Consider the following 144179-nt stretch of genomic DNA (forward strand, 5'->3'; position numbering starts at 1 on the left):
CCACCTCACCAGCACCAGAGCTTCTACCTCACCTACACCAGAGCCGCCACCTCACCAGTACCAGAGCTGCCATCTCACCTACACCAGAGCTGACACCTCACCTACACCAGATCTGCCACCTCACCTACACTGACGCTGCCTCCTCACCACCACCAGAGCTGCCGCCTCACCTACACCAGAGCTGCCTCCTCACCAACACCAGAGCTGCCTCACCAACGTCAGAGCTGCCACCTCAACTACACCAGAGCTGCCTCACCAACACCAGAGCTACCACCTCACCAGCACCAGAGCTGCCACCTCACCAGCACCAGAGCTACCACCTCACCAGCACCAGAGCTATCACCTCACCAGCACCAGAGCTACCACCTCACCTACACCAGAGCTACCACCTCACCTACACCAGAGCTGCCACCTCACCAGCACCAGAGCTGCCACCTCACCAGCACCAGAGCTGCCACCTCACCTACACCAGAGCTGCCTCCTCACCTACACCAGAGCTGGCCCGACATACCGACGCACGTTGTGAAAATTGTGCACAACGTGGGCAGCAGCTGTAGTTTTTCAACACATCCGCTGCCCAATCTATGTCATGGGGAGGAGGGGGCGGAGTTACGGCCACGCATGCGCGGTCAGAAATGGCGGATGCGACGTACAAAAAAACGTTTCATTGAACGTTTTTTTGTGCCGACGCTCCGCCAAAACACAACTGATCCAGTGCACGACGGACGCGACGTGTGGCCATCCGTCACGATCCGTCGGCAATACAAGTCTATGGGCAAAAAACGCATCCTGCGGGCACATTTGCAGGATCCGTTTCTTGTCCAAAACGACGGATTGCGACGGAATGCCAAACGAGTCAAGTGTGAAAGTAGCCTTAGGGTTAGGGTTGGGGCTAAAGTTAGGGCTAGGGTTGGGGCTAAAGTTAGGGTTAGGGTTTGGATTAGGGTTGGTATTAGGGTTAGGGTTGGCATTAGGGTTACACTTGGGATTAGGGTTAGGTTTGGGATTAGGGTTAAGGTTAGGGTTGTGATTAGGGGTGTATTGGGATTAGGGTTAGGTTTGAGGTTAGGGTTGAGATTAGGATTAGGGGTGTGTTGGATTTAGGGTTTTGATTAGGGTTATGGTTAGGGTTGACATTAGGGTTGTTTTGGGGTAAGGGTTGTGATTATGGTTAGGGTTAGTGATTAGGATTATGGATGAGGTTGGGATTAGGGTTAGGGGTGTGTTGGGTTAGGGTTGGAGCTAGAATTGGGGGGTTTCCACTGTTTAGGTACATCAGGGGGTCTCCAAACACGACAGCCAATTTTGCGCTCAAAAAGTCAAATGGTGCTCCCTCCCTTCTGAGGTCTGCCGTGCGCCCAAACAGTGGGTTACCCCCACATATGGGGCATCAGCGTACTCGGGATAAATTGGACAACAACTTCTGGGGTCCAATTTCTCTTGTTACCCTTGTGAAAATAAAAACTTGGGGGCTACAAAATCTTTTTTGTGAAAAAAAAAATATTTTTTATTTTCACGACTCTGCATTCTAAACTTCTGTGAAGCACTTGGGCATTCAAAGTTCTCACCACACATCTAGATAAGTTCCTTAAGGGGTCTAGTTTCCAAAATGGTGTCACTTATGGGGGGTTTCCACTGTTTAGGCACATCAGGGGCTCTCCAAACGCGACATGGCGTCCAATCTCAATTCCAGCCAATTCAACATTGAAAAAGTAAAACGGCGCTCCTTCACTTCCAAGCTCTGCGGTGCGCCCAAACAGTGGTTTACCCTCACATATGGGGTATCGACGTATTCAGGAGAAATCGCACAACAACTTTTGTGGTCTAATTTCTCCTGTTACCCTTGTGAAAATAAGAATTTGTGGGCGAAAAGATCATTTTTGTGTAAACAAAAGCGATTTTTTATTTTCACGGCTCTACGTTATAAACTTCTGTGAAGCACTTGGGGGTTCAAAGTGCTCACCACACATCTAGATAAGTTCCTTAAGGGGTCTAGTTTCCAAAATGGTGTCACTTGTGGGGGGTTTCCACTGTTTAGGCACATCAGGGGCTCTCTAAACGTGACATGGTGTCCGATCTCAATTCCAGCCAATTCTGCATTGAAAAAGTCAAACGGCGCTCCTTCACTTCTAAGTTCTGCGGTGCGCCCTAACAGTGGTTTACCCCGACATATGGGGTATTGGCGTATTCAGGAGAAATTGCATAACAAAATTTATGGTTACATTTCTGTTTTTACACTTGTGAAAATAAAAAAAATGGTTCTGAATTAAGATGTTTGCAAAAAAAAGTGAAATGTTCATTTTTTCCTTCCACATTGTTTCAGTTCCTGTGAAGCACGTAAAGGGTTAATAAACTTCTTGAATGTGGTTTTGAGAACCTTGAGGGGTGTAGTTTTTAGAATGGTGTCACACTTCATTATTTTCTATCATATAGACCCCTCAAAATGACTTCAAATGTGATGTGGTCCCTAAAAAAAAATGGTGTTGTAAAAATGAGAAATTGCTGGTCAACTTTTAACCCTTATAACTCCCTAACAAAAAAAAATTTTGTTTCCAAAATTGTGCTGATGTAAAGTAGACATGTGGGAAATGTTATTTATTAACTATTTTTCAAGACATATCTCTCTGATTTAAGGGCATAAAAATACAAAGTTTGAAAATTGCGAAATTTTAAAATTTTTTGCCATATTTTTGTTTTTTTCATAAATAATCGCAAGTAATATCGAAGAAATGTTACAACTAACATGAAGTACAATATGTCACGAAAAAACAATCTCAGAATCAGCGGGATCCGTTGAAGCTTTCCAGAGTTATAACCTCATAAAGTGACAGTGGTCAGAATTGCAAAAATTGGCCTGGTCATTAAGTACCAAATTGGCTCTGTCACTAAGGGGTTAAAATAGACCATAAAATACAGAGACTGCTAGGCAGAATACAGGGAAATACAGAGAGAAAAAGGGCATAATAGGCATTGGGGGGCCTATTCCAAGCGGCGTTGTCAGTTTTGTACTTTAAGGGTTTTCAAGAACAGCGACTCACTCACTGCTCTGACTCCTACATTGGTGTTTGTTGGTCCCTCTGGGGAAGCTCAGAGGCGTATCTGGGGGGGGCAGGTGCCCCGGGTGCAGTCGGCAGGGGGGTCAGTCGGGCTGCCTAATGCGGCGGTCTGCAGTGTCTCCCTCCGGCGGCTGCATTCTGCTGCCCCACAGACTGGGAGTTGGCTGTTCTTTTTGCCGGCTGTCAAGCGGGGATGGGGAGATTTAATGTATGGGGGGAGATTTGGAGTGGGGATGGGGAGATTTAATGTATGAGGGGATTTAATGTGTAGGGAAATTTGGAGTGGGGATGGGGGAATATAATGGGGGATTTGAGGACACAAAATGAGAAAAGGGGGAGATGTAGGGCACGTATGAGGAAACAGTATGGAGGATTGGGGGGTATGTATGAGGAAACAGTATGTGGGATGAGTGCAGACACAGTATGTGGAGCGAATGGGAATGTATGTGGATACAGTATGAGTAGCGATGGAAAAAATGTATGTGGACACAGTATGGGGAGTGAGGGTGATGGGATGTCAGCAGACACAGTATGTGGAGTCGGTGGTATGTGTGAGCAAGCAGTATAGAGAGTTAGGGGGTCAATATATGAGGAGACATTATGGTGAACGGGGGCTGTGAGAAGAGACCGTATGAGGGAGGGGAATAGTGTGAGGAGGGGGAGAAAAGTGAGTGGGCACAGAATAGAGACTGAGTAGTGGGGGTGTAGCATTGGGGGGAGGGGACAGTGTAAGGGCACAGCCAGGAGGGAACAGTATACCAAGGAGGGGGAGTATGATGAGAGAGTACAGTATAGAGACTGAGCCTTATAGGGAGGAGACAGTGTGGAGAACATGTACCATAAGAGGGACAGTGGGGTCATTTTTTGTGCAGACAATATAGTGAGGAGCAATTTATTATTCAGGGGCTCAGCGTAGGGCAGATATTTAATATAATAACATTGCAATCTTTAAGAGCGTCGTGTGGGGATGCGCTGCAGAAGAGCGGAGAAGATGGAAGTCTGTAGAGACGGCTGTGGAAGAGAAAACTCATCATGGGGTCTGGACAAGATGAAGAAAAGAAGAACGACTCCAGAAACGACGTCATCTATAAGGTACCTAGATGTAAATGTTGTTTGTGATGCTGATTAATTCTCATGTTTTTATTTATGTTATGAGCATTAAAGGGGTTGTCCAGGTTGGCAGACTTCTGAATTCTCACAGTGCGCACCTCACGCTGTCAGGATTCTCTCGTGCTGGCGATTTAGATACATGCGGTCACGTGCTGACTAGACATGCGTGGCCTCACTCGATGAAAATGAACTGAGCGAGGCCGGGCATGTCTAGTCGGAATGTGGCCAGAAGTATACAAATCACATGCTTGTGCTGACATGATCGTCCACCGGCAAGGGAGAATCCTAAAAGTGTCTAGTGCATTAGTTGTGAGAATACCGAAGCCTGTGATGTCAGGATTCAGCTCTGTAGGTTCCAGTAGTCGTCACATGGACACTTCACTCATACTCATTGGTCCTGTGACAACGAGCTTCTCTTCTGCTTCTCTCAGTTTTTCACTGAACACTGAGAGAATTAGGGAGAGCGGCCCGTCTACATGACTAAGGGTACCGTCTCACAGTGGCACTTTTGTCGCTACGACGGTACGATTCGTGACGTTCCAGCGATATCCATACAATATTGCTGTGTCTGACACGCAGCAGCGATCAGGGATCCTGCTGAGAATCGTACGTCGTAGCAGATCGTTTGGAACATTTTCATCGCTGGATCTCCCGCTGTCATCGCTGGATCGGTGTGTGTGACACCGATCTAGCGATGCGTTCGCTTATAACCAGGGTAAACATCGGGTTACTAAGTGCAGGGCCGCGCTTAGTAACCCGATGTTTATCCTGGTTACCATCGTAAATGTAAAAAAAAAAAAACAGTACATACTTACATTCCGGTGTCCGTCAGGTCCCTTGCCGTCTGCTTCCCGCACTGACTGACTGCCGGCCGTGAAGTGAAAGCACAGCACTCTGTGCTGTGCTTTCACTTTACGGCCGGCAGTTAGTCAGTGCGGGAAGCAGACGGCAAGGGACAGACACCAGAATGTAAGTATGTAGTGTTTGGGTTTTTTTACGCTGGTAACCAGGGTAAACATTGGGTTACTAAGCGTGGCCCTGCGCTTAGTAACCCGATGTTTACCCTGGTTACCTGGGGACTTCGTCATCGTTGGTCGCTGGAGAGCTGTCTGTGTGACAGCGCTCCAGCGACCACACAACGACTTGCCAACGATCACGGCCAGGTCGTATCGCTGGTCGTGATCGTTGGTAAATCGTATAGTGTAACGGTACCCTTAGTGTGCAAATCGCATATGTGATTGAGGGGGCGGGGGCTATACTGAATTTTTGCCCCAGGTGCCAGAAAGCCTAGATACACCTCTGGGGAAGATGGTGCTGTCATGATGATGAAATGATGAAACCTTGTTAACACCTAATTGCAGAGAAACTGCTGGGAACCTGTGTGGTAATTAAGCTCCACCCTGAATATGCTCACAGTCATGTGACAACTAGGCTCCACCCTGAATATGCTCACAGTCATGTGACAACTAAGCTCCACCCTGAATATGCTCAGTCATGTGACAACTAAGCTCCACCCTGAATATGTTCAGTCATGTGACAACTAAGCTCCACCCTGAATATGTTCACAGTCATGTGACAACTAAGCTCCACCCTGAATATGCTCACAGTTGTGACAACTAAGCTCCACCCTGAATATGCTCAGTCGTGACAACCAAGCTCCACCCTTAATATACTCAGTCATGTGACAACCAAGCTCCACCCTGAATATGCTCAGTCATGTGACAACCAAAGCGTTACCCTGAGTATGCTCAGTCATGTGACAACCAAGCTCCACCCTGAATACGTTCAGTCATGTCTTTACTGAGCTCCACCCTGTAAATGCCATGCTGATTATCAAAAATAAAGGAGAACCCACACCATTTTTTAAATTTTTTATTTATAGTGCAGATGCCTGCTGATGAATACTCCCATCAACCTCTGCTTGCTCCTGCAGTTCTTAGCGGCAGCAGGCGTAGGTTGATGGGAGTAGTACTCTCGTCAGTCAATGACGCCGCTGTGACCAGAAGTAAACTTTACCACCGGTCACAGCTGCTGGAGCTCTGACCATCGGTAATAATCTTACCACCGATCAGAGCAGCCGGTGTTTCTCGTGCTGTCATGCAGGTGACATCATGAAATGCACTCGATTTTTGGGGTGCCAAATCCGAACAGTATGTGTTCGGTACTGACCCTGATCTTTACTGTTCCGGTTTGCCCATCTCTACTCCCGATATCTTCCACCATGTAATTTCTGGTCCTCCCAAGACCACCTCTCCTCTGCATCCAGTCGCCTGCAAAACTTCTCACGAGTATCAACCATCCTCTAATTCTTTGCCCCAACACGTCCGATTATCCACCACTTTCTGAACTTTCAGACAGAGCTTGAAAACCCATTTCTTTAGAACAGCTTACTGCCTGCAATGCCCTCGTTGCCACCTCACCACCACCAGAGCTGCCACCTCACCTACACCAGAGCTGCCACCTCACCTACACCAGAGCTGCCTCCTCACCTACACCAGAGCTGCCTCCTCACCAACGCCAGAGCTACCACCTCACCAATGCCAGAGCTGCCACCTCACCTACACCAGAGCTGCCTCCTCACTAACGCCAGAGCTGCCTCCTCACCTACACCAGAGCTGCCTCCTCACCAATGCCAGAGCTGCCACCTCACCTACACCAGAGCTGCCTCCACCAACGCCAGAGCTGCCACCTCACCTACACAAGAGCTGCCTCCTCACCAACGCCAGAGCTGCCACCTCACCGCGCCAGAGCTGCCACCTCAACTACACCAGAACTGCCTCACCTACACCAGAGTTGCCACCTCACCAGCACCAGTGCTGCCACCTCACCAGCACCGGAGCTGCCACCTCACCAGAGCTTCTACCTCACCTACACCAGAGCCGCCACCTCACCAGTACCAGAGCTGCCATCTCACCTACACCAGAGCTGCCACCTCACCTACACCAGAGCTGCCACCTCACCAACGCCAGAGCTACCACCTCACCAACGCCAGAGCTGCCGCCTCACCACCACCAGAGCTGCCACCTCAACTACATCAGAGCTGCCACCTCACCTACACCAGAGCTGCCTCCTCACCAATGCCAAAGCTGCCACCTCACCTACACCAGAGCTGCCTCCTCACCAACGCCAGAGCTGCCACCTCAACTACACCAGAACTGCCTCACCTACACCGGAGCTGCCACCTCACCAGCACCAGAGCTTCTACCTCACCTACACCAGAGCCGCCACCTCACCAGTACCAGAGCTGCCATCTCACCTACACCAGAGCTGACACCTCACCTACACCAGATCTGCCACCTCACCTACACTGACGCTGCCTCCTCACCACCACCAGAGCTGCCGCCTCACCTACACCAGAGCTGCCTCCTCACCAACACCAGAGCTGCCTCACCAACGCCAGAGCTGCCACCTCAACTACACCAGAGCTGCCTCACCAACACCAGAGCTACCACCTCACCAGCACCAGAGCTGCCACCTCACCAGCACCAGAGCTACCACCTCACCAGCACCAGAGCTATCACCTCACCAGCACCAGAGCTACCACCTCACCTACACCAGAGCTACCACCTCACCAGCACCAGAGCTGCCACCTCACCAGCACCAGAGCTGCCACCTCACCAGCACCAGAGCTGCCACCTCACCTACACCAGAGCTGCCTCCTCACCTACACCAGAGCTGCCACCTCACCAACACCAGAGCTGCCACCTCACCAACACCAGAGCTGCCTCCTCACCTACACCAGAGCTGCCACCTCACCTACACCAGAGCTGCCACCTCACCAGCACCAGTGCTGCCACCTCACTAGCACCAGAGCTTCTACCTCACCTACACCAGAGCCGCCACCTCACCAGTACCAGAGCTGCCATCTCACCTACACCAGAGCTGCCACCTCACCTACACCAGAGCTGCCTCCTCACCAACGCCAGAGCCGCCTCACCAACGCCAGAGCTGCCACCTCACCAGCGCCAGAGCTGCCACCTCACCAGCGCCAGAGCTGCCACCTCACCAGCACCAGAGCTGCCACCTCACCAACGCCAGAGCTGCCACCTCAACTACACCAGAGCTGCCTCACCAACACCAGAGCTAGCACCTCACCAGCACCAGAGCTACCACCTCACCTACACCAGTGCTGCCACCTCACTTACAACAGAACTGCCTCCTTACCCACACCAGAGCTGCCTCCTCACCAACACCAGAGCTGCCTCCACCTACACCAGAGCTGCCACCTCACCTACATCAGAGCTGCCACCCCACCAACACCAGAGCTGCCACCTCACCTACAACAGAGCTGCCTCCTCACCCACACCAGAGCGGTCTCCTCACCAACACCAGAGCTGCCTCCTCACCTACATCAGAGCTGCCACCTCACCAACACCACAGCTGCCACCTCACCAACACCAGAGCTGCCACCTCACCAACACCAGAGCTGCCTCTTCACCTACACCAGAGCTGCCACCTCACACCAGAGCTGCCACCTCACTAGCACCAGAGCTTCTACCTCACCTACACCAGAGCCGCCACCTCCCCAGTACCAGAGCTGCCATCTCACTTACACCAGAGCTGCCACCTCACCTACACCAAAGCTGCCTCCTCACCAACACCAGAGCTGCCTCACCAATGCCAGAGCTGCCACCTCACCAGCGCCAGAGCTGCCACCTCACCAGCGCCAGAGCTGCCACCTCACCAGCGCCAGAGCTGCCACCTCAACTACGCCAGAGCTGCCTCACCAACACCAGAGATACCACCTCACCAGCACCAGAGCTACCACCTCACCTACACCAGAGCTGCCACCTCACCAGTACCAGAGCTGCCACCTCACCAGCACCTGAGCTGCCACCTCACCTACAACAGAGCTGCCTCCTTACCCACACCAGAGCTGCCTCCTCACCTACACCAGAGCTGCCACCTCACCAGCACCAGAGCTGCCACCTCACCAGCACCAGAGCTTCTACCTCACCTACACCAGAGCCGCCACCTCACCTACACCAGAGCCGCCACCTCACCAACACCAGAGCTGCCACCTCACCTACACCAGAGCTGCCTCATCACCTACACCAGAGCTGCCACCTCACCTACACCAGAGCTGCCACCTCACACCAGAGCTGCCACCTCACTAGCACCAGAGCTTCTACCTCACCTACACCACAGCCGCCACCTCACCAGTACCAGAGCTGCCATCTCACCTACACCAGAGCTGCCACCTCACCTACACCAGAGCTGCCTCCTCACCAACACCAGAGCTGCCTCACCAACGCCAGAGCTGCCACCTCACCAGCGCCAGAGCTGCCACCTCACCAGCGCCAGAGCTGCCACCTCACCAGCGCTAGAGCTGCCACCTCACCAACGCCAGAGCTGCCACCTCAACTACGCCAGAGCTGCCTCACCAACACCAGAGCTACCACCTCACCAGCACCAGAGCTACCACCTCACCTACACCAGAGCTGCCACCTCACCAGTACCAGAGCTGCCACCTCACCAGCACCTGAGCTGCCACCTCACCTACAACAGAGCTGCCTCCTTACCCACACCAGAGCTGCCTCCTCACCTACACCAGAGCTGCCACCTCACCAGCACTAGAGCTGCCACCTCACCAGCACCAGAGCTTCTACCTCACCTACACCAGAGCCGCCACCTCACCTACACCAGAGTTGACACCTCACCAACACCAGAGCTGCCACCTCACCTACACCAACGCTGCCCCCTCACCTACCCCAGAGCTGCTGCCTCACCACCACTAGAGCTGCCACCTCACCTACACCAGAGCTGCCTCCTCACCAACGCCAGAGCTGCCTCCTCACCAATGCCAGAGCTGCCACCTCACCAGCGCCAGAGCTGCCATCTCACCTACAACAGAGCTGCCTCTTCACCCACACCAGAGCTGTCTCCTTACCAACACCAGAGCTGCCTCACCTACACCAGAGCTGCCACCTTACCTACATCAGAGCTGACACCTCACCTTCACCAGAGCTGCCACCTCACCAGCACCAGAGCTTCTACCTCACCTACACCAGAGCCGCCACCTCACCAACACCAGTGCTGCCACCTCACCTATACCAGAGCTGCCACCTCACCAACACCAGAGCTGCCTCCTCACCAACACCGGAGCTGCCACCTCACCAACACCAGAGCTGCCACCTCGTCAACACCAGAGCTGCCACCTTGCCAACACCGGAGCTGCTGCAGCCCTTGAGCCTACTGTCTCCTTCCCCACCATCCTGTAGAATGTAAGGCCGCAAGGGCAGGGTCCTCTTCCCTCTGTACCTGTCTGTCACTATTATGTTGTTCATTGTAATTTATATCGGTTTTGTATGTAACCCCTTCTCATGTTCAGAAACATGGAATCAATGGTGCTAAAATAAAAATAATCCTCCCCATGATGTTTCTCCCAGTCTTCACCCCTGCCCTCCTTGTTGGACTACACACAGCAGAAAGCTGTAGAAGTTGACATCTGTGTTTCATCATCATCATCAGAGATGTGCTGCGGTGGTCGCTGATCGTTGGCACTGCCCTTCCACATACTCATCCTCCAACAGAACAAGTGGTTGGGCCTCATGATGCTCAATATCTTCCACTTGTGGGTCAGGGCCTGGTGGATGGCCTATGGAACCACAGCCAGCGGAGTCATCAAAAAGCAGAAGTGGCTGCTGCATGACTTGGGGCTCAGACCGATACCCGATTTGCAAAGGGGTGAGGCGGAAGGCAGATGCCCGCAGATGGGCCGCAGGTGCAAACTGTGCTTTTGACAGAACCGGGTGGAAGACAAAGCGAAGGAAATGAAGACATTCTCCGCCAAACAATCTAAAATCGCCTCTACTTGTTCTGGCGTCACCATTCATCCAGCTTTACTCGGGCCTATGAAATAACACAGAACGTCCGGTCACCTGCGTGTACCACAGGAAGGTGTTTCTTCTGGGTGCGTAACAAGACAATTGTCCTGCTCTTACCCCCATTTTGTTTCCTTTTGCAGCCCCCTAGCCCTTAGTGTGACCCATTTACAGCAATTTTAAAGCACTGACGTTCAGGTCCCCATTGACTTCTATTGGGTTCGGGGTCACATCCAGATAGCGAACTGACCTTTGAACTACAATTCGGCTGAACCCAAAATCCACGGGTCCGCTCATCCTTAATTCTCATTCTGCAGCCAAGCAATGAGCAGGGAAACCGCCTGTAAAAGCTATTTTTAGCCCAAAACACATGCATTATTCTAAAAAAAAATATATAGATCCTTTAAGAGGGTGGTCCAGGTTTGGCAGGAAAGTCTGCAGTCACTCATAACACACACATTGTGCGCAGTCAGGATTCGCCTGTGCCAGGAGCGGGTGGTCATGTGACCCCAAGTGTGTGACTAGCATACTCATTGAATGAGGTTGGACACGTCTAGTTAGAATGAGTCTGGGAGCATGCACATCTCATAGTTGTGATCATATGACTGTCCAGATGGGGAGATTTAATGTAATGGAAACAGTATGGAGGATTTGGGGGTATGTATAAGGATACAGTATGGGGGATAAGTGCAGACACAGTATGGCGAGTAGGGGATGGGTGCAGGCAGTATGGGGAGCAAACGGGAATGTATGCGGATACAGTATGAGTACTGATGGGAATAATGTATGTGGACACAGTATGGGGAGTGTCATGTCTTAACTGAGCACCCTGTATATGCCATGCTGATTATCAAAAATAAAGGAGAACCCACACCATTTTTTAAAATTTTTATTTATAGTGCAGATGCCTGCTGATGATCAACCTCTGCTTGCTCCTGCTGTTCTTAGTGGCAGCAGGCAAAGGTTGATGGGAGTAGTTGCGATCATATGACTGTCCAGTTTCGCTCCTGGCACAGGAAAATCCTGACATTGTGCACTGTGAGGATTCACAAGTCTGCTGTCACATATAGTGACTGCAACATTTTGTGCCAAACCTGGACAAACCCTTTAACTATAGGGACGTAATGGCGGCTCTCGCGTGCGGGAGGGGGGCTCCGCCAACGCCAGTGACTATTTCAACTGGATATGCTTCCTCGGACACACATTCAGCTGAACTGTACAGTGGTATTGTGGCGCAGAGACCCACCGGTTCCCTGCACTGCAATACACGCTGCCGACCAATCAAGCCGGCAGCTGACATCATCTTGTCTGTCATGGGCGGTCGGCACACTGAAGTCAAACTTCCGGCTTCTGTGTGGCTGTAGAAAAGAACACCGCACGTCATGGGAGCGGGAGAAGAATGAGGGACATTATTACTGGAATGCGACAGTATGGGGGACGTACCAGGAAGAGACCTGGGAAGGAGGGGGACATTATATCAGGAAGGGGCCAGGGAAGGTAAGGGACATTATTACAGGAGTGGGACATTATTACTGAAAGGGGCACAGGATGGGGGACATTATACCAGGAAATGGCTCAGGATGAGGGCCAATATACCAGGAAGAGGCCTGAGAAGGCTGGGGGCATTATTACAAGAATGGACCAGGAGGGGGACATTATATCAGGAACAGAACAGGGAAGGTAGGGGACATTATTACTGAAAGGGGCCTACTGTAGGATGGTGCCCATGATGGAGAGCATTATATCAGTAAATGGCCCAGGATGGCAGTTAGCATTAATGCAGAAAGAATTTTTACTGGAATGGGCCAGTATGGAGGATATTATATTCAGGAAGAGGCCAGGGAATGGTGGTGGGAATTATTACTAGAAGGGACCCAGGATGGAGGATAATATTCCAGGAAATGGTCCAGGATGGGGGACATTATACCATGAAGTATCCAAGGGTGGAAGATATTATGCCAGGAAGGGCCCAGTATGGTGGATATTATACCAGGATGGGGGACATTGTTATAGGTTGGGATCAAGGATGGAGGTTGGGATACCATGAAATGGTCCAGAATGGGGGACATTATACCAGGAAGGGCCAAGGGTGGGAGATATGCCAGGAAGGGGCCAAGGGTGGGAGATATTATACCAGGATGGGGGACATTGTTGTAGGTTGGGGTCAAGGATGGGGGTTGGGATACCATGAAATGGTCCAGAATGGGGGACGTTATACCAGGAAGGGGCCCAGGATGGTGGATATTATACCAGGATGGGGGACATTGTTATAGGATGGGGGGGCAGCATTTTTACAGGAAGGGAAACAGGATTTTGGATATTATACCAGGATGGAGGACATTATACCAGGATGGTGCCCAGGAGGGGGACATTATACCAGGAACAGGCTAGGGAAGGTAGGGGACATTATTACATGGGGGGGGGGGGGTTTGAACACATTTGTCTTTATAGGATCTAGAACACTACAAGGGTCCATGCATCTGATCAATATGCATGTGAGACCCAAGTCCCAATTTTGTCCCACCACAGCTTTTAACCCCGTCATTGGCAGTAGCTCCCACCCCCCGCCCCTCAATTCCTCTTGGCATCACGGCGCACAGAAATAAACCACACAGAGCCCGTGTAGAAATATAAATCTAGAAATATATTTGCAGTCATTTCTTGAACAGAGCAAAAGTGAGGTGTCGATTACTGCGGTGACGAGAGGAAAAGGTGGAGGAGAGGGGGAGCGAAGGACATGCACAAAAAAAACGTAGCCAGGCAAGTCATTCGTCACGCTGTCGTCTGCAGAGCATTGCGCCCATGTCGGTGCTTTGTCCTAACCCTATTAACCTCTCACCTGCCAGAACTTTTATATTGTAAGTGCCCCTTCCGCCACCCACGCCCTCTCATCAGAGACCCGTCCCATCCCCTCAGGAGCGCCATCGCCAGTCAGACTAGGAAAGCGGCAGGGCATCGCCGCCCTCACCGTCACCTGCCCACCTCAGCGGCGACGCGCTGCAGACTCGGTTGTTGCTCTAGAAAGGTAGCAGTGTTCAGCAGAGCGTCGCCACCACTTTCCCCATCACTTGTGGTTTATCGTAAAGTCGCCGTGTAGCCCCCTCCTTAAATAATATTAATATAATAGTTTATTCCCCCTCCTACCCCCCCCCCCCCCCTCCCCCGTTCCCCGTAAAATCTAAAGTTTGTGAACTTGTGAGTAAGAATCCCGAGGCGCGGAGCGATGCTCTGCAGACGTCCACCTGAGCAAAATGAGAGGAAAAAAAAAGGAAATGTGACGCTCATTGTCAGTCTCTTGTAAAGTGGTGTCAGGCGCGGAGGGGACGGGTTTATGTCTTTACTGCCAAAGCACAAGCTGGCACAGAATGGGAAGCTTTACCCCTTTTCTGCCAGGAGAGCAGAAAGTGGGTAGGATGAGCGTCATTCTCTGCCAGAACAGCAGGTATGGGACGGGCAGTAATCTAATTGCCAGAAGGCAGGCTGGCACAGAGCGGGCATCATCTATTCCTTCCTTTTGCAAGAGCAAACACGGATAGTGGGCAGCGTTTAACCCCCCATTGCCAGAGCGACTAGCACACACTGGCATCGAATGGGCAGCGTGAGCTCCGTTCTCTGCCACAGTAGCAGGCACACACTGGCGCGGAAGAGGGTGGTGTACGGGTTATCTGGGGGGAATGGACGCTGTCTACTCGGAGTTGTAATACTGATGGCTGTTATCGTAGTGCCCGTCCTCGTCGGGGATCAGGAGCATGTTGGGGTCTCCGCAGTACTTGGCGTCGAACACCTGGCGTGGGAGGCCGTACACGGTCATGCCTTGCTGAGATGCCCCCTTGTTTGTTCCCATTTGTAAGGGTATGGTCTGGGTGTCGCAGTGCTCCATGCCGAGCTTCTGCTCGAAGATCTGGCGCTTGGTGCCTGGAGCCGTCATGCCAGCCTGAGGAAACAGGGTATAGCGTTAGCCGGTTAAACGATCGCCTCCACATTTATCTCAAATAAGCTCTTTTTAGGTAAAAAAAAAAAAAATGAAATGACACCATCAGCGTGCCCACCTATAAACAAAACTAGCCCCCCACCCAGTAAGAGAACCAGAAAATCTGCCCCCAGTTGCTTCACACTACTATGAGATAAAAGACTACAATTCTGCCATCTTGGAGTCACCACTAGGGGGAGCGCACTGCAGACATACGTATACAGATACTCATGCAGGGAGCTCCCTCTAGTGGTGGCAGACAGAAATTATTTATGGGAAACCTCCATAATCCGGGAGAGTACACACAGATTAAACAAGTACCGAGAATATAGCAGGCGCGAAACGGCCGTCGTCAAGCTTCTGCCCACTCCCGTCCTCACTCCACCGGCCAACATGCTTTTTTACTACAAATAAAGAGTGGAATTTCTACAAAAGCCCGGTGAGTGCCAACTGTTTTTCTTTGGAGAATATATGTAGGCTGGACTTACACATTGTGGGAAGAATTTGCAATGTAGTTATGGTTTTTACGGTTAAATGTGGACACCTCTAGGGAATTTTTTTTTTATAAGACTTTTATATGTCAATAATCATTTTAACAATTAGGATTCTACATCCTTTATGTGTCACTGTACATAGAGTTAGCTGTGGCGTGAGGGCAGGGTCTGTAACTCTTACCTCTCTTCCTCTGAATCATCTTCTAAGCTGATTTATGACCAGACGCAGCAGGAGAAGAGAGATAAGAGTTACAAACCAGGGCACGGATCAGTAAGGGCTCATCCCACAGTTTGTTATGTACAATGACACGTACAGGATGTAGAAGTCAAAGCGCGGTAACGTTGATGCGTGGTGCGTTATTGATATTGGGGGGGAGGGGGACATTTACACTCACCTGGGATGCCCCTTTATTGGTGCCCATTTGTAAGCTGATGGTGGCTTGGTCCAGCGGCTGGTCAGTGCCCAGTTTGGGGTCGTACAGATGTCTACGGGTGCCATACGATGTCATCCCTTTTTGGCTGGCAAACTTGTTGGTTCCCATCTACAAGAAAAAACATAGGTTTTAATAATTTTAATAATAAAAGAAAGTCCATGTATATAAAGCTCCTGGGTCCCAATGCAAAATTCATAACAGGGACCCCGACTACTATGTGGTAAAGGGGGCTTTAGTTGCACCCATGGTCTTAGCTCTACAATATCACTAGGTAGGGACTGAGCTCATGTCATTCCCTAAATTATTACTCTGCTGCCACCTTGTGGTGAATGCTGGTATATCACAATACATTTCTATTTTTACTTTACCCAAAACCTACAATTTCCTTTCATGATCTATGTTCCTGCAGCCCCATCAGCAGACTGTGAGGCGTCTGTATAACCTGCTCCTGAGATTCCTGAGAACTGCAATGTCCACTTTCCCCCTAATACATGCATTGCTTTACTTCAGCGCTCACAGCTCCCCCTGCTGTTGATAGATGAGAATGCACTCAACCAAAAACTCACCTGAAGTCCAATAATATTTCTTCCTTCCCTAAGTTTTTCAGGGTTGAATTTCCTCTCCTGTCGATCGGCATACTTAACACCAAGGTTCACTTTGGCTCCTTTTGACTTGGCCTGAATTATTAGAGGATATATGTAAGTTAGAGCCTATAGTAGTCTGAAATTCAGAATGTCAGCGCATGTGCAGAATTACTGTGTATTCTTCTACAATCACATCTAGAGAAGCAATTAATTGTGAGCTGATATTTTATGCGCTACACTCTGGTCCTCTTCATTCTGGGTGATGCAGCTTTGGATGTGACTGGAGTATAATGCACGGTCAGATCAGTACCCGATAATGTATTGTGCGTCATGTAGGGGCCTAAAATCTCAGATCCTACTGTCAATGTGCAATCAAATGTCACAATTAAAGACTTGATTTTCCATCAGTGTGCATTGCCCATATTGGCCACCAGGTGGCACAAGGAAACTATAATCCTAATATTTGGTGCCTTTTTATTTAGCTATGATCCTCGTATATAGGGATTTTATCCTGCAGGATCTGTACATGACACAATGGGCCACGGCTGGGGCTTGTGTAATGGAGGCTCGTGGATCCGGGATAGAGATGCCCTGCAGAGATACTAATGATCATCACTATTAGTGTACGTTCACATTAGCGTTACGCTAATGTGCGTCGCTGTTGCGTCGGCGACGCAGCGGCGACGCGCCCCTATGTTTAACATAGGGGACGCGTGCGTTTTTTTGGTCGCGTTTTTCGACACGTGCGTCGTTTCCGACGCTAGCGTCGGACGCAAGAAAATGCAACAAGTTGCATTTTTCGTGCGTCCGATAATTCGTCAAAAAACGACGCACGCGTCGCAAAACGCAGCGTTTTTGCGCGCGTTTTGCGCGCGTTTTTTGTGCGTCGTGCGTTGCGTCGCCGACGCACCGGCGCGCAACGCAAATGTGAACGTAGCCTTACAGCCGCTCTGACTCAAGTGTCTGTCATATCTTACTCTGCAGGGTGCGGCCTGCAGGAGACGTAATATTCATAGGATAAAATATACTCTGTGGGTAATGATGATGTCCACAGGTATGAGAAAGAAATCTGCACTGCAGACACAAGGAATGCTGGAGGATTTCAGCTCTGAAATCTGCTGAATTGTTAATGCAGCTCTGAGGTATAATACAGGATGTAACTCAGGATCAGTAATGTAATGTATGTACACAGTGACTGCACCAGCAGAATAGTGAGTGCAGCTCCGGAGTATAATACAGGATGTAAATCAGGATCAGTAATGTAATGTATGTACACAGTGACTGCACCAGCAGAATAGTGAGTGCAGCTCCGGAGTATAATACAGGATGTAAATCAGGATCAGTAATGTAATGTATGTACACAGTGACTGCACCAGCAGAATAGTGAGTGCAGCTCTGGGGTATAATACAGGAGGTAACTCGGGATCAGTAATGTAATGTATGTACACAGTGATTGCACCAGCAGAATAGTGAGTGCAGCTCTGGGGTATAATACAGGATGTAACTCAGGATCAGTAATGTAATGTATGTACACAGTGACTGCACCAGCAGAATAGTGAGTGCAGCTCTGGAGTATAATACAGGATGTAACTCAGGATCAGTAATGTATGTACACAGTGACTGCACCAGCAGAATAGTGAGTGCAGCTCCGGGGTATAATACAGGATGTAACTCAGGATCAGTAATGTAATGTATGTACACAGTGACTGCACCAGCAGAATAATGAGTGCAGCTCTGGAGTATAATACAGGATGTAACTCAGGATCAGTAATGTAATGTATGTACACAGTGACTGCACCAGCAGAATAGTGAGTGCAGCTCTGGAGTATAACACAGGATGTAACTCAGGATCAGTAATGTAATGTATGTACACAGTGACTGCACCAGCAGAATAGTGAGTGCAGCTCTGGGGTATAATACAGGATGTAACTCAGGATCAGTAATGTAATGTATGTACACAGTGACTGCACCAGCAGAATAGTGAGTGCAGCTCTGGGGTAGAATACAGGATGTAACTCGGGATCAGTAATGTAATGTATGTACACAGTGACTGCACCAGCAGAATAGTGAGTGCAGCTCTGGAGTATAATACAGGATGTAACTCGGGATCAGTAATGTAATGTATGTACACAGTGACTGCACCAGCAGAATAGTGAGTGCAGCTCTGGGGTATAATACAGGATGTAACTCAGGATTAGTAATGTATGTACACAGTGACTGCACCAGCAGAATAGTGAGTGCAGCTCTGGGGTATAATACAGGAGGTAACTCGGGATCAGTAATGTAATGTATGTACACAGTGATTGCACCAGCAGAATAGTGAGTGCAGCTCTGGGGTATAATACAGGATGTAACTCAGGATCAGTAATGTAATGTATGTACACAGTGACTGCACCTTCAGAGTAGTGAGTGCAGCTCAGCTGCTGCTCATTGTGTTGATTGTGGGTGCGGTGGCTGCTGAACCTGCTGTGTGCTCCTGAGCTCCAGAGAACCACCATCTCTCCACCCGGGGACCTGCTCTCTCTCTTACCCAGGGAGGGAGTGGGTTTCCTGGGATGAGTGAAGGAGCCAAGTCCCAGGCTTCTGCTTCCCGGACCAGGCTGGCGGGGGGCAGAAGGAACCAGCAACCAGCCTGTACATCAGAGGATTCGGGGGTGAGACACTCCACCAGGAGTCGCAGCAATGTGGCTCCTACTCCCCCCAGGTCTGCAGAGACCCAGAGAAGCCGCAAGGCTTCCATGGAGGAGAAGCCTGCTAGCGTGCAAGATGGCGGCCCTTCCGGAGGAAAGCTGAATGCTCACGGAGGTGAGGCCGACCTCACTGAGGAGGGTTGGGCGCTGCAGAGACCCCGGGAGTCTGTGTCCACCTATGCCTCCCGGGTCATGAGCCACCTTCGTGAGTATGAAGATGCTAGCAAGACCTTGAGAAGGCTCCGGGAGGAGCTGCGCTGCACAAGCGCTAAAGCTGCAGGCGCCTCCAGACCCAGGAAGACGCAATTCCAGGCGGAGGTAAAGATTCTGAAGCTTGAAATTAATGACCTGGAGGTAAGAAAAGCATTTATTCGAGAAAAAAGTGGACCATTTAAAGAAAAGCTTATAAATGAAGACAGATTCAGAGAAATGGCTGATAACAGAGAGCAAAGGCAGATGGGGCTGCAGCCTGAGTGCCAGGTGGATGATGATGATGATGATGAGGAGGAGGATGACCAGCAGAAAGCTCCACCTGGCAGCCCTCTTAGTCACTCAGAGGCCACGTGCAGCGAGCTCCCTGCTGGACAGGCGACAATGACATCTCGTCGCAGTTCTGCTGGCTCTCGGGAGGACAGTGACATCGGCCAGGGAGGGGCGCTAATGGCAGAGATCAAGCTGCTGGAGTCCCCAGTGTGCCTTCAGAACTTCCATCTTGGTGATGATTTACCAGAGGAGGCACCTGGGGGCCAGAAGAAAAAGGCAAAGAAAACCACCAAGCCAAAGCTGCAGGAAGCGGTAAGCTATGTATATGGCCCCCTCCCTGTACCCCCTGAGTCGGCTGCAGGGTCAGCTCGCTGTATAAGCCCCGTTGCCCAGCCCAGCCCGGGTTCTGCTGTGGATCCGGTGCAAAGGCGCGGGGAGATTACAGAGCACGGTAATGAGGCGCAGAGCTCTGTCTCTGCTTGTAGTAGCGGGGACGTAGCAGCAGGTGCATCAGCCGAAAGGCTGGACAGTGAGGGCGGCCCGGCGGCGGGCATACGATCAGGCCACGATACTGTGGTCCACTCCTCAGCGGGAGGGGGGAGCGGCCCGGTGTCGGGGGCAGCTCCGGTAGCCTCGGTGCCCCTGAATACTGTTGCCGCTGATCACTTAGTTGAGGGGCGGCGGCATTGTGAGGGGGTTACCGGGGCTGGGAGTTCCGGTCTTCCCAAAGTCCTATTTTGTGTTGGTGCCGCTGGTCAACAAGATCCTGATGCTAAGGATCAGCGGTGCCCCACAGCAGCTAAAGATCAACGACGCCTGGTAGCAGCGGAAAATATTAACTAATGATGCGGAGGGCACACAAAAAACCAGGGGTGAGGTCACCTCCAGTTCTGTGGAGGAGACTCAGCCCCTTGTGCCTGATGATGCGGAGGCCAAAGTGTCACCCCCTGTTGTCACTGGTCCAGCAGGAGTGAATGTGGTGGTGGGTATGGATGCAGAAAACTCTTTGTCTAGTGGTGTGGTTGCTGGTTTGGTAGAGGGTGAGGGGGTTATGGAGGTGGGTAATGGTGATGCTGATGGTGTGGATGTGGTCACTGGTCCGGTTGTCCCCCCTGTGGTGGCAGCGCCTGTCAGGAGTTATGCCGCTGTCACCTCCGGGGGAAATAGGGCATCCTCCTCGTCTCCGGGCTCTGGGGACGGCATGTTGCAACGGCGTCTCCTGGAGGCTCTAAAGAGGGGGGAGAGATCACTAATAGTAGAGGGTCGAGAGGTTGATCTATCCTTCTGGATAGAGAGGCATGGCCTCGGGGCCTTCCGAGAGCAAAGAGGGGGGGATACAGTGTGGTCCCTCCCAACAGCCGGGCCGGGTAGTGTGCGTAGGAATGTGGTCCGTCTTCAGTGGAGGGGCAATGATGCGTGTCCTCCAAGGTCTAAAGTTGTGGAGCTCCTGCTGAGGATGGGCTTCAGTGCGATTGACATCTACGCCTTGATACATCCCTATTCCACACCTAATTTTGATGTCAGCTTTGTTCGGCCGGAGGGGCTTGAGCTCTTCTGGTCGAACTATGAGTTGACAAAAAATGAGCCTGGCTGGCGAGACTTTGCCGTTCAGGTGGTGTCTCGCCAAAACCAAGTCAAGAAAGTGACTGTGATGACTTGTAACGAGTCACTTTCTTGTTATGACATCATGACGTGGCTTGGCCGGTATGGAGAGGTGGTAGAAATGCCAAAGAAAAACCGTGACGAGTTTGGTATCTGGTCAGGGGCCTGGACGTTTATGGTAAAACTTAAGCGTTCAGGTGGTACGGTTGCCCACATACCATCATCTGCCTTCCTGGGTAGGGATCGTATCCTGGTCTTCTACCAGGGGCAACCGAAGCTCTGTCACAAGTGCGGCGACCCCACACACTTCAGCGCAAACAGCACTGTGCAGAAGTGTGCATTGTGTGGGGATATCGGCCATCTTGCTGCATCTTGTGTGGAGATTAGGTGTCACCTGTGTGGTGAGTTAGGTCACCCATTCAGCCGTTGTCCTCGCTCCTTCGCTAACGCAGTCGTGACCCCGGTGGGAGAAAGCCGTGAGGCTGATTCTGCTGGGGAAGGGACTAGCAGGGGTGAGGGAGCTGAGGGGCCAAGGAAGAAAAGCAATAAAAAGACGCCTGCACAGCTAAGGCGTCTAGACAAGCGCAGACAGGATAGGGAGCTGGGCGAGCCTCGTACTACTGGGGCGGCCCCTGTCCTGGATGCCAGTCTTGCTGCTGAGGCCCCGAGGGATGATGAGTTGGATGAGGAGGTCAGGAGGATCCACAGGGAGGAAAGTGCCACTGCCTCAGAGTCCTCCCATTATGAAAGTATGGATGAGGATAATAGGCAGTGGCTAGAGGACAAGCGTAAGCTCGGCACCAAAAAGAAGAGAAAGAAGGGAGATAAAACATCTTCTCCTGCTCTGACCAAGGTACCTAAGGAAGGAAAAACCGACTCCCCTCTGGTTGGTCTTTCTAACCGGTTCCAAGCCCTTGAAAACATCTCTTCCTCTGAGGAGGAAGCTGAGGGTGAGGTTCTGGCTTCGGCGGGGCTCACAGGGGACGCCGAGTCTCCTCCATCTGGGAATGTAAGATCCTTGGAGGGAGGGACTGGCCCAGAGTCCAGAAAGTGTGAGTGGGAAAAAGAAAGCCATCTAACTCAATCACCAGTGATGGCGGTACCCACTCCGTTGACGCTGGCGTCCATTAATGTCGCCAGCATAAAGTCAAATACAGCTAGATTTGCGGCCTTTGATTTTCTCAGCCGGGTTGAAGCTGACATTTTCTTTTTGCAAGAGACCAGGCTTCCAAACATGGCAGATGTGTTTAAAGCTAAGAGGGAGTGGAGACTCGGGCCCTCCTATTGGTCTCTTGCGGCCGAGCCGTATAGCGGAGTGGCGGTCCTTTTTACCGCACCGGTGGAATGCCGACGGGTTATTGAGTTAGAAATGGGGAGGTGCCTGATCTTAGATGTCCTCATGAAGGGACAAGAGCTCCGGCTCATCAACATTTATGGTCCCTAATCTAAGTGGGACCGGAAGTGTCTCTTTATGAGGATCAAGCCCTACCTTTTTACAAGTCGGCAGGTTGTCTTTGGAGGGGACTTCAATGCTGTCACGAGGCCCCGAGATAGAGGAGGTTCCAGAGACAAGCTGACTTATGATAGCATCGCCCTTAATAGTATAGCTAGTGAGGCTCGCCTGGTGGATGTCCACATTCGGCACACCCCAGGCCACGAGGGGTTCACCTATCATAGAGGTAACTGTAGGTCCAGAATAGATAGGTTTTATTTAAAGGAGGAAGCTGTCTCTTCAGCAGTGTCTGTTGTTGAGGTGGAGTTCTCCGACCACTGTTTAATTTTGTTTTCTCTGAATGTTACAGAGACCCTCCGGATGGGAAGAGGCTTTTGGAGGCTCAATTCGTCTCTCTTGGAAGAAGCGGAGATAAGACAGTCCTTTGAGGAATTTCTTCAGGGCCATGTACCATTACTGGATCTTTGTAGTAGTAAGTCAGAGTGGTGGGAGATGTTCAAGGAAAGGGTGGCGAGATTCTTCCGCCAGCTCTCGAGCCTCAGGAGTCTGAACAGGTACCGTCTGTATCAGGGTCTGAGGAGGAAACTCGAGCATCTTGTCTCAACTGGAGGTAGCCGCGAGGAGATCTCCAGAGTGAAATCTTTGCTTATGAGGTGTCAGTACGATAGACACGCATCTTTGGTTTTTGAGAGGGATTACGGGAAGTACCGCTCGCCCGACCCTTACAGAAACTGCAGGATGTCAGTGAATAGTAAAGTGGTTACAGGACTGGTCGACACTGCGGGGTCCCTGAGACGATCCAGATCAGGGATCCTGGAGGTTGTCAGATCCTTCTACTCGCACCTCTTGGGGAAGAGGGATCTTGATTGGGATGAGATGTCGGCTTTCCTGGCTGAAGCTGTCCCCGAACCAGGGGTAGACCCCTCTCTTGACGTTTTGACAGAAATGATCAGTGAAGAGGAAGTTCAGTTGGCGATTGAAGGGCTTGCCCCAAAAAAATCGCCTGGTCCAGATGGCTTAACATCTGAATTCTATAAGACCTTTAAGGACGTTTTGGTTCCCCTCTTGACTGAGGTATTCAATGAGTGTCTTTCCTCGGCCACTCTGCCGAAGTCAATGAGGAGGTCTGCTCTGATCATCTTGTCAAAGGGTATGGACCCGTCTTGCATTGGGAACTGGCGTCCCATAGCGCTTCTCAATGCAGACAGGAAGGTTCTGGCAAAGGTGCTGTTTAATCGGCTGGTGAAATTTGCACCCCGACTACTTTCGGGGGCCCAGCATTGCTCTGTTCCAGGCCGCAGCACATTTAGTGCTGTGCTCAGTGTCCGAGAGGCAGTGGAGCAGGGTAGGGCTGGTCACTGGAAGGGGTACATGCTGTCACTGGACCAGGCAAAAGCGTTTGATCGGGTTAATCATTCAGGATCAGTAATGTAATGTATGTACACAGTGACTGCACCAGCAGAATAATGAGTGCAGCTCTGGAGTATAATACAGGATGTAACTCAGGATCAGTAATGTAATGTATGTACACAGTGACTGCACCAGCAGAATAGTGAGTGCAGCTCTGGGGTATAATACAGGATGTAACTCAGGATCAGTAATGTATGTACACAGTGACTGCACCAGCAGAATAGTGAGTGCAGCTCTGGGGTATAATACAGGAAGTAACTCAGGATCAGTAATGTAATGTATGTACACAGTGACTGCACCAGCAGAATAGTGAGTGCAGCTCTGGAGTATAATACAGGATGTAACTCAGGATCAGTAATGTATGTACACAGTGACTGCACCAGCAGAATAATGAGTGCAGCTCTGGAGTATAATACAGGATGTAACTCAGGATCAGTAATATAATGTATGTACACAGTGACTGCACCAGCAGAATAGTGAGTGCAGCTCTGGAGTATAACACAGGATGTAACTCAGGATCAGTAATGTAATGTATGTACACAGTGACTGCACCAGCAGAATAGTGAGTGCAGCTCTGGGGTATAATACAGGATGTAACTCAGGATCAGTAATGTAATGTATGTACACAGTGACTGCACCAGCAGAATAGTGAGTGCAGCTCTGGGGTAGAATACAGGATGTAACTCGGGATCAGTAATGTAATGTATGTACACAGTGACTGCACCAGCAGAATAGTGAGTGCAGCTCTGGAGTATAATACAGGATGTAACTCTGGATCAGTAATGTAATGTATGTACACAGTGACTGCACCAGCAGAATAGTGAGTGCAGCTCTGGAGTATAACACAGGATGTAACTCAGGATTAGTAATGTATGTACACAGTGACTGCACCAGCAGAATAGTGAGTGCAGCTCTGGGGTATAATCCAGGATGTAACTCAGGATCAGTAATGTAATGTCTGTACACAGTGAGTGCAGCTCTGGGATATAATACAGAAGGTAACTCAGGATCAGTAATGTAATGTATGTACACAGTGACTGCACCAGCAGAATAGTGAGCGCAGCTCTGGGGTATAATACAGGATGTAACTCAGGATCAGTAATGTAATGTGTGTACACAGTGACTGCACCAGCAGAATAGTGAGTGCAGCTCTGAGGTATAATACAGTATGTAACTCAGGATCAGTAATGTAATGTATGTACACATTGACTGCACCAGCAGAATAGTGAGTGCAGCTCTGGAGTATAATACAGGATGTAACCCAGGATTAGTAATTTATGTACACAGTGACTGCACCAGCAGAATAGTGAGTGCAGCTCTGGAGTATAACACAGGATGTAACTCAGGATTAGTAATGTATGTACACAGTGACTGCACCAGCAGAATAGTGAGTGCAGCTCTGGGGTATAATACAGGATGTAACTCAGGATCAGTAATGTAATGTGTGTAACATAGTAACATAGTTAGTAAGGCCGAAAAAAGACATTTGTCCATCCAGTTCAGCCTATATTCCATCATAATAAATCCCCAGATCTACGTCCTTCTACAGAACCTAATAATTGTATGATACAATACTGTTCTGCTCCAGGAAGACATCCAGGCCTCTCTTGAACCCCTCGACTGAGTTCGCCATCACCAACTCCTCAGGCAAGCAATTCCAGATTCTCACTGCCCTAACAGTAAAGAATCCTCTTCTATGTTGGTGGAAAAACCTTCTCTCCTCCAGACGCAAAGAATGCCCCCTTGTGCCCGTCACCTTCCTTGGTATAAACAGATCCTCAGCGAGATATTTGTATTGTCCCCTTATATACTTCTACATGGTTATTAGATCGCCCCTCAGTCGTCTTTTTTCTAGACTAAATAATCCTAATTTCTCTAATCTATCTAGGTATTGTAGTTCTCCCATCCCCTTTATTAATTTTGTTGCCCTCCTTTGTACTCTCTCTAGTTCCATTATATCCTTCCTGAGCACCGGTGCCCAAAACTGGACACAGTACTCCATGTGCGGTCTAACTAGGGATTTGTACAGAGGCAGTATAATGCTCTCATCATGTGTATCCAGACCTCTTTTAATGCACCCCATGATCCTGTTTGCCTTGGCAGCTGCTGCCTGGCACTGGCTGCTCCAGGTAAGTTTATCATTAACTCGGATCCCCAAGTCCTTCTCCCTGTCAGATTTACCCAGTGGTTTCCCGTTCAGTGTGTAATGGTGATATTGATTCCCTCTTCCCATGTGTATAACCTTACATTTATCATTGTTAAACCTCATCTGCCACCTTTCAGCCCAAGTTTCCAACTTATCCAGATCCATCTGTAGCAGAATACTATCTTCTCTTGTATTAACTGCTTTACATAGTTTTGTATCATCTGCAAATATCGATATTTTACTGTGTAAACCTTCTACCAGATCATTAATGAATATGTTGAAGAGAACAGGTCCCAATACTGACCCCTGCGGTACCCCACTGGTCACAGCGACCCAGTTAGAGACTATACCATTTATAACCACCCTCTGCTTTCTATCACTAAGCCAGTTACTAACCCATTTACACACATTTTCCCCCAGACCAAGCATTCTCATTTTGTGTACCAACCTCTTGTGCGGCACGGTATCAAACGCTTTGGAAAAATCGAGATATACCACGTCCAATGACTCACCGTGGTCCAGCCTATAGCTTACCTCTTCATAAAAACTGATTAGATTGGTTTGACAGGAGCGATTTCTCATAAACCCATGCTGATATGGAGTTAAACAGTTATTCTCATTGAGATAATCCAGTGTGTACACAGTGACTGCATCAGCAGAATAGTGAGTGCAGCTCTGGGGTATAATACAGGATGTAACTCAGGATCAGTAATGTAATGTATGTACACAGTGACTGCATCAGCAGAATAGTGAGTGCAGCTCTGGGGTATAATACAGGATGTATCTCAGGATCAGTAATGTAATGTATGTATACAGTGACTGCACCAGCAGAATAGTGAGTGCAGCTCTGGGGTATAATACAGGATGTAACTCAGGATCAGTAATGTAATGTATTTACACAGTGACTGCACCAGCAGAATAGTGAGTGCAGCTCTGGGTCTAATACAGGATTTAACTCAGGATCAGTAATGTAATGTATGTTCACAGTGACTGCACCAGCAGAATAGTGAGTGCAGCTCTGGAGTATAATACAGGATGTAACTCAGGATCAGTAATGTAATGTATGTACACAGTGACTGCACCAGCAGAATAGTGAGTGCAGCTCTGGGGTATAATAAAGGATGTAACTCAGGATCAGTAATGTATGTACACAGTGACTGCACCAGCAGAATAGTGATTGCAGCTCTGGAGTATAACACAGGATGTAACTCAGGATCAGTAATGTACTGTATGTACACAGTGACTGCACCAGCAGAATAGTGAGTGCAGCTCTGGGGTATAATAAAGGATGTAACTCAGGATCAGTAATGTAATGAATGTACCCAGTGACTGCACCAGCAGAATAGTGAGTGCAGCTTTGGGGTATAATACAGGATATAATTCAGGATCAGTAATGTAATGTATGTTCACAGTGACTGCACCAGCAGAATAGTGAGTGCAGCTCTGGAGTATAATACAGGATGTAACTCAGGATCAGTAATGTACTGTATGTACACAGTGACTGCACCAGCAGAATAGTGAGTGCAGCTCTGGGGTATAATAAAGGATGTAACTCAGGATCAGTAATGTTAAACACAGTGACTGCACCAGCAGAATAGTGAGTGCAGCTCTGGGGTATAATACCGGATGTATCTCATGATTAGTGCAGCTATATCCTGGTTGCTTATATAGATCCTTAATGATGTGAAATGACTGCAGCGTCGTACCATGCTGGCCAGTGCGAGCAGTGTGGACTGGACTTGGGTGAGGTTGGTGTTCTCAAACAGGTCATTTGCTTCAAATATATCGTGTGGTCTGAGTCCGTATGCTGTGATGGCCTTAATGAAGTTTCCAATGTTTTCCAGCTGCAGAGACAAAAAAAAGCAGAAAAATATGATCATGGGAAAAATATTCCTTAAATGGGTTGAAAAAAAACAAGTCTGCATCTCTCCATGGATTGTACCTAGTTGCAGGACCACAAACATCCTGTATAAAGGGGGGCACTGTTTTAGAAAAAAAAAAAGTAGTCATGCTTTTCTAATCCTGGAGTGTGGCTTTAAAGTGAAGGGGTTTTTTGTGGACTTGGGGCTAATTTTTGTCAGGCACTGTATCTTATGGTATAGTAGTAATACAATGCTCGCCTATCACGTGATCGCTCAGATACCATTGATATCCAGATGATGGCGCCGGCTTCTCACCGACTCAATATCTACTGCTATAGATGTCCGTGAAGCTGAAGGAGGGTCCACCAAAGGATTCTCCAGTAGACCGGTGGACCAGTCCAACATCAAACCAATAGTTACAGCCACACATCTGGCTTCAGTAGTAAAATCATCCTGACAGATTCCCCTTAAAATAATCTTTTGTAGTCTGTAGTCAGGTTGTAGTCTGTTGCTAAGGAGCGAGTATCAACAGTGCTAAAACTATGGTGCTCAGTGTCAGTAGGGTGCAGGAAAGCCACCACGGTCTGTTTCACTGACCTGATGCCAGTTTTGTGTAGACTCATTGACCCTCTTGACGGATCCAGGCTGCAGCTTATTAATTAATCTGTTGGGAGAAAGAATGAGAAAAATAGAATGAAGCCGTATAGTTTCCTTTGACCCCCTCCTGTATAATGTACTCACTCGCACAGGATGGCGCCATCTTTCAGTGACTCCATAAACTTGTTTCCGATCTTCCTTCCGGTTGTGCTTTCTATCCACTCCCTCAGCTCGGCCTCCAGGTGGGGGTCATACTTTGAGGCCAACTAAAAAGTAGTAAAAGCAGAGTGTCAGAAGCGGTGCCTGTAACTACTGCGCCAGTAGGAGGTCATGTCATAGACTCCATACACCGCTGCGGTCGCAGGGTGCTTGTGGGGGGTCTCCAGGATGTAAATGACTCACATGGTTCCTTGGTACAGACATTTAGCTTAAAGAAATTGCCCAAAATTGGGGAAAAAATTTTTTCCCAAAACAGCGCCACTCCTATATATAGGTTGTCGCTAGTATTGCAGCTTAACACTACTGAATGGCATGATTTGGAGATGCAGTACCACATGCAACCTGTAGACAAGGGTGGTGCTATTTTTGGAAGAAGGCTGCCTTCTGTTTTTACCCCTTTAAGAAATGCACGTACTGATTTTTTTTATATGTGGATTTTTTGTTGTTGTTGCATTTTTGCTGTGTTTTTTACGCGTTTATTGTGTTTGGGGTGGTTTTTCTGTTTTAATTAATTCAGTGTAAAAATATGTAGTGTTTTTTTCCTTATAGAAACACCTGAAGGCTACATCCACACAGACTTTCAAGCAGATCCACATGAAACTCCACATAAGAAAAGCTCAATGAGAACATAGCCCAAACTAACATGTTGCTTCTTTTTACACATGGAAAAAAAAAACTGATATTTTGCTGAGTTTTTTTTTGTGCAGAAACTCTCCAAAAACCGCAAGTTTTGATTAGAGAGTTGAAGAGTTTCTGCTCCAAAAACAAAGAGTTTTTTTCATGTGGATTTCGGAACAGAATCTGCTCCAAAATTCACGTAAAAAACAACCCAGCGTGAACATAATCAAAGACTAAAATTATGTACCAAAGACCCTCCAAAATCATAGGACATTTCTACCCCTCTTATGTGGGAGACAGAGGACCCCACAAGCACAACTAATGTACAGATGTTGGCCTGAAGGACTCATTTATCACAAGTGTTTACTAGGCCTTCTTGTTTCCCAAATGCAGCCAATCAGAAATAAGCTTGCATTGCTTTAACTGCTCCGGTAAAATGAAAGCCGTGCTCTGATTGGTTGCTAAGGGCGACAAGGCTCCATTTATCTTTTAGACAGATTTGAAGAGGCCTAATGTTTAGGAAATCCACCCAAAAAAATGAATAATAATTCATCTTCACAAGAAAATTGGGATTATTATCCAAAATATAATATAATATTACATGAACCTCCTGTGGTAACGGTAATGGGGTAGATGTCAGAATGGGAGCAAAGGAAATTGGGAGTAGTTGCCCATGGCAACGATCAGTTTAGACCGAATTCAGACAATCATGAAGCCTCAGGTTTCTTCACTTGAACTCAACAGCCGGTCCGAATATCACGTCGCACAGCTGGTTTATATACGGACCACGTCTCGTACAAGGACCATGTCTCGCACTGACCATGTCTCGTACACTATCTGTGTCTCGTACAAGGACCATGTCTCGTACCCGGACCACGTTTCATACATTGTCCACGTCTCGTACACTGTCCATGTCTTTTACACTGTCTATGTCTCGTACACGGACCACGTCTTGTATATGCAGCGCCCCAGAGACCTGGTCGTTGCAGTATGGCGCTCTGCCGCTAAGGGGAGTGATGGTACGTCTGATGGCACTAAGGAGTTCTCTTGACCAGGTATCACCAGAACACATTACACTTCACACTCCGGCCACTAGGGGGAGAAAAAGGCTTTATTTATTGGGCCACTCCTCACATTGGTAAAACTGGGGGCTGGGGAGGAAGTTGGTCAGAAGCTGACTGGGTTGGATTCAGGCAACATCCCGTGGCAGGGGGTGTTGCAGGGAGAAGGCACAGGGGGGTCCCTGTCAGGCGTGGGAACCTGGCAGGTGCCTAGCGAACAGAACGTAACGGAACTGCGCCTGCACACCCTGCGGCGGTATCCAGGAGAGAGACACGAAGGGAAGGATCTTGTGGAACCGTGTAAACGAGATCAAGCATAAAGGAGAGCCAGTAAGAGTCGTGCCGAGAGAGAAAGGCAACATCTTACTGAGGCGCGTAGTCGGTGGCCGGATCACGGTAGGAGTAACTGACTTCAGGCCTTACTTCAAACTCCGCCGGACAGTTAATTATAGGTTGGCTGTCTACCTTACTACACCTACGAAGACATAGGGGGCAACGCGTGGAGAGGGGCGTCTCTAGGGTCCCGGAAGAGCTCCGAGCCTTCCCGTCATACGGGTGCGTCCTAGCCATAACATACCTGGGGGACGTTAGAAACTAGTAACATCTGGAACCAAAGAACGAGAGAGCTGTAGAGAACGAACGAACGAGAACAGTAGTTGTGAGGACAATTCCGAATGCTCAGCAGGGTAGGACTACAACACACAGGCGCTAGTGGTAGGCAACGATTTCCATCTGCGAAGGAAACTCTGGAAGTGCCCATCGGACCGGCCGGTCTCAGAGAGCCCTGTTAAACGTACTCTGGATTGAGGATCCTGAAGCCTTCAGTAAAGCGGTAAAGAGACTGCAACCTTGTGTCCTCATTATTGAGTGCGCTTTACACCATCGCCATCCACCTACACCACTGGGAAGCCCTGGGGACATACTTCACCTGTGGGAAGGTATACCATCCAGCTGCCATTCCATCACCCCAGCGGACCCCATAGCAGCGTCGGTCACCCTGACCGAACACCACAGGTGGCGTCACGAATCCCTGGCAGACTATACCCCCTTTACTGGACGCCCCTTAACAGGGTCACGGACCGGGTTTAGCCACCGTGACAGTCTCAGCACGGAACCAGAGAGGCCCGGTACCGAGAACTCGTGGCCCTGTGTCTGGGGGCGATCCATATACTCTCCATATCTCGTACACTGTCTGTGTCTCGTACACTGTCCATGTCTTGTACACTAACCACGTCTTGTACACTGTCTATGTTTCGTACACGGACCATGTCTCATACACTGTCCATAAGTAAATAAGGCAGCACACTGCAGCGCTAGAACATACAAACTTGAAAAACGAAATTTGAACTGCATTACTGCACTAGAAATATGAAAAATGAGAGCTTTTAGCGCATAAAAATGGCCAATTTTATGTGTACCTGGTAGCCCCTTTACGGCATGGTCTAGGAAGAGGTTTCACATGTACCCATTCAGATGGAGACGTTTATTCTCAGCGAGGTAAGGCAAGTGTAAGACCTGGTATAAGAGAGATGCCGTAAAGGGGCTACCAGGTACACATAAAATTGGCCATTTTTATGCGCTAAAAGCTCTCATTTTTCATATTTCTAGTGCAGTAATGCAGTTCAAATTTCGTTTTTCAAGTTTGTATGTTCTAGTGCTGCAGTGTGCTGCCTTATTTACTTAACTATATATGAGTTGGCGACTCTAGGTTCAGCACCTGTTCACACTGAGTCTATGTTTGGATGTGCCGGTCAGGTTTTTGAAATCATACACTGTCCATGTCTCTTACACTGACCATCTCTCATACACTGTCCATGTCTCATACACTGTCCATGTCTCATACACTGTCCATGTCTCATACACTGTCCATGTCTCATACACTGTCCATGTCTCGTACACTGTCTATGTCTCGTACACTGACCACGTCTCGTATACTGTCCATGTCTCATACACTGTCCATGTCTCATACACTGTCCATGTCTCATACACTGACCATGTCTCATACACTGTCCATGTCTCATACACTGTCCATGTCTCATACACTGTCCATGTCTCATACACGGACCACGTCTCATACACTGTCCATGTCTCATACACTGTCCATGTCTCGTACACTGTCTATGTCTCGTACACTGACCACGTCTCGTATACTGTCCATGTCTCATACACTGTCCATGTCTCATACACTGTCCATGTCTCATACACTGACCATGTCTCATACACTGTCCATGTCTCATACACTGTCCATGTCTCATACACGGACCACGTCTCAAATACTGTCCATGTCTCATACACTGTCCATGTCTCATACACTGTCCATGTCTCATACACTGTCCATGTCTCATACACTGTCCATGTCTCATACACTGTCCATGTCTCATACACTGTCCATGTCTCATATACTGTCTATGTCTCGTACACTGTCCATGTCTCGTACACTGACCATGTCTCATACACTGTCCATGTCTCATACACGGACCACGTCTCATATAGTGTCCATGTCTCATACACTGTCTATGTCTCGTACACTGTCCATGTCTCATACACTGACCATGTCTCATACACTGTCCATGTCTCATACACGGACCACGTCTCATATAGTGTCCATGTCTCGTACACTGTCTATGTCTCGTACACTGACCACGTCTCGTACACTGTCTACGTCTCCTACACTGACCACGTCTCGTATACTGTCCATGTCTCATACACTGTCCATGTCTCATACACTGACCATGTCTCATACACTGTCCATGTCTCATACACGGACCACGTCTCATATACTGTCCATGTCTCGTACACTGTCCATGTCTCGTACAATGTCCACGTCTCGTTCACTGTCCACGTCTCGTTCACTGTCTATGTCTTGTACACTGTCTACGTCTCGTACACTGTCCACGTCTCGTACACTGTCCATGTCTCGTATACGGACCACGTCTCGTATACTGTCCATATCTCGTACACTGTCTATGTTTCATACACTGACCATGTCTCGTATACTGTCTATGTCTCGTACACTGTCCACGTCTCGTACAAGGAGCATGTTTCACCAACGTCTGAATTTGACCTACTTGTCAAACTTTAATTACTTGCTATGGGAAATGACTCCTTTTGTACCATCTTTGATATATCTCCCCATCATAACAAAACCAGATTTACAAACTAAATCCCCCAAACGTCCAAAATGTGTAATTCTTCACCTCTACCCCAGATACTGTGTGCTATGACCACTTACACTAAGCGGACCACATTACATTTTGTCATTATACAATAGGTGCTGGCCCTTTAAATGATGGATCCTCTCAATGTCATGAAGTAGACCTTGCCTGTTAGACATAATTAATCGATGGACGCATTTTTAAGGTTACTGTCCCTTTAACGCTGGCCTCTCCTGTCGGTTTTATTGTCACCAAATTCAGCAATTGGCGAATGTGGAGAAGAGAAGTGGAGTTATCTCCCTGCGACCAGGCGGCAGGTTGGCAGGTGGGTGCCCAGTTATGGCTTTGTTCATCTGGGTTGTAATTAATCAGGGAAATGCATTGTCACATCTGGCCGAAATGGAAAAAGATAAGATTTACTGAAGTTGGCGCAAAAGGATAATATGGCGTTCTCATCATCAGCGACCAAGCAGATGAAATCCTCAGTGCAGATCACACGCTGTACGCACACAAGTCATATTGTGCCGTGCCCTCAGATGCCAATTATGCCCCCTTGAGTGCCCCCATTAATAGCGCCAGTTGGTATATTTTAATACGTTTCCAGGCTTGTAGATAAATATTGTGCTTCTAATACAATTTGTGCTTTATTTTCCCAACATGTCTAGGATCTCTGCTTGCTGTCAGTGAATGGGATGATTCTTTAATTACATCCAGAAATGGATTTACCTATAGGAGGCCCTTGTAAGAAAACCTGAGGAAGGGCAAATTTACATACAAGTAGAATGTGTATTTATAGGGAAATTATGCATATGTTAATTAGGTGATCACTGAGCTGTCGGACTGAGAGGAGGACACCCAGGGGAGCTCAATGGTATCTGGAAGCTTGGAAAAGATCCAATTTATTACTCTAGCCTTTTGTCTAAATGTCCTGGCCAGTACAGTTTCGCTTACTGGTGCTCCCTCCTAGCACCTATCATGTAGAAGAGCATGGGTCCCAAAACCAGTCGTGAGCCCCTGATGTCTGGCTCGTGGCTGAAAGTTTATGCGAGTGCCACTCAACTGTAGCGGTGTCCATAAGAAGCATCATTACCTGTTGGGGGGCACAAAGCACTATAATACTTGATAAGGGACACTTGGGGCATCATTAATTTATATAAGTGCCACTCAGAACATTACTGCTTCTTCAGGGGGTCCTCGGGGCATTATTGTGTTAAAAGTGGGCACCTGGGGAATTGATCATTTTTAAGGGGGTACTCGCAGGAATATTAACTTATACGTGGGCCCTTATGGCATGAGTACTTTATAAGGGGACACTCGTGACATTATTACTTTCTAAGGGGACACTCGTGACATTATTACTTTATACAGGATCACTGGGGCATTATTGCCTAATAAGAGGGCACTCGGGGCATTATTACTTTACAAGGGGGTTCTGGGGCCATTATTACTTTATAAGGGGACACTCGTGACATTATTACTTTATACAGGAGTACTGAGGGCATTATTACTTGAAAAGAGGGCTCTTGGGGCACACATACTTTATAAGGGGGCTCTGGGGCCATTATTACTTTGTAAAGGGACACTTATGACATTATTACTTTATGCAGGAGTAGTGAGGGCATTATTACTTGATAAGAGGGCACTCGGGGCATATGTACTTTATGAGGTGGCACTGGCAACACTAATACGACTTATTAAAATGGGCACGCAGGGGGCTTTCTTTGCTCAACGTGTGGCTCATGACCATCTCTCGGAGCTGAATGTGCCTCTCAAAGTAAGAAAGGCTGGGAAACGCTGATCCAGGGCTAGGGCCGGCACGCGGGCAAGTGTCGGTGGCCCTGGATAGATGGGGGGCTCATTCACCGTTTGCAGGGAAAAACCCTTTAATAGCATCAGACTGTGAAGGGACCCAGCACACCGACAAAGGGAATGGAAACACTCAACAACCGAGTCATCATTGTTTTTGCACTATTAGTGACTTTTTTAATAAATTAGATCAAAGGTCAGTTTAGGCACGGAGGTCCTTGTCCGGTCCATGAAATAGATGTCTGAAGACCTCGTCTTTTTTATGGAGAATTGAAAGTAGTTACTAAAAGAGACATATTAGGGAATGAGACAGGTCTTCTACAAATCCGTAAATTCCTGTAGGTTTGATCAACTTGATCTATAAAAGTTATAGACAACCTCTAATTTGCAAAACGAATCTGGTATAGATAGCGCCAGGGCCGGACTGGCCATCGGGCACTTCTGGCAAATGCCAGAATGGCCGATCCCTCTAATGGGCCGCTCGGTCACGATAGCGCTGACCTGAATCTGGTGAGGTTTTTCTTTTGTTCCTGCTCCTCCCTGTTTCGGAGGTATCGTCCCTCTCTTCTCTGCATGTAAGGCTAGGTGTAAACATTCACTGAGAGCAAGCAGAAATCCAGAGTCGGTGACAAATCGGAGCACAAAGTACATTTTATCAATTTGCAGAACTTCATGAGGTCTCCCTATGATCAGGACAACCCCCGAGAAGTAGGCGAGTCATGTCACCTGCACAGTTGCCCACCTGGGGCGTATGTCAGATCATGTGACTTCTGGACCTTGCCCACCTGTGCCAGAGCCAGTAACGTGAAGAATACGCAGTGTGCCCCCAAAATCTTTTGTATCATTCATTCCTGCTGCCAGGCGGGAGATGGCAGAGAGGAATGTAGGAGGGGGGACATGGAGGAACTAGGCATGGGTGGTATGTGTAGGAGGAGGGGGATTGGTAAAGCCCCCGGGGGGCTTCATTCTGGTGTCTATGAAGGTTATATAAAGAACAATGACCCAGTAAATCTCAGCGTGAACTATGGAGCCAGCTATGTGAGAAATCACCAGCCGGCGTTCACAGCATGCCAGCCGGCGTTCACAGCATGCCAGACAGCTAGGACCACACAGCAGCACCTCTAGGACTCGCTCTATGTAGACGTCTCGTGTAGGACTATGACCGGAGCCGCTCTCCCCATATTAGATGACGGAATTACAATAGTACCAGAGACTATTGTATCGGTCCCTCAAAAGGCAAAACAACAGTACCCCTACAAATGTCAGAGCTAAGGGGTCCGAAATATCACAGGATCAGGTCTATTGGGAGGCTGGTGAGGAACCAGGGGATCAGGATGAGCAGTGGAGTAGGATTGATAAGAGAAAAGAGTGTATTGATCAGGAGCAGATGTCATGGAGTATAGATTCAGCAGGGAAGGCGAGGATTGAAGGAGGGTGGGATGGTGGGGATGCTGATGCAATCGATGACACTAAACTCTCTGCTCTGCCAACCCAAACATTCTCAGATCTGGAATTGACCAAACTAGGGAGCAGACAAGCGACGGCACAGACACAGCTCTGCTATATCTGGAGACACAAGGGCTCATCCTCCATCTCATGCTCTGCATAATACAGAGGAGCCCGCAGAGCATCTCACCACCAGCGAACACCCCGTGACCTTGTATGCAGACCGGTTAATGATAGGGGTGCAGTGCTGCCTAGATCTATAAGACCGTATCACACATGACAGGGTTAGATACAATGGTTGAGGAGGAAATCTCACACGTCATAAACTTAGATAATAGAAAATATATTAGACTTAGATACAGCAGTTCAAGAAACAGTATCACATATGATAGGCTTAGATACAGAAGCTCAGCAGACAGTATCATGTAGGAAAAGCTACATTTTCCATTCACACCATAAACCAAAATGACCATGGTCTGTGTACTCTGACAGCAGAGGGGAGTATGGGGGTCAGGATTAGACTCCTCTGCTAGTGTGACAGTGTCCATAAAAAGGTCCTATTTCCTGACAGTAGATGTCAGACAGACAGCCTGACAGAAACAGTATACCTAAGAAAGTCTGCATCACTGCTATCTAGAAGTAGGGGTGAGCAGCACTCTCTATATAATTACATCACACCAAGGTTGGGGTAAAGTAAGATGCTCCAGGATGTTCTGTTGCCCTTAGTTTGTCCTAGGTAAAGGAGACCAGTCCAACTGCAAAACAGTACTGCCATTACAGAGAGAAGGTGAGGATTGACACCACAGAGGGCAGCAGAGAGGCTTGTCAATGTGAGTGAATTAGGTTATGGTTAGTGTGATGACTAGCCACGGCAGAGGGAGAATGTTTGCCTATACCTGTGAGTGAAGAAGCATGGCCCCACAAAAACAGAAAGGAGGCTGGCGCCTGAGTGAGAGTATCTGATATGGGGTAATAATGAGAGCAGGCCGCAGAAGTATGGAAGATTGGCCAACATGCTACATCAGTCCATTTCGGCCACGAGAGGTGACCAGCAGAGGGAGCTGCTGAGGTGTTTGCCAGCAAGCGGTGTAAAGAGTCTCAAGTACAGTTAGGTCCATATATATTTGGACAGAGACAACATTTTTCTAATTTTGGTTATAGATATTACCACAATGAATTTTAAACAAAACAATTTAGATGCAGTTGAAGTTGAGACTTTTAGCTTTCATTTAAGGGTATCCACATTAAAATTGGATGAAGGGTTTAGGAGTTTAAGCTCCTTAACATGTGCCATCCTGTTTTTAAAGGGACCACAAGTAATTGGACAATTGACTCCAAGGCTATTTCATGGACAGGTGTGGGCAATCCCTTCGTTATGTCATTCTCAATTAAGCAGATAAAAGGCCTGGAGTTGATTTGAGGTGTGGTGCTTGCATTTGGAAGGTTTTGCTGTAAAGTAAACATGCAGTCAAAGGAGCTCTCCATGCAGGTGAAACAAGCCATCCTTAAGCTGTGAAAACAGAAAAAACCCATCCGAGAAATTGCTACAATATTAGGAGTGGCAAAATCTACAATTTGGTACATCCTGAGAAAGAAAGAAAGCACTGGTGAACTCCTCAATGCAAAAAGACCTGGGCGCCCACGGAAGACAACAGTGGTGGATGATCGCAGAATCATCTCCATGGTGAAGAGAAACCCCTTCACAACAGCCAACCAAGTGAACAACACTCTCCAGGAGGTCGGCGTATCAATATCCAAATCTACCATAAAGAGAAGACTGCATGAAAGTAAATACAGAGGGTCCACTGCACGGTGCAAGCCACTCATAAGCATCAAGAATAAAAAGGCTAGACTGGACTTTACAAAAAAACATCTAAAAAAGCCAGCACAGTTCTGGAAGAACATTCTTTGGACAGATGAAACCAAGATCAACCTCTACCAGAATAATGGAAAGAGAAAAGTATGGTGAAGGCGTGGTACAGCTCATGATCCAAAGCATACCACATCATCTGTAAAACACGGCGGAGGCAGTGTGATGGCTTGGGCATCCATGGCTGCCAGTGGCACTGGGTCACTAGTGTTTATTGATGATGTGACACAGGACAGAAGCAGCCAAATGAATTCTGAGGTATTCAGAGACATACTGTGTGCTCAGATCCAGCCAAATGCAGCCAAACTGATTGGTCGTTGTTTCATACTACAGATGGACAATGACCCAAAACATAAAGCCAAAGCAACCCAGGAGTTTATTAAAGCAAAGAAGTGGAATATTCTCGAATGGCCAAGTCAGTCACCTGATCTCAACCCAATTGAGCATGTATTTCACTTGTTAAAGACTAAACTTCAGACAGAAAGGCCACAAACAAACAGCAACTGAAAACCACCGCAGTGAAGGCCTGGCAGAGCATCAAAAAGGAGGAAACACAGCGTCTAGTGATGTCCATGAGTTCAAGACTTCAGGCAGTCATTGCCAACAAAGGGTTTTCAACCAAGTACTAAAAATGAACATTTTATTTAAAATTATTGAATCTGTCCAATTACTTTTGGTCCCTTTAAAAACAGGGGTGGCACGTGTTAAGGAGCTGAAACTCCTAAACCCTTCATCCAATTTTAATGTGGATACCCTCAAATGAAAGCTGAAAGTCTGAACTTCAACTGCATCTGAATTGTTTTGTTTAAAATTCATTGTGGTGATGTCTATAACCAAAATTAGAAAAATGTTGTCTCTGTCCAAATATATATGGACCTAACTGTACCAGTCTACTAGTTGTATTTCTTTGCCAATCATCCACTTCTATGCAAATGGTTGCCTCTTTGTAACTACCAAGCATGTGCATTGTAAGAGACATTGTACATTGTTCTTTAGGAGACACTAGCCAGCAAACTTGTTGTCTCCTCCAGTAAAGTTTCCTTGAGCTTTCCCCATGGTGGGCAACCACGTTCACACAAGACAAACACAAAGTATCCAGGCCTAAGCGAAGATTTATAAATGTGCCCTCAGAAATCACCAGCTACTCAAAAAAATGGCTGGAGAAATTCACTTGTGTCACGTAAATGTGAACCAGGGAATCCCGAGCGATTTCTGAAAATACCTTGGACTTTTTGTATCCTATTTTTGGTTTTTGCATAAACCTAAATATATCTGCTGGCAATTATATGACCTGTAGCATCCCAACAAACATTTTCAGCTGGAATCAAAGAAAAAAAATGATTCATCAAGATTCTCATTATCGACTATTTCATATGATTTCCTCCATTTCATATACAGCACATTTCTCCTGATTGCTCCACCCCAATGTCAGACAGATGACAGGGGCGTCATCGAGATCCCAAAATACGCCTGTGGTGGCAGGAAAAAAAACAAAGCAAAAAAGCCTGAAGAATTCTGGAATTAGCATCAGACATATGCTCATAAGAAAACAATGAGTGCAACACAAGTAGAATCAAGGATTTACAGAACTATGACACAACTCTAGTCCTGGTGGGGAAGAGGGTATAGAACATATTATTTATCCACCAGACAGCAGAGAAACTATTATTATGAATATCATATACACAAGAGACATGGAAGTTTCTTTGTGACTCCCTACGGTTTCATTAGCCCACTAAATACCAGGGACATTATCATTTACCCACTAAGCACCAGGGACATTTTCATTTACCCAGTAGGCAACTGGTGTGGCACCCCAGGAGTTCGGGTACCACAGTAGTGCTGTCTTACTCACGGGGAGGCTAGTGCTATGTCTGGAGACAAGTGAGGTTTCCTTTGGTAGGTTTACACACACACACAACACCTTCCACTTCCAGGCCAGGAGGTGGAGTTCAAAGCCCTGTTTTAGGGCAGCTTCCTTCAATAAATATCCTGGTATGGTGGCGGAGAGAGCTCAGTTTGTAGCAGGAGTCTGTGTGCGAGGACAGACAGGAGTGCAAGAATCCCGGTACCGGGAGCCCGAGGCTTTTGTGGATTTTAAAGCACAGAGCAGAACCGGAGGGTATTGTTATAAAGGACTTTGCCCATAATTACCTGTGGCACAGCAGCACCTAGGAGCCTGGAGTCACCAAGAACAGACCCCAGTTCGCACGGCCCGAGCTGCCTGCCATACAGGTACCTGTCCTAGGACAGCAGAACGATTAAAGGCCTTGTTGAGACACTTAGTGGCAGCAGGGACTTAGAGACAGAAAGCGCAGAGTGGTAGGCTCCCACCTGACTTACCCAGGGGAACTTGCTGTGATGTGGTGCCCTGGACTGTGGATGCTGAGGTCTTCAGTAAAGGTAAAGAGACTGCAACCTTGTGTCCTCGTTTTTCTCTGCACCTCTCACTATATCACTATCCACACATCGGGAGCCCTGGGGACACACTTCACCTGTGGGAAGGTATTCCATCTAGCTGCCCTAACATCCCCCAGCGGACCCCCTAAAGCAGCGTCGGTCATCCTGTCCGAATACCACAGGTGGCGTCACGAACATAAACTCTATCCCTTTGAAGACCTTTCCCTTTTACATGGGCGCCCTGGGCCACAGACCGGGTCGCAGCCACCCTGACATCCCCCTGTGAATCGCAGGGCCCGGTACCGAGTGACTCCCTAGCCCTCGGGGCGACTCACTGGACATTATTATCTTCCAACTGGACACCGAGAACATAATCATCCACCCACTAGGCAACAGGGACATTTTTATTAGCCCCTTAGACACCAAAAGACATTATCATTTGCCCACTGAACACCAATGACATTATCATTTACCCATTTATCCACTGAACACCAATGACATTATTAGTTACCCACTGAACACCAATGACATTATCATTTACCCACTGAACACCAACGACATTATCATTTACCCACTGAACACCAATGACATTATTAGTTACCCACTGAACACCAATGACATCATCATTTACCCACTGAACACCAATGACATCATCATTTACCCACTGAACACCAATGACATTATCATTTGCCCACTGAACACCAATGACATTATCATTTGCCCACTGAACACCAATGACATTATCATTTGCCCACTGAACACCAATGATATCATCATTTACCCACTGAACACCAATGACATCATCATTTACCCACTGAACACCAATGACATTATCATTTACCCACTGAAAACCAATGACATCATCATTTACCCACTAGGCACCAGGACATTATTATTTTCCAACTGGACACCAAGAACATAATCATCTGCCTACTAGGCAACAGGAACATTTTTATTAGACCCATAGACACCAAAGACATTATCGTTTACTCGCTAGACACCAGGAGCATTATCATTTACCCACTGAACACCAATGACATTATCCTTCATCCACTGAACACCAATGACCCTATCGTTTATCACCAGAGACATTTTCATTAGTCTATCAGAAAATTAAGGACATTATAATTTACCCACTAGACACCACAGACAATACTATTGGCCCACAAGATGTAAAGGATATTATTATTTACCCACCAGACACCAGGGTCATTATCATTAACCCACTTGACACCAATTACATTTTAGTTTACTCACTAGACACCAGGGACATTATTATTTACTTACTACAGTTATACTTCCTTGATATTAGCTTTTACACACTGGACACCGAAAATATCATTTACCCACTACAGCCAAGGCCAAAAGTTTGGAGACTGAAAACAATTTTGGTTTCTACAAGGTTTGCTGATTTTAATGGTTTTCGATCTTTTAGTCGGATATTTATCTCGTTACCGAAGTTCAATTATCAGAATTTCATAAGTTTTTAAACTTTCATTGACAAATACATGAAGTTTCTGCAAAGATTCAGTATTTAAAGTGTTGCCCCTTATTTTTCAAGACTTCTGCCCTTCGCCCCACGGCAGCTGGATATCATCTTCTGGGCCAAATCCTGACTGATGACCGCCCATCCTTGTCTAATCTGTGATAGGATGGTCTGAACTGTGGCAAAAGTGGGGGAAGATGCAGTACAGCACAGCTGATAGTGTTATGAGAAGTGGAGAGCTGATGTAAGAGTTTGTAATGTGACACTGCTAAACTCAGCTGTGCTGCTTTTTGCCACACAAGGACCTTATCTGAAAGATGTGAATAATCTTTGCTCTAATCTTCAAGCAGTCTATAATGAGATTACACCAGCAGATCAGGAAGAAACCTATGCTATTATATGGACATGTTAAGGTACCGTCACATTTAGCGACGCTGCAGCGATATAGACAACGATGCCGATCCCTGCAGCGTCGCTGTTTAGGTCATTGTGTGGTCGCTGGAAGTCCCCGGGTAACCAGGGTAAACATCGGGTTACTAAGCGCAGGGCCGTGCTTAGTAACCCGATGTTTACCCTGGTTACCATTGTAAAAGTTTTAAAAAAAACTTTTGTTAACGATATCGTTGCTACGTCACAAAAAGCAACGATATCGTTAACCTTTATTTTCTGTTGTTTTGCTGCCTGCTTATGATTTGGTAACCACTAGTGAAAAATATCGGATAACATGAAAAAAATCAGAAAAAGGTCCCCTTTAAATAAAAATCTATATTGAGGGAAGGTGAATATTTGCATAATATACTGGACACCAAATAAAATTAAACAGGATTTATTCCTACCAGTAAAAGATGTGTTGTATATTCCCAGTCAAGAAGGAGGACTGTTATCAATAAAGCATATGGATAGGTGAAAAAGTTTAGTATTTCCATCAGATTTATCTGCAGCAAAAAACAGCGTTGGAAGGAAAAAGCTGCTTAAAATGTGCACATTTTTGCTGCGTTTTTGTATATAATTTTGATGCATTTTCTGTAAGGAAAATTAATAAGCAGAATGTGCATAACATTGCAAAATCTCATTCTCTTTGTTGGTACTGTAAAATGCTATTTTATGCCACTAAAAGCACAACGTGTAAACATACCCTCAATAAAAGACTCCATATAAAATTGGAATGTGATTAGTGTGCTATCCAGAATGGAAACCAGGCGATAACCATGGTCAAAGTGGAGATTTATACAATCTCATTAATTAGCACACGTGCATACAATGACCATATCCACACATAGCATTGATGCCTGGGTAAGAAACATGTAAAAAGCATTAAAGGGATGATTCAAAATACAAATTAATTCTCATCCTAAATTCCTATCTATTGCCATAATCGAATATACTTTTATTAAAAAAATCAATATCCTTCTCTACCTACCTTATCTAACTGTTTTTTTTAACCACTTCCTTTTTGATGATGCGTTAAGACGCTGCAGTGCATGCTGAGATACTCAAAGGAAATGTCATCAGGGGGCAGAGTCTGCGGTCACTGTCGCAGCCCCTGTCCTCTACTTGAAACAAGGAGTCATCAGTGACCTTAGTTTCAGGGGCTGGGCTAGTCCCTGCTCTTTCACTGTACAATGTACACAATGACAGTGCACTCTTTCACCAGCTCCTATCAGTAGTAACAAGCTGGCAACAGAGCGCACTGTTAGTGAGCACTGTAAGACGAATACCCGGATGTCAGGTGGGGAAAGCACTGATCTCTGCATACCAGGAATTCCTACAATGCTCACTGACAGTGCTCTCTGTTGCTGGTTTGTTACTACTGATCAGAGCTGGTGAGAGAGTGCACTGTCACTGTGTACATTGCACAATGACAGAGCAGGGACTAGTCCAGCTCCTGAAATGAAGGTCATTGATGACACTTTGTTTCAGGGAGGGGGCAGGGGCTGTGACAGTGACTGCCCTCAGATGACACTTTCTTTGAGAATCCCTGCAATACTGAAATGAATCGCAATCAAAAAGGAAGTTGTAAACAAAAAAAACAAAGCAGTTAAATAGTGTATTTAGGGAAGGATATGGAATTTTTAATTAAGGTATATTGGAAAATAGATTCGATTATGGCAATAACTACATAAGGATTTAGGCTGAAAATTACCTTTTAAGGGAGTAATGGAGCAAAAATGGAACCTGACAAAGGATCTTGTAGCGGCCACTTGTTTAAGCGCTGTGGTAAGCGAATGCTGTATTGAATCCAAGGCTGGAAGGGCACCACCAACTAAGGACAAATCTGACAATGATCGGACTATTTCTGAACAAATAATTGAAGTCAGTGCGAGTGAGCAGATACAACTGAACTGAATTACAGAACCAAAAGCATGGAAAAAGAGAAGACAAATGTAAAGCACCTGTACGTCTCTCCTACAAGTCAAGTCAGCGTCTGTGACATTTTGAAATGACCCACGATAAAAAGCAAGAACAGTCTTGAGACTGAAAGTCTTATTATCACTATTTCAGGCTACAGAGGAAAAGGAGAATGATGATCATTGAAATTTGGCAACTTTAAAGGGAACCTGTCACCCCGTTTTTTCAGTACGAGATAAAAAATACTGTTAAATAGGGCCTGAGCTGTGCGTTACTATAGTGTATTTTGTGTACCCCGATTCCCCACCTATGCTGCCAAAATAACTTACCAAAGTCGCCGTTTTCGCCTGTCAATCAGGCTGGTCAGGTCATATGGGCGTGGCGACATCGCTGTTTCTTCCCCCAGATCTTGCATATCTTTCCGTTGGTGGCGTAGTGGTTTGCGCATGCCCATCTTCTGAATCCACTGGGCAGGAGAAGAAAAACACGCGATTGCGCTATTTCCCTGGTGATTTGTGGGGGCGGCCATCTTCCTGAGGCCGCGCATGCGCATATGGAGTCCTCTGCTGCCCGGGGCTTCAGGAAAATGGCCGCGGGATGCCGCACGTGCACAGATGGAGATCGCGGCGGCCATTTTCCTGAAGCCCCGGGCAGCAGAGGACTCCATATGCGCACGCGCGGCCTCAGGAAGATGGCCGCCCCCACAGATCACCAGGGAAATAGCGCAGATCACGCGTTTTCTCTTCTCCTGCCCAGTGGATTCAGAAGATGGGCATGCGCAAACCACTACGCCACCAACGGAAAGATATGCAAGATTTGGGGTAAGAAACAGCGATGTCGCCACGCCCATATGACCTGACCAGCCTGATTGACAGGCGTAAACGGCAACTTTGGTAAGTTATTTCGGCAGCTTAGGTGGGGAATCAGGGTACACAAAATACACTATAGTAACGCACAGCTCAGGCCCTATTTAACAGTATTTTTATCTCGTATTGAAAAAACGGGGTGACAGGTTCCCTTTAAGGTGAAAACTGAGACTTTAGACTAGTTATGCTAGATCTTTTCGCTAAGTAAATGACTGCAGAGAAACATTTTATGTTGACCAAGAGGGTGAACTAATGGAATAAGCCTTAGCTACTGAGGAAATGTGTTGGAGAAACTGCAAAGTTATGCTCTGTACTAGGCCAGCACAACATACGGCCCGAAGTTGTGCTGCCCAAAACCGAACATAGACACTTCAGTGCTGGGACTGGGGCAGAGCAGAGGAGAACTCGTCAGCCCCCGCCATGCAGCGTCGTGATGAGGTCCTCACGTTGTGACCGCATAACACTGCTCCTGTCCCCTGCGCTGCAGTGCAGAGGAGGCAAGGACAAGTCATAAAAAGTAAGTGCTCCCGGAGGTTACTTATAGAGGATTACGAAGGAGGCACAGTATGCAGAGAAGTAGGATGTGTGAGGGAATATTACAGAGAGGAGTGGTACGGGGAGGGAATATTATAGAGAGACACTGTAACAGGAATACTGTGACAGAGAGAGGCCAGAAGATTGTGGCGTCTGGTTTCACAAACACCTGTACTGGTTAGAAGTACTTCATCATCTTATGAAACAGTGCAGTTGTTTTCTTTGCTGGCAGTGCAAGGGTTAAGCTGTTCAGTTGGAGCTCCTGGAGATTTCCTACCTGGATTGTATCAGCTGTTCAGTGTTTGCCACTCCCTTCTGCTATATATGCTCACTTCTGGTACTTAGGAATTGCCAGTGTTAGTTCTTACTGCCTGGTTTAGAGTTGGAGGTGTCGTTTGGAGATTTGTTCAGGACTTTGTTGCTTGGAGTTTAGTTTGTGTTTTGCTCTCTTTTTTTAATAAGTATATTTTGCATGATTGTTATTTTCATTTATCCCTGTCCATCTTCCCTTGTTTGGTTAGTGTTATAATAATAATCTTTATTTATATAGCGCCAACATATTCCACAGCGCTTTACAGTTTAACAGTTTCAAACACAACAGTCATAGGTAACGACGTTAACAATACAATAAAGCAAAATAAGACGACCCTGCTCGTGAGAGCTTACAATCTACAATGAGGTGGGGGAGATACAAAGTACAGGTGTGTATTTACAATGATGTTTTTACAATGATGGTCCAGCCATCTTCAGGGGGTGGGGGGTAGATGGAGATAGTGAATGGGCTACACACACAAACATGAAATTACTTTGATTAGTTAACATGGTAGGCCGCTCTGAACAAATGTGTTTTGAGTGAGCGCCTTAAACTATGCAAATTGTGGATGGTCCTAATATCTTGGGGTAGAGCATTCCAGAGGATTGGCGCAGCACGGGAGAAGTCTTGGAGTCGGGAGTGGGAGGTACGGATGACTGCAGAGGTTAGCCGAAAGTCATTTGCAGAGCGCAGCGGTCGGCTATGCCGATAGACAGAAATGAGGGAGGAGATGTAAGGGGGTGCCGCACTGTGGAGAGCTTTGTGGGTGAGAACAAGTACTTTGAATTGTATCCTGTAATGAATGGGTGTTATCGTATACACTTCAGCTTCCCACCTCCCTGGGTGAGGAACACTACTATATAAGGGTTTATATAGTAGCATAGCAAGGCACGTGAACCCGCCACCTCCACGAGTACTCTGGAGAACAGGGATAGACTTGGGCACCCCTAGTTCTAGGGAGTTAGTTAACTCCCATAGTCCCCAGGTACTGTGTGACAGGAGCAATGTGAGGGGAATATTACAGAGAAGTGTGATGTGGTGGGAATAGCTCTGAGAGGAGTGGTGTGGGAGGAATTATTACAGAGAGGGGGAATATTGTGGGGGGAATATTATGGAAAGATGTGGTGTAGGGGTGAATAAAATTGAGAGGAGCGGTATGGAGGGCAGTATGATGGAGATGATCTGTGTGTGTAGGGGGGAATATGGTAGGATTCCTATTGTCCTTCTACAGTTTAACCTCTAGTGTCTGATATTATTCACCTAGATAATTGTGCTGCTATTCCACTCCTTACCAACAGAGGCTGATGTTGTGTTCTGCAATTGCCCTTCACTAAGATGGCAGATTCTGAAGCTGTGAAATCCATTGTGTTTCCTGTTTGGGCCTACTTAACCCCTTAGCGACCGCCGATACGCCTTTTAACGGCGGCCGCTAAGGGTACTTAAACCACAGCGCCGTTAATTAACGGCGCTGTGGAAAAAGTCCATAGCGCCCCCCAGAGGCCGATTTTCTCCGGGGTCTCGGCTGCCGAGGGTAGCCGAGACCCCAGAGAACATGATTCGGGGGGTTTTTAACCCACCTCGCATTTGCGATCGCCGGTAATTAACCGTTTACTGGCGATCGCAAAAAAAAAAAAAAAAAAAAAGCGATCTCTTTTTAATTTCTCTGTCCTCCAATGTGATCGCACATCGGAGGACAGAGAAAAGGGGTCCCAGGTGGCCCCCCAATACTCACCTAGCTCCCCCGATGCTCCTCGCGTCTCCCGGTGGGCGCCGCCATCTTCAAAATGGCGGGCGCATGCGCAGTGCGCCCGCCGGCCGGCACCGGGAGAGTCTTTGGGGTCTCGGCTGCCGGGGGTAGCCGAGACCCCAAAGAGCACGATCGGGGTCGGTATTACCGACCCCTGTTTTGCGATCGCCGGTAATTAACTGTTTACCGGCGACCGGAAAAAAAAAAAAAAGTAAAGTGTAATTCTCTGTCCTCTGATGTGATCGCACATCAGAGGACAGAGAAATAGGGGGATTCGGGGACCCTAGCATACTCACCTAGGTCCCTGGATCCTCTTGCTGCTCCTCCTGGCCGCCGGCAGCAGAACATGGCGGACGCATGCCCAGTGCGCCCGCCATCTGTCTCCATCTGCCGGCCGGCAGGAGAACAGCAGTTGGGGCTAAAATTAGGGTTAGGGGTAGGGTTAGGGGTAGGGGTAGGGGTAGGGTTAGGGGTAGGGTTAGGGTTAGGTTAGGGGTAGGGTTAGGTTAGGGGTAGGGTTAGGTTAGGGGTAGGGTTAGGTTAGGGTTAGGGGTAGGGTTAGGGGTAGGGTTAGGTTAGGGGTAGGGTTAGGGGTAGGGTTAGGTTAGGGGTAGGGTTAGGGGTAGGGTTAGGTTAGGGTTAGGGGTAGGGTTAGGGGTAGGGTTAGGTTAGGGGTAGGGCTAGGGTTAGGGCTAGGGTTGGGGCTAAATTTAGGGTTAGGGTTGGGGCTAAATTTAGGGTTAGGGTTGGGGCTAAATTTAGGGTTAGGGTTGGGGCTAAACTTAGGGTTAGGCTTCTTTCACACTTACGTCGGTACGGGGCCGTCGCAATGCGTCGGCCCGACATACCGACGCACGTTGTGAAAATTGTGCACAACGTGGGCAGCAGCTGTAGTTTTTCAACACATCCGCTGCCCAATCTATGTCCTGGGGAGGAGGGGGCGGAGTTACGGCCACGCATGCGCGGTCAGAAATGGCCGATGCGACGTACAAAAAAACGTTTCATTAAACTTTTTTTGTGCCGACGCTCCGCCAAAACACAACTGATCCAGTGCACGACGGACGCGACGTGTGGCCATCCGTCACGATCCGTCGGCAATACAAGTCTATGGGCAAAAAACGCATCCTGCGGGCACATTTGCAGGATCCGTTTCTTGTCCAAAACGACGGATTGCGACGGAATGCCAAACGACGCAAGTGTGAAAGTAGCCCTAGGGTTAGGGTTGGGGCTAAAGTTAGGGCTAGGGTTGGGGCTAAAGTTAGGGTTAGAGCTGGGATTAGGGTTAGGGTTTGGATTAGGGTTGGTATTAGGGTTAGGGTTGGCATTAGGGTTACGCTTGGGATTAGGGTTAGGTTTGGGATTAGGGTTAAGGTTAGGGTTGTGATTAGGGTTAGGTTTGAGGTTAGGGTTGAGATTAGGATTAGGGGTGTGTTGGATTTAGGGTTTTGATTAGGGTTATGGTTAGGGTTGACATTAGGGTTGTTTTGGGGTAAGGGTTGTGATTATGGTTAGGGTTAGTGATTAGGATTATGGATGAGGTTGGGATTAGGGTTAGGGGTGTGTTGGGGTTAGGGTTGGAGCTAGAATTGGGGGGTTTCCACTGTTTAGGTACATCAGGGGGTCTCCAAATACGACAGCCAATTTTGCGCTCAAAAAGTCAAATGGTGCTCCCTCCCTTCTGAGCTCTGCCGTGCGCCCAAACAGTGGGTTACCCCCACATATGGGGCATCAGCGTACTCGGGATAAATTGGACAACAACTTCTGGTGTCCAATTTCTCTTGTTACCCTTGTGAAAATAAAAACTTGGGGGCTACAAAATCTTTTTTGTGAAAAAAAATAATATTTTTTATTTTCACGACTCTGCATTCTAAACTTCTGTGAAGCACTTGGGCATTCAAAGTTCTCACCACACATCTAGATAAGTTCCTTGGGGGGTCTAGTTTCCAAAATGGGGTCACTTGTGGGGGGTTACTACAGTTTAGGTACATCAGGGGCTCTGCAATCGCAACATAATGCCCACAGACCATTCTATCAAAGTCTGCATTCCAAAAAGGCGCTCCTTCCCTTCCGAGCTCTGCCGTGCGCCCAAACAGTGGTTTACCCCCACATATGGCGCATCAGCGTACTCGGGATAAATTGGACAACAACTATTGCAGTCCAATTTCTCCTGTTACCCTTGTGAAAATAAAAACTTGGGGGCTACAATATCTTTTTTGTGGAAAAAAAAATATTTTTTATTTTCACGACTCTGCATTCTAAACTTCTGTGAAGCACTTGGGCATTCAAAGTTCTCACCACACATCTAAATAAGTTCCTTGGGGGGTCTAGTTTCCAAAATGGGGTCACTTGTGGAGGGTTTCTACTGGTTAGGTACATCAGGGGCTCTGCAAATGCAACATAATACCCGCAGACCATTCTATCAAAGTCTGCATTCCAAAACGGCGCTCCTTCCTTCCGAGCTCTGCCGTGCGCCCAAACAGTGGTTTACCCCCACATATGGGGTACCAGCATACTCAGGACAAATTGGACAACAACTTTTGGGGTCCAATTTCTCTTGTTACCCTTGTGAAAATAAAAATTTGGTGGCTAAAAAATCTTTTTTGTGGAAAAAAAAAATATTTTTTATTTTCACGGCTCTGCATTATAAACTTCTGTGAAGCACTTGGGCATTCAAGGTTCTCACCACACATCTAGATAAGTTCCATGGGGGGTCTAGTATCCAAAATGGGGTCACTTGTGGGGGATTTCTGCTGTTTAGGCACATCAGGGGCTCTCCAAACGCGACACGGCGTCCGATCTCAATTCCAGCCAATTCTACATTGAAAAAGTAAAACGGCACTCTTTCTCTTCCAAGCTCTGCGGTGCGCCCAAACAGTGGTTTACCCCCACATATTGGGTATCGACGTACTCAGGAGAAATTGCACAACAACTTTAGTGGTCTAATTTCTCCTGTTACCCTTGTTAAAATAAAAATTTGTTGGCAAAAAGATCATTTTTGTAGAAAAAATGCAATTTTTTTTTTCACGGCTCTACGTTATAAACTTCTGTGAAGCACATGGGGGTTCAAAGTGCTCGCCACACATCTAGATAAGTTCCTTAAGGGGTCTAGTTTCCAAAATGGTGTCACTTGTGGGGGGTTTCCACTGTTTAGGCACATCAGGGGCTCTCCAAACGCAACATGGCGTCCAATCTCAATTCCAGCCAATTCTACATTGAAAAAGTAAAACGGCACTCCTTCTCTTCCAAGCTCTGCGGTGCGCCCTAACAGTTGTTTACCCCCACATATTGGGTATCAGCGTACTCAGGAGAAATTGCATAACAAAATTTATGGTTACATTTCTGTTTTTACACTTGTGAAAATAAAAAAAATGGTTCTGAATTAAGATGTTTGCAAAAAAAAGTTAAATGGTCATTTTTTCCTTCCACATTGTTTCAGTTCCTGTGAAGCACGTAAAGGGTTAATAAACTTCTTGAATGTGGTTTTGAGAACCTTGAGGGGTGCAGTTTAGATTGGTGTCACACTTCGTTATTTTCTTTCATATAGACCCCTCAAAATGACTTCAAATGTGATGTGGTCCCTAAAAAAAAATGGTGTTGTAAAAATGAGAAATTGCTGGTCAACTTTTAACCCTTATAACTCCCTAACAAAAAAAATTTTGTTTCCAAAATTGTGCTGATGTAAAGTAGACATGTGGGAAATGTTATTTATTAACTATTTTTCATGACATATCTCTCTGATTTAAGGGCATAAAAATACAAAGTTTGAAAATTGCAAAATTTTAAAAATTTGCCATATTTCCGTTTTTTTCATAAATAATCGCAAGTAATATCGAAGAAATGTTACCACTAACATGAAGTACAATATGTCACGAAAAAACAATCTCAGAATCAGCGGGATCCGTTGAAGCGTTCCAGAGTTATAACCTCATAAAGTGACAGTGGTCAGAATTGCAAAAATTGGCCTGGTCATTAAGTACCAAATTGGCTCTGTCACTAAGGGGTTAAAGCTGCATGATCTCTCACTCTTTGCTTGAGTATTGTGTATAGCTGTTAGTCTAGTTCCAGTCTCCAGCTATTTGAAATGTCTTACTCAGACTCTTCTCACCCATCTCCAGATTGTTTCCTACAAATACTTTTTTTATCTTCAAGGACTTCTTTTACCGTGTAATGACCAGAGGTCCGGATAAGATCCAGCGAGTCACAAACCAAGACCAAGGCAGAAATCTCCAACGGTATTTACTCAAAAGCAAAATAATAAAGGTAATATGGAGAATATTAAAGCAGATGCACCCCAAAGATACACTAGCTCAGCAGCAGCTGAAATCACTGTGCCACTCCAAGGTCTCCTGAGAACTGTATACTACAACAGACTAGTAAGAAATTTACCTAACAGGGCAACTAAAAAACAGCAAACAAGTGTAAATTGAATGTAGTGTTATCAAGGGAGCCCCTGGAACGGCACACTGAGTATAACTTACACAACTCTAATATAAGATACACCTCTAAAGTAACCATTAAACACTCAGAGCAGAGATGCCTGGGTATCTATAACTATGGTATAGATAGATGGTGAGATATGGTGATATGGTGAGATAGATTTCCTCTCAGGCAGGAATCCGCACAGGCTGCAGCCAGTCCATATCTTCAGCTCCAATAAGTTACAGCAAGCTCCTCTTGTCTTGTCGGCCGATGCCGAGCCCAAACGCCGGGGACTTAGTTAGTGGTCTCACGATGTTGTCTCTGCTTCTGTAGCTCCTAGGAATGCTTCCACGACAACCCGTCCGTCTCTGTATCAGCAGTCTGCCCAGACTTGTTTCTCCACTCAATGCACAGGGAATCCACAGCCTTCCAAATACGTACTGGGTTTTAGTAAAGTCTCAGTCTTTTCTTAGATCAAGGGTTAGCTCTTCTCCAGGAAACGTTAGCAGCAAAAGTCTCTCAAAAGCTTCTTTTCCTCCAAACACACTCGCAGTAAATCCACACACAGTCTCTTTTTAAGATATCACAGCAGCTTCTGCCTTTTCTTCCCGCCTTTTTCTCTCAGCTCTCACTTCCTTGTTTCACTTTACACACAAGACACCAGACCCCACCCCCCAGCACACATTGTCTCCGGGAGTTTTGCAGGGTCTGTCCTCTGCTGCAGCAGGCAAAAACCACAGGGTCCTAGTGCCCTCTCAGTGGGACTACAGTTCACTCTCTTACAACCGCTTGCTGTTCCTGCTCGTGCTCCTTCAGACACTGGATTCCAGCAGTGCTCCACCAGTATCGTAACAGGCAGGGAGGACCGCTGTGTGGGGGGTGAAATGATGGAGAGGAGCGGCGTAGGGGGAAATGATGGAGAGGAGCATTATCAGGAGGAATATTATGGAGAAGAGGGGTGTAAGGGGGAAATGATGGAGAGGATCATTATCGGGAGGAATATGATGGAGAGGAGCGGTGTAGGGGTGAAATGATGGAGAGGATCATAATTGGGAGGAATATGATGGAGAGGAGTGGTGTAGGGGTGAAATGATGGAGAGGATCATTATTGGGAGGAATATGATGGAGAGGAGTGGTGTAGAGGGAAATGATGGAGAGGAGCATTATCAGGAGGAATATGATGGAGAGGAGCGGTGTAGGGGTGAAATGATGGAGAGGATCATTATCGGGAGGAATATCATGGAGAGAAGTGGTGTAGGGGGAAATGATGTAGAGGAGCATTATCAGGAGGAATATGATGGAGAGGAGCGGTGTAGGGGTGAAATGATGGAGAGGATCATTATCGGGAGGAATATCATGGAGAGGAGTGGTGTAGGGGGAAATGATGGAGAGGAGCATTATCAGGAGGAATATGATGGAGAGGAGCGGTGTAGGGGGGAAATGATGGAGAGGAGCATTATCGGGAGGAATATGATGGAGAGGAGCGGTGTAGGGGGGAAATGATGGAGAGGATCATTATCGGGAGGAATATGATGGAGAGGAGCGGTGTAGGGGTGAAATAATGGAGAGGAGCATTATCAGGAGGAATATGATGGAGAGGAGTGGTGTAGGGGGAAATGATGGAGAGGAGCATTATCAGGAGGAATATGATGGAGAGGAGCATTATCAGGAGGAATATGATGGAGAGGAGCGGTGTAGGGGGGAAATGATGGAGAGGAGCATTATCGGGAGGAATATGATGGAGAGGAGGGGTGTAGGGGGAAATGATCGAGAGGATCATTATCGGGAGGAATATGATGGAGAGGAGCGGTGTAGGGGGGAAATGATGGAGAGGAGCATTATCAGGAGGAATATGATGGAGAGGAGTGGTGTAGGGGGGAAATGATGGAGAGGAGCATTATCAGGAGGATTATGATGGAGAGGAGGGGTGTAGGGGGGAAATGATGGAGAGGAGCATTATCAGGAGGAATATGATGGAGAGGAGGGGTGTAGGAGGGAAATGATGGAGAGGAGCATTATCGGGAGGAATATGATGGAGAGGAGGGGTGTAGGGGGAAATGATGGAGAGGAGCATTATCGGGTGGAATATGATGGAGAGGAGCATTATCGGGAGGAATATGGTGGACAGGAGCGGTGTAGGGGGAAATGATGGAGAGGATCATTATCGGGTGGAATATGATGGAGAAAAGGGGTGTAGGGGGGAATGATGGCGAGGATAATTATCGGGAGCAATATGACGAGAGCAGGGTTGTGGGGGGGATGATGGAGAGGAGCATTATCGGGAGGAATATATGAATATATCTATATATACTGATAATCACACTGCACTGTATAATGATATATCTGTATACTGATAATAATCACACTGCACTGTATAATGATATATCTATATACTGATAATAATCACACCGCACTGTATAATGATATATCTATATATACTGATAATAATCACACTGCACTGTATAATGATATATCTATATATACTGATAATCACACTGCACTGTATAATGATATATCTATATATACTGATAATAATCACACTGCACTGTATAATGATAGATCTATATATACTGATAATAATCACACTGCACTGTATAATGATATATCTATATATACTGATAATAATCACACTTCGCTGTATAATGATATATCTATATACTGATAATAATCACACTGCACTTTATAATGATATATCTATATATACATATACTGATAATAATCACACTGCACTGTATAATGATATATCTATATATACTGATAATAATCACACTGCACTTTATAATGATATATCTATATATACTGATATACTGCAATGACTTTAGTCCGCAGTGTGATTCCTATAAGTGTGTCCTAGAAGTGTGAAGATTAATTTTAGAATTAAAACCAGAAGGATGTATACAGACTGTGCCCTGCTATCTGCCACCATCGCACTCTAACCAGCATGTCTATTCTTCTTACAGGTATGTTCATGCACCCAGCTCTCCTGCCTTGTCTGTCTATGAAGTGCACATAGTACATCACCCAACTTTCCACACAGACTTTCCTCTGCTCCTAGCTTTCACATGGTATGCCTTTCAGCTAACCCCAGCTTACCCTGTGTTATTTATGACCTTGTTTACTTAGGCTTGATTGTATGCATCTGGTCCACCCTTAATTCTCTGACCTAGATGAGCAGAGACCACTCCTCTCTGCTTCACACCTGAATGCACTTAGTTTTCCATAGATTGCATAGTACAAGTCTGCAATGACTTTAGTCTGCTGTGTGATTCCTCTAAGTGTGTCCTAGAAGTGTGAAGATTAATTTTAGAATTAAACCCAGAATTGAACCAGAAGGGAACTGAAGGTAACTGGACACAGTCACTGTAAACAATGTTTCTGTTTGTTTTCACTTTCACCCCTATAATCCTTCACTTTCTGCTAACTCCCCTAATCCCTACACCTAGTAAGGAACTGTTCATCTCTTCTTCAATCCTCCCCATCTATTTCACCTCCTCCTCTGAACTGTTCCTTAACACACAATCCTCTGTTTGCAAACACAGACAGCCACCTCATGCCCTCTCCTGCTCCCACCTGCTAACACTTTCTCTGCTCCTTCTCACTGGTGGTTATATCTCTCCAAATCCTGGTCCTCCTCACCACATCCCCACAGTCATTTCTACCTCCCATCCACGCTCTAGCCTTATACCCATTTGTCCGGCCCCCACTTCCCCAGTCCCACTAACAGGAGCTCTGTGGAACGCTCGCTCTGTCTGCAACAATCTTTCCTACATCCATGGTCTTTTTGTTACTACCAAACTTTCCTTCCTCGCCATCACCGAAACCTGGCTCACCCCTTCTGACACAGCCTCTCCCGCTGCACTTTCCTATGGTAGCTTCCACCTTTCTCACACCCCCCACCCCAGCAGCAAACATGGCAGAGGAGTTGGTTTTCTCCTGTCAGATACCTGCTCCTTCACCCAAATCCCACTGCCACCCTCTGTTACCCTCCCTTCCTTTGAGGTGCACTCTGCGCATCTACTCCCCCTCCAACCTCCAACTGGCTGTCATCTACTGCCCCCCTGGGCCAGCCACCACCTTTTTTGACCACATCACCACCTGGCTACTTCATTTCCTTTCCTCAGACATCCCCACTATCATCATGGGCGACTTCAACATCCCCATTGACACTTCCCTCTCAGCTGCCACTAAACTATCGCTCACTTCCTCCTTCGACCTCACTCAATGGTCTTCTACAGCCACCCACAAAGATGGCCACACACTAGACCTCATCTTCACCCGCCTCTGCTCCCCATCTAACCTCTCTAACTCACCTCTTCCTCTCTCTGACCACAACCTTCTCACATTCTCTTCCCTCTCCACTCCATGTCTACAATCCCCACAAACTTTCACACCCTCTCAGAAATCTTAAACACCTTGACCTACACTCATTCTCTGAATCCCTCCTCCCTCTCACAGATATAAGTTCCTTACACAATGCGGATGACGCTGCCGCTCTATATAACACCACAATAGCTGCAGCTTTGGAATCTGCTGCCCCACTAACACATACCAGAGCTCACAAAATCAACAGACAGCCTTGGCACACCAGCCTGATCAAAGAACTGAGGCGAGCTTCCAGGGCTGCTGAGCGGATATGGAAAAGATCCCACTCCAACAAGCACTTTATCGCATTCAAACAGTCCCTCACTACTTTCAGGACCACACTCGCCACAGCTAAACAAACCTACTTCTCATCTCTCATATCCTCCCTGTCTCACAAGCCTAAACAGTTATTCAACACCTTCAATTCTCTCCTCCGTCCCCCAGAACCTCCTCCCTCCCCACTCATCTCAGCTGAAGACTTTGCCTCATTTTTCAAGCAGAAGATTGATAACATCAGAGACAGTTTTGGTTAACAACACCCAGAGCCCTTCCTCCCGACTTCCCAGCCCTCCACCTCCAAAACCAACTTCTCCACCATTACAGAAGATCGACTCTCCACTCTACTCTCAAGATCACATCTCACCACCTGTGCACTTGACCCGATCCCATCCCACTTCATCCCAAACCTCACCACAGTCTTCATCCCAACCCTAACCCATCTCTTCAACCTATCACTAACAACTGGTGTTTTCCCCTCAAGCTTTAAACATGCCTCCATCACACCTATCCTCAAAAAGCCCTCTCTTGACCCACCCTCTGTATCTAGCTATCGCCCTATGTCTCTTCTCCCCTATGCCTCCAAGCTACTGGAACAACACGTCTACCTTGAACTGTCCTCTCATCTCTCTTCCTGCTCCCTCTTCGACCGCTTACAATCAGGCTTCCGGACACACCACTCCTCTGAAACTGCCCTTACTAAGGTCACCAATGACCTCTTAACCGCCAAGAGCAAGCAACACTACTCTATCCTCCGCCTCCTGGACCTGTCGGCTGCCTTTGACACAGTGAACCATTCCCTATTATTACAGACCCTCTCATCCCTTGGCATCACAGACTTGGCCCTATCCTGGATCTCATCATACCTAACTGACCGAACATTCAGCGTCTCCCACTCACACACCACCTCCTCACCTCGCCCCCTATCTGTCGGAGTCCCACAAGGCTCAATCCTTGGGCCCCTGCTCTCCTCCATTTACACCTTTGGCCTGGGACAGCTCATAGAATCTCATGGCTTTCAGTATCATCTCTATGCTGATGACACACAGATCTACATCTCTGGACCAGATATCACCTCCCTACTAACCAGAATCCCACAATGTCTGTCCACTATTTCATCCTTCTCCGCTAGATTTCTGAAACTTAACATGGACAAAACAGAATTCATCATCTTTCCCCCATCTCACATGACCCCCCCAACGAACCTATCCATTACAGTAAACAGCTGCCCACTCTCCCCAGTCCCACAAGCTCGCTGCCGCGGGGTGTTATCCTTGACGCTGATCTCTTCTTCAAACCACATATCCAACCCCTTTCCACTTCCTGCCGACTCAAACTCAAAAATATTTCACGAATCCGTTCATTCCTCAACCAAGAATCTGCAAAAACCCTAGTCCATGCTCTCATCATATCTCACCTTGACTACTGTAACCTACTGCTCTGTGGCCTCCCCTCGAACACTCTCGCACCCCTCCAATCTATTCTAAACTCTATATACTAATGAACCACCTGCGCTCATGAACCAAGTGGAATGCTAGCAATACAGAGGCATAGACGGAACCACTGGCGTACAATTAAGTACAGTAAGTATGAGGGGCCAAAAAATGAATAGTATACTGGAAGTCTCCTATTACGGTGGCATGAGGATATGTCCACTACGGACCGACAGCAATGGAGTGCACGCAATTAGTGTAACATCCACTTACTGGTATAGAAGGTCCGAGTGGCTGTGGAGAGCAGTGGGAGTCCCAGACTAGCGTCGGCTGATGTGCTGGGCTGCAATATGAGATTGCCGTAGAGTGCTGGGACCGGCTGTATCCAGAACAGGCGCTGAACGCTGGGGCGTCTGAAGAGGTAAGAACCGCCAACTCCTGGCGTGCCCCGGCCGGAAGCAACGCCAGAGCGATAGCGGTGTGTGGAGGGGGCGTGGCTAGGATCGTGACGTCACGGATAGGGCAGGCTTAGCAACAGGGGGAACCAATCCAACGCGTTTCGAAGGAGGGCCCTGACGAAGAAGGAGTACCTCCTTCGAAACGCGTTGGATTGGTTCCCCCTGTTGCTAAGCCCGCCCTATCCGTGACGTCACGATCCTAGCCACGCCCCCTCCACACACCGCTATCGCTCCGGCGTTGCTTCCGGCCGGGGCACGCCAGGAGTCGGTGGTTCTTACCTCTTCAGACGCCCCAGCGTTCAGCGCCTGTTCTGGATACAGCCGGTCCCAGCCGGTCCCAGCACTCTACGGCAATCTCATATTGCAGCCCAGCACATCAGCCGACGCTAGTCTGGGACTCCCACTGCTCTCCACAGCCACTCGGACCTTCTATACCAGTAAGTGGATGTTACACTAATTGCGGGCACTCCATTGCTGTCGGTCCGTAGTGGACATATCCTCATGCCACCGTAATAGGAGACTTCCAGTATGCTATTCATTTTTTGGCCCCTCATACTTACTGTACTTAATTGTACGCCAGTGGTTCCGTCTATGCCTCTGTATTGCTAGCATTCCACTTGGTTCATGAGCGCAGGTGGTTCATTAGTATATAGTTTTTAGTCCAGTCTTTCAGACAGGGTATAGCACAGACCCTGCCACCCCACCAGCAGCTCTGTCCTCTTCTCTCTTCCTCCCCCCCCCCCCGTTTTTTTCCCCCTCATCTTCCTTTATTAGCCTATTCCCATATTTCCTCCATCGTCCGTAGTGTACAGCGCCAGTGTTTATTACTCCCTATTCTAAACTCTGCTGCCCGACTAATCCACCTGTCCCCCCGCTATTCCCCGGCCTCTCCCCTCTGTCAATCCCTTCTCTGGCTCCCCATTGCCCAGAGACTCCAGTACAAAACCCTAACCATGACGTACAAAGCCATCCACAACCTGTCTCCTCCATACATCTGTGACCTCGTCTCCCGGTACTTACCTACCCGCAACCTCCGATCCTCACAAGATCTCCTTCTCTACTCCCCTCTTATCTCCTCTTCCCACAATCGTATACAAGATTTCTCTCGCGTATCACCCCTACTCTGGAACTCTCTACCACAACACATCCGACTCTCGCCTACCATCGAAACCTTCAAAAAGAACCTGAAGACCTACCTCTTCCGACAAGTCTACAACCTGCAGTAACCACCGATCGACCAAACCGCTGCATGACCAGCTCTACCCGCACCTACTGTATCCTCACCCATCCCTTGTAGATTGTGAGCCTTCGCGGGCAGGGTCCTCTCTCCTCCTGTACCAGTTATGACTTGTATTGTTCAAGATTATTGTACTTGTTTTTATTATGTATACCCCTCCTCACATGTAAAGCGCCATGGAATAAATGGCGCTATAACAATAAATAATAATAATCACACTGCACTGTATAATGATATATCTATATATACTGATAATAATCACACTGCACTGTATAATGATATATCTATATATATACTGATAATAATCACATTGCACTGTATCTATAATATAACGCTAGGAGCGTCACTCTGTCAGAAGCCTTTATAGACTGCGCAAGCACCGTCGCAGTCTGGGCCTCACAGAGTGACGCTCCCAGGAGATCACGGTATGCGTAAACACTGAACGCACACTGCGATCTCCACCGGAGAGGCAGGGACCGTGGACGCGCCAGGACGGTGAGTATTATATTCACCTGTCCCCCGTTCCAGTGCTGCGTGCGGCTCTGTGTCCCGGTCCTCTGCTGTGACGTTCAGAGGGCGCGATGACGCGCTTAATGCACGCCGGCGCCGCCCTCTGATTGACCAGTCACAGCCAGAGGAGCCGGAAGATGGCGGCGCGCAGCGCTGGAACGAGGGACAGGTGAATATAGCAAGTGCTGGGGGGCCTGAGCGAGCAGCGATACCGGCACCTGCCCCCCACAGCGCACCGGTGTCCCCGCCTGTTCAGGCCCCCCAGCACTCGGCGCCCAGCGACGATAGATGAGTATGGTTTTTTTTTTTTTATATATCGCAGCAGCATACGGGGCATATACCATGGAGCATCTTATGGGGCCATAAACCATAATGGAGCAGTGTACGGGGGCATATATTATGGAGCATCTTATGGGGGCCATAAACCATAATGGAGCAGTGTACGGGGGCATATACCATGGAGCATCTTATGGGGCCATAAACCATAATGGAGCAGTGTACGTGGGCATATATTATGGAGCATCTTATGGGGGCCATCAACCATAATGGAGCAGTGTACGGGGGCATATATTATGGAGCGTCTTATGGGGGCCATAAACCTTTATGGAGCAGTGTACGGGGGCATACACACTATGGAGCATCTTATGGGGGCCATCAACCATAATGGAGCAGCGTATGGGGCATATGGATGGGAGAAGCAAATTAAAGAATGGGGACGCAGGATGGGAGCAGCACATGACAGAACGGGGGCGCAGGATGGGAGCAGCACATGACAGAACGGGGGCGCAGGATGGGAGCAGCACATGACAGGATGGGGCGCAGGATGGGTGCAGCACATGACAGGATGGGGGCGCAGGATGGGAGCAGCACATGACAGGATGGGACGCAGGATGGGTGCAGCACATGACAGGATGGGGGCGCAGGATGGGAGCAGCACATGACAGGATGGGGGCGCAGGATGGTAACCATATACCAATATAAATGCTCGCCACCTGGGCGTAGAACGGGTTCAATAGCTAGTAATGATATATCTATATATACTGATAATAATTACACTGCACTGTATAATGATATATCTATATATACTGATAATAATCACACTGCACTGTATAATGATATATCTATATATACTGATAATAATCACACTGCACTGTATAATGATATATCTATTGTGATGCAGTGATAGGACCATATACAGTGAAACGGCAGTGACCCAAGCAAGTTCAAACAAAACGTTCTTTTATTGTGTTACTTCACACAGTCAATATAGTATACAGCTTCTTCATACAGTCGATTAATAATGCATGGCTATATGACGCAGTCAATACACAGGCCGAACTTCCCTCTGTCAAGTTTCCCTGTGTGACCGCACGCCGGTAACAAGTCTCTGTACTCACTCAGCGCACTGCACTCTTTATCCTCTGGAGTGCAGCCAGGTACACATAAGACAGCCCAAGACGGAGGGTGTCAGTCTCTCTGGTTCCTTTAGCCTCTGTGCTACTCCACACAGAGAGAGCTCTGCAGACAACTGCCCTGTCTGCTTCCAAGAACACACTGACACCCCTCCCCCAGTACTACAGGGCTTTTTAATCAGTCACTGCTTCACTATTCTAATTACAGCCACACCTGTGTCTGTAGTACGCCCTCATGGCCTCACTACGCTTCCTTGCACATTCTGGAGAGCACATACAGCGCCCCCTAGCTGTAACAAAGGTCACTGCCTCACACTATATATACTGATAATAATCACACTGCACTGTATAATGCAATATCTATATACACTGATAAATTATCAGTGTACATAGATATTTCATTATACAGTGCAGTGTGATTATTATCACTGATAATAATCACACTGCACTGTATAATGATATATCTATATATACCGATAATAATCACACAGCACTGTATAATGATATATATATCTGCAGTGGCATGTAAAAGTTTGTGCACCCCTGGTCAAAATTACTGTCATTGTTAACAGTTAAACAAGTTGAAGATGAAATAATCTCTAAAAGGTCTAAAGTTGAAGATGACACATTTCCTTTGTATTTTAGGGAAAATATATTTTCATCTTTTTTATATTTTAAAAATTGCAAAAAGGAAAATGGCCCAAAAGTTTGGGCAACCTTGGAAATTTGTGTGTGCAAATAACTTTGAACAAGCTTTCAGACCTTAATTAGCCTGTTAGGGTTGCAACTCGTTCACCATCATCATTAGGAAAGGCTAAGTGCTGCAAATTTTCCAGCTTTATTAAAACCCAGCCTTCACTAACCTTGCGCTAAAAAACAGCAGCCATGGATTCTTTTAAGCAGCTGCCTGACACTCTGAAAATGAAAATGGGTCAGGCCCACAAAGCAGGAGAAAGCTATAAGAAGATAGCAAAACGTTTTCAAGTTGACCGTTCCTCAGTTCGAACTGTAATTAAGAAATGGCAGCAAACAAGAACAATGGAGGTCAAGATAAGGTCTGGAAGACCAAGCTAAATTTCAGTGAGCTGCTCATAGGATTGCTAGAGAGGCAAATAAGAACCCTCGCTGGACTGCAAAAGACCTTCAGAAAGAGTTAGCAGACTCTGGAGTTGTGGTACATTGTTCTACTGTTCAGAGACACCTGCACAAATATGGACTTCACGGAACAGTCATCAGAAGAAAACCTCTCCTGTGTCCTCACCATAAAATTCAGAGTAAAAAGTATACAAAATAACAGCTAAACAAGCCTGGAGCATTTTGTAAACAAGTCCTGTGTACCGATGAGGTTAAAATAGAACTCTTTTGGGCACAATTATTATTATTATTTATTGGTATAGCGCCATTTATTCCATGGCGCTTTACATGTGAGGAGGGGTATACATAATAAAAACAAGAACAATAATCTTAAACAATACAAGTCATAACTGGTACAGGAGGAGAGAGGACCCTGCCCGCGAAGGCTCACAATCTACAAGGGATGGGTGAGGATACAGTAGGTGAGAATAGAGCTGGTCATGCAGCGGTTTGGTCGATTGGTGGTTACTGCAGGTTGTAGGCTTGTCGGAAGAGGTGGGTCTTCAGGTTCTTTTTGAAGGTTTCGATGGTAGGTGAGAGTCTGATGTGTTGTGGTAGAGGGTTCCATAGTAGGGGGAATACGTGAGAGAAATCTTGCATACGATTGTGGGAAGAGGAGATAAGAGGGGAGTGGAGAAGGAGATCTTGTGAGGATCGAAGGTTGCGTGTAGGTAAGTACCGGGAGACGAGGTCACAGATGTATGGAGGAGACAGGTTGTGGATGGCTTTGTACGTCATGGTTAGGGTTTTGTACTGGAGTCTCTGGGTGATGGGGAGCCAGTGCAGGGATTGACAGAGGGGAGAGGCCGGGGAATAGCGGGGGGACAGGTGGATTAGTCGGGCAGCTGAGTTTAGAATAGATTGGAGGGGTGCAAGAGTGTTAGAGGGGAGGCCACAGAGCAGGAGGTTGCAGTAGTCAAGGCGAGAGATGATGAGGGCATGGACTAGGGTTTTTGCAGATTCTTGGTTGAGGAATGAACGGATTCGTGAAATATTTTTGAGTTGAAGTCGACAGGAAGTGGAAAGGGCTTGGATATGTGGTTTGAAGGAGAGATCAGTGTCAAGGATTACCCCGAGGCAGCGAGCTTGTGGGACTGGGGAGAGTGAGCAGCCATTTACTGTAATGGATAGGTTCGTTGGGGGGGTCGCGTGAGATGGGGGAAAGATGATGAATTCTTTTTTTTTCATGTTAAGTTTCAGAAATCTAGCGGAGAAGAAGGATGAAATAGCGGACAGACATTGAGGGATTCTGGTTAGTAGGGAGGTGATATCTGGTCCAGAGATGTAGATCTGTGTCATCAGCATAGAGGTGATACTGAAAGCCATGAGATTCTATGAGCTGTCCCAGGCCAAAGGTGTAAATGGAGAAGAGCAGGGGCCCAAGGACTGAGCCTTGTGGGACTCCGACAGATAGGGGGCGAGGTGAGGAGGTGGTGTGTGAGTGGGAGAAGCTGAATGTTCGGTCTGTTAGGTATGATGAGATCCAGGATAGGGCCAAGTCTGTGATGCCAAGGGATGAGAGGGTCTGTAATAATAGGGAATGGTCCACTGTGTCAAAGGCAGCCGACAGGTTGAGATTCTATGAGCTGTCCCAGGCCAAAGGTGTAGATGGAGAAGAGCACACCTGAAATATCTGGAGAAGATCTGTATGGAGGAGGGGGCCAAAATCCCTGCTGCAGTGTGTGCAAACTTGGTCAAGAACTATAGGAAACGTCTGACCTCTGTAATTGCAAACAAAGGTTTCTCAACCAAACTGTTTTCCTCTTACATCAAATACTTATTTAATGCAATAAAATGCTAACTAATTAAATAAAAATCATACAATGTGATTTTCTGGAATTTTTTTTTAAGATTCCATCTCTCACAGTTAAAGTGTACCTACGATAAAAATTACATATGTCTCCATTGTTTGTAAGTAGGAAAAACTTGCAAAATTGTCAGTGAATAAAATATATCTATAATATAACACTGGGAGCGTCATTTTGTCCAAAGCCTTTATAGACTGCGCAGGCGCGACGCTCCTAGCGTTACATTATAGCCAGTGTCAGGAAAAAAAAAATGGCGCCCGCCAGAAAGTGCGAACTGCCGGGAACAGAGGGACATTTATGATCCGTAACCCGGACGTGGGGACACCGTGGACATGATTGCGCCCTGATGATGCTGTGGCAGTTCATGCCACAGCAATTTGTTACTTACGCCACCTGATTCCTTTCCACCACCATTTTCTTGGTCCTCTTGCTGCCGGAATTGGCGCCTGCGCAGTCCGCGCTTTCCGGCGCCGGAAAGTGCGGACTGCACAGGCGCTGATTCCAGCAGCAGGAGGACCAAGAAAATGGCGGCGGAAAGGAATCAGGTATCGTGTGCACAGGATCCACACATGACAGAACGGGGATGCAGGATGGAGCAGCACATGACAGGATGGGGACGCAGGATGGAGCAGCACATGACAGGATGGGGCACAGGATGGAGCAGCACATGACAGGATGGGGCACAGGATGGAGCAGCACATGACAGGATGGGGGCGCAGGATGGAGCAGCACATGACAGGATGGGGCACAGGATGGAGCAGCACATGACAGGATGGGGGCGCAGGATGGAGCAGCACATGACAGGATGGGGACGCAGGATGGAGCAGCACATGACAGGATGGGGGCGCAGGATGGAGCAGCACATGACAGGATGGGGGCGCAGGATTGAGCAGCTCATGACAGGATGGGCACGCAGGATGGAGCAGCACATGACAGGATGGGGACGCAGCATGGAGCAGCACATGACAGGATGGGGGCGCAGGATGGAGCAGCTCATGAAAGGATGGGGACGCAGGATGGAGCAGCATATACCAGGATAAATGCTTGCCATCCGGGCGTAGAACGGGTTCAATAGCTAGTATATATATATATATACATACAGCTCTGGCAAAAATTAAGATACCACCACATCAAATCCCTGTCATTGGCGCCCAATCTCCAGACCTGAACTCCATTGAAAACCTCTGGAATGTAATCAAGAGGATAGTGTATAGTCACAAGCCATCAAACAAAGAAGAACTGCTTACATTTATGTACCAGGAGTGGCATAAGGTCACCCAGAAGCAGTGTGAGAGACTGGTGGAAAGCATGCCAAGACGCATGAAAGCTGGGATTAAAAACCATGGTTATTCCACAAAATATTGATTTCTGAACTCTTCCTGAGGTAAAACATTAGTATTGTTGTTTCTAAATGATTATGAACTTGTTTTCTTTGCATTATTTTTGACCATTTTTCTTTGTCAGAAAGAAAATACAAAATTTATTGCTTGGAAATTCGGAGACGTTGTCAGAAGTTTATAGAATAAAATAATTTACATTTAACTCCAAAATATACCTATAAAGAGAAAAATCAGACAAACTGAACATTTTGCAGTGGTCGCTTAATTTTTTTCCAGAGCTGTGTATATATATAGATATACAGTGGGGCAAAAAAGTATTTAGTCAGTCAGCAATAGTGCAAGTTCCACCACTTAAAAAGATGAGAGGCGTCTGTAATTTACATCATAGGTAGACCTCAACTATGGGAGACAAACTGAGAAAAAAAAATCCAGAAAATCACATTGTCTGTTTTTTTAACATTTTATTTGCATATTATGGTGGAAAATAAGTATTTGGTCAGAAACAAACAATCAAGATTTCTGGCTCTCACAGACCTGTAACTTCTTCTTTAAGAGTCTCCTCTTTCCTCCACTCATTACTTGTAGTAATGTAGTAACTTGCACTATTGCTGACTGACTAAATACTTTTTTGCCCCACTGTATATATATATATATATATATATATATATATATATATATATATATATATATATATATAGTTTATATTTATTTATTTTTTCCTAAAATACAAAGGAAATGTGTCATCTGTAACTTTATACCTTTTAGAGATCATTTCATCTTCGACTTGCTTAACTGTTCACAATAACAGTAACTTTGACCAGGGGTGCCCAAACTTTAACATGCCACATTGATAGATAGTGGTCTATGTGTGCAGCTCCATTAAGTGCAGCCATTAACCCCTTTCTGACCTTAGACGTACTATCCCATCAAGGTGACCTGGGCCTATCTGACCCTCGACGGGATAGTACGTCATAGCGATCGGCCGCGCTCACGGGGGGAGCGCGGCCAATCGTGGCCGGCTGTCAGCTGCCTATCGTAGCTGACATCCGGCACCATGTGCCAGGAGCGGTCATGGACTGCCCCTGGCACATTAACCCCCGGCACACCGCGATCAAACATGATCGCGGCGTGCCAGCAGTATAGGGAAGCATCGCGCAGGGAGGGGGCTCCCTGCAGGCTTCCCTGAGACCCCCACAGCAACGCGATGTGAACGCGTTGCTGCGAGGGTCTCTTACCTCTTCCTCCTCCTTGCAGGCCCGGATCCAAGATGGCCGCGGCATCCGGGTCCTGCAGGGAGGTGGCTTCACTGCGCCTGCTCATAGCAGGCGCCGGGAAGCATAGGAAAAGTGCACGTCAGATCGCTGATCTGACACAGTGCACAGCAAAGTGTCAGATCAGTGATCTTACACTATAATATGATGCCCCCCCCCCCCCCCCCGGGGCAATGTTATAGTGTAAAAAAAAAATATTCACATGTGTAAAAGAAAAAAAAATTCACCCCCCCAAAATAATATATTGTTCCTATAAATACATTTCTTTATATAAATAATTAAAAAAAACAATAGAAGTACACATATTTAGTATCGCCGCGTCCGTAACGACCCCACCTATAAAACGATATCACTAGTTAACCCCTTCAGTGAACACCGTAAAAAAAGAAAAAAAAAACGAGGCAAAAAACAACGCTTTATTCTCATACCGCCAAACAAAAGTGGAATAACACGCGATCAAAAAGACAGATATAAATAACCATGGTAACGCTGAAAACGTCATCTTGTCCCGCAAAAAATGAGCCACCATACAGCATCATCAGCAAAAAAATAAAAAAGTTACAGTCCTCAGAATAAAGCAATGCAAAAATAATTATTTTTTCTCTAAAATAGTTTTTATCATATAAAAGCGCCAAAACATAAAAAAATTATATAAATGAGGTATCGCTGTAATCGTACTGACCCGAAGAATAAAACTGCTTTATCAATTTTACCAAATGCGGAACGGTATAAACGACTCCCCCAAAAGAAATTTATGAATAGCTGGTTTTTGGTCATTCTGCCTCACAAAAATCGGAATAAAAAGCGATCAAAACCAATAAAAACGTCAACTCGTCCTGCAAAAAACAAGACCTCACATGACTCTGTGGACTCAAATATGGAAAAATTATAGCTCTCAAAATGTGGTAACGCAAAAAATATTTTTTGCAATAAAAAGCGTCTTTCAGTGTGTGACGGCTGCCAATCATAAAAATCCAATAAATAACCCACTATAAAAGTAAATCAAACCCCCCTTCATCACCCCCTTAGTTAGGGAAAAATTAAAAAATTAAAAAAATGTATTTATTTCCATTTTCCCATTACGGTTAGGGCTAGGGCTAGGGCTAGGGTTAGGGCTAGGGCTAGGGCTAGGGTTAGGGTTAGGGCTAGGGCTAAGGTTATGGTTAGGGCTAGGGTTAAGGCTACAGTTAGGGTTAAGGCTAAAGTTAGGGTAAAGGCTACAGTTAGGGTTAAGGCTACAGTTAGGGTTGGGGCTAAAGTTAGGGTTAGGGTTTGGATTACATTTACGATTGGGAATAGGGTTGGGATTAGAGTTAGGGGTGTGTCTGGGTTAGGGGTGTGGTTAGGGTTACCGTTGGGATTAGGGTTAGGGGTGTGTTTGGATTAGGGTTTCAGTTATAATTGGGGGGTTTCCACTGTTTAGGCACATCAGGGGCTCTCCAAACACGACATGGCGTCCGATCTCAATTCCAGCCAATTCTGCGTTGAAAAAGTAAAACAGTGCTCCTTCCCTTCCGAGCTCTCCCGTGTGCCCAAACAGGGGTTTACCCCAACATATGTGGTATCAGCGTACTCAGGACAAATTGGACAACAACTATTGGGGTCCAATTTCTCCTGTTACCCTTGGGAAAATACAAAACTGCGGGCTAAAAATAATTTTTGTGGGAAAAAAAGGATTTTTCATTTTCACGGCTCTGCGTTATAAACTGTAGTGAAACACTTGGGGGTTCAAAGTTCTCACAACACATCTAGATAAGTTCCTTGGGGGGTCTAGTTTCCAATATGGGGTCACTTGTGGGGGGTTTCTACTGTTTAGGCACATTCGGGGCTCTGCAAACGCAATGTGACGCCTGCAGACCAGTCCATCTAAGTCTGCATTCCAAATGATGCTCCTTCCCTTCCGAGCTCTGCCATGCGCTCAAACGGTGGTTCCCCCCCACATATCGGGTATCAGTGTACTCAGGACAAATTGGACAACAACATTTAGGGTCCAATTTCTCCTGTTACACTTGGAAAAATACAAAACTGGGGGCTAAAAAATAATTTTTGTGGAAAAAATGTGTTTTATTTTTACGGCTCTGCATTATAAATTCTGTGAAGCCCTTGGTGGGTCAAAGTGCTCACCACGCATCCAGATAAGTTCCTTAGGGGGTCTACTTTCCAAAATGGTGTCACTTGTGGGGGGTTTCAATGTTTAGGCACATCAGTGGCTCTCCAAATGCAACATGGCGTCCCATCTCAATTCCTGTCAATTTTGCATTGATAAGTAAAACGGCGCTCCTTCCCTTCCGAGCTCTCCCATGCACCCAAACAGTGGTTTACCCCCACATATGGGATATCAGCGTACTCAGGACAAATTGTAAAACAACTTTTGGGGTCCAATTTCTTCTCTTACCCTTGGGAAGATAAAAAATTGGGGGCGAAAAAATAATTTTTGTGAAATAATGATTTTTTATTTTTACGGTTCTGCATTATAAACTTCTGTGAAGCACTTGGTGGGTCAAAGTGCTCACCATACCTCTAGATAAGTTCCTTAGGGGGTCTACTTTCCAAAATGGTGTAACTTGTGGGGGGTTTCAATGTTTAGGCACATCAGTGGCTCTCCAAACGCAACATGGCGTCCCATCTCAATTCCTGTCAATTTTGCATTGAAAAGTCAAATTGCCCTCCTTCGCTTCCGAGCTCTGTCATGCGCCCAAACAGTGGTTTACCCCCACATATGGGGTATCGGCGTACTCAGGACAAATTGTACAACGACTTTTGGGGTCCATTTTCTACTGTTACCCTTGGTAAAATAAAACAAATTGGAGCTGAAGTAATTTTTTTGTGAAAAAAAGTTAAATGTTCATTTTTATTTAAACATTCCAAAAATTCCTGTGAAACACCTGAAGGGTTAATAAACTTCTTGAATGTGGTTTTGAGCACCTTAAGGGGTGCAGTTTTTAGAATGTTGTCACACTTGGGTATTTTCTATCATATAGACCCCTCAAAATGACTTCAAATGAGATGTGGTCCCTAAAAAAAATGGTGTTGTAAAAATGAGAAATTGCTGGTCAACTTTTAACCCTTATAACTCCCTAAGAAAAAAAATTTTGGTTCCAAAATTGTGCTGATGTAAAGTAGACATGTGGGAAATGTTACTTATTAAGTATTTTGTGTGACATATCTCTGTGATTTAATTGCATAAAAATTCAAAGTTGGAAAATTGCGAAATTTTCAAAATTTTCACAAATAAACGCAGGTACTATCAAAGAAATTTTACCACTATCATGAAGGACTATAAGTCACGAGAAAACATTGTCAGAATCACTGGGATCCGTTGAAGCGTTCCAGAGTTATAACCTCACACCGTTGTATCTGTCTATTTTTGGTCGGCGTTTTCATCCTCTTCTGTGTGAACTAGCACTGTTTGTCATCTACTATCACTCAGTTCATCCCTGTCCTTTGATTTTCTGACCTTTCTCCCCGTGGTTCCTCCTTTCTGTTCACATTTAGTATCTTTCATGTGCGAGTAAAGCTGTATGAGCTTGGAGCCCTAGGTCTACGCTGACTATGGTCTATTCCGGCATCTCCATCAAGTGTAGACAATAAGTGCACGTTAGAAATGTACCAGAAGGTAAGAGTTGCAACTGTTTGCTGAGCAAGCGCACCTTCCTTTTCATCATCCCATAGTCACTTTTCACTGTGCTAACATTTGCCCTAACAGTTATTGCTCCGCTAGGGCCTCATTCACACATTCAGTATTTGGTCAGCATTTTACATCAGTATTTGTAAGCCAAAATCAGGAGTAGAACAATCAGGGGAAAAGTATAATAGAAACACAATGGACTTTGGGTTCTGGTTTGGGTATAGATCTGGCACCCAAATACAACTTTGGAATAAAGTTCGGGTTGTGGATCAGAACTTGAACTTCCACGGATCTGCTCCTCCCTAGTCATGACCACTTTACCTCTCGCAAACCTATCCTTCCTGAAGCTCACAGAAATATGGCTGACACCCTCTGACACAGCCTACCTGCTGTGCTGTGTTACAGTGGCTTTATGTTTACCCACACTCCTGGCCTTGACATTAGACATGGTGGATGAATTGGTTTTCTCATTTCTAACAACAGAACTTCAATCCTATCCCACCTCAATCCTATCCACTCAACTTCCCACCTCCAAGTGGCCATCATATACCGACCCGACCTGGGCCCGACTATTGCCTTGATGGACAACTTTTCCACCTGGCTTCTGCACTTTCTCTCTGGTGACATTCTCACCATCATCACGGCTGACTTTAACAACTCCATTGACACCCGCCAGTCAGCAGTCTCCAAACTCCTGTCAACTTGTATGATCCTTGGATCTTACACAATGGTCCTCCGCATTCACCCACCCACACAGGCAGACATGCATTAAACCTTATTTTCACCTACCTCTATTCCCTATACAACCTCACCTTTTCTGACCACCATCTACTCACTTTCTCTTCCCTGACCTCTTCACCTGGCCAAAAGTCCAGCAGCTAACAAACCTCTGCAGAAACCTCACACAAGTAGACATTCACAATCTCTCAAACTCTCTCCTACCACTGCCCTCCATACGGAATCGTCACTATACAACTCAGATAGTACCACTATTCATTGCAACACCTCACTGACATTAGCAATTGAATCGATCACCCCTCATCTTGCATGGCAGAGTGCGACTAATCAATCGATTACCCTGGCACCACCGCCTCACTGAAAAAGTTCTGCAGGTGCTCAGGCTTACAGAGCGGCGCTGGAAGAAAACTCACCCGCAGGAAGACTTCACCACATTTAAACAAGCAACTTTCTGATTCAAGTCAGCCCTCATCTCTGCTAAACAGGACAACGTTGCAACCCTCGCATCTTCCTATCCCATAATCCCAATTATTCAACACTTTCAACTTCCTCTTCCGTCCACTGATGCCCCTTCCAACCGCCCTCAATTCTGCAGAAGACTTTGCCGCAAATTTCAAAAACAAAATTGACCAAATTAGGCAAATCTACACAGCCCAACCACCACAACCCCTATTTATAGCAGACCACTGGCCTTCCCTCACTAAAGGAAAGCTTACTCATATTCTCTCCAAATTGAACCTCACCACTTGTACACTTGACCAGATCCCATTCCACCTCCTCCCCAACCTCACTACTACACTTATCCCAGCCCTATCACATCTCTTCAACCTAGCATTAACTTCTGGTACCTTCTTTCGTGATTTAAAACATGCAACAATCACACCTGCCCTGAAGAAACCATCCCTTGACCTGACCTCAGCATCCAGCTATCGTCCCATTTCAGTGCTCCCGTTTGCCTCCAAACTCCTTGAACAGCATGCCCACATTGAACTTGCATCCCACCTCTCATCCAACACACTCTTGGAAAATCTATAATCTTGTTTTTTTCCCCACCACTTCACCGAAACTGACCCAACCAATATTACTAACGACTTGGTTACCGCCAAAGCTAACAGACAGTTTTCTTTACCCCTCCTTCTAGACCTTTCTGCTGCCTATGTCCTCTCCTCCATCTCCTCTTACCTCACTGACTGCACGTTTAGGGTCTCCCATTCCCACATGACCTCCTTGTTCTGCCTTTTATTTGTCGGTGCCTCTTATCAGTCATATCCTCATTCTTTTTCTCCTCTTGCTTCCTAAGACTCAATGAGGACAAAATCGAATTCATCATCTCTCCTCCAATCCACTCCCCTACCTGATCTAACTATTACAATAGATAATATCATACTTTCCACTGTTCCAGAAGTTCGCTGCCTCAGAGTAACTATTGACTCTGCCCTGTCCTTCAAACGTTACATCCAAGCTCTTGTCACCTCAAGCTCAAAAATATTTCCAGAATCCGTCCTTCTCAACCCTAAATCTACTAAAATGTTAGTGCCCTTATCTTCTGACTCCTCAACTTCTGCAATATCCTCCTATGTGTCCTTCCAGTCAACATTCTCTCATCTCTCCAGTCTTTCCTTAACTCTGCTGCCTCATCAGTGCATCCATCTCTATTGCTACACCAATGCTTCTCCCTTGTAGTCATCCCTTCATTGGCTCCAAATTCCCCAATTAAACCAGTTCAACCTACTAACATTGGCCTACAAATCCGTCCATAATCTGTTCCCTCCATATATCTCATAACGAATCTCCTGATATCATCCCACATGCAATCTTCAGTCCTCCCAAGACCTCCTTCTCTCCTCCACACTTGTATATTCCTCGCACAATCACCTCCAAGACTTCTTATGAGTATCCCCCATCGTCTGGAATTCTGGGCCTCAACGCCTCAACGTGTCCAATTATCCACCACATTCAGATCTTTCAGATGGAACTTGAAATCCCATCTCTTCAAGAAAGCTACAGTCTTCAATGAACCCACAGCCAGCTCGTCATCACCGGAACAATCGCAAACCCCAACCTACTGTCTCCTGCCTCCAAGACTTCTCCCGAGCATCACCCATCCTCTAGAATTCTGGGCCTCAACGTGTCCAATTATCCACCACATTCAGAACTTTCAGATGGAACTTGAAATACCATCTCTTCAAGAAAGCTACAGTCTGCACTGAACCCACAGCCAGCTCGTCATCACCAGAACAATCGCAAACCTCAACCTACTGTCTCCTGCCTCCAAGACTTCTCCCAAGCATCACCCATCCTCTTGAATTCTGGGCCTCAACTTGTCCAATTATCCACCACATTCAGAACTTTCAGATAGGACTTGAAAACCCATCTCTTCAGTAAAGCTACAGCCTGCAATGAACCCACAGCCAACTCGCCACCACCGGAACAACCGCAAAACCCCAACCTACTGTTTCCTTCCCCATTAGACTGTAAGCCTGCAAGGGCAGGGACCTATCTCCCTCTGTACCAGTCTGTCATTGTTGGTCTGTTCATTTAAGTTTATTTTTGTATTTTGTATGTAACCCCTTGTCACATGTACAGAACAACAGTGCTTTAAAAATAAAACTTTTTCACATTAAAGTCACAAACTTAAATGTATTTTATGTGATATACCAACACAAAGTAGCTAGTATTTGTGAATTGTAAAGGAAATGATACAGGGTTTTCTAATTATTTTCAAAATATAAATGTGAAAATTGTGACGTGCATTTGTTTTGTCCTCCTCTATTCTGACACTCCTAAATAAAATCCTGAGGGACCAATTACCTGCAGAAGTCAAATAATTAGTAGATTGAGTCCACCTGTGTGTAATTTATTCTTGGTATAACTACAGATGTTCTGTGAAGGCCTCAGAGGTTTGTTAGAGAATATTAGGGATAAGACAGCATCATGAAAACCAAGGAACCCACCAGACAGGTCAGGGATAAAGTTATGTAGAAGAGTAAAGCAGAGTTAGGGTATAAGGGTATAAAAATATAGCCCAAGCTCTGAACATCTTACGGAGCACTGTTCAATCCATCATTCAACCATGGAAGGAGTATGGCACAACTGCAAACCTACCAAGACATGGCCGTCCACATAAACTGACATCCCAAGCAAGGAAAGCACTAAATAGAGATGCAGCCAAGAGGTCCATGGTCAATCTGTAGGAGCTGCAGAGATCCACAGCTCAGGAGGGAGAATCTGTCAACAGGACAACTATTAGTCGTATGTTCCCCAAATTTAGCTTTTTTTGGAAGAGTGGATAGATAAAAGCCATTTTTTGAAGCAAGCCATAAGAGGTCCCATTTACAGTTTGCAAAAAGCCATGTGGGGGACACAGCAAGCAAGTGAAATAAGGGGCTCTGATCAGATCAGAGCAAAGTAGAACTTTTTGGGCTAAATGCAAAACGTGATGCGTGGGAAAACTATCACTGCATATCACTCTGAAAACATTGTCACACGTGGTGGCAGCATCATGCTGTGGGGAGACTTTTCTTCAGCAGGGACAGGGAAGATGGATGGAGTGAAATACAGGGCAACCCAGGAGGAAAACCTGTTAGAGCCTGAAAAAAAATCGAAACTGAGGCGTATGGTCACCTTTTTCGCGGGACAAAAAGACCCTAAACATACTGCCGGAGCTCCAACAGATAGTTTAGATCAAGGCATATTCATGTGTGTGTCACAGTCCAGACCTAGATCCTGTTGAGAATCTGTAAAAAAAACTTGAAAATTGCTGCTCTCAAACGCCTTCATCCAATCTCACTGAGTGAGAGCGAGTGTGCAAATTAGAAGGGACAAAAATGTCACCTGTAGATGTGCAAAGCTCATAAAGGTAGACCCCAAAAGACATTATTTTATTGGCAACATAGCTAAAAAAAAATCAACACATACAAAGAGGATAAAAGAACACAGCTCTACGCGTTTCGAGCATAATTGCTCTTAGTCAAAACGCATAGACCCTTCTCTTCATATTCTCTTTATAAGTTTTGATTTTTAATTTTTCCCTTTTTTTTACTATGTTGCTAATAAAATAAGGTTTTAATATGCTTACCTCATTTCCTGCGAATGCTGGATTTTTACATTTTGCTGCCGAATACAAATTCATGGAACAATTTTCAGATTTACATTTTTTAAATAATTAGAAAACCCTGTATCATTTCCTTTTCCACTTTACAATTATTCCATAAAATCCCAATAAAATACATTTATGTTTGTGGGCAAAATGTGGAAAAGTTCACGGGGGCATGAATACTTTTTCAAGGTACTGTATAATATATATATATATATATATATATATATATATATATATATATATAGATAATGGTTGTTTGAAGTAATTTGGATTATAATAAAAACATGAGTTTACCGTATTTTTTTTCTCTTTTTCTTCACTAAATTTGGGGGTGCGTCTTATAATCAGGTGCGTCTTATAAAGCGAAAAATATTTCATTTTAATCACTTTGAAAAAAATTTGTATTTTTATAGTCTCCGGCCACGGAAGCACATACAAATTATTAACTTGTTATTATCTTTAAATTAAATGTATTTTTTTAATTAGTTTTTTATATTGATAACACAGGTTATAGTATTTTTCTGGCAGACACCGTGGTGTACAGAATAGTCACCAAATCAAACTCTATACAAAACCTTGATTTTTAGGTGCGGGGCGGAGAGTATTCAGCACTGTAGGTAATTTAATGTCACAGTACCTGGTTTTGCCAATGGCAGTCATTGGGCCGACAGATCCCAGCACATGACATATGTTTGCACTGTATACACTGTGATCTGTCTGAAAAAATGCAAAAAGAAAGCAATTAGCTTTGTCTTAAAATCAGTGGATCCCTTCATAACATTAACATTTGCGCCTGCGTCTGCTCTATACACTATTCATGTGTTAGGTTTTTTTTGGCATGCTATCATAGTGGCATATAAGGGGATTTTTCATGTTTTGGGGGGTCTTGTATGTTGGTATTTTTGGGGTATGTTCAGCTGATTATTTAGGCATTGTATTATTTTTATTAGCACCCTATTATTTGGGCTATGCTCATTCTTGTTTATTCTATGGAACTTTTATGTTGGTTGTTGTTGTATGTTGTCTTTTAAGCCACAGCTAGGTTTGTAATATATATTTTTATTATTTAGGCATATTATATGGTCACTGCTATATTTAATCACTTTGTGACGATACATAATTGCTAGTAGTATTTGTAAAAAAATAAAATACATAAAAAATAAAAAAATGCCTTTTAGATTTAAAGGGAATCTGTCACCAGGTTTTTGCTGTGAGCAGCATAATGAAGGGGCAGAGATCCTGATTGCAGTAATGTATCACTTACTCCTCTGCTTGCTGCAGTTTTGATAAAATCCCTATTTTATCTGCTGCAGATCTAGCAGATCTCTGAATGCTGAGCTCTGTATAACCCCGCCCACACCACGGATAGGCTGCTTTCTGTGTGCACTGTGCATAAGCAGAAAGCTGCCAATCAGTGGTGGGGGCGGGGTTATACAGAGCTCAAGAATGCAGAGGACTACATGGCAGCAGGTTTACTCGTTCTGTAGTGATAATCTCCTATTGACAAAACAGGGATTATATTAAAATTACAGCAAACAATAAATGACAGAATATATAGAATCAAGGTCTCTGTCTCTGCATTTTTTTGCTCAAAGATTAGGTGTCAGAAACCTGCTGATAGACTTCCTTTCTAGAGAAGCTGTCAGTATGATTTAGCATTGCAAAGTAAAGGCATGGCCATAATAGTGCCGTAATATTGATTACGTCCATACCTTTAGTGAAGAAATCTGTATGGTGGTTGTTCATTGAGCCACGTTTGAAATTTTCAGACAATTAGCTTTTGGTGCATAGGGCCAGGACTGTAAGGATAGGGTCTTTGGCTCCTGCCCCAGGCCCTCTGCCTGCCTCTGGTTTCTGCATGACAGGTCACTGCACTGTCGCCAACCTGCCTACTGCTTTAAAATGTTGCGCCGTCCCTGCCGTGGGTGGTGCATGTGCAGGTTGATCTCTACTTTTCAATAAAGTGCCACCGGAGGGGACGCATGTGCAGGTTGATCTCTACTTTTCAATAAAGTGGCACCGCTGGTGGCGCATGCACAGGCTACTCTCTATTTTTTAAAAAGTGGCGCAGATTGATCTCTATTTTTCAAAAAAGTGGCACCAGTGACAGTGCATGCGCAGATTGATCTCTACTTTTCAATAAAGTGGCACCGCTGGTGGCACATGCACAGATTGCTCTATATTTTTTAAAAAAGTGGCATGTGCGCAGACTGATCTCTATTTTTCAATAAAGTGGCACTGCTGGTGGCGCATGCGCAGGTTAATCTCTACTTTTCAATAAAGTGGCACCAGTGATGGTGCATGCGCAGATTGATCTCTACTTTTCAATAAAATGGCAACAGTGGCGGCGCATGCACAGGTTGAGTTATCGGCTCAATGACGTCCTTTAGAGATTTAATTGTACAGAGATCTAAATCTGAGCATGGGCCGCCACCTTCACCATTTTATTGAAAACTGCCGGGAGGTCAACTTGTACAAGTACTGCCACCAGAGCCGCTTTTTGAAGACCGCAGGGAGATCAATCTGCTCGTATGCCGCCTTCAGCAAGGACGGCGCCAGTATTAAATATCAAACCGGAGTCCGATCATTCTAAAAGCAGTGACCTGTCATACACACACCAGAGGCAGACGGAAGGCCTGGGGCAAGAATCGGAGACTCTACCCACAGTCCTGCCCCTATGCACCGAAATCATATTACACCGAAACTTCACATGCTGAATAAAGAACAACCACCATGAAAATTTCTTCATGAAAGGTACGTATTCCATCCATATTACAGCGCCGTTATGGCCGTGACTTTACTTTACATGTATAAATCATGCTGACAGGGTCTCTATAAAGAAAAGATTCACAGGATACAGATCCATCAGACCTGGGGTGACATTCATAACGTTGCGGTATGATGCACACACAAGGTCGCCCCAGAAATACCGGCAGGGCTCCAGGCTGATCTCTGCGCTGGACTACCAATTTGGCATCTTGACCAGTGTCCTGCAAATCTTTGTATATGAGGTTTACGATATTTGGGGTTTTCGATTCAGAAAGTTTGCAAAATTATATATTCTAGTAATGAGTTGATGAGTCTGACACATCATAGTACTCTGCGCTCCACACAGGACACCAAACCGCAGCTCTATGACGTGAGAACACAAACAGACACCTCATGTACCAAAGGTTTACAACTTTGTAATATACTTCATGTTTCATTCTTCATCACTTTAGTGAATAAGACCATTCTCCTTCCATGTTAGAAAACACTTATCTATCTCGCTAGGGCCGGGATCACACTGGTGTTTGGACTTCTGTCTTTCTCTTATTTTATTCCCCCTGGTGTTTGGACTTCTATCTTTCTCTTATTTTATTGCCCCTGGTGTTTGGACTTCTGTCTTGCTCTTATTTTATTCCCCCTGGTGTTTGGACTTCTGTCTTTCTCTTATTTTATTCACACTGGTGTTTGGACTTCTGTCTTTCTCTTATTTTATTCCCCCTGGTGTTTGGACTTCTGTCTTTCTCTTATTTTATTCACACTGGTGTTTGGACTTCTGTCTTTCTCTTATTTTATTCCCCCTGGTGTTTGGACTTCTGTCTTTCTCTTATTTTATTCACACTGGTGTTTGGACTTCTGTCTTTCTCTTATTTATTCACACTGGTGTTTGGACTTCTGTCTTTCTCTTATTTTATTCACACTGGTGTTTGGACTTCTGTCTTTCTCTTATTTTATTCACACTGGTGTTTGGACTTCTGTCTTTCTCTTATTTTATTCACACTGGTGTTTGGACTTCTATCTTTCTCTTATTTTATTCCCCCTGGTGTTTGGACTTCTGTCTTTCTCTTATTTTATTCACACTGGTGTTTGGACTTCTGTCTTTCTCTTATTTATTCACACTGGTGTTTGGACTTCTGTCTTTCTCTTATTTTATTCACACTGGTGTTTGGACTTCTGTCTTTCTCTTATTTTATTCACACTGGTGTTTGGACTTCTGTCTTTCACTTATTTTATTCACACTGGTGTTTGGACTTCTGTCTTTCTCTTATTTTATTCACACTGGTGTTTGTACTTCTGTCTTTCTCTTATTTTATTCACACTGGTGTTTGGACTTCTGTCTTTCTCTTATTTTATTCACACTGGTGTTTGGACTTCTGTCTTTCTCTTATTTTATTCACACTGGTGTTTGGACTTCTGTCTTTTTCTTATTATATTCCCCCTGGTGTTTGGACTTCTGTCTTTCTCTTATTTTATTCCCCCTGGTGTTTGGACTTCTGTCTTTCTCTTATTTTATTCACACTGGTGTTTGTACTTCTGTCTTTCTCTTATTTTATTCCCCCTGGTATTTGGACTTCTGTCTTTCTCTTATTTTATTCACACTGGTGTTTGGACTTCTGTCTTTCTCTTATTTTATTGGGACAAAAAGAGGGAACTTTAAAAAAAAATGGAGCTAAAAGAGCGCAGTTTTCTGTACTTTTTTTTGGTAAGGGTGCTGGGTCTTGTGACTGAGGACCCTGAAGAAGGTTCTGTTGCAGGTGTGAAGGTAGACAAACCCAACCATGGGCTGAGAAGCAGATACAATTGTGTCCCATGTAATCACCCCTCTGATCTAAACATCCCACATTCCAGACTGATACACTGTAGCAAACTAGCAGAGAGCTGTATTGTTTAGACTGGATATAACTGTATCTGCATCTTCATTGGGAGCAGGTATTATGTGGAGGTTTTCTACCACTAAACTTCTAGAGATTCTAAAAATGGTGAAGAATTGGAAGAAAAGGTTCAAATCTATTTTTGGAGAAAGCCAGAAATATAATTTAACAAAGATGGATGTCAACAAGAATGTTCCCATTCACCGAGAGCAAAATCAGGTTTAGAAAATGGTAAGGAAATTAACTACCTATATTGACAGCCCGTAATTCTGGGCACAAATTCAAACTCTGTACCAGGATCTGTAACACCACAGGTTCCTGGTTGTGGCATTGCTTTTCTTATGGGGAGAGTGATGTCATGCTTGGAAGTGAGGAAGGATCCCTTTTAGCAGGCAATCACAAACATGCAACATGTTCTTACTCCAGACCAGAAGGGGGAGCTCTGAACCCGGTTTCAGGGGGAGATATAGATATAAATATATATTCTGGTGTGGAGTAGGAGTTAGTAAATTGGTGCCAGACAGCAGTCTGGAGCAGTCTGTCAGAGGAACAGAGCAGAGAGAAAGAGAGGGGCTGTGCAGCCACGTGAGGTGCTGCAGATCCTGGAAAGAGAGAAAAGGAAATCAGAATAACTCATAGAGAGTGTGAAGGAGGAAAAGAAGCACAGGAGAGTGAGGAGCTGTAGGAGAGCTGTGACTGGGCTCCCTCCATGCTGAAGTGCAGATACCGGTAGCCGGAAGACCAAGGTTGTGCAGTACTTTATGTCTCACAGCAGAAACCGGCGGACAGCTGGATTTCAAGTCACCTGTCCACCATTACACCCGAAGACACAATAGCACAGAGAGCCCGGGTCGTGTAAAAAGGCTCGAGCCACCTGTCATGCGGGTTAGTGTCCTACCTAAAGGGGGACAGATAAAACGTGAGGACTTTGTGAGAGGCCTAAGGCAGCAAGGGACTACAACACCGCGCTAGAAGGAAGGCTTCGAATCCCACCTGGTTAGGGGGATACCCAGCTTGCTTCCAAGCTGGCCAGACCATACCAGAACCTGTGATCTGGTACCCTGGACTGCGGCTGCCTGAACACTACAGTAAAAAGATAAAAAGACTGCAACCCTGTGTCTTCCGTTTCTTGCTACACTATCTACCATCTCTATCTATACACAGGTAGCCCTGGGGACTCAGCTTCACCTGTGGGAAGCTATACCATCCCTGCTGCCACAACATCACCACAGAGGACCCCTTTATGCAGCATCGGTCATCCCTGACCAAATACCACAGGTGGCGTCATGATCATTTATTATTTTGCAAGCTTTATTTAAACCCCTATAAAGACTTTTCCTTTAACATGGGCACCCAGGGCCATGGACCCGGTTGCCGCCACCGTGACACATCCCTTTAAGTACCGGACCCGGTACCGAGTACCCCATGGCCCTGGCGGGCGTTCCAGATCCCCAAATACCATGTAGAGGGATGCATTTGCCACTAGGCAATGGAGGGACTGTGACTAGGTGGCAGGTGGAAGGGAGTGGCACTCACTTGCCAGGAAAAATCAATTATTTTTTTTAAATGCTCCCTTTGCCCCCTGGTGGGAATGGTTGGAGGCTCGCTGCATTAATTTTTAATCATGTCATTCGTGATAGGACAATGTGAAGAGGTGGCTCAGTATGGAGTTGGGGGACAGTGTGAAGAGGTGGCTCAGTATGGAGTTGGGGGACAGTGTGAAGAGGTGGCTCAGTATGGAGTTGGGGGACAGTGTGAAGAGGTGGCTCAGTATGGAGTTGGGGACAGTGTGAAGAGGTGGCTCAGTATGGAGTTGGGGGACAGTGTGAAGAGGTGGCTCAGTATGGAGTTGGGGGACGGTGTGAAGAGGTGGCTCAGTATGGAGTTGGGGGACAGTGTGAAGAGGTGGCTCAGTATGAAGTTGGGGGACAGTGTGAAGAGGTGGCTCAGTATGGAGTTGGGGACAGTGTGAAGAGGTGGCTCAGTATGGAGTTGGGGGACAGTGTGAAGAAGTGGATCTGTATGGAGTTGGGGGACAGTGTGAAGAGGTGGCTCAGTATGGAGTTGGGGGACAGTGTGAAGAGGTGGCTCAGTATGGAGTTGGGGGACAGTGTGAAGAGGTGGCTCAGTATGGAGTTGGGGGACAGTGTGAAGAGGTGGCTCAGTATGGAGTTGGGGGACAGTGTGAAGAGGTGGCTCAGTATGGAGTTGGGGGACAGTGTGAAGAGGTGGCTCAGTATGGAGTTGGGGACAGTGTGAAGAGGTGGCTCAGTATGGGGTTGGGGGACAGTGTGAAGAGGTGGCTCAGTATGGAGTTGGGGGACAGTGTGAAGAGGTGGCTCAGTATGGAGTTGAGGGACAGTGTGAAGAGGTGGCTCAGAATGGAGTTGGGGACAGTGTGAAGAGGTGGCTCAGTATGGAGTTGGGGGACAGTGTGAAGAGGTGGCTCAGTATGGAGTTGAGGGACAGTGTGAAGAGGTGGCTCAGTCTGGATTGAGGGGACAGTGTGCAGAGGTGGCTCATTATGGAGCTGGGGACAGTGTGAAGAGGTGGCTCATTATGGAGTTGGGGGACAGTGTGAAGAGGTGGTTCAGTATGGAGTTGGGGGACAGTGTGAAGAGGTGGCTCAGTATGGAGTTGGGGGACAGTGTGAAGAGGTGGCTCAGTATGGAGTTGGGGGACAGTGTGAAGAGGTGGCTCAGTATGGAGTTGGGGACAGTGTGAAGAGGTGGCTCAGTATGGAGTTGAGGGACAGTGTGAAGAGGTGGCTCAGTATGGAGTTGAGGGACAGTGTGAAGAGGTGGCTCAGTATAGAGTTGGGGGACAGTGTGAAGAGGTGGCTCAGTATAGAGTTGGGGGACAGTGTGAAGAGGTGGTTCAGTATGGAGTTGGGGGACAGTGTGAAGAGGTGGCTCAGTATGGAGTTGGGGACAGTGTGAAGAGGTGGCTCAGTATGGAGTTGAGGGACAGTGTGTAGAGGTGGCTCAGTATGGAGTTGGGGACAGTGTGAAGAGGTGGCTCAGTATGGAGTTGGGGACAGTGTGAAGAGGTGGCTCAGTATGGAGTTGAGGGACAGTGTGAAGAGGTGGCTCAGTATGGAGTTGGGGGACAGTGTGAAGAGGTGGCTCAGTCTGGATTGAGGGGACAATGTGAAGAGACAGCTCAGTATGGAGTGGGGGCAATGTGAAGAGGTGGCTCAGCCTGGATTGAGGGGGCAATGTGAAAAGGTGGCTCAGTATGGAGTTGGGGGACAGTGTGAGCAGTTGGCTAATTATGGAGTGGGGTGGCATAGAGGGGAAAGTGTGAAGAAACATCTAAGTATAGAGAAGGGGTGGTGTTTGTGGACAGTGTGAAGAGTGGTCTCTCAGTGTGGGGAGCAGCATGAAGAGGGGCAACATGGGGGGACAGTGTAGAGGTCTTAGTTCATCAAGGAGGAATGTGTGGTGGGTACAACTAGTTCATAAGGGGATGGTGTGGTGATCATTATTTACAAGGGCAGACAGTGTGGCAGTAATAGAATAGCAGTGGAATGGTGTGGTGCTCATAGTATATAAGGGAGGACAGTGTAGTGGGAATATTAAATAAGAGAAGATAGTGTGCAGACTAAGTATCATAAGTGGAATACTGCTGGGGTCATTTTTGTGCAGAGAACACAGTGAGAGGGCAATTATTTATTCCAGGGCGTATCATAGGATTTAATGCACAGCATGGGTGGTTATTTTTCTACAGGCAACATAATAGTGACATGTTTATATTTTTGGTTGAGATGTGCTGCAGAAGGCCAGAGAAGAGGAAAGTCTGCAGAGACGAGCTGATGCTGTGAAAAGTGTCTACTGACTATATGAAGCCAATCGTCAGTCATTGTATAGCCATTTTTAGACGAGCTGTCTGCATTTTCATGTGCACAGGACGATTATTTACAAGACGTCATCGTTGTGTGCGCATAGCATAGCGTTGTTCTTGGCATCACGTGTTTACACGATGAGCTGCAGAGAGCGATGATGAATAAGTACGCTGAAAAATAATTTCTCCCGATGAATGACTATGTTGCTTGTGCATCAGATGTATCAGGTGATTGACATCACCTTAATTAGTATCAAAACTTTTGGGAGAATTTTTTGTATATGTTTTAGGCCTGTTAATTCTGAGGAGATCAATGGGGGACCAGGTCCTGAGATCCCTATCAGTCACTCAAATGGCACCTTAGAAGGAGACAGGAGCTTTTGAGCCATCGGTGGTTCCTGTATTGTCCGCAGTTTGATGATGGCTGTTCACAACAACTTCCATCATCTCCTTACCATTGTAAAGGCCATACTAGGAATTGTAGGTTAATGGGAAACAATTATATATGAGGCTGATCTGACATTGCAGTTGATCGCTGTGCTAACCTTGGTAATGTATTCATGTGCTGAGGATGGTTCTGGTGATGTAGTCATGTACTGATGGTGTTTCTAGTGATGTAGTCATGTACATTATAATAGTGATTCTAGTGATGTAGTCATGTACTGATGGTGGTTCTGGTGACATATTCATGTACTGATAGTGGTTCTGGTGATTTATTTATGTACTGATGGTGTTTCTAGTGATGTAGTCATGTACATTATAATAGTGATTCTAGTGATGTAGTCATGTACTGATGGTGGTTCTGGTGACATATTCATGTACTGATAGTGGTTCTGGTGATTTATTTATGTACCGATGGTGTTTCTGGTGATGTATTTCTGTACTGATAGTGTACTGATAGTGATTTGGTGATGTATTCATGTACTGATGTTGGTTTTGATCCTGTATTAATGTAGATGATGTAATCTTTAATGTCTTACATGTGAAAAAAGAGGGTCAGTATGCTGGACTGAAAATACACTCATCTGAATGAGACTATATATGTCAGCCAAACAAGTGTTTGACTAAAGCCCTCATAAACTATAGACAGCTGTCCGATCATTTAGCTGGCAACTATATTGACAAACTCACCCTTCCGAGATTGCTCCTGTGTTCTCTATGACAGAGCTGCGCTGATAGAAATCTCTGATGGTAGCTTAGAACAAAAGGATCTGAAGTCCAAAATCAGACCTGCTGGATCCCCATCCCCCGACATTATGTGTCAAAGACCTCCTATACCTGTTTATATCAGTCGATTTGGACAACTTTGTCTTGTGTGAATGGTTGCCTTAACTAAAGCTAAAGGGTATATTTAATTTAAAGGAATGGAAGATGGAAGACACTTCAAGGCATGCTGTCGTTTTGTCCTGAAGCAGCTGCAATTTATTTAGCGCTTTTTGAGGCGGGTTACGGAGTGGATCTGTCTGAAAAAGACGTCATGTGCACATACTGGGTGCTACTACTGTTATGTTTCCCCTATAACTATACCCCTGTGGTCTGCACGTGTCCGTATTGCCCGTCCCATTGGGTAGATGCATTGTGAGAGCCCAGATATCCCCCACAGTCGCCCTATGCCAGAAAAGAGGCAGATTCCTAGAAATAGCTGCAGAGCGCAGGGCAGGGGCAGCGCAGGGCAGGGGCAGCGCAGGGCAGGGGCAGCGGTGGCTCCGCAGGCAGGAATGTCCTGCTCCAGCACCACATGGAATTGCCAGCTGCTAATTAACAGACAGTGCAGACAGAATGAATGGGGGATGTGGGAGAATTGTGACAGGCGAGGAGGGGGTCCATTTACACCTGGGTTATGGATTTCACCAATACCCTTATATAGTAGAGACGTCTCATGTGAGAGGAGCCGGCCTTATATGGTCTGCGCTCTCATCCAGCACACATTCCCTGCGCGGTACACAGCTCCCCGCCGGAGGAGGAGCGCACAGGGTTAAATCCTACGCTACTCACTGCCTGCTTCCAAGCTGCTAAATGTCATGTATTATATATTGGCTGCATCTGATCCCTGTCCACTGAGGATCACCTGCACCTCACCATAGTATGTCTACTGTGCCACCCTGTGGTGGGAGGAGCAGACTCCATGTCACATAGCTCCTCCCTCCTGACTGTGTCACCCTGTGGAGGGAGGAGCAGACTCCATGTCACATAGCTCCTCCCTCCTGACTGTCACCATGTGGAGGGAGGAGCAGACTCCATGTCACACAGCTCCTCCCTCCTGACTGTCACCCTATGGTGGGAGGAGCAGACTCTATATCACATAGCTCCTCCCTGCTGACTGTGTCACCCTGTGGTGGGAGGAGCAGACTCCATGTCACATAGCTCCTCCCTCCTGACTGTCACCATGTGGAGGGAGGAGCAGACTCCATGTCACACAGCTCCTCCCTCCTGACTGTCACCCTATGGTGGGAGGAGCAGACTCCATGTCACATAGCTCCTCCCTCCTGACTGTGTCACCCTGTGGTGGGAGGGGCAGACTCCATGTCAGATAGCTCCTCCCTCCTGACTGTCACCCTATGGTGGGAGGAGCAGACTCCATGTCACATAGCTCCTCCCTCCTGACTGTCATCCTATGGTGGGAGGAGCAGACTCCATGTCACATAGCTCCTCCCTCCTGACTGTCACCCTATGGTGGGAGGAGCAGACTCCATATCACATAGCTCCTCCCTGCTGACTGTGTCACCCTGTGGTGGGAGGAGCAGACTCCATGTCACATAGCTCCTCCCTCCTGACTGTCACCCTATGGTGGGAGGAGCAGACTCCATGTCACGTAGCTCCTCCCTCCTGACTGTCACCCTATGGTGGGAGGAGCAGACTCCATATCACATAGCTCCTCCCTGCTGACTGTGTCACCCTGTGGTGGGAGGAGCAGACTCCATGTCACATAGCTCCTCCCTCCTGACTGTCACCTTATGGTGGGAGGAGCAGACTCCATGTCACATAGCTCCTCCCTGCTGACTGTGTCACCCTGTGGTGGGAGGAGCAGACTCCATGTCACATAGCTCCTCCCTCCTGACTGTCACCCTATGGTGGGAGGAGCAGACTAAATGTCACGTAGCTCCTCCCTCCTGACTGTCACCATGTGGTGGGAGGAGCAGACTCCATATCACATAGCTCCTCCCTCCTGACTGTCACCATGTGGTGGGAGGAGCAGACTACATGTCACATAGCTCCTCCCTCCTGACTGTCACCATGTGGTAGGAGGAGCAGACTACATGTCACATAGCTCCTCCCTCCTGACTATAGACAGCCTGTGGTGAGAGGAGCATACTCCATGTCACATAGCTCCTCCCTCCTGACTGTCACCCTGTGGTGGAGGAGCAGATTCAGTGTCACATAGCTCCTCCCTCTTGTCTTTATTTCCCTGGGGTGGGAGGAGAAGACTAATTGTCATATAGCATCTCCCTTCTGTCACCCTGTAGTGGGAGGAGCAGACTCCATGTGTCATAGCGTATCCCTCTAAATTTGTTACCCTAAAGTAGGAGGAGCAGACTCCACGTGGCCTAGCTCCTCCCTTCTGTCTGTTTTGCCCATAAGAGGGTGGACCATACACCTGTTATATGGCTTCTCCGTGTTATTTGTGTCCTCCAGGGTTGGGAAGGGGAGACTCTAGGAAATTGCTATATTATGTAATAAGTGTTTAATTACCTCCCTTGTACTTTACGCCATCAGATACGGGACAGAACCCGAGAAGCAGCCGCAGCCGCACAAAACAAATGTTAGGAATAATTCCCTATAAAACAAGACTTTTATGTGATGCACTAGACAGGTCTATAAAACCATCCAGGCTTTGCCCACTGTGTGTTAGTGATTCCTAACATTTATTTCTACTGAATTTATGTGAATTAAAATCTTTTAGGCTACGTTCACACTAGCGTTGCGCCGCCCTGCGTCGGTGACGCAACGCGCGACGCACGCAAAAATGCGCACAAACGCACGCAAAAACGTGCGCGTTTTGCGACGCGTGCGTCGTTTTTTGACCAAAATCGGACGCACAGAAAATGCAACTTGTTGCATTTTCTTGCGTCCGACGCTAGCGTCGAAAACGACGCAAGTGTCGAAAAACGCCACCCAAAAAACGCACGCGTCCCCTATGTTAAACATAGGGGCGCGTCGCCGCTGCGTCGCCGCTGCGTCGCCGGCGCAACAGCGACGCACATTGGCGGAACGCCAATGTGAACGTAGCCTTACCTGCCAGATACACATCGACATCGCACTGTATGCATCAGCATACACTAAACATGCCCAGGTTATACCAGCTGTACATATATAATTATATACAGGAGATGCCCAGGTTATACCAGCTGTACATATATATTATATACAGGGGATACCCAGGTTATACCAGTTTTATATATATACATTATTATATACAGGGGATACCCAGGTTATACCAGCTGTACATATATAATTATATACAGGAGATGCCCAGATTATACCAGCTGTATATATATAATTATATACAGGGGATACCCAGGTTATACCAGCTGTATATACCGTATTTCCCGGCGTATAAGACGACTTTTTGACCCAAAAAAATTGTCCCAAAAATCGGGGGTCGTCTTATACGCCGGGTACGGCGTGTGCAGGGAGCGATCCTGCATTTCGGCGTGTGGTTCCCAGGGTCTGGAGGAGAGGAGACTCTCCTACAGGCCCTGGGATCCATATTCATGTTAAAAATAAAGAATGAAAATAAAAAACATGGATATACTCACCCTCGGACGGGCCCTGGATCAAAGTGCTGCTGGCGTCTCCCTCTGTTCCTTAGAATGCGGTGAGTGAAGGACCTTCAGTGACCGCTCATGTGACCGCGACGTCATCGAAGGTCCTTCACTCACCGCATTCTAAGGAACAGAGGGAGACGCCAGCAGCGCTTTGATCCAGGGCCCGTCCGAGGGTGAGTATATCCATGTTTTTTATTTTCATTCTTTATTTTTAACATGAATATGGATCCCAGGGCCTGAAGGAGAGTCTCCTCTCCTCCAGACCCTGGGAACCACACGCCGTATAAGATGACCCCCGATCTTATACGGCGGGTATATGCCAAATTCCATATTTTATATGGAAAAGTTGGGGGTCGTCTTATACACCCAGTCGTCTTATACGCCAGAAAATACGGTATATAATTATATACATGAGATGCCCAGCTTATACCGGTTGTACAAATATAATTATATTGAGGACCTGCCCAGGTTATACCAGCAGTACATATAAAATTATATACATGAGATACCCAGGTTGCAACAGCTGTACCTACAGTACAGACCAAAAGTTTGGACACACCTTCTCATTTATTTTTCTGTATTTTCACGACTAGAAAAATTGTACATTCACACTGAAGACATCAAAACTATGAATTAACACATGTGGAATTATATACTTAACAAAAAAAGTGTGAAACAACTGAAATTATTCTAGGTTCTTCAAAGTAGCCACCTTTTGCTTTGATGACTGCTTTGCACACTCTTGGCATTCTCTTAATGAGCTTCAAGAGGTAGTCATCGGGAATGGTTGTCACTTCACAGGTGTGCCCTGTCAGGTTTGATAAGTGGGATTTCTTGCCTTATAAATGGTGTTGGCACCATCAGCTGTGTTGTGCAGAAGTCTGGTGGATACACAGCTGATAGTCCTACTGAATAGACTGTTAGAATTTGTATTATGGCAAGAAAAAAGCAGCTAAGTAAAGAAAAACGAGTGGCCATCATTACTTTAAGAAATGAAGGTCAGTCAGTCTGAAAAATTGGGAAAACTTTGAAAGTGTCCCCAAGTGCAGTGGCAAAAACCATCAAGCGCTACAAAAAAAACTGGCTCACATGAGGACCGCCCCAGGAAAGGAAGACCAAGAGTCACCTCTGCTTCTGAGGATAAGTTTATCCGAGTCACCAGCCTCAGAAATCGCAGGTTAACAGCAGCTCAGATTAGAGATCAGGTCAATGCCACACAGAGTTCTAGCAGCAGACACATCTCTACAACTGTTAAGAGGAGACTTTGTGCAGCAGGCCTTCATGGTAAAATAGCTGCTAGGAAACCACTGCTAAGGACAGGCAACAAGCAGAAGAGACTTGTTTGGGCTAAAGAACACAAGGAATGGACATTAGACCAGTGGAAATCTGTGCTTTGGTCTGATGAGTCCAAATTTGAGATCTTTGGTTCCAACCACCGTGTCTTTGTGCGGCGCAGAAAAGGTGAACGGATGGACTCTACATGCCTGGTTCCCACCGTGAAGCATGGAGGAGGAGGCGTGATGGTGTGGGGGTGCTTTGCTGGTGACACTGTTGGGGATTTATTCAAAATTGAAGGCATGCTGAACCAGCATGGCTACCACAGCATCTTGCAGCGACATGCTATTCCATCCGGTTTGCGTTTAGTTGGACCATCATTTATTTTTAAACAGGACCATGACCCCAAACACACCTCCAGGCTGTGTAAGGGTTATTTGACCAAGAAGGAGAGTGATGGGGGCTACGCCAGATGACCTGGCCTCCTCAGTCACCAGACCTGAACCCAATCAAGATGGTTTGGGGTGAGCTGGATCGCAGAGTGAAGGCAAAAGGGCCAACAAGTGCTAAGCATCTCTGGGAACTCCTTCAAGATTGTTGGAAGACCATTCCCGATGACTACCTCTTGAAGCTCATCAAGAGAATGCCAAGAGTGTGCAAAGCAGTCATCAAAGCAAAAGGTGGCTACTTTGAAGAACCTAGAATATAAGACATATTTTCAGTTGTTTCACACTTTTTTGTTAAGTATATAATTCCACATGTGTTAATTCATAGTTTTGATGCCTTCAGTGTGAATGTACAATTTTCATAGCCATGAAAATACAGAAAAATCTTTAAATGAGAAGGTGTGTCCAAACTTTTGGTCTGTACTGTATATAATAATATACAGGAGATACCCAGGTTATACCGGTTGTACTGTACAAATATAATTATATTGAGAAGCTGCCCAGGTTATACTAGCTGTACATATATAATTATATACAGGAGATGCCCAGGTTATACTAGCTGTACATATATAATTATATACAGGAGATGCCCAGGTTATACTAGCTGTACATATATACGGTAATTATATTGAGAAGATGCCCAGGTTATGCCAGCTGTACATATATAATTATATACAGGAGATGCCCAGGTTATACCAGCTGTGCATTTATAATTATATACAGGTGATACCCAGGTTGTACCAGCTGTACATATATAATTATAAATAGACAATACCCAGGTTATACCAGTATGGCCTACATCACTATATAGAAGATGTATAATTCACACAATATTTTTAGCTTCATGGAGATTACAGGATGCGTAGACCGTTTACCAGCCATCAGCAAAGAATAAGATATTTTTTGCCAGATAAAGAGTCTTCCATGCACCTAAGACCATTATTGGCTGTGGGATGTCCGCCTGATCTGCCATATGCGTAGACGCTCAGCCAGGCGAGCAGATGTATTCAATAGGCAGAGGATTCTGGCAGCATTTTATCTCCTGCCACACAGGACCTATCCTGTAGGATAGCATGTCGTCTGGCCATTCCTTTATAACTCTCACATCTTCTGTGAAGGGAGAGTTGGGAGACCTCCATTCTCATAAGGGTCAGTTTATCCTTCTGAAATCATCAGTTTTGGTCAACTTCAGTCTAAAGAAGAGTCCAGTCAAAGATGACTAGAATATCTTCAAGCATCCATCAGAGATGGTGAGGCAACATCTCATTCCCCTCTCCCCATAGAGAACACACACGCTTGGCTGAACCGTGAGTGGAAGTCGAGAGGGAGCTGAGGAGAAAGACCCTTATTATTTACATCATTGACGTTGGACGAGGGTTTTCTAAAGAACTTGTTCTTTTTTTGGTCTTCACCGTACAATACTGTATCATTGTTAAGTCATCCATGAAATCCTTCTACCTGTGCCAGCTATACATGACATCTGTCATTCATAAACTGCAGTAAACCACTTGTCTACAGGCTGCCAAACCACAAGTACCCATTCCGGAAATCAGGATGACACAATCCATCCACCTACGCCATTGCCTAATGATTAGAGGACCTTGTTGGTTGGATAGGAGTATTGCGAACCTGGAATGAAATTTAGTCAGTCATCCCATGAATTTGATGGGAGGTCTGCTCTGCACAAACCCTTTTCAGATGCCTTCTAAGGAAAATTTTGTTATTTGGTAGGAGGTGGAAGGAATCACCCACTCAGATCCCACCAAACCCCATTAGATAGAGTCAAGCTATTCTCTGAAGGACCACAGAAAAGGTTCTCCGGGTAGTAGGAGACAATGGACAGAATGTTTTTTCCATTGATTGAAACAATTGATTTTGATGGCTCTTACTAGTATGTTCAGCTTTTGGATGTAGAACATGTAATGTAAAATGTGGTCCTAGAATTTGGACAACCACCTTTTGGTCCAAATCAATCAACCATACAGGCTTCGGCAGAGGATCTACATGGGACTTAACGGAAAGGAAAGTGCAGTACCGGACTGTTATACCTTAGGACCATCAGAGAAAACTGTTCTTAGGATCATACGTCCAGATAACACATGCACACCAAACTGCATGGTAGATACGTCTGCTAGAAATGCTCCTGAAGACTTCTTCCTCTCGTATCTTGGTCCAGGAAGTAGACAACAACCATCTCTAACAGTTATGGAGTTATCACTTTGTCATAAAATGATGAAGAGATACCTGAGCTCAAGCTCTCCCATGCCTCTATAGAACAAAAGTGAAGCCTTTGGGATTGTAAGATCTTTAAGGTTTCCGATGACGTTGGACTAAGGTGGATGAACCTTACTCCAATGTCAACGTGTGTTTGAAGTTCAGCCAATTTTCTTTCGACCTATGTCAAAGAAAAAGAGGATCCTATTTTGTCAACAGAGATATTGCGGAGTTCAGAAGGAATAGAAATGGGTCAAATAGGCATTTTCGTACCAGCTTTGGTCTTGAAAGAATGGCATAGATAGCTATGGACCTAGAAGTCAATTTCTAAAGAGTTCTTTGCGTGCAGCTGTCCCTGTCCCCCAGCGATAACCTGCTTATCCCACCTCAATGCTTTGTCACTGACCCAATCCAGCCTGTAATATCAGCTAAATCCTCACATCTGCTGCCTGTAATCCCCCAAATTCTCAGTGCTTAAATTAGCATTGCCGACAATGGCCACCTCCAAGTTATGACAGTCTATACCAAACAATTGTCGCTCACAACGTTTAATTTTTCTGGTTAGTCAAACTGGAGGGGCGCTATTGCTTTGTTGTCTATGGGAAAATTTGTGGTAATTTGTGTCTACACTGGTAGAGCTGACTAGTGGTACTGCAACAATATTTGTGACCGAAAAAGACAACAAAAAAGTTCAAAAAATAACACTGGAAAAAGATGCTTCATTCTTATAGGAGCACAGGTCACACATGCTCACAGCTACTTTATTCTTATAGGAGCCCAGGTCGCACATGCTCACAGGCACTTTATTCTTATAGGAGCACAGGTCACACATGCTCACAGCTACTTTATTCTTATAGGAGCCCAGGTCGCACATGCTCACAGCCACTTTATTCTTATAGGAGCACAGGTCACACATGCTCACAGCTACTTTATTCTTATAGGAGCCCAGGTCGCACATGCTCACAGGCACTTTATTCTTATAGGAGCACAGGTCACACATGCTCACAGCTACTTTATTCTTATAGGAGCCCAGGTCACACATGCTCATAGACGCTTCATTCTTATAGGAGCACAGGTCGCACATGCTCACAGCTACTTTATTCTTATAAGAGCACAGGTCGCACATGCTCACAGCCACTTTATTCTTATAGGAGCACAGGTCACACATGCTCACAGGCACTTTATTCTTATAGGAGCACAGGTCACACATGCTCACAGCTACTTTATTCTTATAGGAGCCCAGGTCGCACATGCTCACAGCCGCTTTATTCTTATAGGAGCACAGGTCGCACATGCTCACAGCTACTTTATTCTTATAGGAGCCCAGGTCACACATGCTCATAGACGCTTCATTCTTATAGGAGCACAGGTCGCACATGCTCACAGCCGCTTCATTCTTATAAGAGCACAGGTCGCACATGCTCAGTGATGCTTCATTCTTATAGGACAGGTCGTTCATGCTCACTGCCGCTTCATTCTTACGGGTGCATAGGTCACACATGCTCACTGCCACTTAATTCTTATGGGAGCACAGGTCGCACATGCTCACTGCTGCTTCAATCACACAGGTCGCACATGCTCTCTGCCATCTCATTCTTACAGGAGCACAGGTCGCACATGCTTACAGCCATCTCATTCTTACAGGAGCACAGGTTGCACATGCTTACTTCTGCTTCATTCTTATGTCAGCACAGGTCGCACATGTTTTCTGATGCTTCATTCTTACAGGAGCACAGGTCGCACATGCTTACTTCCACTTCATTCTTATGGCAGCACAGGTCTCATATGCTCACTGCTGCTTCATTCACACAGGTCGCACATGCTCTCTGCCGCCTCATTCTTACAGGAGCACAGGTCGCACATGCTTACTGCCATCTCATTCTTACAGGAGCACAGGTTGCACATGCTCTCTGCTGCTTCATCCTTACGGGAGCACAGGTTGCACATGCTTACTTCTGCTTCATTCTTATGTCAGCACAGGTCGCACATGTTTTCTGCTGCTTCATTCTTAAGGGAAAACAGGTCGCACATGCTTTCTGCTGCTTCATTCTTAAGGGAAAACAGGTCGCACATGCTTTCTTGCTGCTTCATTCTTACGGGAGCACAAGTCGCACATGCTCTCTGCCACTTCATTCTTACAGGAGCACAGGTTGTACATGCTTACTTCCGCTTCATTCTTACGGCAGCACAGGTCTCTTATGCTCACTGCTGCTTCATTCACACAGGTCGCACATGCTCTCTGCCGCCTCATTCCTACAGGAGCACAGGTTGCACATGCTCACTGCTGCTTCATCCTTACAGGAACACAGGTCGCACATGCTCACTGCTGCTTCATTCTAATGGCAGGACAGGTGGCACATGCTTTCTGCTGCTTCATTCTTATGGGAGCACAGGTTGCATAAGCTCACTGCTGCTTCATTCACACAGGTAGCACATGCTCTCTGCTGCTTCATCCTTACGGGAGCACAGGTCGCACATCCTCTCTGCTGCTTCATCCTTACGGGAGCACAGGTAGCACATCCTCTCTGCTGCTTCATCCTTACGGGAGCACAGGTCGCACATGCTCTCTGCTGCTTCATCCTTACGGGAGCACAGGTCGCACATGCTCACTGTCGCTTCATTATTACAAGGATAAAACTTCCCCGTTCTGCCAATCAGTGCAGATCCCAGTGGTCAGACATCCGCCGATTAGCAAGTCATCACCTATCCTGTGAATAGGTGATAATTTGTATTTATCGGACAACCTAAAAATTATTTTTGGGATTGAGCCTCATTAAAAATTGTGCACCATTTTCCTTCTAAAGCCTCTGTGATGTGCTGTCTATATTTTGCCTATAGAATAAGTTAATCCATTAGTGAAGTCATTCTGACTTGTAATTCCTTATCTGTCTTTTTTAGCTCTTCTTTTGCTGGTTTAAGTAGTCATGAATCAGCTGAGAGGAACTCAGAAAAAGACAGATAAGGAGTTACAAGCTCACCTGTCACAATGAGCTCACCAATGGATTCTCAGTTAACTCATTCTGCAGCCAGAGGAGAAACAATATATTTTTAATGAAACAAAAGTGCTAAATCATTTTAAGACAAAAATACTTGCATTTAAGAAGAAAGAATTGCACTTAAAGTGTCGATATCCCCTAAAACCCCCCAAAAAAACTCCTTAGCCTGACTGTTGCCTTAAACTATCGTTGAGCTTGAAGATGAGATAAATTGGTAAATCTCCCGTTATTGTCCCTATAAGCCCATAAGAAGGCGCAGCATATAATATTTATTGGAGGTTCTGCATCTCTGGTCTCAACAGTTGGACTCTGAGCACAATGAATGAATGGCGCACAGCTCGGTGTAGACAGGACCCCAGCGCCGGCTCTGGAGGAGACGCAGACAGCAGTAGCATCAGACGCACTTTCAAGTGGATTCAACTATCTGTCAACAAGCAATTGTATTCCTCTGTGGTGACAGCGATCATCACATTACAGGAATCCGGCGGAGACGAAGAGTTGCACAGAGGGCAGAAGAGTGCACGCTCCACGGGCAAAGCACCGCTGACCCACATCAATGGGGAAACCAGTCCTCAGATGTAGAGGAATTACACACTGACCCTAGGGACACTGACACTGGGGGTGCAGGATGATGACACTGGGGGTACAGGATAATGACACTGGGGGTAGAGGATAATGACACTGGGGGTACAGGATAATGACACTGGGGGTACAGGATAATGACACTGACACTGGGGGTACAGGATAATGACACTGACACTTGGGGTACAGGATAATGACACTTGGGGTACAGAATAATGACACTGGGGGTACAGGATAATGACACTGACACTGGGGGTACAGGATAATGACACTGACACTGGGGGTACAGGATAATGACACTGACACTTGGGGTACAGGATAATGACACTTGGGGTACAGAATAATGACACTTGGGGTACAGGATAATGACACTTGGGGTACAGGATAATGACACTGACACTTGGGGTACAGGATAATGACACTGGGGGTACAGGATAATTACACTGACACTGGGGGTACAGGATAATGACACTGACACTTGGGGTACAGGATAATGACACTTGGGGTACAGAATAATGACACTTGGGGTACAGGATAATGATGCTGACACTTGGGGTACAGGATACTGACACTGACACTGGGGGTACATGATAATGACCCTGACACTTGGGGTACAGGATATTGACACTGACACTCGGGGTACAGGATAATGACACTGACACTTGGGGTACAGGATAATGACACTGACACTCTGGGTACATGATAATGACCCTGACACTTGGGGTACAGGATAGTGACGCTGACACTGGGGGTACAGGATAATGACACTGACACTTGGGGTACATGATAATGACCCTGACACTTGGGTTACAGGATATTGACACTGACACTGGGGGTACAGGATAATGACACTGACACTTGGGGTACAGGATAATGACACTGACACTCGGGGTACAGGATAATGACACTTGGGGTACAGGATAATGACACTAATTCTGGGGGTACAGGATAATGACGCTGACACTTGGGGTACAGGATAATGACACTGACACTCGGGGTACAGGATAATGACACTCGGGGTACAGGATAATGACACTAATTCTGGGGGTACAGGATAATGACGCTGACACTTGGGGTACAGGATAATGACACTGACACTCGGGGTACAGGATAATGACACTCGGGGTACAGGATAATGACACTGGGGTACAGGATAATGACACTGGGGGTACAGGATAATGACACCCAGGGTAGAGGATAATGACACTGGGGGTACAGGATAATGACACCTTCACTCGGGGTACAGGATAATGACACTCAAGGTACAGGATAATGACACTGGGGGTACAGGATAATGACACTGGGGGTAGAGAATAATGACACTGGGGGTACAGGATAATGACACTGGGGTACAGGATAATGACACTGGGGGTACAGGATAATGACACTGGGGTACAGGATAATGACACTGGGGGTACAGGATAATGACACTGGGGGTACAGGATAATGACACTGGGGGTACAGGATAATGACACTGGGGTACAGGATAATGACACTTGGGGTAGAGGATAATGACACTTGGGGTACAGGATAATGACACTTGGGGTACAGGATAATGACACTTGGGGTACAGGATAATGACACTTGGGGTACAGGATAATGACACTGGGGTACAGGATAATGACACTGGGGGTAGAGGATAATGACACTTGGGGTACAGGATAATGACACTGGGGGTACAGGATAATGACACTGGGGGTACAGGATAATGACACTGGGGGTACAGGATAATGACACTGGGGTACAGGATAATGACACTGGGGGTACAGGATAATGACACTTGGGGTACAGGATAATGACACTGGGGGTACAGGATAATGACACTGGGGGTACAGGATAATGACACTTGGGGTACAGGATAATGACACTGGGGGTACAGGATAATGACACTGGGGGTACAGGATAATGACACTGGGGGTACAGGATAATGACACTGGGGGTACAGGATAATGACACTGGGGTACAGGATAATGACACTGGGGATACAGGATAATGACACTGGGGTACAGGATAATGACACTGGGGGTACAGGATAATGACACTGGGGTACAGGATAATGACACTGGGGGTACAGGATAATGACACTGGGGTACAGGATAATGACACTGGGGGTACAGGATAATGACACTGGGGGTACAGGATAATGACACTTGGGGTACAGGATAATGACACTGGGGGTACAGGATGATGACACTGGGGGTACAGGATAATGACACTGGGCGTTCAGGATAATGACACTGGGGGTACAGTATAATGACACTTGGGGTACAGGATAATGACACTGGGGGTACAGGATGATGACACTTGGGGTACAGGATAATGACACTCAGGGTACAGGATAATGACACTGGGGGTACAGGATAATGACACTTGGGGTACAGGATAATGACACTGGGGGTACAGGATAATGACCCTGACACTTGGGGTACAGGATATTGACACTGACACTCGGGGTACAGGATAATGACACTGACACTTGGGGTACAGGATAATGACACTGACACTCGGGGTACATAATAATGACCCTGACACTTGGGGTACAGGATAGTGACGCTGACACTGGGGGTACAGGATAATGACACTGACACTTGGGGTACAGGATAATGACACTGACACTTGGGGTACATGATAATGACCCTGACACTTGGGGTACAGGATAATGACACTGACACTTGGGGTACAGGATAATGACACTGACACTCGGGGTACAGGATAATGACACTTGGGGTACAGGATAATGACACTAATTCTGGGGGTACAGGATAATGACGATGACACTTGGGGTACAGGATAATGACACTGACACTCGGGGTACAGGATAATGACACTGACACTCAGGGTACAGGATAATGACACTCGGGGTACAGGATAATGACACTGGGGGTACAGGATAATGACACCCAGGGTAGAGGATAATGACACTGGGGGTACAGGATAATGACACCTTCACTCGGGGTACAGGATAATGACACTGGGGGTACAGGATAATGACACTGGGGGTACAGGATAATGACACTGGGGGTAGAGAATAATGACACTGGGGGTACAGGATAATGACACTGGGGGTACAGGATAATGACACTGGGGGTACAGGATGATGACACTGGGGTACAGGATAATGACACTGGGGTACAGGATAATGACACTGGGGTACAGGATAATGACACTTGGGGTAGAGGATAATGACACTTGGGGTACAGGATAATGACACTTGGGGTACAGGATAATGACACTTGGGGTACAGGATAATGACACTTGGGGTACAGGATAATGACACCCAGGGTAGAGGATAATGACACTTGGGGTACAGGATAATGACACTGGGGGTACAGGATAATGACACTGGGGGTACAGGATAATGACACTGGGGGTACAGGATAATGACACTGGGGGTACAGGATAATGACACTTGGGGTACAGGATAATGACACTGGGGGTACAGGATAATGACACTTGGGGTACAGGATAATGACACTGGGGGTACAGGATAATGACACTGGGGGTACAGGATAATGACACTGGGGGTACAGGATAATGACACTTGGGGTACAGGATAATGACACTGGGGGTACAGGATAATGACACTTGTGGTACAGGATAATGACACTGGGGTACAGGATGATGACACTGGGGGTACAGGATAATGACACTGGGGGTACAGGATAATGACACTGGGGGTACAGGATAATGACACTTGGGGTACAGGATAATGACACTGGGGGTACAGGATAATGACACTGGGGTACAGGATAATGACACTGGGGTACAGGATAATGACACTGGGGTACAGGATAATGACACTGGGGGTACAGGATAATGACACTGGGGTACAGGATAATGACACTGGGGGTACAGGATAATGACACTGGGGGTACAGGATAATGACACTGGGGTACAGGATAATGACACTGGGGTACAGGATAATGACACTGGGGGTACAGGATAATGACACTGGGGTACAGGATAATGACACTGGGGGTACAGGATAATGACACTTGGGGTACAGGATAATGACACTGGGGGTACAGGATAATGACACTGGGGTACAGGATAATGACACTGGGGGTACAGGATAATGACACTGGGGGTACAGGATAATGACACTGGGGGCACAGGATAATGACACTGGGGGTACAGGATAATGACACTGGGGGTACAGGATAATGATGCTGACACTTGGGGTACAGGATAATGACACTGGGGTACAGGATAATGACACTGGGGTACAGGATAATGACACTGGGGTACAGGATAATGACACTGGGGTACAGGATAATGACACTGGGGTACAGGATAATGACACTCAGGGTACAGTATAATGACACTGACATTTAATAGAAGACTGATGGACGACATGTAAGAGTATGTACACACGGCATCTAATAGACATCAACGACTTTTTTGTTTATTTTTTTAACTATGTCTAAAACCATAGAAATCGCAGAAGAATGGAATGCTCCCGTCCTTTATAACTTACGAAACCTAAAGAGGTTTAAAGAAGCTCAAAATGTGGAGCAAATAAACGGCAAGTCGCTTTGACATTACTGCGCCTCAGAAAGACGTGTGCGCACAAGCCCTTAGGACGCCGTCACACTATCAGTATTTGGTCAGTATTTTACCTCAGTATTTGTAGCCAAAACCAGGAGTGAGTGATATATACAGAAGTGGTGACGTGTTTCTATTATAGTTTTCCTCTAATTGTTCCACTTCTAGTTTTGGCTACGAATACTGAGGTAAAATACTGACCAAATACTGATAGTGTGACGGCAACCTTACACTATCAGCTCTTCACATCTTCCCATCCAAAATCTACCACTACCCAGGAGATACGGAGGGTCAGCTCCGCGGGTCAGACACAGAGATATAGACACAGAGCGTCAGCTCCGCGGGTCAGACACAGAGATATAGACACAGAGCGTCAGCTCCGCGGGTCAGACACAGAGATATAGACACAGAGCGTCAGCTCCTCGGGTCAGACACAGAGATATAGACACAGAGCGTCAGCTCCGCGGGTCAGACACAGAGATATAGACACAGAGCGTCAGCTCCGCGGGTCAGACACAGAGATATAGACACAGAGCATCAGCTCCGCGGGTCAGACACAGAGATATAGACACAGAGCGTCAGCTCCGCGGGTCAGACACAGAGATATAGACACAGAGCGTCAGCTCCGCGGGTCAGACACAGAGATATAGACACAGAGCGTCAGCTCCGCAGGTCAGACACAGAGATATAGACACAGAGCGTCAGCTCCTCGGGTCAGACACAGAGATATAGACACAGAGCGTCAGCTCAGCGGGTCAGACACAGAGATATAGACACAGAGCGTCAGCTCCGCGGGTCAGACACAGAGATATAGACACAGAGCGTCAGCTCCGCGGGTCAGACACAGAGATATAGACACAGAGCGTCAGCTCCGCGGGTCAGACACAGAGATATAGACACAGAGCGTCAGCTCCGCGGGTCAGACACAGAGATATAGACACAGAGCGTCAGCTCCGCGGGTCAGACACAGAGATATAGACACAGAGCGTCAGCTCCTCGGGTCAGACACAGAGATATAGACACAGAGCGTCAGCTCCGCGGGTCAGACACAGAGATATAGACACAGAGCGTCAGCTCCTCGGGTCAGACACAGAGATATAGACACAGAGCGTCAGCTCCTCGGGTCAGACACAGAGATATAGACACAGAGCGTCAGCTCCTCGGGTCAGACACAGAGATATAGACACAGAGCGTCAGCTCCGCGGGTCAGACACAGAGATATAGACACAGAGCGTCAGCTCCTCGGGTCAGACACAGAGATATAGACACAGAGCGTCAGCTCCGCGGGTCAGACACAGAGATGTAGACACAGAGCGTCAGCTCCGCGGGTCAGACACAGAGATATAGACACAGAGCGTCAGCTCCGCGGGTCAGACACAGAGATATAGACACAGAGCGTCAGCTCCTCGGGTCAGACACAGAGATATAGACACAGAGCGTCAGCTCCGCGGGTCAGACACAGATACTGGTGCTCGCGACGAGTCCGTGGCATCATCAGACATGAAAATATAATGGAAGGACTAGTCGTCTCTCGTGGTGACCGCTCCACACATCTGGATTTTGATCGCATGCTCTTGGGACGAGCTCCTCACCTTGTTCTTCACCTCTGCACTGAGTCCATAGGCCGGGCCCCTGACGAAGTGAGCAGCAGCCATGTTGACCTGTCCTGTAGCCTCGCTCCTTCAGAAGATGCTCTTAAAATCTTCCCTTCAACTTTTTAAATGTCCCATTCTCCCTGCTCTGTGTGTCTGCGGAGGGGCCGGGGATTGGCTCAGCGCGTGGCCAATTGTAGAGCGCTGTTCCCTGTGATGTCAACATGTTGGTATTAAAAAAAAAAATGAAATATATATATATTTATACAGTGAGATATATCAGGACTGTGTCAGATTTTCCAACTTTGGAATTTTTTGGACTGATGATGGCAGAAAGAGAAGGAACGAGGGTGGGGGGAAGGGAGGAAGCCAGAATGGAGGACTGAAAAATGAAGATAGGGAGTGGGGAGCGAAGGGGCGTAATAGGATCAGACGATGAAGGGGTTAAATCGAGGCAGGAGGGAAAGACGGGCGAGAAATCATAAATACGAGAAGTTACTGAGCTAAACGACAGCTAATCAGCGAAGGAGGAGGGCGATGTGCTACCAACATACAGAATAAATGAGCAGAGTGTCAGCTCCGCACCACAAGTCACATCCTGCCCCAACCGCCACCTCCAGCTCCAGATCCCACACACCCATCTCATCCACACTTCAAATACATATCTGTATATAAAGATCAGGACTTATAAGGAGACTATATGTCTGGAATTTCCCATACGGCCGAATTATATACATCTTTATTTATTTTACTTCACTGAGGGGAAAAGATCTATGGGCAACTTTCAAGTGTTATAATCCATCTTATAATAATAACTCAGCTACATATATCCCCTGTACTTACCGAAACCGTCCTCACAGCCTCTTATTACAGTAACCCGGCTCCTGATCCTCTTATTGCCCTGTAACCTCTTATTACAGTAACCCGGCTCCTGATCCTCTTATTACCCCTGTAACCTCTTATTACAGTAACCCGGCTCCTGATCCTCTTATTGCCCTGTAACCTCTTATTACAGTAACCCGGCTCCTGATCCTCTTATTACCCCTGTAACCTCTTATTACAGTAACCCGACTCCTGATCCTCTTATTACCCTGTAACCTCTTATTACAGTAACCCGGCTCCTGATCCTCTTATTACCCTGTAACCTCTTATTACAGTAACCCGGCTCCTGATCCTCTTATTACCCCTGTACCCTCTTATTACAGTAACCCGGCTCCTGATCCTCTTATTACCCCTGTAACCTCTTATTATAGTAACCAGGCTCCTGATCCTCTTATTACCCCTGTAACCTCTTATTACAGTAACCCGGCTCCTGATCCTCTTATTGCCCTGTAACCTCTTATTACAGTAACCCGGCTCCTGATCCTCTTATTACCCCTGTAACCTCTTATTACAGTAACCCGACTCCTGATCCTCTTATTACCCTGTAACCTCTTATTACAGTAACCCGGCTCCTGATCCTCTTATTACCCTGTAACCTCTTATTACAGTAACCCGGCTCCTGATCCTCTTATTACCCCTGTACCCTCTTATTACAGTAACCCGGCTCCTGATCCTCTTATTACCCCTGTAACCTCTTATTATAGTAACCAGGCTCCTGATCCTCTTATTACCCTGTAACCTCTTATTACAGTCCCTGCTCCTGATCCTCTTATTACCCCTGTAACCTCTTATTACAGTAACCCGGCTCCTGATCTTCTTATTACCCCTGTACCCTCTTATTACAGTAACCCGGCTCCTGATCCTCTTATTACCCCTGTAACCTCTTATTACAGTAACCCGGCTCCTGATCCTCTTATTACCCTGTAACCTCTTATTACAGTTACCCGGCTCCTGATCCTCTTATTACCCCTGTACCCTCTTATTACAGTAACCCGGCTCCTGATCCTCTTATTACCCCTGTAACCTCTTATTACAGTAACCCGGCTCCTGATCCTCTTATTACCCTGTAACCTCTTATTACAGTAACCCGGCTCCTGATCCTCTTATTACCCTGTAACCTCTTATTACAGTAACCCGGCTCCTGATCCTCTTATTACCCTGTAACCTCTTATTACAGTCCCGGCTCCTGATCCTCTTATTACCCTGTAACCTCTTATTATAGTAACCCGGCTCCTGATCCTCTTATTACCCTGTAACCTCTTATTACAGTCCCGGCTCCTGATCCTCTTATTACCCTGTAACCTCTTATTACAGTCCCGGCTCCTGATCCTCTTATTACCCCTGTAACCTCTTATTACAGTAACCCGGCTCCTGATCCTCTTATTACCCCTGTACCCTCTTATTACAGTAACCCGGCTCCTGATCCTCCTATTACCCCTGTAACCTCATATTACAGTAACCCGGCTCCTGATCCTCTTATTACCCCTGTAACCTCTTATTACAGTAACCCGGCTCCTGATCCTCTTATTACCCTGTAACCTCTTATTACAGTAACCCGGCTCCTGACCCTCTTATTACCCCTGTAACCTCTTATTACAGTAACCCGGCTCCTGATCCTCTTATTACCCTGTAACATCTTATTACAGTCCCGGCTCCTGATCCTCTTATTACCCTGTAACCTCTTATTACAGTCCCGGCTCCTGATCCTCTTATTACCCCTGTAACCTCTTATTACAGTAACCCGGCTCCTGATCTTCTTATTACCCCTGTACCCTCTTATTACAGTAACCCGGCTCCTGATCCTCTTATTACCCCTGTAACCTCTTATTACAGTAACCCGGCTCCTGATCCTCTTATTACCCCTGTAACCTCTTATTACAGTAACCCGGCTCCAGATCCTCTTATTACCCTGTAACCTCTTATTACAGTAACCCGGCTCCTGATCCTCTTATTACCCTGTAACCTCTTATTACAGTCCCGGCTCCTGATCCTCTTATTACCCTGTAACCTCTTATTATAGTAACCCGGCTCCTGATCCTCTTATTACCCTGTAACCTCTTATTACAGTCCCGGCTCCTGATCCTCTTATTACCCTGTAACCTCTTATTACAGTCCCGGCTCCTGATCCTCTTATTACCCCTGTAACCTCTTATTACAGTAACCCGGCTCCTGATCCTCTTATTACCCCTGTACCCTCTTATTACAGTAACCGGGCTCCTGATCCTCCTATTACCCCTGTAACCTCATATTACAGTAACCCGGCTCCTGATCCTCTTATTACCCTGTAACCTCTTATTACAGTAACCCGGCTCCTGATCCTCTTATTACCCTGTAACCTCTTATTACAGTAACCTGGCTACTGATGTAAGGAGGAGAGCCAGGCTCAGCGTGCCTTGTCCGGGACGAGTCGAGAACCAACGGTGCTGTCACCCAAATTGTAGAGGGGAGAGTTTAGTGCCCAGGACCTTTGAACTTGAGATCAGGGGGCGTGAAGGGTATAAAAGGGGGACAGTGCACAGGAACAGGGACCCGGTAGGCGGGAATCTGCAGTGTGCGGAGGCAGAGTGAGAGCCCTCCCGCGCTGTACAGTCAGGACAAAGTAGGCTCAAGTAAGAGAGACCTACGGGGAGACTTAACGGAGACTGTAGGAAGAGTTTCCTGATATCCCTGACATCCACTCCCGCAGTGTCCCTGAGTGTGAGTGAGCCTTCCCCACGACCAGACCACAGGGGTCGCAGTTTGAGACTCAACATCCCAGCCGTTATCTGAGTGCGGCCGTCATATTAGTGTTCTGCCGGCTCTTAAAAAGAAAGGACTGTCCTCTCTCCAAGCATGACCCATCGTGGAACCAGGACCCGCGAAAGGATACTCTAGGACCCCCAATGACACCAGAACCCAGGACTCATCTCAGACCAGGACGCCGCCAGATTCTTCAAGCGTTCAGGCCGGAACAGAGACTGATCATCAACATCGCCGGACTGATAAGTTTGATACCTTTGTATTAACCTCAACCCTTCATTGCCCCTGCTATACCTACGTCCACCAGACAGTTTTATTATCCTTATCCCCCTCATTTACCCTCTCCCTGTGTGGAGTAAGGCTGTTTTATTAAATCCCCCTGTTAACCCTTGTTCTGTCTCCAACCGTTACTGCATCTGTACCCAAACTTGAACCAGAACCCCATTGAAAACAATGGACACCCAAGCTTTGGATCTGGAAAAAAATTCTCTCTCTATCTTTAAAGAGAACTTGTCAGAAGGATTTTACATAGGTAAACTACAGACATTGTCATGTTGATGTTGTTACACTGGTTAAAATTATACATGTGATGAAGAAATCCGTCTTGTGGTTCTTGTATCATCTTTGAAGTTTTCATTTAGTGCTATGATTGTGCTTTGGGGCCGGCCTGTGGACAGGGTCTTATCTTGGTGCACTATGACAAAGCTCAAAGAAAAGACCTGCCCGCAGGCCCATCTTGAAGCATGAGCATGTTCATCATCATCATCATCATCATCGAGACGGAGAGACAAACACAGAGAGAGACAGAGATTTTAATCAGTGTAACAGCATCAACATGACAATGCCTGTAGTTTACTTTGCAAAATTCTGCTGACAGGTTCTAATAAATTTGGTTTTGCTCATCTCTATCTATGATGAGAACCTTTACTGCTTATTTTGCTTATTTGGTATTTTTTAGCTCTTTAACTCAGCAGTCCATATACCAAAATTACATAAAACCCTTAAAAAATCTCTTAAAAGAGACATTATAAGATATGCCTCAAATAGCTTAAAACATACACCCCAAAAGAATGAACTTTGTCTATGCTTTTTCTTTAACCCCTTTACCCCCAAGGGTGGTTTGCACGTTAATGACCAGGCCAATTTTTACAATTCTGACCACTGTCCCTTTATGAGGTTATAACTCCGAAACGCTTCAACGGATCCTGGTGATTCTGACACTGTTTTCTCGTGACATATTGTACTTCATGATAGTGGTAAAATTTCTTTGATAGTACCTGCGTTTATTTGTGAAAAAAACGGAAATTTGGCGAAAATTTAGAAAATTTCGCAATTTTCAAACTTTGAATTTTTATGCAATTAAATCACAGAGATATGTCACACAAAATACTTAATAAGTAACATTTCCCACATGTCTCCTTTACATCAGCATAATTTTGGAACCAATTTTTTTTTTTGTTAGGGAGTTATAAGGGTTAAAAGTTGACCAGCAATTTCTCATTTTTACAACACCATTTTTTTTTAGGGACCACGTCTCATTTGAAGTCATTTTGAGGGGTCTATATAATAGAAAATGCCCAAGTGTGACACCATTCTAAAAACTGCACCCCTCAAGGTGCTCAAAACCACATTCAAGAAGTTTATTAACCCTTCAGGTGTTTAATAGGAATTTTTGGAATGTTTAAATAAAAATGAACATTTAACTTTTTTACACAAAAAATTTACTTCAGCTCCAATTTGTTTTATTTTACCAAGGGTAACAGGAGAAATTGGACCCAAAAAGTTGTTGTCCAATTTGTCCTGAGTACGCTGATACCCCATATGTGGCAGTAAACCACTGTTTGGGCGCATGGGAGAGCTCGGAAGGGAAGGAGCGCTATTTGACTTTTCAATGCAAAATTGACAGGAATTGAGATGGGACGCCATGTTGCGTTTGGAGAGCCACTGATGTGCCTAAACATTGAAACCCCCCACAAGTGACACCATTTTGGAAAGTAGACCCCCTAAGGAACTTATCTGGATGTGTGGTGAGCACTTTGACCCACCAAGTGCTTCACAGAAGTTTATAATGCAGAACCGTAAAAATAAAAAATCATATTTTTTCACAAAAATTATATTTTTGCCCCCAATTTTTTATTTTTCCAAGGGTAAGAGAAGAAATTGGACCTCAAAAGTTGTTGTCCAATTTGTCCTGAGTACGCTGATACCTCATATGTGGCAGTAAACCACTGTTTGGGCGCATGGGAGAGCTCGGAAGGGAAGGAGTGCAGTTTGACTTTTCAATGCAAAATTGACAGAAATTGAGATGGGACGCCATGTTGCGTTTGGAGAGCCACTGATGTGCCTAAACATTGAAACCCCCCACAAGTGACACCATTTTGGAAAGTAGACCCCCTAAGGAACTTATCTGGATGTGTGGTGAGCACTTTGACCCACCAAGTGCTTCACAGAAGTTTATAATGCAGAACCGTAAAAATAAAAAATCATATTTTTTCACAAAAATTATATTTTTGCCCCCAATTTTTTATTTTTCCAAGGGTAAGAGAAGAAATTGGACATCAAAAGTTGTTGTCCAATTTGTCCCGAGTACGCTGATACCCCATATGTGGCAGTAAACCACTGTTTGGGCGCATGGGAGAGCTCGGAAGGGAAGGAGCGCCGTTTGACTTTTCAATGCAAAATTGACAGGAATTGAGATGGGACGCCATGTTGCGTTTGGAGAGCCACTGATATGCCTAAACATTGAAACCCCCCACAAGTGACACCATTTTGGAAAGTAGACCCCCTAAGGAACTTATCTAGAGGTGTGGTGAGCACTTTGACCCACCAAGTGCTTCACAGAAGTTTATAATGCAGAACCGTAAAAATAAAAAATCATATTTTTTCACAAAAATTATATTTTTGCCCCCAATTTTTTATTTTTCCAAGGGTAAGAGAAGAAATTGGACCTCAAAAGTTGTTGTCCAATTTGTCCCGAGTACGCTGATACCCCATATGTGGCAGTAAACCACTGTTTGGGCGCATGGGAGAGCTCGGAAGGGAAGGAGCGCCGTTTGACTTTTCAATGCAAAATTGACAGGAATTGAGATGGGACGCCATGTTGCGTTTGGAGAGCCACTGATGTGCCTAAACATTGAAACCCCCCACAAGTGACACCATTTTGGAAAGTAGACCCCCTAAGGAACTTATCTGGATGTGTGGTGAGCACTTTGACCCACCAAGTGCTTCACAGAAGTTTATAATGCAGAACCGTAAAAATAAAAAATCATATTTTTTCACAAAAATTATATTTTTGCCCCCAATTTTTTATTTTTCCAAGGGTAAGAGAAGAAATTGGACCTCAAAAGTTGTTGTCCAATTTGTCCCGAGTACGCTGATACCCCATATGTGGCAGTAAACCACTGTTTGGGCGCATGGGAGAGCTCGGAAGGGAAGGAGCGCCGTTTGACTTTTCAATGCAAAATTGACAGGAATTGAGATGGGACGCCATGTTGCGTTTGGAGAGCCACTGATGTGCCTAAACATTGAAACCCCCCACAAGTGACACCATTTTGGAAAGTAGACCCCCTAAGGAACTTATCTGGATGTGTGGTGAGCACTTTGACCCACCAAGGGCTTCACAGAAGTTTATAATGCAGAGCCATAAAAATAAAACAAAATTTTTTTCCCACAAAAATTATTTTTTAGCCCCCAGTTTTGTATTTTCCCTAGGGTAACAGGAGAAATTGGACCCCAAAAGTTGTTGTCCAATTTGTCCTGAGTACGCTGATACCCCATATGTGGGGGGGAACCACCGTTTGGGTGCATGGGAGGGTTCGGAAGGGAAGGAGCGCCATTTGGAATGCAGACTTAGATGGAATCGTCTGCAGGCGTCACATTGCGTTTGCAGAGCCCCTAATGTACCTAAACAGTAGAAACCCCCCACAAGTGACACCATTTTGGAAAGTAGACCCCCTAAGGAACTCATCTTGATGTGTTGTGAGAGCTTTGAACCCCAAGTATTTCACTACAGTTTATAACGCAGAGCCATGCAAATAAAAAATATTTTTTTTTCCACAAAAATTATATTTTAGCCCCTAGTTTTGTATTTTTCCAAGGTTAGCAGGAGAAATTGGACCCTAAATGTTGTTGTCCAATTTGTCCTGAGTACGCTGATACCCGATATGTGGGGGGGAACCACCGTTTGGGCGCATGGGAGGGCTCGGAAGGGAAGGAGCATCATTTGGAATGCAGACTTAGATGGATTGGTCTGCAGGCGTCACATTGCGTTTGCAGAGCCCCTAATGTACCTAAACAGTAGAAACCCCCCACAAGTGACCCCATATTGGAAACTAGACCCCTCAATGAACTTATCTAGATGTGTTGTGAGAACTTTGAACCCCCAAGTGTTTCACTACAGTTTATAACGCAGAGCCGTGAAAATAAAAAATCTTTTTGTTTTCCCACAAAAATTATTTTTTAGCCCCCAGTTTTGTATTTTCCCAAGGGTAACAGGAGAAATTGGTCCACAAAAGTTGTTGTCCAATTTGTCCTGAGTACGCTGATACCCCATATGTTGGGGTAAACTCCTGTTTGGGCACACAGGAGAGCTCGGAAGGGAAGGAGCACTGTTTTACTTTTTCAACGCAGAATTGGCTGGAATTGAGATCGGACGCCATGTCGTGTTTGGAGAGCCCCTGATGTGCCGAAACAGTGGAAACCCCCCAATTATAACTGAAACCCTAATCTAAACACACCCCTAACCCTAATTCCAACGGTAACCGTAACCACACCTCTAACCCTGACACACCCCTAACCCTAATCCCAACCCTATTCCCAACTGTAAATGTAATCTAAACCCTAACCCTAACTTTAGCCCCAACCCTAACTGTAGCCCCAACCCTAACCCTAACCCTAGCCCTAACCCTAGCCCTAACCCTAACCCTAGCCCTAACCCTAGCCCTAACCCTAGCCCTAACCCTAACCCTAACCCTAGCCCTAACCCTAGCCCTAACCCTAGCCCTAACCCTAACCCTAGCCCTAACCCTAGCCCTAACCCTAGCCCTAGCCCTAACCCTAGCCCTAACCCTAGCCCTAACCCTAACCCTAGTCCTAGCCCTAACCCTAGCCCTAACCCTAGCCCTAACCCTAGCCCTAACCCTAGCCCTAACCCTAGCCCTAGCCCTAACCCTAGCCCTAACCCTAGCCCTAATGGGAAAATGGAAATAAATACATTTTTTTTTATTTTTCCCTAACTAAGGAGGTGATGAAGGGGGGTTTGATTTACTTTTATAGCGAGTTTTTTAGCGGATTTTTATGATTGGCAGCCGTCACACACTGAAAGACCCTTTTTATTGCAAAAAATATTTTTTGCAATACCACATTTTGAGAGCTATAATTTTTCCATATTTTGGTCCACAGAGTCATGTGAGGTCTTGTTTTTTGCGGGACGAGTTGACGTTTTTATTGAAAACATTTTTGGGCACGTGACATTTTTTTATCGCTTTTTATTCCGATTTTTGTGAGGAAGAATGACCAAAAGCCAGCTATTCATGAATTTCTATTGGGGGAGGCGTTTATACCGTTCCGCGTTTGGTAAAATTGATAAATCAGTTTTATTCTTCGGGTCAGTACGATTACAGCGATACCTCATTTATATCATTTTTTTATGGTTTGGTGCTTTTATACGATAAAAACTATTTTACAGAAAAAATAATTATTTTTGCATCGCTTTATTCTCAGGACTATAACTTTTTTATTTTTTTGCTGATGATGCTGTATGGCAGCTCTTTTTTTGCGGGACAAAATGACGCTTTCAGCGGTACCATGGTTATTTATATCTGTCCTTTTGATCGCGTGTTATTCCACTTTTTGTTTGGCGGTATGATAATAAAGCGTTGTTTTTTGCCTCGTTTTTTTTTTTTTTTTCTTACGGTGTTTACTGAAGGGGTTAACTAGTGGGACAGTTTTATAGGTCGGGTCATTACGGACGCGGCGATACTAAATATGTGTACTTTTATTGGTTTTTTTTTTTTATTTAGATAAAGAAATGTATTTATGGGAATAATATTTTTTTTTTTTTCATTATTTTGGAATATTTTTTTTTTACTTTTTTACTTTGTCCCAGGGGGGGACATCACAGATCAGTGATCTGACAGTTTGCACAGCACTCTGTCAGATCACTGATCTGACATGCAGCGCTGCAGCCTTCACAGTGCCTGCTCTGAGCAGGCTCTGTGAAGCCACCTCCCTCCCTGCAGGACCCGGAGCCGCGGCCATCTTGGATCCGGGGCTCGAGCAGGGAGGGAGGTGAGGAGACCCTCGCAGCAACGCGATCACATCGCGTTGCTGCGGGGGGCTCAGGGAAGCCCGCAGGGAGCCCCCTCCCTGCGCGGTGCTTCCCTGCACCGCCGGCACATCGCGATCATCTTTGATCGCGGTGTGCCAGGGGTTAATGTGCCGGGGGCGGTCCGTGACCGCTCCTGGCACATAGTGCCGGATGTCAGCTGCGATAAGCAGCTGACACCCGGCCGCGATCGGCCGCGCTCCCCCCGTGAGCGCGGCCGATCGGCTATGACGTACTATCCCGTCCAGGGTCAGATAAGCCCAGGGCACCTCGACGGGATAGTACGTCTAAGGTCACAGAGGGGTTAAGCTCCCACTAAGATACTGATACCCGCCTAGGCTAGTGTATATAAAAAAAATTACCTAAAGGACTAACATAGTTGAAATGATTGTTATCTCAAGGCTGAAACCTATTAGAATATATTTTGCCCAGGTGTGCTCCCCTTCACAATTTACCTATACACATGACTATGTTGTTATCATTTCAGTAACATTTCAGAAGATATACAGTCATGGCCAAAAGTATTGACACCTCTGCAATTCTGTCAGATAATACTAAGTTTCATCCTGAAAATGATTGCAATCACAAATTCTTTGGTATTATTATCTTCATTTAATTTGTCTTAAATGAAAAAACACAAAAAGAATTGTCCTAAAGCCAAATTGGATATAATTCCACACCAAACATAAAAAAGGGGGTGGACAAAAGTATTGGCACTGTTCGAGAAATCATGTGATGCTTCTCTAATTAGTGTAATTAACAGCACCTGTAACTTACCTGTGGCACCTAACAGGTGTTAGCAATAACTAAATCACACTTGCAGCCAGTTGACATGGATTAAAGTTGACTCAACCTCTGTCCTGCGTCCTTGTGTGTACCACATTGAGCATGGAGAAAAGAAAGAAGACCAAAGAAGTGTCTGAGGAATTGAGAAACCAAATTGTGAGGAAGCATGAGCAATCTCAAGGCTACAAGTCCATCTCCAAAGACCTGAATGTTCCTGTGTCTACCGTGCCCAGTGTGATCAAGAAGTGTAAAGCCCATGGCACTGTGGCTAACCTCCCTAGATGTGGACGGAGAAGAAAAATTGACAAGAGATTTCAACGCAAGATTGTGCGGATGTTGGATAAAGAACCTCGACTAACATCCAAACAAGTTCAAGCTGCCCTGCAGTCCGAGGGTAGAACAGTGTCAGCCCGTACTATCCGTCGGCGTCTGAATGAAAAGGGACTGTATGGTAGGAGACCCAGGAAGACCCCACTTCTTACCCCGGGACATAAAGCCAGGCTGGAGTTTGCCAAAACTTACCTGAAAAAGCCTAAAACGTTTTGGAAGAATGTTCTCTGGTCAGATGAGACAAAAGTAGAGCTTTTTGGGCAAAGGCATCAACATAGAGTTTACAGGAGAAAAAAAGAGGCATTCAAAGAAAAGAACACGGTCCCTACAGTCAAACATGGCAGAGGTTCCCTGATGTTTTGGGGTTGCTTTGCTGCCTCTGGCACTGGACTGCTTGACCGTGTGCATGGCATTATGAAGTCTGAAGACTACCAACAAATTTTGCAGCATAATGTAGGGCCCAGTGTGAGAAAGCTGGGTCTCCTTCAGAGGTCATGGGTCTTCCAGCAGGACAATGACCCAAAACACACTTCAAAAAGCACTAGAAAATGGTTTGAGAGAAAGCACTGGAGACTTCTAAGGTGGCCAGCAATGAGTCCAGACCTGAATCCCATAGAACACCTGTGGAGAGATCTAAAAATGGCAGTTTGGAGAAGGCACCCTTCAAATAGCGGGGACCTGGAGCAGTTTGCCAAAGAAGAATGGTCTAAAATTCCAGCAGAGCATTGTAAGAAACTCATTGATGGTTACCGGAAGCGGTTGGTCGCAGTTATTTTGGCTAAAGGTTGTGCAACCAAGTATTAGGCTGAGGGTGCCAATACTTTTGTCTGGCCCATTTTTGGAGTTTTGTGTGAAATGATCAATGTTTTGCTTTTTGCTTCATTCTCTTTTGTGTTTTTTCATTTAAGACAAATTAAATGAAGATAATAATACCAAAGAATTTGTTATTGCAATCATTTTCAGGAAGAAACTGAGTATTATCTGACAGAATTGCAGGGGTATCAATACTTTTGGCCATGACTGTACATACAAGTGCTTCTCACTAAATTAGAATATCATTAAAAAGTTAATTTATTTCAGTTCTTCAATACAAAAAGTGAAACTCAAATATTATATAGAGTTATTATACACAGAGTGATCTATTTCAAGTGTTTATTTTTGTTAATGTTGATGATTATAACTTACAGCCAATGAAAACCCAAAAGTCATCTCATTAAATTAGAATAATTAACTAAAGACACCTGCAAAGGCCTCCTAAGCATTTAGAAAGGTCCCTTAGTCTGTGTCAGTAGCTCCACAATCATGGGGAAGACTGCTGACGTGACAGATGTCCAGAACGCAGTCATTGACACACTCCACAAGGAGGGGAAGCCACAAAAGGTCATTGCTTAAGAAGCCGGCTGGTCACAGAGTGCTGTATCCAAGTATATTTATGGAAAGTGGAGTGGAAGGAAAAAGTGTGGTAGAAAAAGGTGCAACCGGGATAACCGCAGCCTTGAAATGATTGTAAAGAAAAGGCCATTCAAAAATTTGGTGGAGATTCACAAGGAGTGGACTGCTGCTGGGGTCATGGCTTCAAGAGCCAACACACACAGAGGTATCCAGGACATTCATGACCAATAGACAATGCTAGAAGTGTCTCACCTGGGCCAAGGAGAAAAAGAACTGGACTGTTGCTCAGTTGTCCAAGGTGTTGTTTTCAGATGAAATTAAATTTTGCATTTCATTTGGAAATCAAGGTCCCAGAGTCTGGAGGAAGAGTGGAGGCCACAATCCAAGCTGCTGGAGGTCTAGTGTGAAGTGTTCACAATCAGTGATGGTTTGGGGAGCCATGTCATCTGCTGGTGTAGGTCCACTGGGTTTTATCAAGACCAAAGTCAGCGCAGCCGTCTACCATGAAATTTTAGACCATTTCATGCTTCCCTCTGCTGACAAGCTTTTTGGAGATGGAAACGTCATTCTCCAGCAGGACTTGGCCCCTGTCCACACTGCCAAAAGTACCAATACCTGGTTTACAAACAACAGTATCACTGGGCTTGATTGGCAGCAAACTCGCCTGACCTTAACCCCATTGAGAATCTATGGAGTATTGTCAAGAGGAAGATGAGAGACACCAGAGCCAACAATGCAGACGAGCTGAAGGCTGCCATCAAAGCAACCTTGGCTTCCATAACCCCTCAGCAGTGCCACAGGCTGATCGCCTCCATGCCACGCCACATTGATGCATTAATTGGTGCAAAAGGAGCCCTAACCAAGTATTGAGTCCATTTACTGAACATACATTTCAGTAGACCAACATTTCGGATATTAAAATCATTTTTCAAGCTGGTGTTATAAAGTATTCTAATCTACTGACATAATGACTTTTGGGTTTTCATTGGCTGTAAGCCATAATCATCAACATTAACAGAAATAAACACGTGAAATAGATCACTCTGTAATGACTATATATAATATATGAGTTTCACTTTTTGGTATTGAAGAACTGAACTAAATTCACTTGTTGATGGTATTTTTATTTAGTAAGAAGCACTTGTACGTACTCTCAAATAATATTTTCTACAACCCATTGTACCCAGCCTTTACCAGGCTATTGGGTAGGTAAAAAATGAAGAAAACAAATGGGTATATGGAATCTGAGTTTTTTGAGTAGACTTTTGGAGAGGGTCCACTTTGAAAATTGGTAAAAAAAATACAGTCAGTCATTTAGCATTTTTCCATTAGAAAACTGATGATGCAGCTTTATGCAGCTTCACACTGCAGTTTCAGTGTATTTTATGTAATTGTTGTTTCATCTGTTTCCCCTGCCTCCTGCTTGTAAGAGCTGTCAAGTAGAAACTTATTACAAGGAGAAGATAGGCCTTCACCATTAACCCCTAGCTAAGGATATGGATTTACAACAGTGTCTCCTGGGTTGCATCCATGGAGATGTTGGTGGCTGGAGGAGCAGGCCTGAGGCAAAGATCATCAAACACAGCAGGGTCAGTATCAGGAGGGACAAAAGTAGACATCAGTAGGTTAAGTGTTTTTGAATATCCATATTGAATCAGGAGCCCCATATAATGCTCCATACAGTTCATGATGGGCCCCATAAGATGCTCCATATTAAAATAAGCCCCATATAATCCTGCATAAAGGTTAATAATGGCCCCATAAGATGCTCCATAAAGATATTTGCCCCATATAATGCTGCACAAACCTTGATTATGGCCCCATAAGATGCTCCATAAAGATATTTGCCCCATATAGTGCTGCACAAACGTTATGGCCCCATAAGATGCTGTATTCAGACACTTGCCCCTTACAATGCTGCACAAACGTTGATTATGGCCCCATAAGATACTCCATGCAGACACTTGCCCCATATAGTGCTGTACAAACGTTGATTATGGCCCATACAGACACTTGCCCCATATAGTGCTGCACAAACGTTTATTATGGCCCCATAAGATACTCCATACAGACATTTTCCCCATACAATGCTGCACAAACGTTGATTATGGCCCCATAAGATGCTCCATACAGACACTTGCCCCATATAGTGCTGCACAAACGTTGATTATGGCTCCATACAGACACTTGCCCCATATAGTGCTGCACAAACGTTGATTGTGGCCCCATACAGACACTTGCCCCATATAGTGCTGCACAAACGTTTATTATAGCCCCATAAGATACTCCATACAGACATTTGCCCCATACAATGCTGCACAAACGTTGATTATGGCCCCATAAGATGCTCCATACAGACACTTGCCCGATATAGTGCTGCACAAACATTCATTATGGCCCCATACAGACACTTGCCCCATATAGTGCTGCACAAACGTTATGGCCCATATGATGCTCCATACAGACACTTGCCCCATTTGCTGTTGCTGCGATAAAAAAAATCACATACTCACCTCTCCGTCGCTCCATCTTCAGCGTCTTCAGCACTGACGTTCAGGCAGAGGGCGCGCACTAACCACGTCACCGCGCCCTCTGACCTGAGCGTCACTGCAGAAGACGCTGAAGATGGAGCGGCGCCGGAACGGGGAGCAGGTGAATATCGCGCAGCGCTACCCTCCCCATTATACTCACCTGCTCCTGGTGCGGTACAGTCCCTGCTTCCCCGGCGCCGCAGCTTCTTCCTGTATTGAGTGGTCACCGTTACCGCTCATTACAGTAATGAATATGTGGCTCCACCCCTATGGGAGGTGGAGCAGCATATTCATTACTGTAATGAGCGGTACCATGTGACCGCTCAGTACAGGAAGAAGCTGGGGCGCCGGGAAGCAGGGACCTCCAGGGACCGCCCCAGGAGTAGGTGAGTATAATTAGACAGCCCCTGCTCCCCCTCACCTGCCGACCCCTGGGTATGACTTGAGTATAAGCCGAGAGGGGGACTTTCAGCCCAAAAAATGGGCTGAAAATATCGGCTTATACTCGAGTATATACGGTAGTTATTAAGGTTGAAGGAAGACTTTAAGTCCATCTAGTTCAACCCATAGCGTAACCTAACATGCCCTAACATGTTGATCCAAAGGAAGGCAAAAAAAACATGTAGCAAAGAGTAAGCTCCACATTGGGGAAGAAAATTCCTTCCCGACTCCACATACGGCAATCAGACTAGTTCCCTGGATCAACGACCTATCAAGGAATCTAGTATATATACCCTGTAACATTATACTTTTCAAGAAAGGCATCCAGTCCCCTCTTAAATTTAAGTAATGAATCACTCATTACAACATCATACGGCAGAGAGTTCCATAGTCTCACTGCTCTTACAGTAAAGAACCCGCGTCTGTTATTATGCCTAAACCTTCTTTCCTTCAGACGTAGAGGATGCCCCCTTGTCCCTGTCTCAGGTCTATGATTAAAAAGATCATCAGAAAGGTCTTTGTACTGTCCCCTCATATACTTATACATTAACATAAGACCACCCCTTAGCCTTCGTTTTTCCAAACTAAATAGCCCCAAGTATAATAACCTATCTTGGTATTGCAGACCCCCCAGTCCTCTAATAACCTTGGTCGCTCTTCTCTGCACCCGCTCCAGTTCAGCTATGTCTTTCTTATACACCGGAGACCAGAACTGTGCACAGTATTCTAAAGGTACCTTCACAATAAGCGACGCTGCAGCGATACCGACAACGATCCGGATCGCTGCAGCGTCGCTGTTTGGTCGCTGGAGAGCTGTCACACAGACCGCTCTCCAGCGACCAACGATGTCGGTAACCAGGGTAAACATCGGGTAACTAAGCGCAGGGCCGTCTCTCTGCACTCCTCCTGTACTGTCTGTGTGAGCACAGCGGCCGGAAAGCAGAGCGGTGACGTCACCGCTCTGCTTTCCGGCTGACCGACGCTCACAGCCAGTACAGGAGGAGTGCAGAGCACAGCGCTGGAGGACAGACGGCTGTAGGTAAGTATGTACTGTTTGTTTTTTTTTACTTTTAGGATGGTAACCAGGGTAAACATCGGGTTACTAAGCGCGGCCCTGCGCTTAGTTACCCGATGTTTACCCTGGTTACCAGTGAAGACATCGCTGGATCGGTGTCACACACGCCGATCCAGCGATGTCAGCAGGAGTCCAGCGACGAAATAAAGTTCTGGACTTTATTCAGCGACCAACGATCTCCCAGCAGGGGCCTGATCGTTGGTCGCTGTCACACATAACGATTTCATTAATGATATCGTTGCTACGTCACAAAAAGCAACGATATCGTTAACAATATCGTTATGTGTGAAGGTACCTTAAGTGTGGTCGAACAAGTGACTTATATAGAGGTAAAATTATGTTCTCCTCATGAGCATCTATGCCTCTTTTAATGCATCCCATTATTTTATTTGCCTTTGTAGCAGCTGCCTGACACTGGCCACTAAATGTGAGTTTGTCATCCACCCATACACCTCAGGTCTGGTTTTGCCCAGAGTTTTAGAATTAAGCACATAGTTATACATCTTATTACTTCTACCCAAGTGCATGACCTTACATTTATCCCCATTAAAGCTCATTTGCCATTTGTCAGCCCAAGCTTCTAGTTTACATAAATAATCCTGTAATATAAAATTGTCCTCCTCTGTATTAATTACCCTGCAGAGTTTAGTGTCATCTGCAAATATTGAAATTCTACTCTGAATGCCCCCTACAAGGTCATTAATAAACATATTAAAAAGAAGAGGGCCCAATACTGACCCCTGTGGTACCCCACTGCTAACCGTGACCCAGTCCGAGTGTGCTCCATTAATAACCACCCTTTGTTTCCTGTCCCTGAGCCAGCTCTCAACCCACTTACACATATTTTCCCCTATCCCCATTATTCTCATTTTATGTATCAACCTTTTGTGTGGCACCGTATCAAAACCTTTTGAAAAGTCCATATACACTACGTCCACTGGGTTTCCTTGGTCCAGTCCGGAACTTACCTCTTCATAGAAATTGATGAGATTGCTGATATTGGGTCATGATGTTATTCCTCTTCAGATACATTACTGTGTAGGGGCACAAGAGTATTTTTAATATTGTGTGGGGGCACAGATTGGACACTATTATTGTATGGATGCTCAAAGGGGTCACAACTGCTATGAAGATGCACATAGAGGGCACTATTGCTGTGTGGAGGCACAGAGGGGGCACTGTTAACATGTGTGAACAATGATTGGGCACTATTCCTGTGTGGGGACAGTAGAAACATGTAGAGGAATAGAGACAGCATGAATATTATGTAATGCGGCGTGGGGCTAGTGAGGCACTCATCTTTTCCTGTCATGTCCCGGCACGCTACATGAATGAGTGGGTTCTGGGTGGGTGTTGGTGTTAGTTTTGTGTGGGCCATACACCCGTCAGGCTGACCATGACCACGAGTTCCACAGATTAAGAGCTGAAGACAGCTCTTCTGACTAGGAGCAAAACATTAGGGGTTTCCCTGTCTGCTGTAAATGTGGTCTTCAATGTTAATGTCTCAACTAATTTATTTTTTTTTTCAGTCACTTGCATGGTAGTAGATATTTTTGGGGAAGTTCTTGTAGTAGTTTTGTGAACAATGCCTTGGAGGGGTTGTCTTCTGAAGATTAGATTTCACCTATGAACAGATCGTCAGAACGTGGAACTTTTTCCTAGGTCATCCCCATTTAGAATGGTGTGCATACCTGACAGCTGCTCCATTCATTCTATATGAGGCTGCTGAAAAAAACTGGGCGCAGCTCTTGGCAACCTCACATAGGGTAAGTATAAAGCAACGGTAAGACATGTCCATTCTGCACGGGGATAATAGGAATATAATAGGCCAATCAGCGTTGGGTACAGTTGCTGGATCCCCACCGATCTATAATTTACCACCAATCCTGTGAATAGCTGACAACTTATCCTCACTGGAGAACTCCTTTAAGCATCACAGTAAATCTCCAACTTAATTAAAATTCAGGGATAAAAGGGGTAACGTTTCTCCTTGTAGAAAGTGATATCTCAGCCTGGGCAAACAGGACATTGATCAGAGATGCAGCACATAGACCAAAGACAACCCTGAAGGAGCTGCAGAGCTCCCAATTAGAGACTGGAGTATCCGTCTACACAACCACAATAAGCCGTACACTCCATAGAGGTGGCCTTTATGAAAGAGTGGACAGAAGAAAGCCTTTACTTACACACAAAAATTGTAAGGCTCGTTTTGAGTCTTCCAAAAGAAATGTGGGAGACTTCCCAAATGCATGGAGAAAGGTGCTATGGTCAGATGAGACCAAAATTGAAACTTTTGGCTATTAAGGTAAACACTATGTCTGGCACCAAACCAGCACTGCTCATCACCCCCAAGAACACCATCCCCACAGTGAAAGATGGTGGTGGCAGCATCATAGTGTTGAGATTTTTTTTGTAGAAGGAACAGGAAAAATGGTCAGAGTCAATGGGAAGATGGATGGAGCGAAATACAGGGATATTCTTGAGCAAAACCTGTTTCAGTTTGTCAGTGATTTGAGACTGGGATGGATGTTCACCTTCCAACAAGGCTATGACCCAAATCATACTGCAAAAGCAACATTGAGTAGTTTAAGGGGAAATGGCAATGTTTTGGAGTGGCCGAGTCAAAGCCCAGACCTTAATCCAATTGAAAATTTGTGGTCAGGCTTGATAATTGCTGTTCACCAGAGGGAACCATCTAACTTGAAGTAGCTGAAACAGTTTTCCCTTGATGAATCTCGCAAAAATCCCAGTGGCAAGATGTGGAAAACTCATAAAGACTTATCCACAGCAACTTTCAGCTGAAATTGCTGCAAAAGGAGCATAGGTGACTTTAGAGCAGGAGTGAATAGTTATCTACACTAAAGTTTTCAATTATTTTGTCCTATTTGTTGTTTGCTTGATAATAATCAGAAAACCAAATGTTCACAGTTGTAGGCATGTTCTTTTATTGAGCTGATGCAAATCCTCCAAAAAACAAACAAACAATGAAATTCCAGGTATTGAGGCAGCAAAATAAAAAACGCCAAAGAAGCGAATACTTTCGCAAGCCACAGCATTCAAACATGACAGGAAGGAGAAGGTAGGGGAGCAGCTAACTGCTGTATAGAAAACAATCGGCTGGATAGACCAGTCTGGGATGTTAAGAGTTAACCCCTCTCTAAGGAATGTAACTACTGTGCACTCTCGGCTAGGCACTACAGGCCCAGGTTCATAGAAAAAGCAAGTCAATTGCAAACTTGCTTACTCTTATGCTGTCTAAATAAAGCAATTTAAGAACTTGAGACTTCCCCACTAAGTCATCCAAAAATTGTAAACAGGTCCAGCAGATCTTAATAACAAATTAAACTTAATTGATGAATGGATGGAAATTGGTCACCTCATAATAGTTTCCTCTGGTGGGCTTACAGAACTCAGCCTGACACTGAATGATGACTAATCTTTCTTTACTCTTACAAATCATCTCTCAATGTGTGGCCACCATTATTTCAACAACAATAAATCTAAGATAAAGACTGGAGTAAGGCCATCAGATTGGACTAAGAAAGTCTAATGGTCATATAGAGCCTGGTTGCAACTATTCGAAAACTAAACATCTGTCTACTCTCATGTGGACGGCATTATTTTTTTGTTAAGAGAAATTCAACAGATCACCATAATAAATATTGTATGTATCTTCAGACATTGCTAGGGAACCCTGAAAGGATGAAAGGAACAGCTGTGCTATGAAATTTAGGATAAGGGAAATCATAATGATTACAACCTCTGGCAGACGCTCTAATATCTCTTCTTATTTTCCTTTCTGTCCTTACAAGGACTCCTATTGGATAAGGTTATCACGTTTTTTAAATGCGTCTTCTGCTCCGGATGTGGGACTTAAAGAAAAATTAAGCTTGTTTGTAAAAGGTTTTGGATGACAAAGCTCATATTATAAACCATTCTTCTGAATGGTTTATAATTGGTCCTCCCAAGACCTCCTTCTCTTCTCCACACTCATTCGTTCCTCACCTAATCGCCTCCAAGACTTCTCCAGAATATCCCCCATCCTCTGGAATTCTTTGCCCCAACACGTCCAACTATCAACCACATTCAGATCCTTCAGACGGAACCTGAAAATCCACCTCTTTAGGAAAGCCTGCAGCCTGCACTGACCCCGCTGCCTCCTCACCAGTACCGGAGATACCGCCTCACCAACACCACTACCAGATGATTTATCATGTTGAAATTAACATAACTTCTAAGATCAGAAAAGAGTCGAGACACCACCATACAAATTAGATGGTAGGTCAATCTCATTGAAATCAATGGGTTGAAATTAGTTATCTCTATTGTGCATGAGCACATTAAGAATATAACATCAAATAGCATGGTTGGGTGTGGGCCAGGACTGCGAATACTACCAAGGTCTCCGTGCGGCGCCAGGTTGGGAATGGAATACTTGTCCTTAAACAGATGAAAAGAATCCCCTGATCTTCCTAAATAGGAAATGTGATAAAAACAAAGATAATGTATCAGATGGAAAAATAAGATGGGTATGTAGTGAAATTAAGCTTTGTATTTCCATCCTTGACCCATAATGGGTCAGGATACCTTGTAAACTAGCTGTGGCGTCAGCCAACATGATTATACTGTCATTACACAACAACCCCACTTCCCAAAACTGTCCACAAGAGAGAAGACTGTATGTCCAGTTCTGGAATAATTATATCTCCCAACCAGACTATAATTGACCTCTTTGGACCATTTGTTTGGATCACATCAAGCTCTATTGTAGACTTCTAGTGACGCCAAATTTGGTAGAAATGGATATTAAAATTATATCGGACTCAAGTTTCTTGGTTCTACGAGAGGAGAGGGTTCTGAAGAGCTGTCTTCTGAAGAACCTTTTGGGCTCATTAGTGTGCTGAAGACTAATAGAGGACATTGTACTTGGAGGGTTAGTCCAACACTTTTGTGTAGCTCAACTTGTGAAGTGGATCCACTAAACCCCGAGTCTGGAGTCTGGGTGGGTACATGGACCCTGGGCGTTGGTGCAGCTGGCAAGATAGAACGTGGGGTGCAAGGAAATGGCACACTCAGGAATCTTGGGAACAACAGGGTGGATGAATTAGAGGTCAGCAGGGATTTGAAGCACGATAGCATGGTGTGCACAGAAAGTGGAGTACACCAAACCAAAGTCTTGAATCTCAGTCTTAAGATCCAGGTGTGTGTCCTAATGATCATTAAAAGGCCTAGCAAGATGATGTCACTGAGCCACAAAGGGCAACCTGCAAAACCAGACGTGAGGCGCAACAGAGGGCAGAAGACCAAGGTGAAGGGAGCAAAGCCCGGAACACTCGGGACAGAAGTGTTCCAACTTTTGACTGTTTTATTTGCCATATTTCATCCAGTAGCAATGCAAAGAGCAAAATACGAAAAAGGACGTAAGTATGGACACAAGTTACCAATACTCACGTGCCGTAACACAAGGACAAAGCTAAGAATAGTCACCACTACCCCACTACATCACTACAGTACATCACCTATCCAACTACATGAATCACTCATTCTGTTATCACACTTGATGAAGTGATATTACACTCTACCACTGTGTTTTATAATCATAGTAAAATGAGCAATAAAGAATTTAGGAATCTTCAACTATAAATAATGCTGTGGAAGGACTATAATGACTCATACAGTCATCATCATTACCCTGAGATTACAACTCGCCATTTGGTATAATAAAACAAATTTATAAGGAATTCTCTTATTTGGGTAATCATTACCGTTGGAAAAGTCTTCTGATTACAGAAATTCACACTGATCCAACCTTACCATCCCCTGTCAATGTGACTGACTATGTACACTCATTATCTACTGTATGTGATTCAATATGTATGGGTTACTGCTGAATTCGGGGACTCCTGCCGATACCCACAATAGGGCTTTGGAACCCCCAGGACAGGACTTTGCATACCCCTGTCTTGTCACATCCTGTCTTATGAAGCCACTCCTTCATTGCCCTGGCAGTGTGCTTGGGATCATTATCATGCTGAAAGACCCATCCATATTTCATCTTCAATGCCCTTGGTGATGGAAGGAGGTTTGCACCTTTCCCTTTGCAGATAAACAGCCCCAAAGCATGATGTTGCCACCCCCATGCTTCACAGTAGGTATGGTGTTCTTTGGATGCAACTCAGCATTCTGTCTCCTCTAAACACGAAGAGTGGTGTTTCTACCAAACAGATCTACTTTGATTTCATCAGACCATATGACATTCTCCCAATACTGTTCTGGATAATCCAATTGCTCTCTAGCAAGCTTCAGACGGGCCCGGACATGTACTAGCTTAAGCAGGGGGACACGTCTGGCACTGCAGGATCTGAGTCTCTGGTGGCATAGTGTGTTACTGATGGTAGCCTTTGTTATGGTGGTCCCAGCTCTATGCAGGTCATTCACTAGGTCCCCCATGTGGTTCTAGGATTTTTGATCACAGTTCTTGTGATCATTTTGACCCCGCGGGTTGACATCTTGCGTGGAGTCTCAGATCGAGGGAGATTATCAGTGGTCTTCTATGTCTTCCATTTTCTTATTATTGCTCCAACAGTTGATTTCATCACACCAAGCTGGTTGCCTATTGCAGATTCAGTCTTCCCAGCCTGGTGCAGGGCTACAATTTTGTTTCTGGTGTCCTTTGACAGCTCTTTGGTCTTCACTATAGTGGAGTTTGGAGTGTGACTGCTGGAGGTTGTGGACAGATGTCTTTTATACTGATAAGAAGGTCAAACAGGAGCCATTACTACAGGTAATGAGTGGAGGACAGAGGAGCCTCTTAAAAAAGAAGCTACAGGTCTATGGGAGCCAGAATTCTTGCATGTTTTTAGGTAACCAAATACTTATTTTCCACCATATTTAGAAAAATAAATCTTGCCAAATCAGACAAGGTGATTTTCTGGATTTGTTTTCTCATTTTGACTCTGATAGTTGTGGTCTACCCAGGACTGCCACTAGAAATTTCGGGGCCCCATACTGGCAAAATTTTTGGGGCCCCCCTTGAGACTCCGCCCAGGCTCCACCCCAGCCCCACCTCCAGGCTCCACCTCTCGAACTGGCCACAGTCCCACCGCTCTCTCTTGGAAAATCTCCACTTCTCACCTATCACACATTAACAGTTCCCATCACCAGATCACAAATATAGCCGGCAGCTTTTGTTTTGGCCCAAAGCTTTTTTAAGCCGCCACCATAACACGGTTGACACTTTTGGCCGGGCCCTACACTGCTGTAACCTACTAAATATTTGTTAAAATATGCAATACAATTTAGGTATATTTTTATTTATTTTTCAATTTTTAAAATGACCAATAATATCACATATAAATCAGGAGGGCGCATGGAAGTTCATTAAAAAATAAACATAACTTTAATATCACATACTAGGAACAAATACCACAGCACTATGACCAGATGACATATTACCACCACAGTGATCGAATAATATCACATACAAGGAACAAATACCGCTACACCATGACCAGACCACATATTACCACCAATGACTGAATACTACAATACTGATCAATAATAAAAAAAAAACCCACAATACTATCACCACCAGTGCCATTATACACAGGAGATCTGTAATTAGTAAGCAGTGTTTGTGTAGAGGTAATACAGTGATCACCGGTGACATTACACACAGGAGCTCTGTATATAATGTATAGATAATACAGTGATCACCGGTGACATTATACACAGGACCTCTGTATATAGTATACAGTGTATAGTGCCAGTGTATAGTTAACACTGACTCACCAGTGACGTCCCTAGGTGAAGTCCTTCATCTTTCATCCAGCACAGACCGCCATCACTTCATCCAGCCAGGACTCGTCTCTGCAGGAAATAACACAGTTATCTCAAGTTCCACTTACAGAACACATTACTTAATTTTCCCAACTTCTACATTACACCACATAAAGAAGGTGACATAGTATCACTCTACACAGTAACAGGACCTCCCCCCATTTAAAACAGTATACTCAAAAAATAAAATAAATACATCACTGCAATAATAATATCCCTTAATTAGCCCCTATGGTAATATTCGCCATCCTAGCCCACGTGTGTCTCATTGCAGGCTCCAGCCATATGTTCTCCCATCCTGCCCTCATGAGTATCCATTCTGCCCCATATGATCTCCCCATCCTGCCCCATCTGTCTCCATCGTATCCATCCTGCCCCATCTGTCTCCAATCCTGCCCCATCTGTCTCCATTCTGCCCCATCTGTTTCCAATCCTGCCCCATCTGTTTCCAGCACTCTGCCCCATCTCTGTCCAGCACATCTGCCCCATCTGTGTCCAGCACATCTGCCCCATCTGTGTCCAGCACTCTGCCCCATCTGTGTCCAGCACTCTGCCCCATCTGTGTGCAGCACTCTGCCCCATCTGTGTCCAGCACTCTGCCCCATCTGTTTCCAATCCTGCCCCATCTCTGTCCAGCACTCTGCCCCATCTCTGTCCAGCACTCTGCCCCATCTCTGTCCAGTACTCTGCCCCATCTCTGTCCAGCACTCTGCCCCCTCTCTGTCCAGCACATCTGCCCCATCTCTGTCCAGCACATCTGCCCCATCTGTGTCCAGCACATCTGCCCCATCTGTGTCCAGCACATCTGCCCCATCTGTGTCCAGCACTCTGCCCCATCTCTGTCCAGCACTCTGCCCCATCTCTGTCCAGCACTCTGCCCCATCTCTGTCCAGTACTCTGCCCCATCTCTGTCCAGCACTCTGTCCCATCTGTTTCCAATCCTGCCCAGCACTCTGCCCCATCTCTGTCCTGCACTCTGCCCCATCTCTGTCCAGCACTCTGCCCCATCTCTGTCCAGCACTCTGTCCCATCTCTGTCCAGCACTCTGCCCCATCTCTGTCCTGCACTCTGCCCCATCTCTGTCCTGCACTCTGCCCCATCTCTGTCCAGCACTCTGCCCCATCTCTGTCCAGCACTCTGCCCCATCTCTGTCCAGCACTCTGCCCCATCTCTGTCCAGCACTCTGCCCCATCTCTGTCCAGCACTCTGCCCCATCTCTGTCCTGCACTCTGCCCCATCTCTGTCCTGCACTCTGCCCCATCTCTGTCCAGCACTCTGCCCCATCTCTGTCCAGCACTCTGCCCCATCTCTGTCCAGCACTCTGCCCCATCTCTGTCCAGCACTCTGCCCCATCTCTGTCCAGCACTCTGCCCCATCTCTGTCCAGCACTCTGCCCCATCTCTGTCCAGCACATCTGCCCCATCTCTGTCCAGCACTCTGCCCCATCTCTGTCCAGCACATCTGCCCCATCTGTGTCCAGCACATCTGCCCCATCTCTGTCCAGCACTCTGCCCCATCTCTGTCCAGCTTTTTGCCCGTGTCCAGCGTTCTTCCCTTCCCTGGGCCCCCGGATCGCCACTCTCAAGAAAAAAAAAAAAAAAGTCTCCACGCAGCTGCAGCGTGCACTCGCCGGCGACTGACAATGATGTCAGACGCCGGCGACATGCACGCACGCTGCGGCTGACGTCAGCTTACAGCCTCTGATTGGCTGGTGGCTGTTAACTATTGACGTGCGGGCCCGCGCCCGCACGTCAATAGCTTTAAACAGCTGCAGCGGCGTCGGCGACTCGGCGGCGGCGCTAAGGGCCCGGTTCAGCCTGCGGCTGCCGGTAGGGGCCCGGTGAGCAGATAAGACGGGGCCCGTTGCGGGCCCCCTCTGCTCACCGGGCCCCATACGCCAGTCACGGCCGTCATGCCCTGATGGCGGCCCTGGGTCTACCTATAATGTCAATTATAGGCCTCTCTCATTTTTTAAGTGGGAGAACTGGCACAATTGGTGGCTGACTAAATCCTTTTTTTCCACACTGTAAAAAGAATTAGTCCATTTGGTGAACGGCGTAACTCGAAAAAATCTAAACACTAGAATTACATTTTTTTGGTCACCGCAACATTGCATTAATGTGCAGTAATGGGCGATCAAAACATTGTATCTACCCCCACATGGTGTCAGAAAAATGTAAACTCGGCGTGCAAAAAAAAAAGGCCTGTCCTGTCCCCAAATCCCCAAAAAATGGAGACACTATGGGTCTTGGAAAATCAACTTTTTTTTTTTTTTACAAACTTTGGATTTTTTTTCACCACTTAGATAAAAAAGAACCTAGACATGTTTGGTGTCTACAAACTCGTAATGACCTGGAGAATCATAAAGACAGGTCAGTTTTAGCATATAGTGAATATAGTAAAAAAAAATTGTAGAATTGCACCTTTTTTGCAATTTCACTGCACTTTGAATTTTTTTTCCTGTTTTGCAGCAAACTATTTGGTAAAACCAATGGTGTCATTCAAAAGTACAACTCGTCCCTCAAAAAAAACAAGCCCTCACATGGGCATATTGACAGAAAAATAAAAGAGTTATGGCTCTGGGAAGAAGGGGAGCAATAAACGGAGTCGCAAAAATGGAAATACCCCTGGTCCCTAAGGGGTTAAAAATGTACCCTAACATCCCTTGTTCATAATGGCCCCCATATGCCCATCCTGGCCCCATATGTCACTTGTCCAGCCTGGCCCTCATATGTCCAGCCTGGCCACCATATATCCCATGTCCAGACTGGCCCCCATATGTCCCTTGTCTAGCCTGGCCCGCATATGTCCCATGTCCAGCCTGGCCCCTATATATCCCATGTCCAGTCTGGCCCCCATATATCCATCCTGGCTCCGATATATCCATCCTGGCCCTCATATGTGCATCCTGGATATGTCCATACTAGCCCCATATGTCCATCCTAGCCCACATATGTGCATCCTGGCCTCCATATATCCATCCTGGTCCTCAAGTGTACATCCTGATCCCCATGTGTCCATCCTGATGCCCACATATCCATTCTTGCCCTATGTGTCCTTTCTGGCCCGATATGTCCCTTGCCTTGGCCCTCGCGTCATGTCGCATCCACATAAGAACAAAAAAAAGATTCCTCTTACCTGCCGGCGCTCCTGCGCTGCTCTCTTCTTGCAGATCAGACGTGCTCATGTTACAATAACCGCCTACCTACTGGAAGGTGACGTGAGTGCACCAGTCGCAGGCGGCCCATGACAGTGATGTACGTCATACACACTGATGTCAGCGTTCTTCGTAACGTGCGATGCGGCGGCTCAGGTAAGGCTAGTTTCACATTTGCGTTAAAAAATGCAGCGTTTTTAACGCAAATGCATGTGGTGCAAAAAACGCATGTAAACGCGTGCAAACGCTGCGTTTTTTAGACGCATGCGTTTTTGCATGTGGTAAAAAAACGCGGCGTTTTGACGCGTTTACATGCGTTTTTTCCTGCGTTTGAGTTTTTGAAACGCATGATGAGAAGTGTGTGACAGATGCCAATCATCAAAATCAACTAGAAAACCCACTATAAACAGAAATAGCTAGGGTTAGGGTTAGGATCACTAGTAACCCTAGGGATCCTAACCCTAACCCTAGGGATCCTAACCCTAACCCTAACCCTAGGGATCCTAACCCTAACTCTAGGGATCCTAACCCTAACCCTAAACCTAACCCTAACCCTAGGGATTCTAGCCCTAACCCTAGGGATCCTAACCCTAACCCTAACCCTAGGGATCCTAACCCTAACCCTAGGGATCCTAACCCTAACCCTTATTTGGTCATTAACAAAAGTTCATCTCAATATTTTGTTACATATCCTTTTTTGGCAATGACAGAGGTCAAATGTAGGGTTAGGGTTAGGGTTAGGATCCCTAAGGTTAGGGTTAGGATCCCTAGGGTTAGGGTTAGGATCCCTAGGGTTACTAGGGATCCTAACCCTAACCCTAGGGTTAGGGTGAGGGTTAGGGTTATGATCCCTAGGGTTAGGATCCCTAGGGTTAGGGTTAGGGTTGGGGGGTGGCTTATCAGTGTGTATTCTTGTGTTTTTCTATTGAAACGCATGCGTTTAAAAACGCATGCAAACGCATGTGCTTAAAAACGCATGCGTTTACATAGACAGCAATACTTTTTTTGCCGCAAAAAAAGCCGCTAGAAATTACTACAGGTTGCATTTCCGCAACAAAACGCAAGCATAGAAACGACGCATGCGTCGTCAAAACGCGGCAAAGCGCATGCAAAAAAGCATGCGTTTTTAATGTTAAGTATAGAAAAAAAACCGCATAATAATAATAATAATAATTTTATTTATATAGCGCCAACATATTCCGCAGCAATTTACAAATTATAGAGGGGACTTGTACAGACAATAGACATTACAGCATAACAGAAATACAGTTCAAAACAGATACCAGGAGGAGTGAGGGCCCTGCTCGCAAGCTTACAAACTATGGGGAAAAGGGGAGACACGAGAGGTGGATGGTAACAATTGCTTTAGTTATTCGGACCAGCTATAGTGTAAGGCTCAGGTGTTCATGTAAAGCTGCATGAACCAGTTACCTGCCTAAGTATGTAGCAGTACAGACACAGAGGGCTAATACTGCATAAAGTGTATGCAGTGTATAAACGCATGCTTTTTTTGCGCTAAAACGCAGGGGCAAAAAACGCAAATGTGAAACCAGCCTAAACTACGCATGCGCGCACCCCTGCACATACTCTGCCTGCGCTTTTAATTTCCTCTATCTCTCATCCACAGCAAGGGCCCACTGATATTTTCCCCGATACCCCGTAAGGCCAGTCCGACACTGCTTGTGGACATTCCTGAAATGTCCAGAGCTCAAGGCTCGATACAGGTACTAGACACTAGGAAGAGTTATTCCAGAATTTATAATTTTTTCCAAACTCCCTATAGTCCAATAGTCCAAGAACCCCTCCAAAGTAGACAGCCGTGTCTTCAGATACTCACTGACTAATTTTTCACATCAATTTCTTTGTCAGTGTCATATCTCCCAACTTTTACATAATAGAAAAAAAGGCAAACTATGTGGCGTGCGTAGGAGGCAAGAGGAGATGTCCGAGGTTGTAGAGGCAATGAGGGATGTTCAGCAGACAACCCTTGACTGCAGAATGTAGACCCAATTCTAGAACTTTCCCGCTATATCCGGGATGGCTGGGACTCACTTCTCTATCAAATAGGGAGCTAGTTAGTAGCTATGGCCAGTGTCTCTGGTGAAATAGTTCTGCCCATGTGACGACCTTAAAAAACTATTTTTCCCACAACCCCCTGCTTCACCTTGTTCTCTCTCATGCATAGATAACATTAGCTCTCCTCTGTGACCGCTTATGGCCAATATGATATCAATACATGTAATTCTAGTCTGTCCCTGCCATTACATGTAAAGCTTCCTAATCCTGCATCCTCTAATTCTATATGTGTGTCAGATATATTCCCGTAAAGTGTTGTCTCTGGGCGCCAAAACCTGACTTTGTTTTACCCATAGCAGTCAATCACAGAGCAGCTTTGTTTTTCCCAGAGCTGTTTAAGAAATGAAAGCTCGGTGCTGATTGGTTCTTGCTATGGGTGACAGAGACAGCTCTTCCATTAAACAGTACAGATAATGGCCCAGTTGTGTTTATATTGTACTAGATGGTGGCCCGATTCTAACGCATCGGGTACTCTAGACTATGTATGTAGTTTACTTGTTCAGAAAACGTGAGTGAACTACGTCACACTGTGACTGACAGAACTTATTCAGTAAACGTGACTGAACTACGTGGCACTGTGACTGACAGAACTTGTTCAGTAACTGTGAGTGAACTAAGTCGCACTGTGACTGACAGAACTTGTTCAGTAAACGTGACTGAACTACGTGACACTGTGACTGACAGAACTTGTTCAGTAAACGTGACTGATCTACGTGGCACTGTGACTGACAGAACTTGTTCAGTAAACGTGACTGATCTACGTGGCACTGTGACTGACAGAACTTGTTCAGTAAACGTGACTGATCTACGTGGCACTGTGACAGAACTTGTTCAGTAAACGTGACTGAACTACATGGCACTGTGACTGACAGAACTTGTTCAGTAAACGTGACTGATCTACGTGGCACTGTGACAGAACTTGTTCAGTAAACGTGACTGAACTACATGGCACTGTGACTGACAGAACTTGTTCAGTAAACATGACTGAACTACGTGACACTGTGACTGACAGAACTTATTCAGTAAACGTGACAAGTACGTGGCACTGTGACTGACAGAACTTGTTCAGTAAAAGTGACTGAACTACGTGGCACTGTGACTGACAGAACTTGTCCAGTAAACGTGACTGAACTACTGTACATCACACTGTGACTGACAGAACTTGTTCAGTAAACGTGAGTGAACTACGTCGCGCTGTGAGTGGGGGTTAAATTCCGCGCCAATATCGCTGAGTGGTTCAAATCCCGCGCCAATTCATGGCCGGACTACGCCTGTCGCTGATTGGTCGGGGCGGCTGGCGCAACCAAACAGCGACGCGGGATTTCCGTTACAGACAAACAGACAGATTTAGACGATTATATAGTAGATGTATAGATAGGAGATGTGCAGTATAACAAATATGAACATGAATAATCATAATTTTAATGAGAAAAACCATTGATGCTCTTGCTCTGCAACCGAATGGCTCTTTCGGAGAGGAGACTAGTTGCTCCTCCTTTGTCAGGAGCAGGCACACAGAACGTTGCAATCAGAAACGCGCTGTGTCACTGCAAAACAAGGGCAGACACAGACAGAAGACGGCCCCTCTGTAAGAACAGTATATGGGACATTTGCAGTCTAGCAGCCCATCCTAATGCACTTTTCCACCTGCTTTTTAGGTGCAAGTTTCCCCATGACCTCATGGGCACCTGCTGCACCAAAGAAGAGGATATCCACTATAGAAAACTAGCAGGTACCTACTGGGCATGTGCAACCTGTCATGAAAGAACTACAGGAGGTGCAGGTTTTTAGACGGCGATATCCATAGAGGTGAACACTTTTGGATATTGATTGCATTTGACAATGTTATTTCCACCACTGAACTATGATTGATATTGTGGAAATAGCTCTTTAAATGAAACATAACAGCTGATACATGCTTCCCGACCCACAGGCGACTACCCAGACAGGCGGATCCCTAGCGGTTTCTCCCTGCCCACTGACAGTGACTGACAGGTCTGTCCCTGTGTGTGTGTATAGGAGTGGGAGGATGAACCCACCTGTCTGACTAGTCGCTCGTGTGACTTAGTCCCCGCAGCTTTTAATTTATGATTTTCTCTCAAACGCCGCAGCATCTCAGAGTCAATCATACGCGTCAGGAATCATGCAGCCAGTGTCTGATACATGCTGCGCGATCCACATTTAGGGTCTGGAACCTTTCAGAAGTTCAATAGTGTCCAGGTTTTGCTCTTATTTCATTCTCGCAGGTCCACTGGTTCCAGAGATATTAGCCTTTTTATCCAGTGCTAATATTTATGGTCTTATGGATCCTCTGGGGCGTGTCTTTAATCTGCTCTGCATAATTACCCTGAGAGCACCGCCTCCTTGTAAAGTCAATAAAAATTTGCACTAAATAAAAAGGCCAATAGCTCTGGAATCACATGGCAGATTTAAGAAAAACCAAAACTGGAGTACTCGGGGCAGGGAGTAGAGGGAAAAAAACAGGCGAATACTTGCCACTTATGACCCAGTGACATGTCCTCTTTAAGCTTCTTTGCCCCATATGAGTATTGCACCATTCAATAGCTTTTGTACCCCTGTTGTTTGAAAAAGAAAAGTAAAACCTTCTGCACAACTACAATCTGGGGCAAAAAAAAAATTGTTTTCCTTTTTCCCCTCCCCTTTTCCAAGAGCTATAATTTTTTTAATGTCCACATAACCGAGGACTTGCTTTTTGCAGGACAAGTTGTACTTTTGAATGACACCATTCATTTTATCATGTGATGCACTAGAAAGCGGGATAAAAATTCCAAGTGCAATAACATTGAAAAAAAGTGCTATTCCACAATTGTTTTTTTTTTGGGGGGAGGGGGGGTTTATTCACCATTTTCACTATATGGTAAAACTGACCTGGCAATATGAATCTCCAGGTCAATAGGATTTAGAAAATACTAAACATGTACAGTTTTTTTTATTTAAATGGTGATTTTTTTTGGAGGAAATTTCTTACAGACATTTTTACTGATACCATTTTGGTATAGATACAATGTTTTGATCGCCTCTTACTGCACTTTATTGCAATGTTGCAGCAGCCAAAATGTCTAACTTTAGTATTTTTTATTTCATTTCTCATTACGCTGTTTGTCCATCAAATTAGGTAATGTACAAGTGCATCTCGCAAAATTAGAATATCATCAAAAAGTTAATTTAGTTCAGTTCTTCAATACAAAAAGTGAAACTCCTATATTATATAGAGTCATTACAAACAGAGTGATCTATTTCACGTGTTTATTTCTGTTAATGTTGATGATTATGGCTTACAGCCAATGAAAACCCAAAAGTCATTATCTCAGTAAATCAGAATACTTTATAGCACCAGCTTGAAAAATGATTTTAAAATCCGAAATATTGGCCTACTGAAATGTATGTTCAGTAAATGTACTCAATGCTTGGTCGGGGCTCCTTTTGCATCAATTACTGCATCAATGCGGCGTGGCAAGGAGGCGATCAGCCTGTGGCACTGCTGAGGGGTTATGGAAGCCCAGGTTGCTTTGATAGCAGCCTTCAGCTTGTCTGCATTGTTGGGTCTGGTGTCTCATCTTCCTCTTGATAACACTCCATAGATTCTCTATGGGGTTAAGGTCAGGCGAGTTTGCTGCCAATCAAGCACAGTGATACTGTTGTTGTTGTAAACCAGGTATTGGTACTTTTGGCCGTGTGGACAGGAGCCAAGTCCTGCTGGAGAATGACATTTCCATCTCCAAAAAGCTTGTCGGCAGAGGGAACCATGAAGTGCTCTAAAATTTCCTGGTAGACGGCTGCGCTGACTTTGGTCTTGATAAAACACAGTGGACCTACACCAGCAGATGACATGGCTCCCAAACCATCACCGATTGTGGACACTTAATTTTGCCACAAAAAAACTGGGAAAACTTATTGACTTTGAGTATAAGCCGGATATGTATTATCCCCTCATCCATGTCCTTGTACGTATGGCTCCCCATCCCTGTCCTTGTATGCATGGTTCCCCATCCCTGTCCTTGTATGCATGGTTCCCCATCCCTGTCCTTGTATGCATGGTTCCTATAAAAAAAATAAAACACATCCTACTTACCTTCCCAGCGTGCCCTTTCTGCATCTTGTTTCGGCGCCAGCAGCTCTTCCGGCCGAGCGATCATGTGTCCCTGCTCATTAAGGTAATGAATATTCACTCCACGTCTATGGGAGTGTAGAGAGGTGAATATTCATTACCTTAATGAGCGGGGATGAGAACGAGATGCAGCAAGGGCGCACAGGGAAGGTAACTAGGATGTGTGCTGGAAGCCGGTGGCTGTGGCTTTAACTGTGAGCGCTATAAGAGAAATGAATATTCACTGCCACTGCAGTGAATATTCATTTCTCTTTAGCAGCGGGTACAGGCTTTAGCCGCAGCCGTCGGCTCCTGCCTCTGTGACCCGCTGCTCCCCACCATAAACTGGGACAATGACTCGTGTATAAGCCAAGGGGGGTGTTTTCAGCACAAAAAAATGTGCTGAAAAACTTGGCTTAGACATGAGTATATACGGTAATTTTATATTTTTATAGTTGGGACTTTTATACCAAATATGTGCATTTTTTTATTATTTTATTTTTAATGGAGTGAAAAGGGGGTACCGTATATACTCGAGTATAAGCCGAGATTTTCAGCCCATTTTTTGGGGCTGAAAGTCCCCCTCTCGGCTTATACTCGAGTCATATTCCGGGAGGTCGGCAGGGGAGGGGGAGCGGGGGCTGTGTAATTATACTTACCTGCTCCTGGCGCGATCCCTGCAGTCCCTGGCTTCCCCGGCGCTGCAGATTCTTCCTGTACTGAGTGGTCACATGGTACCGCTCATTACAGAAATGAATATGCGGCTCCACCTCCTATAGAGGTGGAGCCGCATATTCATGACTGAAAATGAGCGGTAACTGTGACCGCTCAATACAGCAAGAAGATGCAGCGCTGGGAGAAGCCGGGACTGCAGGGACCGCGCCGGGAGCAGGTAAGTATACGGGGAGGGGAGCGCTGCTCGATGTATACCTGCTCCTCGCTCCGGTGCTGCTCCATCTCTAGCATCCTCTGGCAGTGATGCTCAGGTCGGAGGGCACGGTGACGTAGTTAGTGCACGCCCTCTGCTGAGCGTCAGTGCTGCAGACGGAGGCGCACGAGGAGCAGGTAAATATTGAAAGCGCCGGCGTCCTGAGCAAGAGAGGTGAGTATGTGATTTTTTTTATATTGCAGCAGCAGCATTCTATATGGCACAGCTTGATAAGGAGCATATATGGGGCCATAATGAACGGTGCAGAGCATTATATATGGGGCACAGCTTTATATGGAGCATCTATGGGGCCATAATGAACGGTGCAGAGCATTATATATGGCACAGCTTTATAAGGAGCATCTATGGGGCCATAATCAACGGTGCAGAGCATTATATATGGGGCACAGCTTTATATGGAGCATCTATGGGGCCATAATGAACGGTGCAGAGCATTCTATATGGGGCACAGCTTTATAAGGAGCATCTATGTGGCCATAGTGAACGGTGCAGAGCATTATATATGGCACAGCTTTATATGGAGCATCTATGGGGCCATAATGAACGGTGCAGAGCATTATATATGGCACAGCTTTATAAGGAGCATCTATGGGGCCATAATCAACGGTGCAGAGCATTATATATGGGGCACAGCTTTATATGGAGCATCTATGGGGCCATAATGAACGGTGCAGAGCATTCTATATGGGGCACAGCTTTATAAGGAGCATCTATGGGGCCATAGTGAACGGTGCAGAGCATTATATATGGCACAGCTTTATATGGAGCATCTATGGGCAATAATGAACGGTATGGAGCATCTATTTTTATTTTTGAAATTCACCGGTAGCTGCCGCATTTCCTACCCTAGGCTTATACTCGAGTCAATAAGTTTTCCCAGTTTTTTGTGGCAAAATTAGGGGGGTCGGCTTATACTCGGGTCGACTTATACTCGAGTATATACGGTAATTTGAACTTTTGTATTTTTTTTATTTTTTTTCATATTTTTAAAACATCTTTTTACTGAAAACCACAATCTCCTATGAATAACAGCCATGGGCTGGCTTTCACAGGAGAATTGTTATGTCAAACACGGAGGTCTTTAACAAGCCTGCAGCTGTCATGGCAATCCAGTTGCACAATGAACAAGTCTGTAGGAACCAGTTCATGGATCGCCCCCAGACACAGGGCCACGCGTTTCGGTACCGGGCCTCTCTGGTACGGTTCTGAGGTTGTCACGGTGGCTAGACCCGGTCCGCGACCCTGCTAAGGGGCATCCAATGAAGGTAGTGGTACAGTCTGTCAGGGGTTCGTGACGCCACCTGTGGTGTTCGGTCAGGGTGACCGACGCTGCTATGGGGTCCGCCGGGGTGATGGAATGGCAGCTGGATGGTATACCTTCCCACAGGTGAAGTATGTCCCCAGGGCTTCCCAGTGGTGTAGGTAGCGATGGTGTGAGGTGCAGGCAATAACGAGGACACAAGGTTGCAGTCTCTTTACCTCTTTACTGAAGACTTCAGGATCCTCAATCCAGAGCACGTTTAACAGGGCTATCAGAGACAGGCCTCGCAGATGGAAATCGTTGCCTACCAATAGAGCCTGTGTGTTGTAGTCCTACCATGCTGAGCATTCGGAATAGTCCTCACAACTGCTGTTCTCATTCGTTCGTTCTCTACAGCTCTCTCTCTCTCTTTTGTTCCAGATGTTACTAGTTTCTCGTCCCCCAGTATGTTTTGGCTAGGACGCACCCGTATGACGGGAAGGCTTGGAGGTCTTCCGGGACCCTAGAGACGCCCCTCTCCCAATGTTGCCCCCTATGTCTGCTTAGGAAATTTAAGGTAGACAGCCAACCTATAATTAACTGTCCTGCAGAGTTCGAAATAAGGCCTGAAGTCAGTTACTCCCGCGGTGTTCCGGCCATCGGCTACGCGCCTCAGTAGGATGTTGCCTCGGTCTCACGGCACGACTCCTACTGGTACTCCTTTTTGCTTGATCTCGTTTACACTGTTCCACAATATTCTTCCCTTCTTATCTCTTTCTTAGGATGCCGCCGCAGGAGGTGCAGGCGTGGCTCCATAACGTTCTGTTCTGTTCGCTAGGCACCTGCCAGGTTCCCATGCCTGACAGGGACCCCCCTGTGTCTTCTCCTCGCAACACCCCCTGCCATGGGATGTTGCCTGAATCCAACCCAGTCAGCTTCTGACTAACTTCCTCCCCAGCCCCTAGTTTTACCAGTGTGAGGAGTGGCCCAATAAATAAAGCCTTTTTCTCCCCCTAGTGGCCGGAGTGTGAAGTGTAATGTGTTCTGGTGATACCTGGTCAGGAGAATTCCTTCAGTGCCATCAGACGTATCATCACTCCCCTTAATGGCAGAGTGTCATACTGCAACAACCAGATCTCTGGGGCGCTGCACTCCCACCCCCCCGGTTAAATCCAGTACTCCTGGACTGGGAAGAAGAACAACAATATAATACAGCAGAAGACATACAAAATTTTTGAAATGCTTAGAACAAGTAAATAGAAAAGATGCTTCCCTTTATGGGAGGTAAGGACACTTGAACGTTACAAACAAAACAAATAAAAGTTAAATATTTTTAAATAACATTTTGACTATAAAGAACTCTCAGTACTCAGCCGGGTATTCTACCAAGTGAAAACTCTGAACAATAAGTTAACTTTTCCTTTAAGGGCGTATACACTGAACCCACTAAAGGCCTACTATAAAATGCTATATGGTAACTCAACTTTTTCTTTCCGTTCTAACTTCCCCAATGCAGGACTGCCTAGCTCCTTGGCTGGGCCTACTGTCATTGTACCGACCATCTTTCTACAGTTCTCAGGAGGACTCTCTCTCTAACCCCTACGGGTTTACTTCAAGCTTTCCTGTCCTCAATCTTTATTAACATTATCAAACTTTATTAACCTTCAACATTATTATTAACGTTTCAACTTTTATTAGAGCCGTCATGTAATCATTCCCTTTAAGAGGGACCCAAGTCTCCAGTGCAGATTCTCTCTCTGTCTGCAAGTTCACCGAAAGCAAGACCTTCTGCGTCATGTCTAGAAGCATCATCTTCGCAAAGTCTTCTCTCGCTTGTAAAACCAGTAGGGAGCACCTTTCAGAAGGTGCAAACTATGTACAAAAACAGTTTTGAATCATTCACCGTCCATTATCCGGCAGTCTCTTGGAAACAATGATGAACTTTGTGCAAAAGTAGAAAAAAAAATAGAAAACAATAGGGATCCCAGGTAAACAAAGGGATCCCTTTTAGAATTAACCCTGGTCGGGTTTAAGGTAGCAGTTTGAAGATAAAGAGTTAACTATGTACATATTCGATTCTTCGAGGCTTGGTTCTATAATAGGCTGCAAGTCATCCATTGGCAACAAACACTCCCCGGCCGTAGAAGTTCTGGTTCCGTGTTCTCGCCTGATGCAGTGTCTGTGTCATGGGTTCGTCTCTCAGGTGCAACCAGATCACCCGGTGCCTGGATCCGAATGTCAGCTTTGGTGGCAAGTTCAGTAGCAGCGATAATGCACACTGTAGTGATAGGGGTGGAGTTCGTCAAATCAGGGTTAGTCGTAGTCAGGACAGCAGGTGGCGCCATTACTGGCTCGCATCGGTAGACATTTCGAGCGCACCATTCTTGCGCACTCTGATGGCGGGTGTACGTCACCTGGTCCCCTCTGTATAACAGCCGATCATCACATCTATCGTGGCGCAGGGTCTTCACATTGTAGCTAGTAAAGAAGATTTCCGTCGGTAGCCCCGGTTCCTGTATATAGCCCCAACCCTGCTTCGGGTGAAAGGCCAGCACAGTTCCCCGCTTTACCGGACTCCCTTTACTGCGTTCTGTCTTTGGTCCTTGTACTTTCGGTGGGTCACTTTGTTCTGTCTCTTTTCGGTCTTTCCAGTGTAAATTAGGCATTGTTTGTATTGTTCCCAAGTGAGCGCAGCGATGCTGAGGCCCTCCTGCCTGGTTCCGTCTGGCCCCATCATTGGAGTGTCCCATTGAAAGATCACCCCCTCTGAGCTTACATCCAGTGGTATCCCCATAGTCGTCGGTAGCGGAGGCACCAGCTTCTCCATGGTGCCGGGGGCTATAACCACCAACTCAGGAGCAGGGAGTCGGTCGCCGTCAGGACGGGGAGCGGCCACGGGAGCCGGATCGATCAGGAGGGCAGGGGCGTTTTCCATACCTCCGTCTGATGTGGTTCCACCGATGCCGATCGGTTCCATTGATGAGGACGCTGGAGTCTGCTGCAGCTCGGACCGCGGTTCTCCCGGTGCGACCCTCAGTGACGGCTCCGATCTCCATTGCTTCACATCGGCTAGCTCCTCGCTCGGGATAGGTTGACCCGGCTCCTCCACCCGCGGTTCCAAGAAGCCCGAGTTCTCCAGCCACGGCAAACTCGAGTCTGGATCCTCCTCCGGCTGACGGGGACAGGCTAGGATCACTCTTTCGTCATTCAGGCACCCTCTGGTCGTCATTCCCACTCTGGGATCTGCGATGGCACTCACACACTGCTCCTCCATTTTCTTGGGGTGGAGCTCCTTCTTGTCTTGGTTCCCGCCGTTGCAAATCAGGGGGCGGTTCTCCTCTGCTTTGGGGCCGATCGTCCTCCCGCAACAGTAATCGGAGGGAGCGGTCAGCACTTCTGGCGCCACTTTGGTAGTCTCCTCCCATGGCACGCCCTCCTTCTTCCCCTGCGCTCCTCGCGGCGCGGCAATGGCGGCAGTTTTGGCGGGAATCTCACGGCAGATAGCAATACACAGTCTTTGCAATAAATCACAGTCCAACACGTTCCAATCACAGTTCCAAGGCACACATGACCCAATTCTTCAGGCTTAAGTACTATCCTGTTCGTGACGCCAAGTTGGATCGCTCCCAGACACAGGGCCACGCGTTTCGGTACCGGGCCTCTCTGGTTCGGTTCTGAGGTTGTCACGGTGGCTAGACCCGGTCCGCGACCCTGCTAAGGGGCGTTCAATGAAGGTAGTGGTACAGTCTGTCAGGGGTTCGTGACGCCACCTGTGGTGTTCGGTCAGGGTGACCGACGCTGCTATGGGGTCCGCTGCGGTGATGGAATGGCAGCTGGATGGAATACCTTCCCACAGGTGAAGTATGTCCTCAGGGCTTCCCAGTGGTGTAGGTAGCGATGGTGTGAGGTGCAGGCAATAACGAGGACACAAGGTTGCAGTCTCTTTACCTCTTTACTGAAGACTTCAGGATCCTCAATCCAGAGCACGTTTAACAGGGTAATCAGAGACAGGCCGGTCTGATGGGCACTTCCAGAGTTTCCCTCGCAGATGGAAATCGTTGCCTACCACTAGCGCCTGTGTGTTGTAGTCCTACCCTGCTGAGCATTCGGAATAGTCCTCACAACTGCTGTTCTCGTTCGTTCGTTCTCTACAGCTCTCTCTCTCTCTTTTGTTCCAGATGTTACTAGTTTCTCGTCCCCCAGTATGTTTTGGCTAGGACGCACCCGTATGACGGGAAGGCTTGGAGGTCTTCCGGGACCCTAGAGACGCCCCTCTCCCAATGTTGCCCCCTATGTCTGCTTAGGAAATTTAAGGTAGACAGCCAACCTATAATTAACTGTCCTGCGGAGTTCGAAGTAAGGCCTGAAGTCAGTTACTCCCACGGTGTTCCGGCCACCAGCTACACGCCTCAGTAGGATGTTGCCTCGGTCTCACGGCACGACTCCTACTGGTACTCCCTTTTGCTTGATCTTGTTTACACTGTTCCACAATATCCTTCCCTTCTTATCTCTTTCTTAGGATGCACCGCAGGAGGTGCAGGCACGGCTCCGTAACGTTCTGTTCGCTAGGCACCTGCCAGGTTCCCACGCCTGACAGGGACCCCCCTGTGTCTTCTCCCCGTAACACCCCCTGCCACGGGATGTTGCCTGAATCCAACCCAGTCAGCTTCTGACTAACTTCCTCCCCAGCCCCTAGTTTTACC

At 46.2% G+C, this 144179-nt stretch overlaps 1 protein-coding gene across 1 annotated transcript; it reads right to left on the reverse strand.

The window, feature by feature from the left end:
• Positions 1 to 13613: 13613 nt before the first annotated feature.
• On the reverse strand, positions 13614 to 103913 carry CNN1 (calponin 1). Its single transcript, XM_069767188.1, has 7 exons — positions 103607 to 103913; positions 28860 to 28981; positions 28716 to 28782; positions 27963 to 28100; positions 16455 to 16565; positions 15850 to 15996; positions 13614 to 14924 (listed from the first exon to the last, which is right to left on the reverse strand). The coding sequence occupies exons 1-7, from the start codon at positions 103667 to 103669 to the stop codon at positions 14676 to 14678; spliced, it is 897 nt and encodes a 298-aa protein (XP_069623289.1). The 5' UTR covers positions 103670 to 103913; the 3' UTR covers positions 13614 to 14675.
• Positions 103914 to 144179: the final 40266 nt, after the last annotated feature.

The sequence above is a fragment of the Ranitomeya imitator genome, chromosome 4 (genome assembly GCF_032444005.1).
Source record: "Ranitomeya imitator isolate aRanImi1 chromosome 4, aRanImi1.pri, whole genome shotgun sequence".
Taxonomy (NCBI): Eukaryota; Metazoa; Chordata; class Amphibia; order Anura; family Dendrobatidae; genus Ranitomeya; species Ranitomeya imitator.

What these genes read in the sequence shown, in the direction of transcription:
- CNN1 (XM_069767188.1), bottom strand. Translation starts at nt 103,669, where the DNA reads ATGGCTGCTGCTCACTTCGTCAGGGGCCCGGCCTATGGACTCAGTGCA. An exon ending in GATGGCGCCATCCTGTGCGA is followed by an intron (nt 28,783 to 28,859) that starts GTGAGTACATTA and finishes TTCTCCCAACAG; the next exon opens with ATTAATTAATAAGCTGCAGC. An exon ending in CTACACAAAACTGGCATCAG is followed by an intron (nt 28,101 to 28,715) that starts GTCAGTGAAACA and finishes TTGTCTCTGCAG; the next exon opens with CTGGAAAACATTGGAAACTT.